General features: G+C 39.2%; 2 protein-coding genes and 1 non-coding gene across 9 annotated transcripts; all 3 read right to left on the reverse strand.

Annotated features, from left to right (window-relative positions):
• Positions 1–494: 494 nt before the first annotated feature.
• Positions 495–68,626, reverse strand: ANKRD12 (ankyrin repeat domain 12). 7 transcript variants are annotated; one of them, XM_089517042.1, is made up of 14 exons: positions 68,371–68,626; positions 42,290–42,382; positions 41,548–41,684; positions 36,100–36,247; positions 28,834–28,902; positions 26,137–26,283; positions 24,204–24,404; positions 21,069–21,211; positions 18,907–19,054; positions 10,256–14,859; positions 8,651–8,749; positions 7,197–7,340; positions 3,684–3,779; positions 495–1,925 (listed from the first exon to the last, which is right to left on the reverse strand). In XM_089517042.1, exons 3-14 carry the CDS (start codon positions 41,632–41,634, stop codon positions 1,740–1,742), a joined length of 6,072 nt encoding a protein of 2,023 aa, XP_089373168.1. In that variant the 5' UTR covers positions 41,635–41,684; positions 42,290–42,382; positions 68,371–68,626; the 3' UTR covers positions 495–1,739. The 7 variants fall into 7 exon arrangements, with proteins under 7 accessions (XP_089373168.1, XP_089373170.1, XP_089373169.1 ...); XM_089517044.1 differs by lacking the exon at positions 68,371–68,626 and adding an exon at positions 67,423–67,442; XM_089517043.1 differs by lacking the exon at positions 68,371–68,626 and adding an exon at positions 51,956–51,974.
• A 9,903-nt stretch (positions 68,627–78,529) lies between these two features.
• NDUFV2 (NADH:ubiquinone oxidoreductase core subunit V2) lies at positions 78,530–92,782 on the reverse strand. Its single transcript, XM_089517049.1, has 8 exons — positions 92,653–92,782; positions 85,922–85,987; positions 83,937–83,999; positions 83,739–83,855; positions 82,913–83,081; positions 80,452–80,561; positions 79,117–79,193; positions 78,530–78,711 (listed from the first exon to the last, which is right to left on the reverse strand). The coding sequence occupies exons 1-8, from the start codon at positions 92,692–92,694 to the stop codon at positions 78,618–78,620; spliced, it is 738 nt and encodes a 245-aa protein (XP_089373175.1). The 5' UTR covers positions 92,695–92,782; the 3' UTR covers positions 78,530–78,617.
• A 7,647-nt stretch (positions 92,783–100,429) lies between these two features.
• LOC149317206 (U6 spliceosomal RNA) lies at positions 100,430–100,532 on the reverse strand. Its single transcript, XR_016280800.1, has one exon. It is a non-coding gene; the product is annotated as a U6 spliceosomal RNA (small nuclear RNA).
• Between the last annotated feature and the right edge of the window lie 16,536 nt (positions 100,533–117,068).

The raw sequence follows: 117,068 nt of genomic DNA on the forward strand, positions 1-117,068 counted from the left end.
TGAGGAAAAATAAAAGGAACATACCAGTAAAAGCTGAAGAAATAAATGTTGGTATTTTAGAGCTAATTTATAAATGGCAAATTACAAACTGACTGGAATCAATAATCCAAGAGTCCTTATCAGTCCGGTGTCTTGCTTGTTTGCTGAGAAAGGCATCCTACACAGTGCAGTCAGTGACTCTGTCATGTGTCTTTCAGGTGGCCTTTCAGTGATATCTTAACTATGTTATCTTTCTTGAAGTCTGGGAGTAGGAGCATGTACGAGTTTTCCGCATTTTATTCCCAAACAGTTGTGTAAAGCAGATTAAGTCTTATCATCCAATCAGCTTCATGTTTGAGAGAGAATTCCAACCCAGGTTCTCCTGAACAAATCTCTTATTTGCAGTCTCTCCCGTTCACATCATATTGCCTGTCATTTTTATGGTACTTCTTGAACATTAATCAGTTATTCACAAACCACTGAAAGATTGGTTAGAATATACAAATACAATCGTATAATGGAACTTTCACATATTTATTTTTGTCAAATTGTATAAAACTTCAAGAATGAAAATTTCACCATCACAAAGATCCAACCATCTGTTAGCATGACCAATAGAATTTATTAAACATTGTATTTACAACTATTCACATATGTTTCAACTGTGAAATATTAAAATAGACAATGTACAATTTAAGAATTTTTACTGAGAGGCATTTGGAAAGAAGGAGAGGGGACAATGAAAGGCTTGTTTTGAGACTACAATGTAAGAGCAAGTTTGTAATCTTTTAAGATTTTAAACAAAATACTCTCAGCATGGTAAGTCAGAGGCATGGCAATACAGCAGTAGAGCAATATACAAATGGCTCTGGAAAGTCAAGGTGCAATCCACAAAGCACTGCTGCAAGATACACAGAAAGGGGCACTCATGCAAATTTCTCTGAATGAATGGATGCTGTACAGAAGCAGTGCTTGGTGGATTGGCACCATATGTTGTGATCATTTAGGTACCACACACTAGGAAAAAACCTGAACTGAGCTAGCATGCAATACTGCTCAGTGCCAAATCTTAGCAGTTATGGTGATGAACAAGCAGCTAAATCAAACACATGCCTTGTAAAAGAAAACTGCCTATACACTACACATAAGAAACAACAACTTTGGTCCAATAAAACATTAGACAAAACAGTTTTACAATTAAAATATCTATTTTATACAGAGTTGAACATTAAATACACTATTTACATTTGCACAATATGTATAAAATAAGTTATTTAAAAAATGAAAACAATATTAACCTCTTTTCCAAAAAGAAAACTGTACAGTTAACCTATAATTATATAAGATGAATAGACTTTCATTCCCCATATTCCATATTCCCACAAGCTTACAATTTCTTCCACATGACTGATGTTGCTTGTGGGAGCTTAAGTTTAATAATTATATAATTAAAGTGAACTTTGAATAACAAGTACTTTTCAGTGGATTTCTTGTAACAGCTGCCAGCGCTGTTAAATCTTCAGCAAAAGATTGTTATACATATATAGATCTGTCAGGAAGATGCTTTGGGGATGCAGAATCTAAAATAAATGCCATTTAGTAATAAATGGTACATACATTTACAATATTAAATAAGATTTTGTGAAGGAATATATGGAACATTGGAAAAGGCAGTATTCCATTTTAGTGCTATATTTTAAACAGTTGTATTTCTGTCCCGCAGCCTTAAGCTGTGATAGACAGCAAAAATTTGCTAGCTGTCATATAGGTGTCAATTCAAAGTCATCATTAACGTCTACAAGAGGAACATAGAATTCCTGAATTTCATAAATGCTGATTGATTTATAAGTTGCAGGATCAAGTTCTTGTAGTTTAAGCTGCCATTCCAGTCTTTGAACGGCGTTTAAAGCTGCTGCTTCATGTTGCTGCCTCATCAAGAGACATGTCTATTTCAAAATAAACAGATGAATATTTGATTATTTACAGTACACTTTAATGTTAACCATACACAATATTCTCTAAAGTAGGCGTAGCCAATTTTATTCTATAGAAGTCAGTCAAACTCATGAGATCTTGACCTTGTGCTCCTCTTATTTTGAGCTATAGGATGCTGAAGAATTTGAATTCATAATGGAAGTATTAGTATAAGTAATGAGTATTAATTTTTGAACTGTAACTGTGTTTTAGCATGCTTGTTTTAAATTCCAAAAGTAATTAAATACATTTTAAAATAAAAGCTGTAATAGGCGAAAGATTTATACGATCTGAAGAGAAACCAGAGTATTTATACAATATATCACAGGCTAATGAACTTTAACATCAGGAGGTTAAATATGTATGAAAGGTTGTTTTCTGCTGTCTGCTCGTTTTTTTTTCTTTCTCTTTTCTCCGTTATATTGGTTTGTTATAGTTTTTTTGGGTGTAGATACATGTTTTTCTTTTTCTTTCTTCTGTCAGTGCTATGTAATGTGATTTTTTGTTTGTTTGTTTTTTATAAAGCAATTTATTAATAAAAAAATAATTAAAAAATAAAAATAAAAGCTGTAATAAATTAATCAGGACATGACCACAAGAATAATTGACTAAGTGGCTTCTTCATCACATATAGGCCTTCTCTCTATTTTATCTTTCACTTCTGAGGACAAGGCAGCGCAAAATGCAGCACATTCAAGAAAAACATAGGGTATTACAATTAAATTAAATTAAAGCTAAAAACACTCATAGAAATCTAAATTCATGCTTTTTAGGTCCAAATAATACTGCAGAAATAATCCAGTTTGAGATTGTTTTAACTGCCCTGGCTTAATGCTAAGGAATTCTGAGAACTGTCGATTTGTGAGACAATTAGCCTTCTCTGTCAGAGACCTTTTTGCCACAATAAACTGCAATTCCCAGGAGTCCCTAGCACCAAACTAGGGCAGTTAAAGCGGTCTCAAGCTGGATGATTTCTGCAGTACGGTTTGGACTTCAGTCATGCTCAAAATGGAGGATATTTTAAAATTCATCCTGCTCAAACATCACACAGCACAGACAGGTTAGCGTATGATTTACAATCAATAAACCGTGACTGTCTGTCTCTCTTCTACATATATAGAAAGTCTGATGTGATCCTTAGGATCCTGGCTTGTCTTTTGAAAACTAAACATCTGCGCAATCATGTTCCACACAAGTGACATATATTGAACTCAATGGGAGTAAGTGTGTGCATTTTTCTCTAGATTGGGCTTTGCTGGAAGTACACAAAGAGCAGCAAGTAAGGATGATTTCCCCATCTTGTACAATACTGAGAGGCAATTCCACAGATAAAACAGGTGCATTATCCCAAACAGTGTTCCGACAATGCACTGGACTAGAAAACTACAGATGCAGAAATTTAATGTTTACACTGGAATTTCAAAAGGGCAAGCAACTTGTGGAATTTAATGCCTTTGACTCAACTGTCACCTAGCAGAAGCCATCTAAGAGAGAGGAAAGCATGGACATTACACACACACACACGCACACACACACAGAGAGAGAGAGAGAGAGAGAGAGAGAGAGAGACAGAGCTTCGGGAGGGAATTTGGCTGAAGGTAGATGAAAATGGTTTTAATAAATACACATGTACTAGCTTACACGTGAATTTGTTATGGCCCAAACAGTGGGATGGAATTTGATAAGAACCAGCTTTTTAGTGAAATTTTTTTTCCCCAGAAGATACATACCTTTAATTTGTCAAATTTATCATCCACATCTTGTAACCATGACATAAATTGCCTTGCATTAAATCGATCTCTAACTGATGTTTTACTGTCATCAGTCTGTAAAGGAAACATATTAGAAATGAAAACAAAAGTTAGTTGTTAGAACATGTGTGTCAAAAAAAAATTGCCTTGCATGGACCTATGTATTTAAAATGTTAGAATGATGAAAAAACACCAATGTGAATCCAAAGGTGCCCTTTTACTACTAGCCTTTTACACAGACAGGGCTTTTTTTTTAACTAGTAGACTGAAAAACTGCACCCCATCAGGAAAAAAAAATCTGTTTTCCTATCTTCTTGCACAACCTCTTTCTTAATATCTTTTTATGGTTCCCTTGGAAACAACTTGAATGCACACAACAACAACAACAACAACAAAAGTTTGTATGCTACAGGCAGCATCTTCTTCGTTATTCTCCATCTCTCTCAAGTTGTAACACAGACCATAATAAAGGCAGTGGCAGTCCACAGAATATGGTTCTGTATATCAGTTGTTTATATATTTAAATTACATTTTTAGTTATTGTAACTAAGAGCCATTGATAGGTTCATTTTCCATGAATCCTTTAAACCAGTGATTCCCAAACTCTGGTCTTCCAGGTATTTTGGACTTCAGCTCCTAGCATCCCAGACTATTGGCCAAGATGTCTTGGTCTTCTAGACGTTGGAGTCCAAAAGACCTGAGTTTGGGAATCCCTGCTTTAAGCTCTTTTTAAAAGCAATTTCTAAGTAGCCATTATTACATCTCATGGAAGTAGCTTCTAAAAAATATATGCACTGTATTAAGAAGTTATTGCCTTTTTCTGCCCTGAATCAAGTGACAACCAATTTCATTGAGGATTCCTGAATTTCCTTTTGTAAGCTGCCTTGGGTCCCACTCCAGGATAAAAGTGGTATATAAATGAAAATAATCTGTTCAATCAGTCAGTCAGTCAGTCAGTCAGTCTCCAAACTATGTTGTTGTTGCTGTGTGCCTTCAAGTCATTTCCGTCTTATGGCAATGCTAAGATGAACCTATCATGGGGTTTTCTTGGCAAGTTCCTTCAGAGGCGGTTTGTCATTGCCATCCTTTGATGCTGAGAGTGTGTGACCCAGAAGGTCACCCAGTGAATTTACATGTCCAAGCCGGGATGCAAACCCTGATCTCCAGAGTCCTCATCCAAGGCTCAAACCACTACACCACACTGGCTCTCCTCCAAATCATACATCATTTATAAAATTTTACCATTTCCCCCTTAGCCATCTTTCTAAATAAGAAAGGTGTTGCACTATTGGAATAATTTCAGCTGCTGTTTTCTGAACCATTCCAAGCTCTCAACTATCCTTTTTGAGATTGGGCAATCATGAAAGAATTAACAAAGTTACACAATGCTGTTATATAAAGGCATTATGCTACAGGCAGTTTTAAGAACAAAAAAAGTCATACTGGGTAAGACCCACGGCCTATCTAGTCTAGCATTCTGTTCACAGCAGACAATGAACCACCAATGGGAACCTGCCATCAAGCACGAGTGCCATTTGCACCCCACTCCTTTATTTTCTACTAATTGATCTATAGAGGTGACCTGGTACAACAAGCCTCTGGTACTGGAGGGAATGTATATGCATTGTGACTAATAGCCATTGCTATCTCCATCCCTTCGGAACTCCTTCCCTAATAATTTCTTCCACAGAATTTCATAGAATCATAGACCACAAGGGCCATCCAGACCAACCCTCTGCCATTTGTCCCAGGGACCTTCTCCTAAGTGGAAATGGAACACACAACATAATTTTCATTGTCCTCTGAAGATGGGATGTGTCTGAAGTTTTTCTCCCATACAAATGTTAAGTCTCTGCAAAGACAGATAGAGTATGCCTTTTGTACATACAGCAGGATTTTGCATATGCTTGCTCAGAATGTGTGCAAAGCCTTAATATCACTCTAAAAGAGGTTAAAAAGCACTCATGAATACTTTTGTGCTGGTTGGGGAATTTGTCAAATGTATTTGGAAGTCCAAATATATAATATCTAATGGATCACACTATCTATGCTGACATTCTCACAGAACTCTGAGGGTGAGCAAGCAAGACATCTCTATATAAAAGCCATGCCAGTTCTTCTGTATTTTAATTCTAACTTATTTAGTTTCTTTGGAGAGACATTAAGCTAACAGGCAAATTTCCAGTACCTCACTTCCTGACAACTATTTAAAATTGGTCCTACTTTGGGCACCTTTTAGTACACTATTTAAAAACCTAATATTAGGGACGGTTGTCAGAAGTTGTCAAAAGAGCCTAACAACAGTGTAATGTTTTAGTTCTAACTGAACCATATGGACCCAGTGACACTGTTGGCAATGAGATATGTGTTTCACTTTATGTCAACATTATTAGTTTGAAAATGTTTTTAAAACCCCAAATAGGGCATGGTTCAGTTCACCACTTTCAAATGAAAGATTCACATAAGCTCTTCTAAGGCCCAAAACACATGGGCCAAATAAAATGGCTTCTGGCTGCTTTGGGGGCATGGTGTTTACATGACCCCCCGCCAAGCAGCTGGAAGCCACACCAGGCCGTGCTCTGATCCCAAGGACTGGATTAAAAGGGGGTAAATTAAAAACGACTCCTGGCTGGCGTGGCTTGGGACCTGCAGCAGTGGCCCACTTTGGGAGCTACCCGTGTGCTTGCCATGGTCCTGGTTGGACTGCGGCCAGAGGCTGCTCTTTATCAGCCGTCTGCTTCACCCCTAAGCCTTCAGATTAAGGCAACTACAACTGAAAGGGTCTGTAACAGAAACAGAAAATCTCCCTGATTCTTCAGCATCTCCAGTCAGCTATCTCCTGTTTTATCCATCTAAGTTATTTGTGCTCTGAAGTGGGAGATGGAAGAAGTACACACAATTTTCTATTTTCTCCCGTTGTGCTATCTATGCCTATCTGTGGATACCAGCTTTACAGAGTTTATTGGAAAACCGTTACACACTGCTGCAGTGATTGTGGCAGATTAACTGTGCCCTTATGGCTTACCTTTTTTTTTGGGGGGGGGGGGGAGAAAGAAAAATGAGAAATTATATTAATAAGAATCACCAGGCCTAACCCCAGAAGAAGATGAAAGGCCTTCCTTCCATTCCAACTGCCACTGCCTTGACCTCAGAGAGAGATAAGAACTGGCAGTATCTGCTGGCCTTGTTCCCCTTCCCCACTGCTGTTCCCTTCTCATTTTGTGTCATGTCTTTTTACAGTGTAAACCTGAGAGCAGGGCACTGTCAATTTAGCAATCTACAGGGTGTTCTAAGAGCCTTTGTGGCTGAAGAGCAGCCTTTGTGGCTGAATGAAAAACATTCTAAATAAATAATAATAATGAAGAAAAAGCACTGTTCTTAATCTAGCAGGTACACTATATTATCACAGTTATAAAATGGGTTAAAAGAGAGGGATTAAAACAGTAGCATAAATTAGTTAACACAAAATCCAAAAAGCACTCTTCTTTTTACCTGAGTGTCCATAGGCACATTATATACTTCAGCATCCAGCAATACTGTACACGCACTGAATGGTAATGTCTGATTTGCTAAAGTCCTTGCAGCTCGGTAGTGGACACGTAAAACTTCTTGCTCATTGGAAACAATAAGCTTTTCCTAATTAAACAAAGAATTCACATGTAGATTTGAAATACATACAATTTAAATATCAAAACAATTTGCTCATCTATCTTCCCATTTCAGACGTAATTTTAGTTACTTTTCTTTGTCACTATAAAGTTGAAATAATGAGAATTCAAACAGAAAGTGTTATGACACTTTACTTTAGAAAATCCTTTAGGAAACTTCTCAGACTTTCTGTCAGGGTGAGGGTCCTGCTATAATTGCTGTGTTTGAATATATGTGTGTGAATGCAAGATGATGGGTTATGATATCCTATTAGTGAATCTGTGTATCAAGCATGACCTGGATTAATGAGAAAGTATGAGTTACCAGTTACTAAGGTGGGATTCCGTAGCTTGGTACAGAGGGAAAATAAGGAGGGGCCAGACCTGGGGAAAATATGTTTTCAATATCTGACAAATGGGACAAAAGCTTTTTAAAGAGGTGAATTGTTTGAACTCCAAGTACAGTTGTGTAACTGGGGAAAATCCCTCAGTCCTGCCAACACGTATGTACTGTGATCTACTCTGCTTGCTGAATAAAGCTTTTCTGAATCTACTGAAGGCTTGTGTTCCTGGAAGAGAAGTTAGCCTGTACATAACACCTTCTTTGTAAGAATGGAGTATTTTCTTTAATGCCTTTTAAAGTAATACATTATCAAATATAGTGAGCCCTTGTTAACTGTTGGGTTTGATTCCAGGACCAAAATACAGAAATGCTCAAGTCCTGTTATATACAATGGTATAGTAAAATGAGTCCCTTATATTAAATGGCAAAATCAAGGTTTGCTGTTTGGATTTTTTTTTGGGGGGGGGCGGTATTTTATAGCTGTGGATGGCTGAATCCATGGAAGCAGAAGCTGTAGTTATAGAACACTGACTGTACTTTAGATATCTCAAAAGTCACTAAAGTTAATATTTTTGATATCTGTTCTAAAAGGCTTATCAGCAACATTCATTAATTTCTACCATGAAAAACTACACAGAGTTTATCTATTTCCTTCTTTGGCTACATATCTGTAGCAGATGACAACTATAGCATTGTGATACAAAATTTTACCAATGAGTTCTTTACAACAACCCATCTTGTCACAAACACCTCAAAGTGAAAAGCTGATGCATTTGATAAACCAGTTTAAAAATCAGGTATGTATTTCATAACAGTTTTTACCTTACTTCTTTCTTCTCTTCCCCGTTCTTTAAAAGTATAAAGCTCTTAAAAATAAAGGCTTATTAATATTCTATTGACTGATAACTGTATAAAAACTAAATAAGTTATTATTCAGGATTTTATGGTAGTCTCACCCTTTCAATACTGTGCTGTAAACGAAGTTTCATCCTTACAACTTCTTGTTGTTTAAAGAGTTCTTTAAGTGGATCAGAAAGTGAAGGAGGTGGTGTGATCTGTGAATGAAACACCATTATGATATAACAATTTTATGTATTAAAATATAAACAAAATCTATTCCAGCAGAGAAGTAACACATAGTGGTTAAAAGCTAAATTCAGACTTTTGTGTTTGTATAGCAACACTACAAATAAACAGTTTCCCTTTGTAGTGTTTGCAACTTTAGAAGTACAGGAGCCTTCAATAGACAGACCTGGTAGCTCTGTGACTCCTTGGCTTAGAGCCTATAGCTTTCAAAGCTCCTTTGTCTGCCACTCCATTTTTTGGCAACCAAGAATTGGCTGGTTGGTTCAAATGAAGATATAAAAATACTGTTTACTGCCTCCCTTCAGCAACTCTCTTTGCTCCAAAGCTTCCTTTTATATTGGGACTTATTCCCATGGAACTTTCCAGTTTTCAGTCTCCCTTGCCTTGCCCACACAGCTCCTTCTGTCTCTAGAGTCTGTACAAGGTTTTTATTACAGCAAACCCAAGCTTTCTCAGAGGACTGCTTTTACATTCCATTTTTCTATTGGTCAGAATGTTCAAGACATCACATTAGCTATGTATATGATAATATAGTTATTTTCCTTTTTTATAATTGTGTAATTTTAGTTTTATTAATCTATTTTCAAATAAAGTCTAATGGCATAGAATCATAGAGTTGGAAGAGATCGCAAGGGCCATCCAGTCCAACCCCCTGCCATGCAGGGAATCTAAATCAAAGCATTCCCGACAGATGGCCATCCAGCCTCTGTTTGAAGACTTCTAAGGAAGGAAACTCCACCACACTCTGAGTTCGCAAAGATTATTGCCAATGGTTCCGATATTTGCCAGTTCTTTTAATACCCTTGGATGTAGTTCATCTGGTCCTGGAGACTTATATTCATTTAGGTTAAACAGGTATTCCTTTACTATCTCTTTACTTATTCTGTGCTTAAATTCCCCTATTCTGTCCTCTGATCCGTTATCCTCAGGTTGAGGACCCTTTGCCTTTTCTGAACAATTCTTATGGTGTGTACAAATTTGTATTTTTTAATGTGAATCAGACTTGTTTTGATTAATAATTTGGGTAATAGTAAGCTATGGTTAATATGAGAGAGAAAGTGTAAGCTTCACCATCATGCTGGATAAGAAAGGGGTGGACTGCATGAGCCCACAGCTCAAATAAGAGCATACCCATAATATTAAAATGTGGTTCAACATTAAATATAATGTTCAAACTACAGCACATAACAACATAATATAATGTGGACCATAATGTTAAATCATGGTATAACATAAGTGAATGCAGACCAAAGTGGTTTGTGTCAAAGAATAAGCACTGTTCTCCAACATTTAGCAGTAGCTGTTCTCATTTTCTTGAGAACTCCCCTTCCAATAAACACTGCTGTACATTCTGTCTGTGCAGACTAGCATGGCAAACATCTGCTTAGTAGTTTAATATTAAATGAACTTAACTTTTTAAATATCACTAAGAGGACATTATTCACTTTTCATAAGTCTACTATTCAGTTACTTACAGTTGGAATGCATATCTTGCTCAGAGGATTGCCATCTAAGAGGTATGATCCATTGAAGGTCACGTATTCATCATAATATTGAGGTGCTTGAGGAATAACGCTACAGAGTAATTTGCGTTTCTCTTCTATTTTCTTCCTTATGTGCAAGTATTCAAAGTATGGATTTGCTCTCTCTGAACTGTATGGCTGAATTTCTTCTAGTTTTAGACCATCAACAATAGCTGCCAGGGACTGATGAGTTTTTTCCTTAGCTTGCATTAAAGACGGATTTACTTGCACAGGCTGAGGAACACGTGACAGTTTTCTTTTACGTGGATGATGTGCCTGGGGATCATCTTCCTCAGTTAGTCTTATCCTTCCTTTTATAGAGGCAGATGATTCAGAATCTCTTTCTGATATCTGGGGACACCCAGCAAGATTCTGCTTAGTCTGGTTAGCAAGCATATTTGCTCTGTTTCTTGTAATTCTTTGAGGAATTTCATACTGTTGTTCTTTATGGTCTTCTATTGCTTCCTCCAACTCTGACTTAATAGTTGGACTGTATTTATGGACTTCATGACCAGATAACTGTGAATGGCTTTCCAAGCAAGATGAAAGGCACTGTTGCAAATTTTCTAATACTGTACTGTTTTCTGTGTTGTCTATGTTGAAAAGCTTTCTGTTATAGTCGACTGCTATACCTTTCAGTGCTCTGGAATTCAGATCCTGTGGTTCTATCTCATTTTTATTACTGGCTATATGGGATGGACAAAGGCAGTCAGAATGGGTTTTTTCACCTTGGATCTGAACATCACTCAATCTGTTATCTAGTTCATCAGTTTGTAGTGTCTTGTAAATCAACTTACTGACTACAGAGGAACTTCCATTAGGGTGTATGCGAGGATCATTTACAGTAAAATCCTTTTCAAAATTTTGTGCAATATCCTTAGTGAAGCTTTCAGGATACACAGTAATAAGCACATCAGCTTTTTTATTGTTTGAGAAGATATTTTTTTCCACCTTCTTTTTACTGTTAGCATCTACATCTAAGATTGAATTGGTAGCTTGAATGGCACTTTGTTGATGCTTGACAAGTAGCACCTCTTGACAAATATCTGGTGAAGATGCATGCTTTGATCCAGACACTGAATCAGGAACAGGATGAATCTGAGTTGGGCAAGAGGACTGCGGAGGCAAAAATGCCAATGACTCCTGAGACATGAAATTTGTTGTGCCTTCAGCCTGATGATGAAAAGATTCACAACTTTTCTGCTCTTTCATGATTTTATTCTCTGAATGATGTGTAGCTGGGACAATTGCGGCATCTTGCTCACAGCCAGCATAACAGGTACACTCACAGTTCAATGAGTTAAACCTATCCAAAGCTATACCCCAAGGTTTACTTGATGGAGTCATATTATTCTGACTACTATGCTCTAAAGGCACAAGATTTTCTCCTGATGGGCTTGACAAATTAGCATTTTTAACAACTAAATCTGCTGTATTAGGTTTGCTACTAATAGGTCTTGTTGGAGATGACGCCGAACCAGAATGCAAACTTGACATAGCATTTTGGGAGTCCTTTTCAAGCAAATTACAGCACTGGAATTCATGTTTAGGAGAATAACTGTGACTCTGAATTGAGAACAAAGCATTGTGATTATTTTCATCTGAAACTCGGGACTGTTTTGCACATTCATAAACAGATGGCATACTGCATCTTCGTACTTCTACAACGGGTCTGCAATCATTTAGAACAAATTTAACATCTTCAACTGATGCTGATCTAACATAAGCTGGTGCAATTCTATTTGAAACAGGAGGCTTACTGCGTTCTGGTAATTCTGATAAACTATCAGTTTCATGATACGCAGGTGACTTGGCATTAGGTAAAAACGGTGAATGTGAAAAAGACATTTGTGAATCAGATCCTTCAAGCATAAAGTCTGAATCATATTCAGTGGTGGGTCCTGGTGGAGTCACTGTAGCATGGCAAGAATCCTCTGAGCTAGCAACTGAAATCATGGAAACTGACCTGGATGTTAGCCCAGTTTTTTCATTTTCTGATCTAGGGGACCTGCTTAAATTATTGTCCAACAGTACTGATGGTTTTCCACCAGCTGGTAAGTTTTTTGTGTCAACAGACTGCGACCTGCTACTTGTAGCATCTTTCAGCAACTTATCCTTCACACAAGTATCTGACAACTCAGAGCTTTTTGAACGAATCAGTTCTTTGCTTTTTGTTTCAGTAAGTGAATGTTTTGTCTTCTCCTTATCTTTTATTTTGTTAAGTTCAGAACAGGATCGATTCTTTAATCGCTCTTTTTCTTTCTGTTTTATTTTTTCTTTATGTTTTTTATGCCACTGTTCAATCTCCAGGTCTTTAAGGCTAAGCATTCTTTCAAAGCTTGTCTGCATCAAATCATCATTTAATAATCTCTTCTCTTTAGGTCGAGTATCTTTAGGTGCTGGTGCTGGTTTAGACTTACACTTTTCCATCTCAAGTTTTAGCTTAAGTACATTATTTTGCTGCATTTTGTCTTTATGTTTATCACGTTCTTTATATCTATCAATATCTTTATCTTTTTTATCCTTCTCTCTACCATCTGGAGTTTTCAGCAATTCATCTTTGGGTTTCTCTTTGAAAGATAATGTTTTTTCAGTATTACATTTCTTCTCTTCCGATACATGCTTTATATTTGCAACTGAGCTGTCTCGTTCTTTGGATCTGTCTTTTTTCTCAGCATCTTTTTCTTTGTTTTTTCCTTTTTCTAGTTTTGAATATTCACTTTCCTTTTCAAAAATCTTGGTTTTCTTTTCACTGCATGACTTCTCTTTGCATTCGGACAGGTGTTTATCATTTTTTTCTTTCTCGTGCTTCTTGTCAAGCTTTTCCTTGATTTTTTCTTTGTCATCAAGCTTTTTAATAGCATTAAAGCTTTTTAACTTGTCATTTTCTTTATGAGATCTTTCAGTCTGAACGTATGACTTTTCTCTTTCTTTTGTCTTTTCAACATTTTCACCCAATTCTGATTTATCTTTTTCTGACTTTTGCTCACATTTAGATTTTTTATCTTTTTCCAAAATTTTTCTTTCTACTTTTTCAGAAGCAGAGTTCCGTTTCTCTAGTTTTTCTCTATGTTCCTTTGCAGTTTTTTCTTGTTTCTCAAAGTCTGTTTCTTTCTCTATTGAAGATATACTTGTTACTATATCCCTAACACCTACACAAAACAGTTCTGTTTCTTTTTCAGTGAATATGCTTTCTTTTTCTTCCTTAATTTCTTTTGATTTTTCCTCCTTGTCATTTTCTTTTTTATTTTTATCCCTCTCCCTCTCCTCTCTGAAAGTTTTCTCTTTTTGAAAATTTTTATCTTTCATATTTTTGTCATCTTTCATCAGAACTTTTTCTAATTTGGATTTCCTTTCTGACATGAGAGATTCATGGTCCAAACTTGACATATCTTCTGCTTCATCACTTTTAAAAAAGTTCTCTTTCCAAAATTCTCTATCAAATTCAACATTCCGTTGGCTCTCCTTGGAATTCTCTCTATGCTTGTGTTTTTCCTTCTCTCCATCCTGCTCTCTTTTGTGCTTATCCTTTTCCCTTTCTTTATGCTTCAGCTTATGCTTTTTAATTGCTTTCCCTTCCTTGTCAACTTTTTTCATCATACATTCAGAGCTTTCAAATGATGGGCTATTATCTTCCTCTTTATGTTTAGGACTGGATTTTTCACCAAATTCTGAAGGAAACTCTTTCTGATGCTTACTTTTGTCTTTATTCTTATAAGTTTTGCCACTGGAGCTTTCTATTACAAACTCAGAATCTGTATTATGGTCGTATCGAACTAAATCAGATTGTGATGTTGCTTCTGATCCACTTGGAGATAAACATGTTTTAACATTTTCTTGTTTAAGAGTTGTTGACTGCTTTTCAATTAATCCACATGGATGCTTGGGGGATCTGCTAGCTGTAATCTGGAGTAAGGGCAAAGAGGAATCCTCTTTGGGACTGAAAGATTTTCGAAAATTCTCTTCTTCTCTACTTTTGTCAAAAGATTCTAATACAGAACAACTCAAGACTGTCCCTCTGGGGTTATCTTTTTCTAGTTTTAACTGCTGGTTTTCTTTATTTTTGCTTTGATTTTTTACTTTTCTTTTAACTTTTCCTTTTTGTTTATAATCATTAAGAACATACTCTTTTTTAATCTTGGTATCAGAACCTGATGTGTCTGTGACAGTACATGAAGGAGAAATTATCTTTTTATCTTGAACAATATCTTCATCTGAACTTTCAGAACTTGAATACAAGACCCTAGAGGGCTTCTGTCTTTTGTTTTTCAAAGATTTCTGAAATGATACTTTTTCCTGTTTAAGAAATATGCTACTCTGTTCTACTTCAGACTCATCTTCTTTTTTCAAATCTTTCCTAGGTATGTGTCTATCATCAATCATTTTCTTGACTTCATCTTCATCATCATCTTTAAATTCATATTCATCTAGAGCAGATGAAAGTGGTGCCTTATTAGGAATGTGCTTCACATCATTAACTAGACATTCTTTTTCTGTCTCAGAATCCATATTTCCATCTATACTGGAGGGATTTACAGATGGTGTTTCTTCAAGATCTGGAATAAGAATTTTAAAAAATTACTGTTTTATTCATTTCATTGCTTTTAATGATAACTGCTGAGATTCTTAAATGTTAATTTGTTGTTGTGTGCCTTCAAGTTGTTTCCGATTTATGGAAACACTAAGGTGAGCCTATCAAAGGATTTTCTTGACAGGATTTATTCAGAGGGGTTTTTCCATCGCATTTCTCTGAAGCTGAGAGAGTGTGAGTTGCCCAAGGTCACCCAGTGCACTTCTATAGCCAAGTGAGAATTCAAACCATGGTCTCCTGGAATCTGGGTCCAACATTCAAACCACTACACCACACTGGTTCACTAGCATGAATGATTGTGGAATAAAAAGTTACATGTAAATAGTTGACCTTGTGGGAAAGCTAGGCATTACTTACTGTTCTCATTATGATTATGACTAAAAATACAATGCACTGCCCACTGCCCAGGAGCTTATCCCAAATCTGTGCTGGTTGTAGAAATTTAGCATTTCTTAATGTGGAATCTGGCATCTGTGATACAGAATTCTGGCTAGCCCCTGGCTGCATCTGCAAAGCAGAAATAACCCAGGCTGACACCCCTTTAACTGCCCTGGATCAATACTATGGAATTCTGGGATTTATAGTTTATTGTGGCACCAGAGCTCTCTGACAGAGAAAGCTAAATGTCTCACAAAACTACAAATCCCAGAATTCCACAGCACTGACTCATGGCACTTAAAGTAATGTCAGCCTGGATTACTTTTGAAGTGTGGATAAAGCCTTGAAGATTACTGATAAAAAAGGCATTAAAAAGTTTGCTGTCACACCCCAACTACATGACAGAGCACAATGTTTACATACCAAGGGTCTCAAAATTTTAAGGCATGGCTAAGAAATACCCTTGCCTGAAATCCTAAAGAGCTCCAGCCATTCACTGTATAATAACAGTGGGTAACGTGTAGCTTGTGGGCTGCATATTCCCTTCAAGCCCATTTTTGTGGCTTCCTGTTGACTAAAGTACTCCTCCACATTTTTATTTTTTAAAAAACACTGACATTGTATTTTGCCACTGAAATTCAGAAGCTATTAAATGGGAACAGAAACTAAAGACAATTAAACTGGAAAAGAAACTAAATGGGATCATTTAGTTACATTTAATTCAATATCAATAGTCAATATCATAATTGACATCATATTGGAGTGAGTTTAAGTTTCTATTTAGTTATATGAAAGAAAGTAATTCTAGATATATTGATACATTTAGTGACTCTATTTGGCAGAGGCAGAAGAGGAAGAAGTTGGACAATTCTGTGTTAGGGATAAGGAAGAAATTGATAACACACCAAAAAAGGACATGTTGATAATCATAGGCAATTGGAATGCAAAAATGAGAAACATAGCAGAACCAAAGATTGTAGGAGATTTTGGCTTAGAATCAATAAATGAAGCAAGAGAACGATTAATTGAATTTTATGAGGTGAATGATTTGTTCACTGCAAACACATTCTTCAGGTGACCAAAGAGGCAACTAAATACATGGATGTCACCCAATGGTCAATACAGAAATCAAATAGGTTACATAATTGGAAGCAGAAGATGGACTAGTCCAGTGATGGCGAACCTATGGCACGTGTGCCAGAGGTGGCACTGAGAGCCTTCTCTGTGGGCACACATGATGTCGCCCTAGCACAGAGTTTGCCAGAGTTTCTTACTAGAAAGCCAGAGGGACGTGGCACTTTGCAATAAATAAGTGGGGTCTGGGTTACAGTTTGGGCACTCGGTCTGTAAAAGGTTCACCATCACTGGACTAGTCCCATTCTCTCTACTAAAACAAGCCTAGGAGCAGATTGTTGCAGACCATAAATTGCTAATATTAAAAATAAGAGTAACGTCAAAGAAGAACACTAAATCAATAATCATGCCAAATGCAACCTGAAAAAACCCCTTGTAGAACTTAAAGATAATGTAAAAATAGATTTGCACTATTAAGCCTAATTATTTGGGAGCCAGAAGAAATCTGGACAGAAGCCAGGGACATTGTCAGGGAGGAATCCAAAATAACATTACGTATCTCCAGCTAAAGAGAATGAAAAGCCTCATTAGATGAAAAATGAAACTCTACAAGCTATTAAGAACAGTCGAGAAGTAAAAGGGGACAGAAACAGGGCTTGAAACCTGAAAGCAACTGTTCAATGACTTGTGAGCAGAGAGAAAGAAAATAATCAATGCAGGGACATAGAAGATAAGAACAAGAGATCTCTTCCATAATATTTGAGAAATCAAAGGGAAATTTAAACCAAGAGTGGGGAATGCTGTATGACTGGAAGGTGAACACAGTACCTGATCAAGAAGAAATAAAATGATAGAAATAACATACTGTAGAAGTATATGAAAGAGATGAAAAAAACGACAGATTGATTCAAGGAAGAATAAGTTGTAGAAGAATCCACAATTTTAGAAAGTGAAGTGGAAACTACACTCAAAGCACTTGGGAGAAATAAATCACTGAACACAAGGCATATTTATAGAGCTGTTTCAAACTACAAAGACAGAATCCACTGAAATTCTAACTACTGTATATACTTGTGTACAAGTCGACCTCGTGTATAAGTCAAAAGAAGGTTTTAGGGTCAAAACCATGGATTTTGATATGACTCGTGGATGTCTAGGGTAAAACAAAGGATTTTAAAGGGGGAAATGCTATTTTCATCCCTCCTTCTCTGGATCTCTCCCAACCACCTGAAACCACCTCTCTGTTGCTGGAGGAGAAAGCTTTAACATCAGATTGGAAAGGGAAAGCAGTGGATTTAACCACAGGCTTTGGTGGGGAGAGAAGCCTTTAACACCAGATTGGAAAGGTACTGGATTTAAACATGGGATTTGGTGGGGAGAGAAGTCTTTAACACTGGATCAGGAAGGGAACCATATCTTTCACACACACACACACACACACACACACACACACACACACCACTCACTCCCTGCTGGCAGCTCTTTCTGAAATCATTGCCAAGGTACAGGAGTTTTGCTTCTTTCAGGATTTTTCTAAGTACTATCATTGTACTGGTCAATATATAAGTTGACCCAGGATTTCAGGGTCAATTTTTGGGCATAAATTTCTCAACTTACAGTCCAGTATATATGGTAACTCCTAAAATGTAATGATATAGCAGTGAATACTAAAGTTAAGATTGTCCATGTCATTGTATTTCCAATTTCTGTGTATGGTTGTGAAAGCTGTATAGTGAAGAAAGCTGCCAGGCATAAAATTAGCTCATCTGAAATGTGATGCTGAAGAAGAATTCTACAGATACCGTGGACTGCTAAAAGACAAATAAATGGATACTAGAGTCAATGGGATATAGTAATTTAGGTATTGGATCAGGACTCTGGAGACCAGGGTTTGATTTCTTCTCTGCCACAGAAACCCACTGGGTGACTGTAGGCAAGTCACATTCTCTCAGCCTCAGAGGAAGGCAATGGCAGACCACTTCTGAACAAACCTTGCAAGAAAAACCAGTGATAGAGCCGCTTTAGGGTCGCCATAAGTCGGAAATGACTTGAAGGAACATAATAACAATAGAGCAAGTCAAGGCTGAATTTGCCCTAGAAGCCAAGATGTCTAAACTGTAGACACGTTATTTGGACATATTAGAAAAGACATGATTCAAAAAGACAATAATGCTTGGTAAGGTTGAAGGCAGTAAGAAAAGAGGAAGACCACGCTCCAGATGGATAGATTCAATTAAGAAAGCCGTGGCCCTAAGTCTGCAATACCTGAGCAGGGCTGTTGATGAGTTGAGGTCTCTCATTCATAGGTTCACCATACGTTGAAGTTGACTTGACAGCAGTTAACAACAACAAGAACAACATTGTTTGTATCCAAATCACATTTTGCTTCCTTTCAATGTGTCTCAGATTATAGTTCATTCACTTTGTAGCATAGACCTCAGTGGAATTCATTGAAAACCTTAACAATCCTTATCTATACTGCCCTGACTTAGATTCTGTGTCCTGGTCCTATAAATTAAGTTTCCAATTATGTAAAATTAATGACACATTATTTACTGACCTGAACAACCATCTTCATCATCCGAAATAGGAACTTCTCTTTTCAGTAAAAGTTCCAGTTCTTCTGTGTCTGCTACATCAACAGGTCTCTCTCCATGTTTATTGGCCTGGAATGGATTTCCACCATGTCGGAGAAGCAGCTTTACAATCTGAAACATTATGTATATAAGTTTGCCAAAATTAAAAGTATATTAAAACAGGTTTCAGGAGATGAACAGATGGACAGTGTACTGGAAATAGGCATTTGTCTTTATTATGTTCTTATTCTGCAAAATACCATATACATTTGGGACCCTATATAAATATTCACACATATTCACAAACACGCCACTGTGATTGTTGCTAAAAAAATAAAACATTAAGCATCAAAAAGAGTGTAAGGTTTCAGTTTATAATTGCTCTCCAAAGCAACCCTAAACTGAAATTCTGTCAGCTGAAGGGATATAATTCCAAGGGTCAGAAGTAAAAAATACACCAACACAAATGGTACACTGACAAAAAATGAGTGTATATGATATATGCTCTATTTTGCCACAAATGGATTGGCTGCTAGGGAATTGTAGAGATCTATTTCCTCCCGTGATCTGGCCACAGCTGCCTCAGAAAGGGATTCTGAGGGGCAGTGGCAGGGTTCTTGGCTCACTCAGGTTTCTTGTATTTTGAGGAGGCTGGTCTGTCAGGAAACAGCAGTGGGATAGATAATACTACTGTGGTATATGAGAAAGTGTATTGGGAGAGAGAAAAAGAAAAATAATGTGGGGAAGATCAGTGAGGCTTGCTGGGATGCTATTGAGCAGGCTGGTTTATCTGAAAGAATAGAAAAGGGATGGTTTAGTCATGTGCCAAGTGAAGTGGTGGGCAAAAGGAGCTGAATGGCTCATGTAGGAGCCAAGCTATTGGTTCACAGTGCTGAATTCAGTTCAGCTGAGAGGGAACTTTTCAACTGTTTCTTGTGTGAGGCTGTACCCTAGCTTTAAATCTAGGATCGTATGCATGTCAACTGTGAGCTCTTCCACCAAGCTAGGTCTACTGCTGCATCCTTGCTATCTATGGCTGGGGGTTTGTGGACAAGTGCCCCACTATAACATGAATTAATGTCATGGGGGTTCTCTCTCTTTTGCCTCTGCTTTTGACCTGGTATGAAAAAAGTCAGTGGAGCTATATTTGTTCCCTTTCTTGAGTTGGGTTTGAACTCCCACCCCCTGATTCAAAACATGTGCTGTGCAGAGCTACCAGCATAAGGTTGTGGCATTCTCCCTATTGCCCATCCTGGAACTTTCTCTTGACTACTTCTTGAAAGTTTTCTCCTCTTCTGGTGGGATCTGATTCCTTGTTTCATTATTTTTATTTACTATCTGTCAGCCTCCTGTCAAATGAATTACATTGATGCCATGTTGTGTATGTTTTTCTTCCATTTCTTGGAATGTTATCTTCTAAAACATCTGTATCCATGAATTCAACAACTAAACGTTGATTTTGCCATTTTATATAAGAGATACCATTTTAATACACCATTGCATATAACGAGACTTGAGCATCCATGGGTTTTGGTCTCCATGGTGTGACTGTGGTGGTCCTGGAGCCAAACCCCAGTGGATAGGGCCCATTGTACTATGAGCAGCATAAGAGAATACAAAACCCTAAATGTACTTGATATGCCAAAGCTATTTCTAGCTGTGCCACTGGGGCTGGAAAACTGCAGTAATGTTCTATTTCTAGGAATGATGGAAGCTTTCATCACTTTTTTGAGCTGTGTTTTCCCTTCCCATCTTGGGCAGTGCACATACAGGAATGGTGGCTATTCCTCTAATATAATGTTACGGTATGACCTCTGTTCCCAGAATTAGTTTGTATAAAGGGTTTCTCTGTTAAAATACGATCATTATACATATACATGGATTATTTATTTATTGCAATAACAATAGCAGTAGCATTTATATTTCTATACCGCTTATCAGTGAAATCAGCATTCTCTAAGCAGTTTACAATCTGTAAGCCAATTGCCCTCATCAAGCTGGGTACTCATTTTACCAACCTACAAAAGGATGGAAGGCTGAGTCAATCTTGGAGTCCTGGGATTGAACTCACAACCTTGTGGCTGCAGTATCGACATTTAACCAGTGTACCACCGGGGCTCCTATTTATTGTGTGAATGGTACATACCTTTCTGTGTCCACTACTTGCAGAATCATGCAGTGGCGTATCATCATCTAATCCTTGTGTATTTACATCTGCCCCTGCTGCTATCAAGACCTTAGCAACATCATAGTAACCAGCATTACATGCTTCATGGAGTGGCGTCCAACCTATCAGAAGAAAAGACAGAATTCATTTTTTTTCTTTCAATATTTTTAGCAGTATCTGGTCAGCATTTAATCAAAAGAATTTAAAACAAAAACCAAGCATTAAAGGCCCTGAAACCTTTACATTTTAAAAAATAAACTAGATTTAATTATAAAGCTTGAAATTTCTGTATATTTCACATATTTATTGTTTTGCAAAGACAAACATACCTTTTTAATTTTAATTGAACAAGAAATTACTTTGTGTGCCTGCGCACAGAGGCTATTCCTATGTATCAGGAATAAAATATAAATAAATAAAACTAAAAGGTGTAGTGTGAATTGGCAAGCCGACATTTTAATTATTGACTAAATGGCTTATACCAGGGCTGGCCCATCCCCACAAGCAGTATAAACAGCCACATGAGATGACATAATTCTAAGGATTATCGACTTAGCAGAAGCATTTCTACAAACATGATGTGTAGTACCAATTCTTCTCTCCCAGCTAAAGTTTGCTGAATCTCCTAAGAAGCCACTTTGGAGGTCTAGAGGGACCCCTTCAGAAAAATGTGTGATGAAGGAGGATGATAATTATTTGTAAGTTACACATAGCACTCCTATCAGGGAAAGGAACCTTTGGACTTCTGAATGGCACTGAACTATCTCACTTCTGCCCACACTGGCTGAGGCTGAAGGGAGGTGGAGTCCAACAACTTCTGAAAGGCCCAGGATCCTTATCACAGTATACACAGGTCTTTTTAAAACAAATAGTCAGTATAAACAACACATCAATTAGCTTATGTCTGAGCATATAAAAGCAATGTGAAACCTTCAGCAGGTATTTATTCTACAGATTGAACAGAAACTGTTATCACGTTATCACCACTCAAGAAGATGTTTATTATAGTGTTCTTCTGACTGGGCTTCTGAATTTTATTAAAAGTACGAATTTAACCAAACAACTTTCTCTACAACTATTGACAATAAAACTGAAGTAGCTCTTAAAAGTACAAACGACAACAAGTCAATCAAGACTGATTCAAGACACAATACTTTACAATAAGAGAATTGAAAGATATAGCTGTGTTAGTCTGTAGAATTGGTATGTACTGAGATCTTGTAGCACCTGTCTACAAAAGCTCATGCTGCCAACTGCTTTCTTTAGTTAGTCTCAAAGGTGCAACCTTCCCTTGATCCCCTGGACAAAATAATTATTGGCCAATAGCTCTTCTTCCCTTTTTGGGTAAGGTGATTGAGAGGGCAGTTGCAAACCTGCTCCAATCAGTCTTGGATGACACCAATTATCTTGATCTATTTCAAACTGGCTTCAGGTTGGGATACGGCGTGGAGACTGCCCTGGTCGCCTTGGTCGATGATCTCCGCCTGTGCATTGACAGGGGAAGTGTGGCCCTGTTGGTGCTCTTGGACATCTCAGCAGCCTTTGATACCATAGACCATGGTATCCTTCTGGAACGCCTGAGAGAGTTGGGAATTGCTGTCTCTGCTTTGCAGTGGCTACATTCCTACCTCTCGGGCAGATTCCAGATGGTGATGCTGGGGGACAGCTGCTCCTCTATGAGAGAGCTGACATCTGGTGTCCCTCAGGGCGCCATTCTGTCCTCCATGCTGTTTAACATTTACATGAAGCTGCTGGGTGAGATCATCCGGAGACATGGGGCGGGGTGTTGTCCGTACGCTGATGACACCCAAATTTATTTCTCTTTGTCTCAGACTGTTTCAGTGACCAAGGAGGGCATCTCCCCCCTGAATGACTGCCTGAAGTCGGTAATGGATTGCATGAGGGAAAATAGACTTAAGCAGAATCCAAATAAAACATAGGTACTCGTGATAGGTAACCCCAATCCGGGTATGGAGATAAGTTCTCCAGTTCTAGATGGGATCACATTTCCCCTGAAAGACTGCGTCCGCAGCTTGGGGGTGCTCCTGGATTCGTCGCTTCAACTGTCTTCTCAGATTGATGCGACAGCCAGGAATGCCTGTTATCGATTTCGGCTGATATGCCAGTTGCACCCCTACCTGGAGCAGCGGGACCTAGAAACCTATACATGCTCTAGTAACCTCTCGTCTTGATTTCTACAATGCACTTTACATGGGGCAACTTTTCTGCCATGTCCGGAAGCTCCAACTGCTACAAAACATGGCAGCATGCCTGGTTGCCGGAAAATCCAAGTTCGACCATATTACACCTATTTTAAAATCACTACATTGGCTGCCTATTAGCTTCCGGGCACAGTACAAGGTGTTGCTTATCACCTATAAAGCCCTACATGGCCTGGGTCCAGTCTACTTGAAGGAACGCCTCCTCCCATACAATCCTTCCCACACACTCCGATCCCTCGGGGAAAACCTCTTACAATCTAGAAAGACCAGACTGGCGGTGACCTCCTGGAGGTCTTTCTCTGCCACCGCTCCAAAAACTTGGAATGACCTGAAAGAAGAGATTCGCCAATTATCCTCATTCAAGGCTTTTAAAAAGGCAACAAAAACCTTTCTTTTCCGGCAGGCCTTCCCCAATTGATAATGCCCAGAACCAATTGAATCCCCCTCCTTTTATTATTTTTCTTATTTGTGGTTTATTTTTTAAATTTTGATGTATTGTTATGTACTTTTTAACCATCTTTTACTGTTTAATTTTATAGTTGGGAGGGAGGGTTGGGCCAGGGTCTTGTGGGGCTTGTTGTTTATATTGTTGTATATTGTATTAACTTTGCTATTACCCGCCTTGATACTCAAAGCGGAAGAGGCGGGATATAAATAAATATTTATTATTATTATAATATTATTATTACAAGATCTCTTTACAGTAAATTCTATTGAAATGTATTGGTGTTGCCAGCATCTATTTAGGATCCAGTTGGGCATTCACAGCATGCTTTAGTTCACATAGCAAGTTAATGTTATATTTGAAGCAGTTTGACACATGATAAAAAAGTCCAATTATTTAACTATAAAACACAATAGTATATAAAAAACCTCTACTTGTCAAACTTACCAGCAAAATCTTTCACATTCACATTTGCTCCTAGACTGATTAACTCTTTAACTTGTTTAATATCACCTCTAATGGCTGCTGTATGTAAGGGAGTTTCTCCTCGTTCATTTCTTTTGTTAACTTTGTCCTTTTGTCTTGAGGAAGAGCTTGGTGTTTTCTTTTGTGTTGGTGCTGTCTGTAAAGGATGGTTTAAATTGGGATCTACAAAATAAATGTGAAAAAAGTAGACGAAAAAATGTGAAAAAAGTAGATCTACAATCAAAATTCCTTAACTAAAGCCATCCTCTACCATCTCGTTTATTTATTTCTATAAACATATATAAATATAAATCCAGTGTAAGTGAGATATTTTTATACATCCTCTCATACTAGGGGAGGGACAGAGAGGTCTAGTATAATAAATTGTAATCAAAGCTGATTCCTAAAATTTCATGTTGCTCTAACAAACAAATAAAAACAAATGAACAAAATGCAGCAAAGACAGAGATGCAAAGCAAACAGAACATATTTGAGCAGTAGTAAATTATGACAGCAGACACCGGAGGGACCAGGATTAGAAAAGAGTGACTACACTCCCTCTATGAATGACTGCTTTTCACTCCATGGGCAACTACAACACTATAATTTAATTATAACTTATATAATTATAAGTTGGTATACCATCGTACTTTTGCAAAACCTTACCAGCACCTGATGCTGGCTGACAATACCTTTCTTACTCCAGTTCCTGAAATATGCATCTCCCACATCTACCCTGTTCAGCTCCATCTTTGTGACACCATTGAACTTGTCTTTCAATAAAATATAATTTTAATACTTCTTAATTTATCTAATTAAACCACCCTGAATCCCATTTTGGGAGAAAGGTGGGATATAAACCCAATAAACAAGTAAGTAATAAAAATTGGTTTTGAAAAATTAGTCTCTCAAGAGTTAACAAGTGTGGAGGAAAGAACAGTAAGCCCTGGGAAGAATATGAGCGGGAGGGAAACAAAGGCTTTACAAGAGCTGGCAGCAGCTAATTCTATCGTTATAAAACAAACAGATAAAAGAGGAGGGGTTGTGATACAAGATTGAACAAAGCTGAAGTTCTTCACCATATTATACACCATGAGATCATACTACTTACAAGATATGTAAAAACTATCCAACTGAACATATTTCTAAAATCATAAAAATTGTGATTGCACAAGAGAAGTCTCTAGGCTATATAACAGATAAAGGAAACTATTTTCTATTAAAAACAAATTCCAGGACATCATTGTTTTATGTTCTTTCTAAGATACCTAAAGGCACCCATGTAGATCTATAGTATCAGAATGTGGCTTAGTTTAAAACCAGTATCACAATTTGTTGATAATATCTGAAACCCTTTATACCCTCTGTTCCATCATATATCAGTGTTTCCACAGATTTCATAAACAAAAAAAAAATACATTTAAAGGTACAAGAAGGGCATATAATAGGTACTATGTGTGTTAAGTAAAAAAGAAAACCCATCTTTTAGGCAAGGTACCTAGATAACATATTTTATATTTGGAGAGGTGATGATGATGATTTCAAATATTTTCATAACAGAATCAGTTCCATCAGTAACAACATACAATTTGAGAATGAACAAAACAAAACAGAGGTTCAATGTTTAGATTTGAAGATTAAGAAAGAAGGAAGTCATCTAATCACCTCGTTATATATTTTAAAAAATCTACAGTAACTATCCTACAGCTATGAGGTGATCATCTCTCATATGGACAATTTTTAAAAATAAAACACAATAGTTCTCATGAAGAAGAATTTAAGGTGGAATCCATGATACTGTCAAAACATCTGAGGGCAAGAGGTTACCCACAACAACTAACGGTTTAAGAAAAACAGTGGCGACACACCAGTCAGAGCTTAGCAACAAAGAGCCCAAATTAATAATTAGTATTACCTGGACTGTTATCTCTAGCAGTCATCTGCATAAGAAGGGCCATCTGTTTGCGCTCTGATAGAGGGTAACCAAAAAGAATACTAACAGGTGCTGCTTTCTTACTTCCAGCTTCTTTTTTCATTTTTTTCTTCTCTGGGACTTCTTTCTCTGGAAATATCCATAGATTTATAAGAACAGCAAAATATTACCAATTGTATATAAAACACTGCTAATAAAACAGATCTACAGCTAGAAGAAACATCATTCAACATTCCTTAAAGTTTTAAATATAGTGTTCTTCGGGCAGAAAAAAAGTACATCAAGTCTTATCTTAAAAATATTTTGCTTACCAAAACAGAATCAGTGTGACATAATGGCAAGAGTACTGACCTCAATTGTGGGCCACTCAGGTTCAAATCCCCGATAAGCAATGAAACACACTGTGTGGCATCAACAAGCAAGCATCTTAGTCTAATCCAGAAACTGGCAGAGGTTATGACTGGTGGATCTACTTTGTTTTTCACTAGAACCAAGAGGTCCACCAGCCACAGGAAAGCACAGAACTCACACATGTGGACAGAATGAAGATTAAAGTACCTCAAAGCCCATGCTTAACTCAAGAATTGTCAGTACCAGAACTTGAGTAGATAAGGAGATCCTGTCACTCAAAAATCTATACCTGCCACCTCTTTTTGATTTCAATAGCTTTATATATTTATTTTTGTTGTTAAACATTGAAAGCTGGAAACCACTGCTAATTTACTGCAATTCACCAGTAGATCCAAACGTAACTTTGAACTCTCCTGGTCTAATCTATTTCAAAGGATTGTTATTACGTTAGGGTGCCACTGTAGAAACACACTAGAAGCATGAATAACATGACCTTTGCATCAGCTTTGAATCACCATTGAATTCCTACAATGTGAGATAGGGTGAGAGATGAGACAAGTGCTGAACTGTTTTCTATGCACCTTTCTTCATGAAATTATTATGGAATCTTAAAGACAAAAACGTATTTCCAAAATTTATGTGGATGTCTACTCAGAAGCAAGTCCTGCTAAATTTAGTGAGATGAAATGACACTGCTGTCTTAAGCTCAAGCCATACTCTTTCTGACCATCTTTCAGTGGGTGGTTTTCAAACTGCTCTTTTGGGAACAGGTGCAGTTGCTGGACAAAAGTGTGATCAGGAGAATTAATGGTGACGGGAAGCTATATTTCCACCAAAGACTGTAAGAGAAAGTGTGGTAAATGTGCCCCTATCAATGGTTCCCTTAGCTTTTTCTTGCATCTCTTTGATTTTCTTACTGCTGCAAAATTGCACAAGTTCTCTTCCATCTGTCTATAGCTTCAGGCCTTGATGGTCACACCATGAAGACTTCTCCCACCCCAAAGTAAAACTGTGTATGTAATTATGCATTTTTACTAAACAGGCAATTATTTTATAAAAACATTATGCTACAATCTTATTAAAAATTACTCTTTGAACAATTAAGTTCAGTAGGTGTTTTTCACATTTCTTACAATCTCATGTTGTCTGGGTTTTCCTATGTATCTCCCTTCAACCTTAATTGAGCAAAATAACTACCATTTTCTCCTGTTCTTTACGTAATTCTTCTTTAACAGGAAGTTATATTGAATATTTAGATGGCACAATTATAAACCTGTATTCTCAAATGTAAAATGTATTAAATTGAAGTCAGCAGAAAGCTGATGTGACAAGCTTTGATTAATTATTGCCCTTCACACACATATTTTTGCAGTTCCAGAAAAAGAAGATGCTCAGGTTTCTTTAGCATGATCTGTTGTTTGCAAGCTATTATCTTCTAAGAAAAAAATATCTTATTTATACATATAACTGCTGTTTTAGATGACTTTTAAATGCTCTGCATAATCCAAACTTGATGATTTAGATCTATTTTCCGACACTTGCTGATCACAGATCTTCCAGTTATAGGGGTTAGGATATGCAAGAGGGGGTCCCCTGCAAGGTGAGAAGGAGCTATGCAAGTTCTGTTCATGGAAAGACTTGCAGGCAGGAAGTCTTATTAGTGGTAGCAAGGGTAAGGCCTTGAAAGAGGGCATTCTGAAAGTGGGGCAGGCCACATTGAAGCCTCTACATTTTGTCATGAGGGGCCCAGACTGCTTCCAGGTTGAAGATGGTTGAGTTGTTCCCTACCCATTACTTCTAACTGGGAAATACAAGAATATGATCTAGCAAACTGAGCCACCACCCCCAACAGGGCAGGCACAAACTAGCAAGATTTGGGATGAAGTGGTAAATTCCCTTCATTCTCTTCTGCAACCCCATTTAGGACTGCTCCATTTGCTATTATGTAGCAAATAGTTAAATGGTATATAAATATAAAGAGTAAATAAACATATTACGCTTAACGTATACTATTTTTCTGTTTCACATTCTAATTACAGTCAGTGTGGAAGCCTTTTTTCCCTCTCTAAAGATATTAGTAGTTACAGCACAGTAACTGTTATCTTCAACCACACATGTGAACAGATGCCACTGGAAGGAACAGATTCTATTCCTGTACAGTTGCACTTTGGGTTCCCCAATGAATGATAATACACATTATGGTTTTATTACTGTGGAAGTTACTTAAAGGCAGTTCACTGATACAGAGAAAGAAACCAACTACTACTTGTTACAGCATGAAAAGAAATAAAATGCAACTATAGTAAGCACACCTGATAATCCATTTACCTGAATGTGTCCTGTAAGTAGATATTAATCTCTCCCCCAAGCTTTCATTTGTATGTCCTGGATCTGAATCTACAGAATAAAGAAGACATGGGAGAAAAGGGATGGAGGAGAGCAAGAGGAAGGAAGTGTGGCATACGAGAAAGAAATACTAACATAGGACTTTCTGGTTATTTTATCACATCTATGTGACAGTTTTAATTGCTTGTAGCAAAATCACAGAATAACAATTCCTAGTCATTAACAAAATAACTGTGATTTCAAGTAAAAATACAGCAGGGGAATTGTGGAAAACACACTTGAAAGTACAACCTCTTTTGCTTAGCTCTCTACCTCTAAATTTCTTTATATGAAAGTATCTTATTTTCACTACATTAATATAACATTAACAGGGGAAGGAGACTGACAAAAAAGAGGAGGTTGTTTCTCAGTAACTCTATGATTCTACCAGGACTTCCAATCTTCTAAACCACAAATGAACACACAACCTTAAAGTTCTAAGTGTACACAGGAATGCACAATTGTATTTACTCATATTTAGCATTACTTTTATAATTGGGCATGAGAGATTATAATTGGGTTGTTCAGATTTTTTTTCTTGTTTCATACATATAGTAAGAAATGCTCACACATGTATGGAATATTATTCCTTTTATGATGCATCATTTTTATTTATAAAAGGAATAATATTCCATACATATGTGAACACTCCTTATGATATGTATGAAGCAAGAAAAAAATCTCATAAGAATTGGACTCCCAATTATTTCAAAACAGAATGCTAGCTTTCAATTTAGATGCATCTCTTATAACCTGTTGATTTAACCTTAATTGCCTTAATAGAAGTACAATACTAATAAAACTCCCATCATTATATAGCCAAAAATCACAAAACAAGTATTAATTATTATTTTTATTTATATATTAAATTTCCATCCAAATATTTTGCATGTATCTGATAAGGTACACATTCAGGTTTCTTTAAGTCTGAATCACACATTACTTTAGATGCACAGTGTATAACCAAGCAATGCTTTCTTATTTAATAAGTATGCAGTGCACCAATCTGAATCAGACCAAACAAGCACAGGTACCTTCCATTCACCCTGGTGTGAGGAATTTTTTTTAAAGCAACAGCTGCAACGCAAAACCTCCACTGAAACCAATGGAGAATTTTAAAAAAGCTCCAGAGCAGCTTTGGGGAGGATACTGTGGGGGAAACCAGCTGTATAGGAAAGGCTCAAACCTCTGTGTGGTGGTCTAGTTCTAGACCAGGGGTAGGCAACCTGCGGCCTGCAGGCCGGATGCGGCCCGGCAAGGCCTTGGGACCGGCCCCAGCCTGGTCCTGCTGCCGATTGCCACCGGGGCCTTTGGAGGGCAATTGTCTATAGAAGCCTCAGAAACATGCATTTATATTAACATTTTTTAAAAAATCAGGAAATTTTTTCACGTGTCCTCCATTTTTTTAAAAAAAGTGTCTTCCATTTGAAAATTTTGTCCTACTTTTGTCCTGGTTTATTTATATATTTAATTTTTTTTTAAAAAAAATATTTAATTATTTTTTTTTGGCTTCGGCCCCCCAGTTGTCTGAGGGACAGCAACCCGGCCCCCGGCTCAAAAAGGTTGCCTACCCCTGTTCTAGACTGAAGTTCCTCCTTAATAAAAATGCTAATATTTAACAAAGCAAGCAGTGTATTCCCTAGGATACTAGTACTGACTCTGGCACACAAAAAAACACTTCTGCCATTCCAATGCAAACACAGAGCGTTTGACAGTTTGCAAACAACTTCAAAACCATAATACTAGGTTTAACAAACAACATATCATGCCAAACTAATTTAATTGCTTCTTTTAGAAACATAAGAGGAAACACATCCAATTCGTTGATATGTGTAGTCTAGGTCACCCACAAAACATTTTATTTTATGTATTGATATCCGAAACTAGTAGCAAAATACATAGTGGGCAGTACCAATATCCTGTGATTCCATTCCAAGAAGAAACTGGCACTGTAATTTACTCTGATATTTTTATTTCAGAGTCAAGTTTGCATAGGAAGCTGGGCTTTGCAATTCCCTTAGTACCAGACTAATTAGTTAGTAACACTAACTGTCCAAATTACTCTGAAAGCAACCTTTGACATATGCTTGACATATTAAAAGTACAGTTTTAAACTTTTTTGTTACAAACTGAGCTACAAGGTGAAAGGGCAAGGGTACCACTTTGCCATTTTATGAAAAGCTGGCAGAAAATAAAAGCAGATGAAGCCACCAACATGAATAAAACAGAGACAATTATTTTGTCTCCTCTAGCTTCTATAGTGTCAAGCAGTCACATTAAAAAAAGCAAAATTCTCATAAAAAGAAGTGAGAAAGCAAATCAAGAACAAGAATTGCAGTGATATAAGATGCACGTAGTCTTACATAAAGGCTTTTCAAAAGAACATATGAAAAGCCAATATATGAATACAGTTTGTATTAAATATTTTATTCTTCATTCTTAATAAGTATATTCTTTAACCCATATTTTCAGATTTTTTCTAGGGGGAAAAAGCTTCAGGGGAAAAAAGAGATCCCCCCACCCCCCGAATTTTCCCACTTTTTTCTGGAGGCTTTAATAGATCTCTACAACCACCACCACCACCATAATTTCTAAAAAACCTTTCTCTTGGGCAGGGCTGGCTCCATTCCTGATCTACTGAAGAAATGGAACCAATGAAACTATTGAAATAACACCTGGGCTGGCAACAGCCAAAGACAGTGGAGAAGAACTTTTGATAAATGTAACCAAAATATGAGCTAGAACAAGGTATTCTGTGGTAAACGTGATGGCAAAGAGGTCATACTTCACTAATGCATTCAGACCGAGTTGTCTGATACACCTACTCCAAGTGGTTAGAAACATATTTTAAAATTCTAGTCTATCTGTGGACCCTGTAGTGCCACTGACAAACTGCTGTGACTTGTCTGCTGTATACTTTGCTAAACAGAGTTACTTTTCCCAATTTAGGGTTCACAGTTTGAAGGTAACATTGAACATACTTTGGGCTCTAGTTTGTGCCACCTCCACTTCCACCTCCACCACTACCACCACCATCAAAATACAGTGGGCCCTCGATATCCATGAGGGATCCATTCCGGACCCACCCCCTCACCGCACGGATGCCAAAATTCGCAGATGCTCAAGTCCCACTGACCTCAATACAGCCACACCACCACTGGAGACAATGGCACTTTCACATCCCAGCCACCTGAAGCCTGCCTTGCCGGTCCCTTCCTTCCTTCTGGAAACCTGCTGGCTCCAGTGATACTCTCTCAGGCTCCCGGACTGTCCTCCCGGAGGAAGACCCCAAAGAGACTGGTGCCCGAGGAAGTGAAGGGAAGGGGTAGAGGAGGAGGAGGAGGAAGCCTCCCTGCCAGCCCATGAAGGAGCCACCGAGTGAGCAATGGGTGCCTCCTTCTTTCCTCCTCAGGACCTCATTCTTCCCTCCACCCAGGAGCGGCTAGGGAAGACAGGGAACTACGCTTCCTGGCATGTCTGGCGCTCTGCAGAACACACAGAACACGCAGCCCAGGAACCCTGGCAGGGAAGAAAGGAAGGAGGGAGCAAAGGAACCAGGTGGGGGTTGGGCAGGCAGTGGAGGAAGGAACTAGCCACCTTTCCAGCCGTACGAGGCCCATGGGGAAGGGCAGGGAAGGGAGCACCTTTCCTTTGTTTTGGTGGAGTGTCCCCTCTTCCCGCCACTTTCTCCTCCCCTCTGGCCATCTCTGCTGCCACCCTCCTTCCTCTGTCTTCCTCTTTTTCACAGCCATTTCCACCTCTGCCTTTTCTTCTTTCTCCTCCCCCCCCCCAATGGGCTTGCTGTCTGCTGATGTTGGAATCTGCAGATGGCAAGTCATGGATATGGAGGGCCTACTGTAACATAGCAAATTACAGCCCAAACTTAGAAAACTAAAAAAGAATGCACTGGAGACAAAAGAACCAGTCAAATATACTTTAAAACAGTATTATAAAATAATATTAATAGTAATAGTAGTAGTAGTAGTAGTAGTAGTAGTAGTAGCAGCAGCAGCAACAACAACTTGCTAAAGTAAAGCCACCTTTACTGTTCATTTAAAACTCTAGCAGCACAAGATCAAATTTCAGGTGTACTTATCATAATACTGCTGCTGACTTTGGCCTGAATTCTATTAGTTTCATCTAGAGTAATGCTGAATCAATGTGATTTACAAAGTGTTGATTCAACAACTGATCTGTGGGGTCTAATTGAGACTAACTAGTAAGATTCAGAAAACAATATGCTATAACTGAAAAGGTCCTCTTCTGAGCCCACAGCCATCATACAATGAATGGTCTGAGGAGCTGAAGAAGGGCTTTAGAGGAAAGAGATAACTTAGGAGGAATCAAATGGCTGGAAGAAATTGTGATGATTTTGTTCCAGGCTGTTTTAATTTTGAAGAATTGGACTGGCATCCTAAATTGATCTTGGAAGCAAACTAGTGGTTTGTGAAGCTGATAAAAGATACGATCCAATCTATAAACTCCAGTCAAAACTCTGGTGGGTCAATTCTGGACCATGGGAATCTTCTGAATTGTCTTCAAAGGCAGCCTCACATAGGGTACATTATGATAAACTTGAGGTGACAAGGTATAAATGAATGAGAAGCCAGACACCACCATCCCTTCTTCCCCAGGAAAGAGCATGGCTGACATACAAGACATTACTTAAAAGCACTTACTGTAGAAGTATTACTGGGCTCAGGAGTACCCAAACAGTGCAAGCCTTCTACTACAGTGGAAACAGATTGCCATCAAAAAGACTTTACAGACCTATTCCTTGGTAATCAGAATTTTGGCCTGCAGCAGATCACAGTTGTCTGAATCAAACTTCACTACCTCTCTCAGCCAATCCAAAATTCCTTCCAGATACCAAAAGGCCTGCCAGAACAAGGGCTTTCATACCAGTCCAGGTGCAAGTAAGACACAGAGCTTATTGGTAATATCCTAGTCCAAATCTCTGATGACTCCTTGCTGAAATATTACGTACATACAGCGCGCCCGCGCCATACACTGGAGCACCATACGTGGCCTTGAGCATACGCGCTCAAGCCACGGGGTGCGCAGGGCGGAAGGGGCGGCACGTCCCATTCAATTGAATGAGCGCGTGCGCCCGTTGCGCCCCACGTGCTCCTGCGCTGCCGTGCACGAGCCCCATTGTTTCCAATGGGGCTCGAGCATAGGCGGAATTTGCCTTACGCGGAGGACGGACTGTATTAAAAAAAAACCTTAGAGACAGGATGGTGCTTTGTATAATAATGACTATGAAGCATTATACCTGTTTCCCTGGAACTTGTTCTAGGCACTAGGATGAACACGAGCAACCTCAAAACAATGGGGCAGTATAGACCACCCCTTTCAGGGCAGTCTGTAGGCACCTGTTTTTGGTCTGCAGCACTGCCGTAGCAACCAAACTGCCCACCAATGCTGCGAACCAAAAAAGGAGCCGTCTAGAACGGCTCTTTTTGGGACATCGTAAGGGCTGCCCTTACAGCATCTCTTCCTCTGCATGATCTGTGGGCGCTGTGAAGCTCACATGTCATGCACACCCCCCCATGTGAGTGGGATGGTGCTGTAATGGTGCCGCCCACACGTAATAGGGCTCATGACCATGGAGTTGGTGTGTGGTCCCGAGTCCTACTATCGCTGCCAGGACGTCGTGTCCTGGCAGTATATACCAGGCCAATAATATCTAATTCCATTCCAGTTAGGTGGCCCACAATGATACTATGCTCTGTAGAACATGGAAGAGGTAACGAACAACAGGTATGCAATCTTTGGATGAGGACTGGAAGCTTATATGAAACTGACCTTGTGTGCTCTTGATATTTGCTGTTCTTGACTACTTAAAAATGTTAGTAAGTTACTGACAACTGGATGGAGAAACAGTGGATACTTCCTTGGTGCCTCTAAGGGATTGTTTGAATCTTTTCTGGAAAAGCTTTCATTTGATCCCAACAACCAGAATACCTGGTGGCCAGTCCCTAGTGTTGTTCTCAGGTGATGGTATTTATAGTGTTGTCTCAGTTCCAAGTCTTTCTGGATGCTAAATGTTTATAAACTTACCAAAGTACTTGCTTTCTGAGCTGGAGTTAAAACCATACTGGTTGTCCTTATAGACACCCTGTCGATGAAGGTGTTTTCAGGAGAGAAAACAAACATGGTAAATACCATGTTACTAATTCTCATGATTCTCTCAGCAGCTTCCACATATAGTACTTCCAGAACATGCTCTAGGCAGTGTTAAATATGCTATGGTGAGGTGATGGAATAATCATACAGATGAATCCTTTGAATGAAATTTCTTAATTGTGAATTATAATCTCACACAAAAGTGATTTGGAAGATCCATACTATTGTGTAGTACCATCTCATGTGAGCAGCTAGTCAGTCAACAAGGGATCAAATGCCTTTCAACAATGTTTTGTAAATATACGGAGGCTGTACTGAGTTCTACATATTTTATTAAGATACTGATCAAAGACACAGCAAAACAAAGTTCATAATAATATTTCAGCCAAAAAATTAGGCCATGAACTTAATAATCAAAGATGGTTCTTTAATAGCTCATGGGCAGGGAGTTGGTCAAAATCTAAAAAGCACTGACTTTTTTAAAAGTTCAGAATAAGTGGCATTGTTATTTGCATGATTTTAGTAGCGCAATGCAAATTCTTTCAGTAGTCAAAGAAATCTCTGAGCACGATTAAATCCCAATGACTACAGGTGAGAGGTTTAAGCTTGTGTGTAAGTTTCGTTTACATCAATGGAATACACAGGTGTTAATGATGTGTGTGAATTGTGCCCTTTGTATTCATATAGTAATTAATTTATGTTAAAATATCTGTCTGTAGTTTTTGCTCATTTGGTTCTCTTTTTCTGATCACAGATCATGTATGGGAATGATTACGAAATTTATTTAAGTGCTTAAATTATAAAAGCAGTGGCAGATGCCTCTACATAGGACACTGTGATCAGGTATTATATAGATTGACCATAAAGTCCATGTGAACCAGGAAGACTAGCTAAGAACTATAAAGCCTGAAATTGTTTAGTAGGTCCCTCACAATGTAAGACAATTTGCTTGCTCTATTTATGACTGATGAATGGCATATAAGCAAGCATTTCACTATTACTTTGCTTTTTTTGTGACAGATCACTATAACAAACTAGTCAAAGGTATGACAGAGAAAAATAAAATAAAAAGGGCTCTACCTGTGTCTGAATTTCGATCTTCATTTCTGGATGGGCTAACATTAAATTGAAGTTTACGTTTCATGGAAGACTTTTCTTTCATCTCCTTTCCCACATCACTCCTATCCACTTTTGCAGTTTTGCTGTAGGAGGCAATCTTGTCCTTGCTCTGATGTAAACAGAAAGTATACTATGTTATAAGTACAATGTTTACGTAAAACTACTAACAGTGATTTTTAAAAATAAAAATAAACATATTCTACAGAAAAACCTCAACTGTCAAATAGCAGAGTTTTTCCTCTAATCTGTTTCTCAGATTACAGTGATTTAGGATTACTAGGTTTTACAAGAGATCCCCTGTAAATATAGAGCACTGTAGTAATAGAATGCTAAAGAAGCTAGCATTCTCTGGTTTTTCCACACTTTAGGAAGAAAATAAAGCAAAGTAATTGACACTGTACAAAACTAACCTAGAGTAAGAGCAGAAATGTTGAAAGCCATAGAAAATCACATTTTTAATGAAAAAAATAAGACTAGGCACAAAAGAAGTCAAGTGCAGTCAGTACATATTTATATATTTTATTGAACTCAGAAGCAAAAATTAGGGGGAAGTAATGAATCAGTTCAAATAAGCATGGAGGTATTCTTCAGTTATACCAATCAGACACTCTAGAAAACTGTTTGCTTCTTTCCTGCCCTACATCTCAGTAGGTATAAAGTTAAAGCTTGCTTCACAATATAAATTACAAATGCACTTTCATGTAAAGACAATACTAGCTTTCTACACACACACACACACACACACACACACACAGAGAGAGAGAGTTAGAAATAAAGAAATACACTAGCTTGTTGGATAACGGTTTAGCTCTCACTCATTTCTCAAACTAGACAACCCACTATTTTAGCCAAGAAAGGGTTAACTGGGCAGATATTCTCAACTTAACCATCTATTTAAGAAATGGCCAAAACACTTCTTCCCATAATTGGTTTTTTCATCTCACTATTCCTATCATGCCCTGACCCTCCTACCCCATTCTACTTTAGTCTAGACTTTGGGAGAAAATGACTTGATAGGCTGGCATGTTATGTGGTGCTTAACCAGCAACATCCCTTCCAGTTTAGCAAGCTCTCTCTTGTTTAGTGTTGCAGGGTGGTTCTCTGGAGTACCTAAGTCCTGCAATTTTTTATAAGACTACTAACTCAGAAAAGGGCATCTGAAACATTATTTAAGAGCATAGAGGATATTGTTGTTTTCCTGGAAGGCTTTTGTACAAATTTCTTGGTAATCTCATATTGCTTCATTTGAAGCACCTGCCAGATGCAGAAGTACTTTGAATGTGACAGCTGTCCACTGAAGTAGTAGAAAGCCATCTTCTTCAAATTTGGGATGCTGGGACATCATGGATAGATGTACATCCAATCGCCAAAACAATTTAGCAGGGAAGGATACAGTGTTCCAAACATCTAAGATGTTTACCAAGTTGAAAATTGTAGAAATAGTATGTAGGGATTACAGCACAGATTAAATGTAATTTGCACTCTGTAAATTTTTTTAAAGCATAGTTTAGCTTATGAAAATCACTGCTATGAAATGAACAGTAGCAAAAGCCGTTAAAATGGTCACATTAAATAAAATAAGCACAGTTCTAAATTTGAACTGCACACACGATTTTAAACACAGAGGTTAAAACAAAACTGATTTTTAAAGTAAAACTGAGTAAGTTGCAACTCTATGAGGTAGTGATAGCAACAGATGTACAGAAAGTTCTACATACCTAGATCACCACAATTCCACTCAACACAGAAAACTAGATCTAAAGTTCACCCTGTTGAATGATGAAGGTCAAATACCTACTGGAACAGACGTATGATTGCCATGAATTCCCGAACTGCTCCCAAAAGAATGGTTCCACTATGTATGTTGAAACCTCTGAGCATATATGAAATACTACTCTAATCATGAATTGAATCCAAACTATTTGAGTCATGAATGGACATGAAAGAGCTTCAGTACCAGGCAGTGGTGTCACTAGGGTTAGTGTCACCCAGTGCAGTAACTCATGGTGTCACCCTCCCATAGAGAATCCTTAGTAAAGTTTTTGTATGAATGTTACTCATAAATTGTAATTGCCATATATCATGGAATGTAATAGTAATAGTTGTGATATAAACAACAACATCAAAGGTATATCTTTAAATTACAATATTATGCACACAGCATAAATATATTTACATGTATATAGTTTCATGTGGTTAAAGTGAAAATTTTATAAGATGTGACGTTTTTAAAGAAAAAAATTAAAATTGAAAATATTGTTAAAATCTGGGGCTTCTGCTTTCTCGTTCTACTGAGCCTCAGACCACTCACACCATCTTTTCAGCATTTTAAAGGGATGCATGCAAGCACAACAGCTTGTTTCTGCTAAAAGGCAGCTGTCTGGGGAGCTGCGATGTCACCTCACCTTAGGGTGTCACCTGGCATGGCCCCTGAACCCCCTAGTGATGCCTCTGATCCTAGGAAAATTGCATCCAACTTGTCACAAACCAATAGGCTCTTTTTTTTACCTTAGATGGAAGAAGTATATACCCACATATATACTGAGTCCAAAATGCTTATTGAATTGAAATTGAAATCATGTACAACAATTGGCAACCCAGCAGCCCCAGACTAGAAGGTTTCAACTAAACAGTAAAAGCCTACCACTAAACTCTGAGGCTGAAAATGAGAGGTTGATAGATGAGAGGTGAACTATCATTCTAGGTAGGCTGAAGGATCAGTCCACCTGTACTTTAACAAGACATGAGTAATGTACAGTGGGCCCAACTGCATCCATGCAGATTTGATTCCAGGGTGCCATGTGAATACAAAACCTCCCGGATGTTCAAGTCCCATATTATTAAACGGATGCTTCAAGGTGTTTGCATTTACATTATCACAATTTAATAACATGGGATGATTGATGCACACTTGGTGGAATTCACAGACCTGGAGGGCCCACAGTATCATATCATGTACACATATACTTCAGTGACAGTTACAACAATGCAGTACAACTACACAAGTGGGACCCACAATACAATGTTGCAGTATTTACGCAACACCTATCTACAGAGTGCACTTGTTCAGCGGTTCAACTACTCTTAGAAAGGATCTGTTTTAAGCTTCACCCAAGGTGGAGGCAAGAAGGGAATAGGGCTTTGTTCTTGAGATTTCCTCCACTGTGTTATGTGGTTCTCATTTGGGGCTGGTCCCACTTTCAAAGATGATCACTTTAGTGGCACAGAAAATTTCTGGAAATAAAAAATATGTTATGGTTCTGACACCATGTTATGGTTCTCTGGGTTCCCCTTCATTCCTGCTGAGCTGGATCGGTCCTATTGAGGACCACAGTGATAAATTATCCTCTCCCCTCCCCAGCAACACAGAAACTTTCCCTTGCCAATTTAGGAAAGAACTAGCCAAGTTAAAGGAGTTAAAGTGAAAAGGAGTAGCAATAGCAGCTGCTGCAACCACCAGATCATCCTCCCTATCCCTTTGTTCTCCTTCCCCTCTTCCCTGCCAGCAGCTGCAGTGCCAGCTTCTCAGTTCTACCAGGATCCTTCAGCACATCCCATATAAAAGAAGGGGTGCTGAGGCTTCTGGCAGTAATAAGAGGAAAGAAGAAAGATTCTGGTAAAACCAGGAGTTTGGCTCTGGGGCTGCTGGCAGGGAAGCAGGGAAGGCCTGTTTAGTCCCCATCTGATACCACATCTTGGAGATGGGTCAGAAGATGACAAAAATCCTATTAGGGCCAAAGGAATTTTACCTATGGGGTTAAAGAACCCTTCTCTATGTTATATTGTTGTGAGAAATGGGAGTCCCTCCATTTATCTGGTGGTTGCAGAGGCTGCAACTGCTACTTCTGTCTATAAATACAGGAGACTGGCACTGGGGGTTTTGGCCAGAGAAGAGGTAGGGTGAGGGAACGGTCAGCCACCAGTGGCTGTGTATTTGGGGAAGAGCATAGATATGCAAGGTTTTTCCAATTTTCGGGGGGGGGGGATCTCCTAACCTCTGTGAAAGTGAAGGGCTGACTGGACTTGTTTTAGTAGTATAACCAGAAAATAGGTTGTTCCAACAATTAATTTTTTAGTGCTGCAGCACCACAACTTTTAGTGAGTTGAGAACAGAATTTTTAAAAACTACAATGCCATAAATCATAACTAGCTATACTATCTGGCAGCGAACTCCACTATGGCAGGACACTTTAATATTTACTCAGACATAAGTCCTGAATAAGATTACCAATAATAGATGTGTATAATATTGCTCTATCAATGCATTTCATCGCTTCCTGTTTTCAGTGCAGATAGCAATTAGTGATGAACAGTGCTTTGGTGAGCCAGTCTGATGAGAGCAGATTAAACTGTCTCTCCACAGAAATCAAGAACTATTTTCTTTGCATTATCTTTTAATCCTATTTCTTTTATATTACAATCATGATGTTTTGCTATGGGGAAAAAATGATTGAGGGAAAACAATCTAACTCCTGCTTAGGTTCCTATTCCTTTTGTAGCTGCCTCACCTTCCTTAATTTGAAGGCTAGCCCTTTGATAAGTCAATGAAAAGCAAAGGACAGCAAGTACAGCTAAAAGCCTTATCACAAGCAGAAATGAAGCCAGAGTGTAGTGGTTTTCTCTAGGCCTTGCTGCAAAAAGTTGTAGTGCTTCAATTCTCTTCCTGCAGGAGAGAGCTATAAAAGCACATCTTCTTTCTAACTGGAAAAATCTGTTTGACAAAAGACACACTTTTACAACTGTCTCCTGAACTGAAGCATGTGGTAAGACACAGAGAAAGCCACTACTCTGTGATAAGGCTCTAAAAAGCAGCTGCAAAGCAGCCTTCTTCAAAATCAACTTGTCAATACTTGTTTACTAAGTTCTAAGTTGACTAACTTCCTTGATACCTTTATCTTTCGATAATATCAAAATATAGTTAAATATAAGTGAAACTGATTACATCTATTAATGCCTATTTTACCAGTTAACATCTCTCATTAAAATCTTATTGAAAGAATGAAGTAAATATCATGTCATGTAATGCAATGAATTTTACTGAAAAGAATACACCATCTACAAAGAATCCATCTAAATTTCAGAAAATACAATTTAATGCAGCTCAAATCTAGTCTTCATCAACATCAAACCCTTTCAAACAGATAATCTGAACAGCTATTAGACATAAAGTGATGAAATGCTGTAAGACGTAGTATTTCCATCAGTTTATAAGGACTCAAAACACTGGACAGAAGCTCATTAGACCAGGAGAATAATTATTTTAGCAAATTCCTCCTACAGTTCTGTTTGGGACCACAATATACTATATTTTCATACACTATATAATCTTTTTTCAGGCAGGCATGTCACATGATTCCATGAATTAGCCTAGCTACACTATAAATATCTTCATCACATTTCTCTTTATACCTTTCTTCCAGTTGGTTTCTCCACCATGGTGCTATCGCTGTCAGAATTTTGAATCTGAACTACTTTTGCTGACCCAAATCTGGGCATTTTATAGTTGTTCACTATCTTTATCTTGCATCAGTGTGCTCATTATGGATCTGCCAAGAAAGAAACAAAAAGAAACAAAAGTAACTATCTGCATACAAGACGTGAACAAACTACATGTCTTAACATAAATACAGTAGAAGGTGATTGTTGAATTTATTTAGATTCATCAGCACCATTAAACTATATCAGATTTTTCACAAATATTTAAAAATTAAAGTGTTTCAGGGTATCGACAAATAAAACTAGAATGCACAGATAATTGTGATACCACAATTCATATTATTAGATAACACCGGGAAGAGAAAAATCCATGGGGAGGGGGAGAATATTTTCATTTAATCAACACAGCAGGGGGGTAAGGAAAAGGGAGAAGAGGAGAGGAGAAAATCTTGTCTTTCTCAGTAGGCCTAAACAAAAACAAACTTTTGAGCCTTGGGTGTTTCCCCTCCTTAACAATCATTGCCATCTTGACCATATTTTGATGTTGCTCAGCCACATATGTCCCATTTTAAATCTGAAATGCTGAAGTTTATCTTATATGTGTCTTCTCAGGAAAAAAAAAAAAAGGCTTCCTGAGTTCAATGGAAGTAACTCCCAGATTAAAGCAAAATACAAGCCTTATCAGTGAGGAAAACAAGAAAAAAATAAACATTACCTAAACTGAAATCACAGTAGTTAGTTCCAGGCTGCCAGCACTATCCAAACGTGACGTGCACTTATTTTTAGCTGTTATGAAATATCCAGAGACCTAAAAAAATAATAATATAAATACTAAGACAAATGAGACAATAAATGTAGTCGGCCCTTCTTATACACAGATTTTTTATACACAGATTCAAGCATCCATGGTTTGAAAATGTTTTTTAAAAAGTATAAATTTCCAATATCAAACCTTGATTTTCCATTTTTTAAGGGACACCATTTTGTTATGTCATTATATTTAATGGGACTTAAGCATCCATGGATTTTGTTATCCATGGGGGATTTTGGAACCAAATTCCAGCGTATAACAAGGGCTTACTGTTATCGTGTTTTTTCTTAGAACAGAAATACAATAGGTGGCTTAAAATACATGTTGAACTGCATAGCAATATTAACATGATGGAATTTTCTTTCCATCCTCACTCCATACCCATTGAAACTGCCTGAAAGCTAGTTCTGAAGGGTTCCACAAGCCACTGGAGAACATGCATTTATAAACTAGCTCTTAATGCGCTAGGCAGAAGTATTGACTATGCACATGAACAAGCCTTATTCCAATATGACAGAACCATTTAATATCCCTGAGGCAATAGGATCATATTAGTATAACATCTTTGTGGTCCCATGTACTCAAAAGACCAAACGAGAAAGCAAATAAGTAAGTAAGTAATACGTTTCGGACCCTCCCGTATAAGGCAAATTCCGCATATGATTGAGCCTCATTGAAAATAATGGGGCTTGTGCACATAGTGCAGTGCGCTACGGATACGTGCATCATTTCCTGTTTGTCACGCAGCTTTCAGCATAATCTGAAAGCTGCATATGGTGTGGGTGCACTGTAGAAAAAAGAGGTGAATAGCAACATTAACAAATTGTCTCATCACATTCTTGGCAGCTTCACCACTGCTCATCTTCAATCACTGACCCCATATTATGCAAGCACAGAAGGCATAAATCAAGCAGGCTGCATGCAGTGACAGAAACCTGTTATTTCCCCTTTCCCAAGGAACACACACAAAGACTGAATAGCATCTTTCCCAGTGTAGAATATCATCATGCTACAAAAAGATGATGGGTGCCACAATGTTCTATTTTATCCCAGTGCAAAGTACATAAAAATCCATTAAAACTATTTTGTAAAAGACTTAAAATATATTTTTGAAAATCAGCTATAGTTAGCATCTTTCAACAAAATAACCTTTTTTAAATTTAATCTAAATATGTTTTGAAACAGACGTTATGATTACTTTATGAAAATCTGGTTATTTCTGTAATGAGAAGACAATATAAACCATCAAACAACATAACAGCTAATTATATTACAAGCTGATAATGTCAAGCCACCACCAGGGGCCATCCACTAACACTGTCTGTCAGGGTGACACCTACTTTTATTCTATGCCTAGGAACAAACTAAGATATTTGCAAATGTCCCAGCCTCACTACTCTAATTATACTTGCTAGAAACCAATTTGTATGAGTAGTAGTATTAAGAAGAATAAATTTACATTTTGATTAAGAAGCCCTTGTTGTTTGAAATAATGAATTTAAATTGTCTTTATCTAAATCAATCTACCATATATACTCGTCTATAAGTTGAAAAATTTATGTCCGAAAATTGATCCCAAAATCCCAGGTTGACTTATTTATGGGTCTGTACAGTAATGCGATAGCAGCTCTTTCAGATTTCCCATGCAGTCAGGAGTGCAGTTTCTTTCTCTCTTGAAACAGTCCTGGGTGACTGATTGCCATTAAACAAACAGTCCCTCTTCCATCCGCACTGCTGCTGAAACCAAGGCTGTAACGCTGAAGCAAAAATACTCAATTAGAGTCCCTGTTGCTGCATGTACACATACATACACTGAAGTTTTACTTGAAGCCTCCAAGTCTTATCCTCGACTTATCCATGGGCCATGGCAAAATCCATTATTTTGGCCTCCAAACCTGCCATCAAGTTATACATGAGGTCAACCTATAGTTTATATACAGTATTCATATCAAATTTTTCATTAATTTGATATGACTTGAAAATAGTATAATATAGATATAAATTTAAAAAAGGAAACATTGATTTGTCATTTTATGTAAGAGGCACCATTTCTAGCCATTGCATTTAATGGGAATTGAGCATCTGCTGATTTTGGTATCCACAAAGAGGGGGGGGGTGTCTTGGAAACAAACCCCAGCAGATACCAAGAGCCCACTGTACTTTCCAATTCTACTATTTCTCTTTCCAACCTTCCTTTGTAGTTGTTTTGATCAGGGACTGCTGTTCTGAGATCTGAGATGGAATGCTTCTTTCTTTCACTTAGTCTCAAACGTGTTATTGGATTGGTCTGCATACAAAAGTGGTATGTGTACATTTTTCAAACTACACTCTTTTTTGCATGTACTTTTCAAATGTCCTAAACATGTTCTACTCTATATTTAGGTTCAGGAAGTACAAATTCATCCTGAAATATAATCTGAACAAATTTCTCACCAATCCTTGCATGTATCAAAAGCAGCTGAGATCTTGCTGCCATCTATAGGAAGGAATGGAGACTGTAAATAACCCCTGTTGCTTACTGTACCAATAACAATACACAAATCTGCCAGAAACACTGAACTTTCTTCCTGTGGCACACTGCCAAGATCAATGTTGCTCTTTGGGTTTAGTGCCCCAATAGTAATTAGGGACAAACAACAACATGGATACTTGGAACATATAACACAGAAACATCATAAATTTTATGTTAAATACATCTGGAGATTTATTGGTACTTTTTATGCAAGTAAAAGTTTCAGCAATTTTAAAGCCATATCTGCCCTGAAAAATGGCAGGGGCACATGGAGCTAGATAAAATAGTTCTGAGAGTTACATTTGTTCATGGTATCATGTGATACCAATCCGTTATCTTTGGTGTAAGTCATCACTGCCATACAAGACTAGTGTGCTTTTGATATTTCTGTGGTGGTGGCATTAGCACAATAAACTAGATGTAAATAAATATGCATGAAAGTGACATTTTGTTATCTTAGGGATGAAAAAGACCGCTCGAAATGGGCTGCTGGACACCACTCCTTTGAACACTGGGTTGGGGCCATGGCAACTGCAAGCCGCGATCCCATACCAGGCTTTTGGCCAGTACAAAAAGAAGCATCAAACTGCTGTTCTTTTTTGAGCTGGCAAAAAGCCAGCTTTTCTGCCACCATGAAGGCTTTGCAACACTCCTGCAGTGTGCCGTTGAATGCTGGAAAGCCACCACCCATGTGGTCAGTGTGACACTGGCTTTGGGGCATCATTGGAGCATGCGGCATCTGAATGCTGCGCTCAGACACTGCCCTAAAGCTGGCTCAAAGAGGCGGTCTGTTTTGCCCACTAGTTGCTCAAACATCTAGTTCTTCCCCTTCATTCTTAAAATGGCTGTTCCAGAATAGATATCATTGACATCTAGTATGCGCCATGATATACTGATACTGGGGAGGAACAGCTTTTTAAAACATTCAGTTTACATTATCTAGAATCCTAGGTTTCTAGATGAGGCCTTGCAACACTACTGATAAACACAGAGCACTCGATGAAATCATTTATATAAAGAAATAGCATATATTTTCTACTAATGATTTCATTTCAACTTTATTTAAAAACTGTTTTTCTATGTAGTTTGATTATTTATCACTTAAATATACCTTTCTGGATGCAATTTTTTAATTAGGCAAAACACTAAGAACAAATAGGCAATTTGTCTAATTAAGACCAAGTGTATCACTTTCTCTGGACTCTTATGAATAATTCTGTGGTCTCCTTAACTTTCAATGTAAAAATACAGTTAGGTCATGTCTGGCATTTAAAAACACCAGGAATACTACACAATGTGAAAAAGCAAGGATAGGAACAAATATTACCTCTAACTTTGCTTCAGAATCACATCGTGAAACAAAGCCAAATCAAAATGCCTGCAGTGATTCCTGCTCTTCATTCTGACATGAAAGATTAAAAATGATGCCGAGTTACCAAGTGGACCTCTTCTAACACCAGTGATGTCAGTGTTAAGATAAATGAGTAGGGAAAGCCATCAATGTTAAGCCCCCTAAATTCACAGCCTTTGAACTGGGAAAGAAAAGGAAAGAGAACCCAGCACTGATTTCACTTGTTAATAATATCTGTTGGCTAACATCTTCCATAAACAAAATAGTACTTTCTTCACTAAAAGAATTCTGTTTGCTTCTATTGTACTCCACATGAATATGTGTAAGTAAAGCAAGTATTATAAAGACACCATACAACTCCAGTGTGTTTACATCCAAAAGAAATTTAATTTAAAAGAGCTCTGCCTTGAGCTTCTTACAGCACAGAAGTAGAATGCAGTCAGGATCTAATGCTAGACTTCTGCTGGCATCACAACAGAATATAGAAGCAAGATGATTCTTTCCCATTGTACTTTTCTGTACCTCTCCAAAATCTCCTCTAAAGATAGTTTTGTGTGGTTTTTTTGGGCTATGTGGCAGCGTTCTGGAAGAATTGATTCCTGACGTTTTGCCTGTATCTGTGGCTGGCATCTTCAGAGGGTGGTGGCATGGAAGTGTGTGGGATATATATACTTGACCCTTGGTTGGGAGGAAGTAATTTATATGTTGATCTGCTTGTTGATCTGTTGTTGAATGGCAAGGCCTCAGGGTGGGAGGAAATGTGTGGTGGATATGTGTCTATTTAACTAGCAATCCTCCCACCCTGAGGCCTTGCCATTCAGCTTTCAAATCTCTTCCAAAGTCTAGGGGTTGCTGAAGAAAAAGTCCTCTGGGTGACAGTTGCCAACCTAGTCCTGACTGACTAGAGCATATGTCCCACAGAGGACTTGAGTGCCCAGGACAAATTATATGGAGGAAGGTGATCCTGCATGTAACCTGGACATAAACCATGCAGAGCTTTAATGGAAATAACCAACACTTTCTACCTTGCCCAGAAACTAACTGTCAGTCAGGAGAATATCGCTGTACTATGATCACTCCTAGATGGACCAGTAACCAATCTAGCTGCCATGATTTGAACTAATTGAAATTTCTGAACTTGGTACAGATGTAGCTCAATGTACAATGCATGCAGAAGTCCAGCCTTTGGGATACCAGCATGTGCACTACCATTTTTAGGTCCTCCAGCTCTAGCAACTCCTGGGCACTGCATTTATCTGAGCTGTCATTTTGAGTGTTGGATCCAGAAGCACTCCCAGGCTGTAAGCACAGTCTTTTCAGGGAGAGTGTAACCCCATTGAAGGCCCATTACCTCCTCCAGGCATTCATTCAGGGGAGACACACTACCCTTAGCTGTAGCTGTTTTTAAAGGCATGGAGAAATATATTTGAGTGTTATCAGAATACTGATAGCATCTCACCCATTGCTTCTGGATGAGCTCTCCCAGCACTTTCATGTAGATATTGAAAAGTACTGGGGATAGAATGGCATCTTGTGAATTGGCATTCATTTCACATGAATGGCATTTGTGGGAAATCAAACAACCAGATCAAATAAACTTTGCATAAAAGAGCCCTGGTGGCACAGTGGTTAAATGCATGTACTCCAGCCACTCACTCACAAACCACAAAGTTGTGAATTCAATCCTAGCAGGGGCAAGGATTGAACCTTGCATCCTTCTGAGGTCGCTAAAATTAGTACCCAGCTTGTTGGGGGCCATTAGCTTACAGCTGTAAACCATTTAGACACTGCTTAGCGCGGTATGAAGTGGTATATAAATGAAGCTGCTATTGCTGCTAAACAAAACCATTTGTAACCTTTCAGAGAGACCAATTGAATTAATCTTCTTAAATGCATCCAGAGTTGTTTGTTACTTTCTTTTACCGTCCTCTATTCTTATCATTTTCATTATTATATCCAGACTTCTTGATCTACAATTTTCAATATGCTTGGAATATCTGGTGAAGCAAGCTTATTCATTTCCCCCTTTTCCCTCCCTTTTGCTGTTCACACATGCCCAGTAAGGAATTCTATGGGCAGCTGCTTACCCTGCCTGCTGTAGACATGGATACAATTGGAAAGGTGAAAGTAGAATCCCATCCTTTCCCAGCTCAAGATTTGCTGGTTGCATTGTTTAGTGCAGACATGCTTCTGCAATCCAACACCAAAAAATATGTCTCTCTAGGCATTTGGAGGTTCTCCAGCATGACTCTATGGTCAACTTATGGCAGAAACGGAGCATTTGCCATGATCCACAGATCTCGCTATCCATGGTAAGTCTGGAAATCAATTCCCTCAGATACAGGGTTTGGACTGTATAAATAAAGTTATTAATCACCACCACCACCACATAAATCACTGCTTTTCATCACCAGTCCCTGTAATGACTTTCACTGTTACATCAATTGTGCTAGTTCTGGTTCATTCCAGAGTTCCATCACACCTCAGGCTGAGTGCCAATGTATCTTATTATCTCTAGAATGCCATACAGAACTCACACTTGTAATCAGGAGATATGGTTCTCAGCCCCCCCCTCCTCCTCATTTAAATTCTGCCTTTCTCTCAATGAGACCCAAGATAGCTAACATCATATTTAACACACTACAGATTAAAACTATGCAAAACCTTCAATAAAAGTATAAATATAAACATTATTTTAAAAAGACAATTAGTTAAAAAGTTAAACAAAAAACTTAAAAGACTTAAAAACAGCACCACATAGCATTAAAGCCTACCCTAGTCTGTTTCTAATAGCCTGATGGCATACAAAATGTTTTAATTTGCTGATGGAAGAAGAAGAAGAATAGGTTCCTTTCCTGTAACTGTGGTTCATCGCATGGTCATCTGTGCCCTCATACAAATGGATTCCTGCACAGAGATCACCTATGAAAATTTATAGTGCTGAGTAGCTTGGTGGGAATATCCCACCTCCATTGCCTACCGCAAATACTCCAGCCCTCCAAGATACCATCTCCCCAGTTTTGAAGTCTGCCGTAAACAGCAGGGATGTCAAAAAGAGGAGTGGTAGGGCGAATTGTGTGAGGGCACAGATGACCACTCTAAGAACCACAGTTACAGGTAAGCAGCATGTTCTTTTTCATCATGGACCCTGTGCCTCACACAAATGGGTTACTGTAAAGCTCACCCAAGGTAGGAGAGTCAGGTGACTGAAGAACAGAAGAAAGGACAGTGCAACCAAAACCAGCATCCACCCTATACCTATAGTCCAAGTGGTAATGTTGAATAAACGTTGAAGGTTGAGACTAAGTAGCAGTTTTACCCAAGTTAGAAAAGGAGATTCTGTGTATAAGAGCTGCTGGAGAGGTAATTGCCCTAATAGAGTACGCCTATAAGCTTGTCAGAATTGGGCATTTTGCCACTTCATAAGCCAAGCAGATAACTTGTACAGTCCATTTGAAGAATCTTTGAGAAGATAAAACTCCGACCTTTCCGGGCACCTCCATGGCAAGAAGAAACATGAAGAAATGAACAAAGAAAAAACTACTCAGCCCGAGAATGATCCGAGGAGACTAGCTGTGTCAGCAGGAGGGAGAAATGGAGATGGTAGCTTGGCGGGTTGGAGCATGTGCAGTGCAGGTGCAGAACCCATTTGTGTGAGGCACAGAGACCACAATGAAGGTGAATGGGGCTATTCTGATCCCCCAGGAAGGGATTTCCAAAGTCTGGGAGCAGTCATTGAGAAGGCTTGTTCCCATCAAATGAACAGAAGGTAGTGGAACACAGAGAAAGATGTCTCCAGAAAACCACAGAGCTCTGAGGGAGTCATAAAAACAGACTCAAGCCATATAGGACTTTATAGGTCATTCCCAGCACTCTGAATTGTGCCCGGAAACAGACAAGCAGCCAGTGAAGCTCTTTGGGCCAACTGAAGTTTCTGAACACTTTTCAAAGGCAGCCCCATAAAGAGTGCATTGCAGCAATCCAAATGAGATGTAACCAAGGCATGTGTTACTGTGGCCAGATCCACCTTATCCAGGAAGAAGCACAATGACACACTAGTTTTAACTATGCAAATGCACTCCTGGCCACCAGTGAGACCAGGACCTCCAGGCATAGAACTGAATCCACAAGTACCAACAAACTGTGAACCAGTGTTTTCAGAGGGAGTGTCACATGCTGAATCCCTATTTCTAAATCTGTCTTTTAACTGACCAGGAACACCAGGAACACCACTGTTTTGTCTGGATTAAACTTCAATTTGTTTGCCCTTGTCCAGTCTATTACAACTGCCAGGCATCTGTGCAGCATAGAAACAGCTTCCTTGGAATTAAATAGAAAGGTCTACTAGAATTGGGTATCATCAGGTAAGACCTGACTGCAAAACTCCAAAAAATCTCTCCCAGTATTTTCATGTGTATGTTAAATAGCATAGGGGACAAAGCAGAATCCTGGGGGACTTCACAGGCCAATGACCAAGAAGTCAAACAGGAATCCTCTAGCAGCACACTCTGAGAGTGCTCCTCTATGAAAGAACAGACCAAAACCACTGAAGAACAGTACCTCCAAGCATCATCCCAGAAGGATACCAAGGTTGATGGTACTGAAAGCCGCTAAGTGGTCCAACAAAACCAAAAGTGACACACTCCCTTGTCCAGTTCCTTGAATAAAACATCCACCAAGGCAACCAAAGTTGTCTTCTTTCCATAACCAGGACTGAAACCAGATAGAAATGTGTCTAGAAAATCTGTTTCAACCAGGAACCCCCTGGATCTGAGAAGCTACCACATGCTCAAGCACCTTCCCAAGAATGGGATGTTGGAAACTGGTCTATAATTAGTGAGTATAGTACGATCCAGGGAAGTTTTTTTTTAAGCAGTCTTACAACACCTTTCTTCAGACATGCTGGGACAGGCCTTGTAGTAAAGAGGCATTAATCGCGCCCCTTACTCATTCAGCCAGCCCCCTTGGCCTGTTGCTCTAGTACACATAGCTGATGCATCTCCAAGGAATTTGTTCACATCCTCAGGCTGCATAAATTCAAAAGTATCCATCCATACTCAACATCCAGGAACCAAGGAATGGATACATCCACCGGATATGTATCAACTCTAGCATCCAAGTCAGAGTGAACCTAAGCAATTTTACATGCAAAGTGGTGGGCAAATTCTTTGCAGCATGTTGTTGAGTGGCAAAAATTCTCCTGTGGGCTAGACTGTAACAGATTCCAGACCATTTTTTCTACCCTTAGTACCCCACTGTAGGCCTTCAGACAGACATTAATATGTTTCCAGTTGTACTCGCTCTGAGCTTTCTTTCAGTATCACTCCAATCTCTATCTCACTCATTTCATTGCTGCCAGCTCCTCAAAAAACCAGGTTGGTTTAGCTCTACTCGAGAAAAAGGAACAGGAGTGATTGTGTCCACCACCCTGGTTATTTTTTTATCCCAGAGACCAGGGTTTCAACAGGCTTGCCTGCCAAAACAGCAGAAAGCTCTCCAGGAGACATTAGAAATCTATCCAGATCCCTGAGCCTCCTAGGGCAGACCTTAATGGATCCTCCAGCCCTACAGAGGTTCTGAGTCCCAACAAGTCTAAAAATGACCAAGAACTGATCTGTCCATGACAATGGAACAGCTCAGTTGTCACTATAATCTCATCCTGTACAGAAAACAAGGTCTAGGTATAACCAGAAGCATGAATGCTAACCTGGGACAAACTCCTGGTTATCATGGTGGACATGAAGTGTTCAGCCACTCCCAACAGTATAACTTCAGCATGGATGTTGAAGGCTCCCAGCATCACAAGCCAGGGGGATTCCAACACTACCCCTGACAGCACCCGGCCTAGCTCAGCAAGGGAGACTGTAGAGCAGCAGGGAGGATGGTACACTAGCAGAATCCCCAATCTGTTCCAGTCATCCACCTATAAATAAAGTAAGAGGAAGTTTCTCAATTATCCCAAAGGAAGACAATTCTTTTTTTTCTCCTTGTAGTTTTGCACTCTATTCTCCCTTCTGTCTCTTGACATCTCTTGCTGTCATGATTCTTTTAAATTGTTACCCTGTTTCAGTTATTTCCTCCCCTTTCCAATTTTTGCAGTTAGAAAAATTAGGACTGTATTGGGCTTCTTGTGTTACCATGGATGTCTAAATTCAGAATACCCATCACCTCATCTAGTACCATAAATTGTTTTTTATGATGCTGTGCACAACACAATTTTGCTATGGCATTGGACCGTGATAGTAAGTAAAATCAGGGCTTTTCTGGCTGTAGAACATGTAAGGGCGACATCCTATCTATTCTGGTGGATTCTGATGACCTGTCCTGACATCTGCAACAATCAACCGCACTCCGTTTCCCCTGCTTTTCAAGAGGTGGGGCATTATGTACAACTATACAAAGTAACATGTGTTGCTGGCTGGATTGTGAGGAATCATTGTTTTGTGGGGAATGGCCTTCTGTCTTCTTGTAGGGGGAAAAGAGTTCAGTATAAAGCCTTTTAGATACACAAGTAGTGACAGTAACTAGGGGCCTTTTATTGGCTTCAACAAGTACAGTAAATATACTTCTGGAATGAGTTATCAGTTTCTTAGTACAGTCTGTACGGGGGTTAGAGACCCAAGACCCCCACGAAAGTGGAAAAAACACAAATGTGTGTGAGAAGGCAGGAGGGACGCTCCTCTTTCCGCATTGCTTTAGCCAGCTGAAGCAAGCCGTCCAAAGAACATGGAAAAGTGGGAGGGACGTGCATGCACATGCCTCTTCCCCTGGTGCTTTGGACAGCTGAAGCAAGCTGGCCAAAGCATGGGGGGAAGGTAGGATGAACATGCACACATCCTTCCCGGCTGCTCCCTCCCTCCCTCCTGGGCTTCCCAACTCAAGGGCACTGTTTCTTTGTTCTATAGCATTGTTTTCCTTTGTTCCATTCTTTACATCCTTTGTTACATGCCCCTATGTTTTACCCTTGACTTCTCCATGGGTCATATAAAAATCCATAATTTTGGCACTAAAACCTGCCCTCGGCTTATACATGAAGTCGAGTATATATGGTATATAAATCCTCTTAGCTCCACATCCATGCCAACATTTTGACTGGAATTTATGATTTTTAAATGTTAATTGATGTGACATCCTGTACCATTTTCCAATCATTTTCATTTGTTCTTCTTTTACATTTGTATTTTTAATTTTAACAATTTCTTGTAGCCAAATTTTAATTTTGTCTGTATCAATAAATCTTTTCCCCAGTTCACTGTCAATCCTGCTATCATTCTAAATTAGATTAACACACTTATCAATTTTCCTTTTTAATCTTTTTCCACTTTTTAATTTTTAATTATTTATTCTAACAATTCATTCTGATCTAAAACATTCAGTTTTATTTCATCTAAAAATGTAATTATCCTTTTTATTTGAATCTCATACTGATTTCTAATTAATATACTTAATTCTTCTTCCTCCATTTGTTCCCCTGTTGAATCATATAAATCTCCAACTATTTTAAATCCCTTCAAATTTTGTTACTCTTATTTAAATATTCTTATTGGTAACTATTTCCAGTTTTTTAAACCCACGTAAGTGATTTCACATGCAAATGTATGTAAATACACATTCAAAAGGCTAGCATTCATCTGATTATTGACTAACATTTTGCAGTACAAAAATAGCCCTTATCTAAATAGCACAGCAATTTATACTTTGATCATTAACATTGGCTATGTTTACAATTAAGTAAAACTAGCAAATTTTTGCTAGAAGTGAACGGCAGACTTTTGTTTATTATTATTATTATTATTAACCTTTATTTATGAAGCACTGTAAATGTACACAGCGCTGTACATGCAGTCTTTTTAGTTAGATGGTTCCCTGCCCTCGGGCTTACAATCTAAAAAGATATGACACAGAAGGAGAAGGGAGTGGTGGAGGGAAAGGGTAAGAGGTCCAGCAGTTCCTCTCTACCTCTGAGGCCTGGACCAAGGCAGATGGACTGGAGGGAGGGCTTTACTTCATAATGGATGGTTAATCATTTTCCAGGGAAAATACATACTCTCAAGTAGGATAATGCATATACAGTACATAGCAATACAGGAAATGGTTTGATAAACAGGCACCAAAAGAACATCAAGTAGTAAGCAACAATTATGCAATGCCTGGGAAGGCTTCTCTGAACAGGATGGTTTTCAACTCCGTTTTGAAGCTGGTTAAAGAAGTGATGGCTCTTGCTTGTGGGGGAAGAAGGTTCCAGGAATGAGGGGCAGCAAGTGAAAAGGGGCGAATCCGGGATGGGACAGAGGAAATCCTGGGCTGAGACAGTAGACCTTGACTACCAGAACAGAGGGCCCTGGTGAGAAGGTGAGGAGAAATAAGGTCTGATAAGTAAGGAGGGGCCAGTCCATGGAGGGCTTTAAACATCAACAGCAGGAGCTTATACTGAATGCGGAAAGGGAGGGGGAGCCAGTGAAGGGATGCCAACACAGGAGAGATGTGGTCAGAGCAGTGGGTGGAAGTGATAATGCGTGCAGCTGAATGCTGGACAGAAATTAAAGGACGGAGGTGAGAAAGAGGAAGCCCAGCCAGGAGGACATTACAGTAATCAAGTCATGAGACCACTAGGGCATGGACCAGGATCTTGGCAGTAGAGGCGGAGAGATCTGGTCGGATTTTGGCAATATTGTACAAAAAGAATCTACAAGCCTTGGCTGTGGTCTGGATCTGAGGGATACACGACAGTGAAGAGTCAAAGATAAAACCAAGACTGTGGGCTTGCTGGACTGGTTGAATAGAAATGTTGTCCACAGAGACAGAAAAGGAGAGTTGAAGGGTGGGCTTAGGAGAAAAGACAAGAAGCTCTGTCTTGGACATGTTGAGCTTCAAACGCCGATAGCGCATCCACTGCGAGACAGCTGTGAGGCAAGACGAAACTTGCTGTTCAAGCCTTGGAGAAAGGTCAGGGGCGGAAAGATACAACTGGGTGTCATCGGTGTACAGATGGTAGGAAAAGCCAAGAGAGCTAATGAGTTTTCCTAAGGACAGTGTGTAGAGAGAAAACAGAAGGGGACCCAGAACAGAGCCCCGGGGAACTCCAACAGATAAGGGAACAGGAGAAGAAGTCTGACCTCCTGCAACTACTGCAAAAGATCTGCCAGACAAGTAAGATCTAAACCAGCCAAGAACACTTCTGGTTTGGCATGGCGTCCGATTAGGTCTCTTCTAGGATAGCTGCTGGAAGGGACCTGCCAGCTGTGGTGTTAGGACTGCATTTTGGAGGCTTCCAAAAGCAGTCAGGAATTCCCCCTGATATTGGGGAATCAGAGGTGCTCTCTGGAGTCCAGTTCCCGACATAAGGATTGAGAAAAAAGAAGATCAAATTTCTCTCCCAGGTATGTCGGAGGGGACCGTGGAGCAATACACAGCCGCAGCGTGTGCCGCCATTACTTGGCTCACAGGACGCATCCAACTATTTTAAAGTGTTTGAAATGGACGGTAATCTTGAAAACCTTTACAGTGGATGCTTTAACCTTTGGCAGTAAACTCTACCAGAGAAAATAAATTAACAATACCTGGATCTTTATTATTTGAGAGGACATTAGAGGAATAATAGGACGGTGAGAGGAGGGGAAGGACTGACATACAGGAGCGATTTATAAGAGGACTTAAAACTATAAATAAGAGGAACCTTTAAAAAGGAAAATTTTTGAGAATGAAATTGGCGAAGCCAGAGTAGAAATAAAATTACATTTTGGACATGATAAATTGGGCTAGAGATGTTGGTCAGCCAATATTTTTAGAGGAGTGGGAAAAAAATTGGAAAAGAAGAATCAAACACACCTTAAGTTATGGAGTAAGAGAACAATATTATAAGATACAATTTAGATGGTATTTGTCACCAGGTATCTAAAATATATAAAAATACTAAAGATACTTGTTGGAACTGTAATAAAAGCTCAGGTACCATGTTTCATATGTGGTGGGGATGTCAGCGGGTTAAGAAATTTTGGAAAAAAATACACAAAGAAATGGAAAGAATGTTAAAGATTACAATGGAGATGGATCCCAAAGTGTTTTTGTTAGGCATGCTGAGTGATGACCTGGAAAAAGAATATGGGAAAGTTATGTTCTATTTGTTAACTGCTGCAAGATCCACAATTGCAAAAAAATGGAAAGGAAATGATGAATTGACGATACAAGAATGGCTTTTGAAATTGTATGAATTCATGGAATTAGATAAGTTGACATGTTTATTAAAAGACAAAAGCTTAGAAAGATATAGAACGGAATGGCAACCAGTTATAAACTATCTGAAAATAGAGAAAGGTGATAATGGAATAATAGCTTTTGATAAATGAAATCTGTATACCAGCCAATTAAAGAAGATTAAGTAAAAATAAAGGGTGGAAAAGAGATACCAGGGAAGATATCATGGTATGAGAACAGAGAAGAAATTTAAAGGAAAAAGGGCCTATATCTTCATGTAGAATTTAGCTAAAGTTAATATAAGGGAAAATTAAACACGAAGGTCATATCTCCCAGGGTGACTGGAGATCAGTAATAATCGCTGTAAAGGAAAGGAAGTTTTTGTTTATTGTGTTTGTTTTTATGTATATGTGACCGATATAAGGTGTAGGTATATGTATATATTTGTTTTATGTTTTATGTGATATAGTTTGTGTATGAGAAATTTTAAATAAATTATTAAACCAGCCGAGAACAGAGTCTGAGAACCCAAGGTCAGAAAGTTTTGTTTGATGCATGGCAAGAATCTAATAAAACTAGAAAAGCAGAGTACCCAATCCCTAAAGCAGCAAATATATATCCCTAAAGCCAGATGCAAGGCCTAGAAACTCTTTGGTACCCATATTTTTGATGGCTGCACAGAGGGTTGCACTGATGAGTGGTAAAAATCTCAATTATAAACACTTGCTAGATTTAGGCTTAACTTATTTCTCTCTCTCTGATTAAAGCTGATCTTGACTTCAATACAGTAGATGACCAAATAGCATACCAATCTGAGTCCGAAATTGATATATTCAGTTCACTTTCCTACAATGTTTTAGTACATATGGTATCCTGATAGGAGTTTGTCAAGATAAGATGATATACTGTATATACTTGACTATAAGTTGACCTCATGTATAAATCGAGGGCAGTTTTTGGAGCCAAAATTATGGATTTTAATATGACCCATGGATAAGTCGAGGGTAAAACTCGGGCATGTAACAAAGGATCAAAAGGATAAAGCAAAGCAAAAATGTACCAAAGAACTTAGAAAATTGTTTGTGTTCACACTAAAGGCTGGATGGATGAGAGTGTAGAGGTGAATCAGTGTACTGAAACACTAGTCTATAGCAATAAATAAAATCTAATGAAACACTAAGAATAACATTAAAATGCTCTGACACCCCCCAACACTAATTGTAATGAAAAACAAAAACCGAATAGGAGAAAACATACGAGAATTACTAGTAACCTTAACAATAGATTTATTAACTTGTTAGTTTTTTTATTCCTCAACAAGTCAATAAATAGTTTTCAATTTTTCAAAAAGTCTTCAATTGGTTTATCTTTTAAAATCCACATTAATTTGGCAATTTGGGCAAACTCCACCATCTTAATAGCCCATTTTTCAATCGTCAGTGGTTCAGACAGTTTCCAAGGTTGGGCAAACGAGGTTTTTGCAGCTGTTACCACATATCCAAATAGTCTATATTTGCAATTCATTTTTTTTGGTCAGTAATGCAAAGCAAAAACATTTATGGTGACATTGCAAAGTCTATCTTTATTTTTTTAACAAACATATACTTCTTAGAACAATAATTTTCTACTTCTTACAAGTCCACGACATATGAAAAAAAGATCCTTATCCTCACAACCATAAAATTGATTCCGAACATTCATAAACATTTTTGGAAAAGTTATTTGGGGTTAAGTACCATCTGTACCTCATTGTACACATATTTTCTTTAAAAGTATTGAAAAAGGTAATTTTTATATCTTTGTTCTACAATTTCCTCCATACATCCATTTGTATATTATTCTCAAAATTTTCGGCCCATTTTATTATGTATTCTTCTACAGATTCATCTTCTGCCTCCAATTTCAAAATTAGAAATGCACGCGCACGCACACGCACACACGATGATCACCATCTTTTCATAATTCTCTCTAACCTTGATTAAATCTTCTTTAAGTTGCAAACAAGCAAACCAGTTAAGATCTATGCCCTCCTTTAAAAGCATCTCTTAATTTAAGGTCAGAATTAACTTGTTCCAAATACAAAACATCATCATGCGATAGCCATTTTTGATGTGTAACTCATTCTTTCCCAAAAAAGGGGGAAATTGTACTTGCAGAAGAGCCTTTATAATACGATGATTATTAAATTTGGCATGTGCCTTGACTTTATCACACTAAAGATAACTGCCACCCAAATCTTAAGAGAGTGACCTTCAATTTTCAGAAGTCTTTTATCTCTAAACAAAATCCATTCTTTCAGCCATACAAAAACAGCAGACCATATAATACAATTTGATACTAGGAAAACCCAGACCATCCCCTTCCTTAAAAACATATGGTGTTTCAACTTTTATTTTGGGATTCTTTGCCTGTTAGGCAAACCTGGAAATAACTTTTTTGCCACAGGACGAAAGTTACTCTGTTTCTTATCATGAAAATAAAATAAGAGGTTTTGGCAAAACATTTGCTTTTATTACTGCAATTCTCCCATAAGAGGTAAATTTAACTTTCTAGATCTTTTAAATTTTCTTTCCAGAATTTTTCTTAATTATTTTGAAATAATTCACTGCTGTGCTTTACAATTATAATTTTTAAATGTATGACCCTCTCTCCCCACTTTAAAATTAGAAAGAGCTATTAATTCATCCTGTTCTTCTAAAGTCATAGTTTTGGCCAACAATTTTGTTTTGTCATGATTCACTTTAAACAGAGAGCATGCCCCAAACACATTTTCCCCATAAAGCCTTCACTGAATTCAATGAATTCTGCATCATTATCACAAGATCATCAACATAAGCTTAGAGCAGTGGTCCCCAAAGTGGGCAGTAGTGCCGCCCCAGGGGCATTAGAAAGCTCCAGGAGGCACTGAAGGGGAAAAGAGCAGCAGGGGACGCTCAGGGGAAAAAAAGGGTGCCAGGGATTTGTGGGGATTAGAATTGCTAGTAGGGTTGCCATTGCTGCTAAAAAAAACCCATGAAAGTCTGGGTCTGAAGTCGTTGAAAAGCAGCATGTCTCGAAGGCAGGAGTGAACCCTCAGGAAAAAGCTCATCCAGATCCCACCCTTGAGGATCTGGGTGGTACTGCACAGGTGTGCCAGACCCAGAGACCAGAGGCGAGAAGGGAAAGGAGGCAAGCAGAGGCTTGGAGCAGCGAAGAGGCTTTCTTGTGTCCTGGTAAATGTATGGCGATGCTGCATGCGTGGTGGAACTTTTTTACTTATTGGGACTGGAGCTGCCTTTCCCTCCAGCTCCCCCCTCCCCCACATAGAAATGTTTGTGTGTGTGTGTTTAAAAGGGGGGAGGACCCTTTCCTAAGGTCCGGAGTACCTCTTTCCTCTTAGTTGCATGCTAATAGGCTGGAGCTCCCCTTTCCTCCATTTCCCTCCCCAATAGAAATGTCTGTGTGTTTTTGAAAAGGGGGTGGCATATGGGCTCTGGAAGACAAACAATTAAGTCCAGGAAATAAAATTTGCAAATAATTACAATAGCAACACAATAAGAAACCTTCTTTCTTTTTTTCTCCTTTGTGAAAATACCTGCCGTCTCCTTTGGCAGATAATATTGAATTTCTCAAGAAGTCTCTGTGTTGCTGCATCTGAAAAAAACCCTTAAATGCTGCTTAAAGCACATCAAATGTAGACCCATTTAAAAAACAAGGACCTCAAAAAGTCTCAGCCAAAATTGTGTTCCCTCTTTTTTAGGATTCCCCTAAAATGTACTATCCTGAAATCTAGAAACCATATCCAGGAGTAGCTGTGTTGGCCAAACTGCAAACAATAACATCCCAAATCCACAAAACAGTGATACCTTTCTCCCTTTTGATTTTTAACTCCTTCGCCCAATGAAGAAGTCAGCTGAGCTCCAAAAGCTTGTTTCATCTATTTTGTGCATTTTGGTTAGCAGATAAAGGTATCATTGTTTTGTGCATGGCAACCCCTGATTGCGTCCATCCCAAAAATGGTTAAAGTGGTGGCATCCCAGGAAAGCAAGCCCATTTGCTAATGATTATCACACACAAGAGCACAATAAGGGGTTAAAGGCACATTACTTAGGGTCAGATTCGAATTTGGCTATCAAATGGGTGAGGACAAACCCCCATTGCTGGAGTTGAAGGCTTTCATGGCCAGTATCCATAGATTTTTGTGGGTTTTTCAGGCTATGTGACTATGTTCTAGAAGAGTTTCTTCCTGACATTTCACCAGCATTTGTGGCTGGCATCTTCAGAGAATGCTTGCCTGGAAAGGAGTGGGGTATATATATTGTGTGACCTGGAAAGGCAGGAGTGATTTGCATGTGTATTGCTCTGTTGCTAATGGCAGGTCTCAGGGTGGGAGGGTCTGCACAAGAGGATTAATGTCTACTTGATTAATGCTCATTGTCTCCTGGAAAACCCCTGAACCTGGGAGATTTCTCATTTTGCATTTGTTGTGTCGTCTTCTTGCTATTTTTCAGGTCTGGTAGCCAAACCTTGTTTACTTTAAGGTTTTCCTATTTCCTGTTGAAATTGTCCAGGTGTTTGTGGATTTCAATGGCTTCCCTGTGCATCTTGACATGGTAGTTGTTGGCATGGTGCAGAATTTCAGTGTTTTCAAACAATATTTTATGCCCAGGATGGTTTGTGGCATGTTCTGGATGGCCCAGTCTGCAGTGCCTCTTGTGTTCCTTGATTCTTGTTTGCATACTGCGTTTGGTGGTCCCTATGTAGACTTGTCCGCAGCTGCATGGTATGCGGTAAACTCCTGCGGCTGTGAGAGGGTCTCTCTGGTCCTTGGCTGAGGGAAGCATTTGCTGGATTTTCTTTGTCGGTTGTAAACCATTTGAAGGTTGTGCTTCCTCACCACTTTGCCTATTCTGTCTCTGACTCCTTTGATGTATGGTAAAAATACCTTTCCTTTGGGTGACTGCTTGTCTTCACTCCTTTGGGTTTTTCTGGGCCTGGCAGCCCTTCTGATGTCTGAGCTGGAGAAACCATTAGCTTGTAGAGCCCGGTCCAGGTGCTTCAGTTCATCTTCCAAGAAGTGGGGTTCACAGATGGTTTTGCCCGGTCTACCAGAGTTTTGACTGTGCTTCTTTTTTGTTCTGGGTGATGGTTGGAGTTCTTGTGCAGGTATCGGTCTGTATGTGTGGGTTTTCTTATTTTTATTTAATTCTATCTTGTATTATTATCTATTGTTTTATATGTATTTTGCAGAATGTACACCATTGGCAGGTTTCATTTTTATCAATTTATTGTTTGTATGTACAGTGCTGTATAAATCTACAGCGCTATATAAATAATAATAATAATAATGTAAAGAACAGTTCTCTCGAGCAGCAGTCTAGAATAATTTAAATGAAATTCAAAACAATTACTTTACCTTTACCATTGCTTTTACATTATCAGTTAACAAGTGTATTCTCATTATTTGATTTAGTTTTTATACTTAAACCTAAAAATAGTTGGGATGCTTCTTTGTTTAGCTTTACATAAGAATACCTTTAATATATTTCAGATTAAAATGTGATTTAAAAATAATTGATTTTTAAAAGTTATTTTAAGATATAAGTTCTACAGTTTGTTCTTTTCTATATTATTACTTGTTCTATTAGGTATATTGTCATTATAAGAATTTATCTTATCTAATAATATTTTTGGCAGCAATATGTCACAATACTACCACATTAGAAAATGTGATACATTTTCACAGCAGATTGTTCATGTAATAAATATGAGAGCTAACATAAGTGTTGTCTCTTTGACTACCAAACAAAGGAAAACATTCAGTGCAAAATTACCTGACTTCTCCAAACTGTTTAATAAACATTCTCAAAATCTTACTATTATAAAATTCTCAACACCTGTCCCATTTGCTACAGCTAATTTTCACCTAGTATTTCTCTCAGTGCATTAGGCTTTGTACTGTATTGTACAGGTATAGATTTATTTATACCTTATTGTTTCCCCAAAAGTGAGGTTACAGACAGCTTACAAAATAAAATTTACAAAGATAAAAACAAAGTCCTATCTCCTCCCAATCATATTGGTTATGACACTCTTCAGAAGGCCAACTCACAAAAAAATACTATAGCACCTTTATAAACTATATTTATTACTACAGTGTGCTTGCCTGCCCCAACTGCAGGCTTGCCATCCATGGATTCGAACATTCGCAAATAGCAAGCCCCACTGACTTCAGTGGTCCCAGCCAAGTGGCTGCAAATATTGCCATTGGGGGTCCCGTGTTTTTTGCCATCCGCATTGGCCCACTGTATTATTCAATGGTGCTTCCAGACATATATCAAAAAATCTTATCAAAATCCATTAATTTTGACCCTAAAACCTCCCCTCAATTTATACAGAATGTTGACTTAGGTATTTCTTTCCCTACTGAAGAGGTTTTTGTAGTAAGATGTAAGATGAAAGAACCAGTAAGAAAACCAGGTTACAAATGGTCTCAGTTCTTACTATTCTTCTAATACTGAGTTTAATCTCTTTCCTTCACCAGGATTCAATATGGTATCTCTGCTGACAGAAATGCTTCTGTTAGCAGAATAAGGAGGGGCTGATTTTCCCTCACAACTGCAGCATATGGTACAGTCCAATACAGAACACTCTGAAACCCTCCAGAACCAGTTTCCAAGCGGTGGGAGGGCTTGCACTATTTATTATATACCCACATTTTAAAAATAGTACTGTCATATACAGTATAACAAACTGGTGTTTCAAGGTTTCTTCACAGTTATCTATATTAACTGGCAATCTTGCATGTCCCAACCTCTCATTTAAAAGTCTACTTCATTTTTCACCTGTAGTGTTGTTGTTGTTATCGTTGTTTAACTCAGGCACACAAAGAGAGATGTGGCCCAAATGCAGTACCTGAACTACAGATTGTTCGCTGAACTATGGATTTTCCACTGTAAAAAGCCACTGAGTTTATGCATTTTCTCTTATTTTGTACAAACTATAGTTTACTGTATCTGTACTAACTAAATTATTGTGTTCAAAGATACAGTTATGCTAGTCTTTATCAGTATGCAAATCTTGTGGCAATTTTGAAACTGAAGAAGTTCATATCATAAGCTTCCAGAGATTCAGTCTGCTTTATCAGAGGCATATAATCAATAAAACAGACTGCAAAACAATTTGACTGTGTGTTATGGAAGCTATAGTCTGCCCAGCTATGGTTTGCCCAACTGAAATCTTGTTACAAACTATGAATTGTTCAAAGCAGGAAGTGAAAGGGGAAAAAATTCAAATATGTGAGAAGAGGAGGAAGAAAAGAAGCCTAGACACTGTGAAGTCGAAGGCTTTCATGGCCATTTTTTGGGGCTAAGTGCCCATGTTCTGGAAGAGTTTATTCCTAACGTTTCGTCAGCATCTTTGGCTGGCATCTTCAAATTCCAGCCATAGATGCTGGCCAGATGTCAGGAATAAACTCTTTCAGAACACTGCCACATAGCCTGAAAAACCCACAAAAAGATAAAACCTAGACATCATTCACAATAACAAATTCATAGTCTGGATAATATCTAGGAAGTAGCCTTTCAGCACAGGTCCACTCAATCATGATAATTATCACAAAGCAGATGAAACATTGAATCTTTGCTCAAATGTGTTTACGAGATGTTATGGTTCAAGTTACTAAATATGATCGCCAGAATCCAAAGCAGATTTTTAAATTCACTGGTATTTATCCAGATTTTAACAGGTACTAAAGTTTCCAAGGTCTGCCTAGAACCATTATGTTCTCACCTACTTTATGCCCTAAAACATCAAGCTTAAGTCACCACACTACCAATGTTTTTTTAAAAAATTTGTCACTAGCACTTTCAATTACACATACTGTATAATGCAACATATTTATGATTAAGAACCAGGACTAAGTTTCTAGGACCTGGGTGGGAGACTGCTAAAGAAACAGTGGCTCAGGTGTACTACAGATTTATATTATTCTAACAATACAGCCATGCAACATGAGCTGGTCTTCTCTGCTGAAATCTGCCAAGGATACCTTGGCAATTATAGTCTCATGTCCTTCTGCCAGTAAAATATTGCCATCCAGTGTGACATGATCTATTATCACAGCTGGCCAGAACTGCCAACAGTTGGGCAGAACTATTAGTACCTAGCACAGTGTGGCCTTGGTAATTACAAGTCAAACATCCTTTACACCCTTAGTCTATGCCCAACTAAGAGGTGGAACAGACCTCTTGCCCCTGAGAAAGCCAGACTGGGGCCACAGCAACTGCACTCCGCAGACCCAACTTGCCTTTTTGCCAGCCCCCCCCAAAAAGGGCAAAGAGTCGCTCCTTTTTGTGCCAGCAAAAAGCCAGCTTTTCCACGCCGGAGTGCCCAAAAGCCAGGTGGCATGAAGCCAGCTTCCAAGCGCCGGGGGGGGGGGGGTTTGCATCGTATGTACACCACGCCCCCAAGCTTGCTAGAAGCTGGCTTTCCGTGCCGGTCTATACCGGCCCTTTGTCCTTCTCAAGAGTGACTTATACTAAGCAGCAAGGTCAATGAAATAAGCAATGTAATGTGAAGAAGCATCTCGGTATGAACATAAACAGTAGCAACCACATAAGGAAGACAAAACACAAAATAAATGATAATGACAATCATAATCCTGAAAATGTTTCCCAAACTCCCAATCCCAGGACAGAAAAGATTGTAAAAGTACTATAGCTAAATTCAGAATAACAACCATTATTCTAAATTTGCATGGCCTGGTTCATAGAATAGTGACCAGAAACTCAATGAAATTATGTCCTTCATATTTGTTTCCTCCTTCAGTTTAGATCCGGAAGTATAATTCAAAGATATAGTCATGTTAGTCTGAAATATCAGTATGCAAAGGGATTTTGTAGTACCTTTGGGACTGTGTGAAAGAGGTTGTAGTATAAGCTTTCATAGTCCACTTCCTCAGATGCATGGTCTCCTTCCTCTCCATGCATGTGAGAAAGCAGATCAAGTCTACAAAAGTTTTAGATCTGGGAGTCTATTTCCTTCAGAGCTATGAGAAATTAGTACAACTAGTGAACTGAAAGGGTAATAAAAAACATCTACAAATATTTTAAGAGCATCAGTGAGTTTTTTATGTCTTTATACTCACAAAACAACTGCTCATTACATTTGGGATCAGGATCCACATGTTGGATAAGCTAGTAAACCAGAGGAGGCTGCTGAGAGGAGCTCACAGGAGACACTGTGTTTCCAGGTTCACTTACATAAGTTCTGTGCATTCTTGTACTAAATTGCTTCTTAACATTGTGAAACATTTATGGCATATAGTGCTTTGTGGCCACCATCACCCAATAATATGTGAGGTACAGTTCTATGAGATCAATTTAATTTCATTACAATGTCAATGGACCTTACTGTGACGGGGATTTGTTTAAGGTCACACATGGGTACAAATCATTCAAATGCCACAGGCTTTCAAAATCCTCTTTTTCATATATAAATATTCTGACTATTTTCAGATAAAGAGTGCGCTCCTCCTATTTCTGACTTTTAAACATGAAGCAGCACAAAATGTCCAAATGAGTAGCCATGTTAAACAAAATTACAAAAACTACAGTGCACTTTACAGATTAACATATCAGTTATGGCATAAACTTTCATGGACTACTGCCGACTTTATATGAGATGTTCCCTGAGTTCACACAATCATAGAGTTGGAAGAGGGCCATCCATTTACCTATATATGCATGTATGTTAATACAGACACACACACAAAGAAAGGGGAGAGAGAGCCTTGAACTGTGAGGCCAGAGAGATACAAAACACCGAAAGTACAGACGGTGACAATGACAGGAACAGTGGCCATCTACTAAATGTGTGTGACAACACAGATATTCTTGCAATGCTGAGCTGATCAACACATGTAGCATGATTTTTTCAAAATGCACTGTATTTGCTTCTATTCAAGCCATACAAGATTGAACTGAAACTTCTGCTTCCAAAGCATGGCTGATATCACACTGGAAGATTATACATGTGCCATCGTTGGGGAGAAGTACCTCACCATATTCAGCATAGAAAAAGCTAATCCCTATATAAAATAAAGGACACACATTTGATATCAGAAATGGATCAATATTCAAAAACAATGAGATCACATTTTAAGGCGCAGGCTGCTGTTGCAGACTTTTAAAAAGAGATTGTGTTAGAAATCTTAATGGTAGTCTCCGTTATCTCCTGTGGCTTTAATAAAGACTTTTTAAAAACACTACATAAGCAGTTCACCATTGCTAAAGGCCTCTGTGTTACAACCCACCAACTGTTCCATTAATGGCTACTGTTACGGTGCTTGTCCTTATACTTTCTTCTGGCTGCATCCACACTGGTGAAATAACCTGGTTTGGCACTGCTTTAACTGCTCTGGCTCAAGACTATGGAATTCTGTGAGTTGTGGGAGAGCTCTGCTCTGGGCCCCCAACAAACTCCAACTCCCAGAATTCCATAGCAAAGAGCCAGACAAAGAGTTAAAGCAGTGCCAAACCGGGTTAATTTCACCAGTGTAGAAGCAGCCCCGGATAAAGTGGTTTACAATTCCTGCAACTCCCGTTCCCAGAAATCCATAGCATGGAGCCATAGCAGGTCAAGTGGGGTCAAACCGGATTAGTGCTGCAATGTGGATGCAACCTTAAATGGAACTTAGGGCTGGTTGAGCGCCGCTTTCTCTTTCATTCCCCAGCAGCCTGTCATTACCAGAGACGTAGGCAAAGGCTCGCGCCCGGGAGGGAGGGCAGGGAAGGCAGGCGGGAGCGCGCGCTCGCACACAAACACAGAGAGAGAGAGAGAGAGAGAGAGAGACCCTGCAAGGAACACAAACCGCCGCCGCCGCCGCCTCTCCCCTTTCAGAAAGGGCTGGCAATGCTGCACAGCAGAGAAGCCCTGCTCTACGGCGTTATTATTACCCACCACCGTTATCCACATACACACACCCGAGAGGAGACCCACCAGGAGGGGGGAGCCGTGGCAGCGGCGGCGGCGGCCATGGCTCCAGCCGCAGCAAGAGCAACAACAGTGGCAGTTCTGGATGACAGCCCTCCTCCTCCTCCTCCTCTTCCTCTGGGCTGTCAGCTCCAGCAGACGAGAGGAGAGCCTCTGGAACTTGGGGGGAGGGAGGCAGGGAGGGAGGGAAGGTGTGTCAGGGAGACCCCGGGAGGGAGGAAAGAAAAGGGGGTTTGGCGCGGGGCTCGAAGGCAAGGGCGGCACTGGGATTGCGGCGCCTCCATTACGGGGAGGGAGGGAGGGAAGGGCAGCGCAAGGGAGGCAGGAAGGAAGGAAGGAAGGAAGGGGGAGTGTTCGCTCTCTCTCTCTCTCTCTCTCCCTCTAAATGCGCGGAGGGACCCAGCCGACCCCCACCGCCCTCCCCAGACAGACCCATATTGGGGGGAGCTTCCCCATGAAGACACACACATATTGGAGAGAGGTTCCCTAGGAAGGCGCACACACGTGTATATATGTGCGTGTGTATGTGTGGTGTATATATATACACACACACTGTATGTGTCTTCATATGGAACCTCCCCAATGTACACAGAGCCACGGCCGCCCCGTCCTCCGCAGCCAGGAGAGGTGGGGAAGGGACGGGAAGGGAAGGCGGGAGCCTGGCCGGAGAGAGGCAGGCACGTCCTCCCTTCCGACTCAAAAGCCGCCCTCCATTTTGAGCAGGACGGAGGGGCACGCGTTTCATGACACGCCTCTCTCTCTCCGCCTTCCCCTTGGGCCACGGCGTCCTCCATGTCGCGGGGCCTCGTCCTCCTTCGGGGGAGGCAGATACTTATGCCTCCTCCGAGACCCTCGCCGCCTTTTCCGCCTCAGCCGTCAAAAAAAGGGGTGTCATCGGCGTAACCGCCCTCCCCTCCCTCCCCGCCGCCGGCCGTGGAGCTTCCCTCCGCTTACCGTCTTCCCAGCGGAAGAAGCAGCAGCAGCAGCAGAAGCGAGGCGGCCCCTGGCGAGCCCCGCTGCCGTCCTTGTGGGGAGAGAAGAGCTTCCCGGGAGTCTGGGCCCCGCTCCGGGGTGGGTTCCCAGGGCACTCCTTCCTCCTCAGCGCTGTCGCTCCCTTGCCTTCCTCGCCTTCCTCCTCCTCCTCCTCTCCGGACCTCAAAAGCCCGTCAGAATGTCGGTTTGCTCACCCAGCGCTCCCATTGGCTGAGGCGCCGATCACGTGACGGCGGAGGGCTCCAGCAGCAACGGGCGCAGGCACGCGCCGCTGTTACTACTGTCGCGAACGTTAAAAGGGCGAGCCAGGAAGAAAGCTGGGGCGCAGCGGGCTTCCGTCATAACTGTCACTGGCGCCACGGCCTCTTCTCAGAATTTCACTGCCTTCCGTAAATAGCGTATACAGCAGCGGAGGCCACAGTGAAGGGAATAATAATAATAAAGGAGGGGGGATAACGGGCCCTGACACGATTGAGAGGGGGAGGAGCCAGCGCGTAACACGCACTGCGCATGCGCAAGCCGCCGCCGCCTCATTCTTCTCTCAAGCGTTCAGGGTGGAACTTTCTAGAAATCGCTGCCACAGCGGTCCGTTCAGGTTGCTTCCCCCCCTCATCGCGAGTAACGGGCTGGATTTAGCCTCCTCGGGTGACTCTTCGTCGTCGTTGTCCCGGAGCCACTCGCGGAGGTTACTCCTCCCTTCCCCAGGGGAAGGGCTTTCCGGCGACGGTGGCGCAGTGAGTTTTTAATAAACAGCCCAGTGCGCATGCGCGGCTTGCCTTGAGGGGGTTCCTCTGTTACATTCTAATCAAAGGGGGAGGGGCTACAGGTCTCTGCCCCGAGGAGCAAACTGCGCATGCGCCTTGGGACTACTGGCGCGAATGAAACAGGGTTCTGTTGCCCCTGCACTGGATCCTCGCTTGGTGGGCGGCAGGAACTGGTTAAGTGTAGCCCCACATAGAATGACTGAAAGAAATTGGCAGCATGAGTTTTCCTAAGCTTCAGCCTCTGGCTCCCACTCCACCAAATGCATCTGAAGAAGTAGGCTGAAGCCTAGGAAAACTCATGCTGCCAATTTCTTTCTTTCAATCAGTCTCAAAGGTGCAACAAGATCTCTCTACATACTAATTAAGTTATTAGTTGGGTTGGAGTTTTCCTAATGAAAAGAGGCATCTTAAATTAACCAAAAATGACTGATCATGGCACTGAGCCATGCTATGAAAGTGGTGTCAGACTGTTATTTCTGCAGTGTGGCAGCAACCCATTATTAGGTGAGGTTGTTAACAATAGCGTGTACATTTCCATACCGCTTTGATCATTACACATATACATGGATTATTTATTTATTGCAATAGCAGTAGCATTTATATTTCTATACCGCTTATCAGTGAGATCAACACTCTCTAAGCGGTTTACAATCTGTGAGCCCATTGCCCCCCAACAAGCCGGGTCCTCATTTTGCCAACCTAAGAAAGGATGCAAGGCTGAGTCGACCTTGGAGTCCTGGGATCGAACTCACAACTTCGTGGCTGCAGAGAGTACTGAATTCACTGGTAAGCGGTATAGAAATATCAATGCTACTGCTATTGCTATTGCAATAAATCCTCTAACTTTCTTCAGTTCTGGCCACATAGCCCCAAAAACCCACAAGAAACTAGTCATGAAGCCATTTCATTTGCCAACCTCAGATAATGGAAGAAAGGAGGAAAGTAAAATTATCGATGGCATTTTTCAGCTTTATTTTGATAAGAACTTCACTGTAGGCATTTACCCCCAATTTAAATGGTAATTTAACAAATGTAATACTTAATTCTCTCCTTAAGAAATATGGCAATAACGGTGAAGTAAGAATGGACTTCAAGAGTATCCTAATAATTATACGTGTAAACTACGACTGGACTTTGTTTCAAGCATTAAATATTACTTCATAGTATTGTAATCCAGATTTACAAAACAGCCATTTGGGGTACTGGGGGACCTTGGGCAAGTCACATGCTCTCAAGGGAAGGCAATGGCCAACCACCTCTGATCAAATCTCCCCAAGAAAACCCCATGATAGAGTCTCGCCGTAGGTCGGAAATGACTTAGAGACACACAACAGCAACAACAACAACAAATGGACTTCAAAGGCTGCTTTGTGCTCTGTTGTCAACTGAACCATGGGTACTGCCATTACCACCCCTTTAGTTAAATTTTAGGGGGAATGAGTGAGACTAAGGCCCCATACAGACAGACCAAAATAAGGCTGCTTCGGGTCACTTTGGAAGTAGCTGTTTAAATGTTGCATGCGTCCTAAGAGTCCAGAAGCTGCACCAAAGCCATGATTCAGTCTTAAGGACACATGCATCATTTAAACAGCTACTTCCAAAGTGACCCGAAGCAGCTTTGACAGTCTGTATGGGGGCCTAAGAGAACAAAAGCTGTTCTCATGCGCAGTACAGCTTTCACAATACTGACTGCTCTGATGCTGGTTCATGGCTTGGCGTACTGAGAAGACAGCATATGAAGAACTAGGGTGTTCATCTTTATCCATGAACTCAAATGTGATCATATGCCTTTCACATATATTTGAGTCTTTTGAAGACATAGCAGTATTTTCAAAGGATGTACTGAATGCTTTACAGTGAATACCAGCCTGCCTTAATGTGTTACAAGCTACATTGTTTTGGTCTAGAAAACTACCATTAGCTCCAGCTAATACCACCAAGTCACCAGGATGTTGGGAGTAAAACATTTGGAGTTGCTTTAACATTCTACAAAAGGCAGAGATGTGGAACACTGGCCATGCAGTTATTGAAATACTAAGTTTCTAGCTTCCTTCAGTATCAACTGTGCTGGTCAAGCTTGATAAGCATTGCATTGGAACATCTGGGAAGATTGTGTACTCGTTATCCCTAATATAGATGATCTACAAGTGAAGCCTGTTAGTTCAGGACTGTACTGTCAGCTGTAATTTTATACCAAGTCTTTCACAGTGTAGTCAAGGGCACTCAAATTACTTTGTAGACCATCAGGATTTACAGTACTAAAAGCAGCTGGACAGTCTTGTAACGCTGACTTGAAGAATCTCCCAAATTCAGGTAAAATCTATGATACAGCTTGCAATACTACATATGCCTTTGCTAACATTCTGCGCAGCAGTTCCCAACCTGTGCTCCATGGAGCCCTTAGGGCTCTGCATGCACTTCCCAGGTGCTCCATGGCCACTCCAGGAAAATGAATTAAATAAAAATTGAACAAAATTAAAGAATAAGAAATAAAAAGTAGAATCAAAATAGGAAAACTAGAAATTGGAAATTTGCCAAGTTGAATTTCATGCCTCCTCTAGCAGTCGATGACACTTGGGCATTCTGCTGCCACTAGGGCAGCGCCATGCCAGGCTGCTGTGCACACTTCCTGGAACTGAATGTCATAGTTATTTCTCAGAACTGCACATTCATCAATTATTTCTTTACAATTTAAACAAGCTGGTAGTTTAAAAAATAATTTGTAATAATATTATAGTTAAGTTTTTTCTTAATATTATAGTTGTTTTAAGTTAATATGTGTAATAATGTTAAATATAAATTATATTTGATAACATTTAATAAATTAAGAGCTCATTGTTAAATGAAAAAGGTCTAATTTTTAAACGAAGAAAGACTCATTTTTAACGAAAAACCCTGTATTTGCCTTATTTTGTATTCTGGTTTATGTTGGTTATTCTCATATTCCTGTCTGATGTTCTTTAAGGCATGGATCACTGGCTTAAAACAGGTACTTTGAACAACAATGATGTTATATTTGAAAAGGAGAACAAACCATCAGCTGACTCCATTACTTCGCCAGATGAACCAACCACAAAAAAAATATGATACTCAAGTAATGTACTCCAGTGTTTCTTTGTCAGAAGATTTTTCTGCAAAAGAAACTATTTCTGAATCAGCTATGCTACTTCAATCATTGCAAAATGCAACAGAAGTGGGGCAGTGGGGGCAAAGACCTGCCAGTAAAAAACAAAAATACAGAGAAAGTTACTTAAATATGGGATTCACAGAAACAAACGATGGCCAGGCTCTCTGTGTGATTTGTGGAAATATGTTGACCAATAGTTCCATGTTTCCTGTTAAACTGCAGCATCATTTAGAGGGAAACAATCCCAAGTTGAAAGATAGAACGTCTAATTTTTTCAAGAGGAAGTACAACAAAATTTTGGCTTCACAGAAAACTATGACAACATTTGCTAAAACCAATAATGAAAAGGTACTGGAAGCTTCCTACATAAAGTTACCATGTAGCTTGAACTGGTTTACTTTACATTCCCTTATAATCTTATCTTCCTCTCCCCTCCCCCCTGGTAACACTACTCCTACTCCTAAACACCATTAACGTACAAGACATAAGGTAGGCCACTTCTATGCCATAGAAATTGATTTTAAAAAAAGGCTCCGTGAATTAAAAATGGTTGGGAACTCCTCTGTAGTAAAGACTAGCAGCTAGAAGCAATGATCTCTTTGGTAAGGATGTTTCTTGATTGGAAATTATCACCAATACTTGTCAGATTTTCCTTATTTATTTTTAAAAATACTGGTAGCAAAGCCATTTCACCAGTTATATCAGTTTGCTTCTGGTTGTGATGGTAGTACTGTATAGATTTATAGGGATCAGGGTGATCCACCAGGTAATGCCACTTGTAACTCTATGTGGAAGATATACTCAAATCTTGCTCCTAGCAGTAGAATTAATGAGTATTATGTGGTAGTAATGAAGAAATAAGTTCCCTTAATTAGTCCTCTGTTCTGCGGAAGGTACTTAAGAGCAACATTTGCCCACCCCATACTTTTAAGGACATTCAACTATAGATTATTAAAGGTGGCTGTTTTGAAATGGTACATTGCATTGTGTATTTGATAATCTTTTAAAATTAAGCTTCTGTAGTAGGCCAACCGTAGCTTAAATACCCTAAAGGCACTAGATCTCATCTGACCTTGAAAGCTTAGATGGGTCTTCTCTGGGTGGGAGACCACTGAGAAGTAAACACACACACACAGAATATGCCAGTTAGAAATTACTTTTTTCTCACCAAAATGTGAATTTATTCCTGCCTTTATTTTTCTTGCTTGCTGAATCTGTCATTTGTTCTAGAAGTCTATACGTACTGCCAGAAGAAGTGTTCAAAATACCAAAAAACCACAAGTGTATAAAGTTAACTGCCAAAAACAAAATCTGTTTTTATATGATGAAAAAGTAGACAAAATTAGAAAAAAAGTTCATCTGACTTTCCTAGTGAGATGGTTTTTATCTTCCACAACAGTAATATCTGGGATAATTGTGAGCCCCAAATTAATAATGCTACACATAATTTTTAGTTATCTCCAAAAAAGTTGGAGCAGCCCTTTGCATTTAAAAAAGGGAAGGTCCTGATGTTTTTAAAATGTAAATCAAAGCCAACATAGACAGTGGTGGAGAATGCTGGAGGGTGGCCAGTGACTTCCGGAAGGCAGCATTCTTCCCACTCCAGCTTTTGAAAGGTAGCCTGATTATTTAATTTGAGAATCTGTGAACTTCATGATATATGAAATTCAGCATTCAGTCTGAACCAGGATGAGTACCATAGATATTTTTTTTAAAAAGCATGTCAGGTATTTATAAATAAATTAATATGTTAGATATTAGAAGAGCCCGCCTTTCATCCTCCATCTTGAGGGAGAGAGAGGCAGGCTAGCTCCAAGAAGCCAAGTCCTCCCTCCAGTCCATCTCCCTTGGTCTAGGCCTTGGAGGTAGAGAAGACTGCTGGCCCTCATCCCCTTCCCCACCACCATTCCCTTCTCCTTTTGTGTTGTGTCTTTTTAGATTGTAAGCCTGAGGGCAGGGAACTGTCTAATTAAAAAGATTGTATGTACAGCGCTATGTAAATTTACAGCACTTTATAAATAAAGGTTAATAATAATAATAATAATAATAATAATAATAATAATAATTTGCATTGTCTGGCCACCAAAAGGTATTTCTTGGCAAACAAATAGGCAGTTTGGTATAATGTTTAAAGAACAGAGTTATGGATAGTGTGGTTCAAATCAGAACTCATCCTGAGACTTGATTGGGTGACCTTGAGATATTCATTCATTCAGCCTAACCTACCGCACAGAATTGTTAATTAGGTAAAATTTGGGAGACCATCTATGCAACTCTGAACTCCTTTGGAGAAAATTCTGGGAAAAGTAACTTAATAAAACATAAATGTCATAGATTTCCCAGGCAATCCACAGATAAAAACAGAATGTTCACTGACAGCTGTCTTGAGAACTAAACTTCCAGGATCAGCATTCTGCAAGTGTTGGCTAACCATGGTTGTAATTTACAAGGGGATGCCGAGAAGTTCCTGGCCTGGCCCACTTCCCAAAATTCGAGTGTAATTTTGTCACTGTCGCTTGAGAGAGTGTTCTTTTGTACTGAAAATAGCCAATCTGCAGAATAATGGCTTTAATTTCTGATCCCCCCTCCCCCCCCACAAAATAATTGATAGACCTATGTTAGTGAAAAGTGTGGAATTTTCAAGTGCTGAACTGTAAGCTGTCATGAAGTTCCTGTTCCTACAGAAGAGAACACCAAAGGAAATCCATGAGTGTATGATGCAAACACTGAGTGACAAGTGCCTGTTGTATTCAACTGTGGAAAAGTGGTGTGCCAACTTTCAGCATGGAGAATATCTGGAATAGCATGTAAGTTTTATGGCTCTACGTCATTCTCTTCTTGGTTTGGTCAAGAATGTTTTAGCACCACGTCATATGGGTCATCATATGGGTCAGTGTGATTGGAAGTTAGAAACCAGTGCATCCTAAAATTCTAAATTTAAGTTTATTCAAGGTGATACTTTGTTATTTTTACTTACAAAGGCAATTGGCAGATGTATTTTTTTATGTACTAGAGATCTGGGTATTACAAGTCTGTACTTTAAATCCTGTAGTTGTTACCATTAACATCAAGTTAGTGACTCTGAGCCACTGCTAAAACGTGATTAAGTACACTTGCTCTAAGGAATATAAACATCTGTCTAACCTCACAAGAGCAGCTTTATAATGCTTTAAAAATAACTTTTTAGAGGATTGTGCAGAAGCAATCATGAAAGATAATCTCCCAAGTTCTGTCTGTAGATTGCAATTCCAAGAGTGCACTATAAATTGAGTAATTTATTACAGTTTTTAAATTTTGTAAATTGAGATATATCTTTAGCAGTGATATGGTTCTTCTGGGGGAAAAGGCCTCTAAATGTTATCTGATTAGGCACAGTGGATTGAAAAATTATATTCAAAATATTCAAATTTTGTGGAGACTATTGCATTGGAATATTTGTAGAACTGTAAAAAGAATAGCATATGCTTTCTTTGTATATAACAAAACATGGCTGTACTTGAAAGAACACTGTTTTTAGGGTCATAGTCCTGAAGAGAGCTATATCTGATATATCAACAATTTAACTTTCATTTGTTGAGGTAGAACTGTGGTACCTTACACTTCACTCACTCTGTGCACTACTTAACTGTCCTATTTCAAGTTGAGAAAAATCTGTATAAGTAGTTCTGTTTCACTAAAGGATGTGGGCACAGGCAACTTATCACATTTTGTCTTTACTACTTGCATTTCTGACTGAGAGACAACAGATGTTGAGAAAAAGAAACAACCTTAGCAGCACATTCATTAGTTTGTTTCTCTAAGCATTCAGATTTGTCAATGCTTGTCTTAAGATAACTAGAACTTCATATAGTATATTTAGCCTGTCTTGCATGATTGACTGCCATACAACAGCACATACACTTATGCATAAACACACACACACACACACACACACAGTGTGGAATACTTTCCACAGAAAAGCAAAGCATCAGAAAATTTTCCACACACACCCCCAAACATGATTAGTAAGTATTACTAGAGAATATTTAAAATAGATTAAAGTTACTGATTTTGGTATTCTTTTTCCACAACCTCATTTATGAGTGGGAGTTTGTGTAAGAAGAGCTAACTACAATGGGCCCTCTGTACTCACGGACTTGCCATCCACGGATACCAGCATCTATGGACGTCAAGCCGGGAGGGGGGGGGAGCAGAGGAGAAAGATGCGGAGAGGGAAGAGGCAGCGGCATGGAGGAAGAGGAGGCGGGAGTGGTGGCAGTGGAGGAAGGAGGGGGCAGCCCACTGCCACCAGCCACAGTGAGAGTGGCAAGGTGGGCTTTGGGTGGTCAGGCAGCAAAGTCCCGTTGTCTCCAATAGTGGCACAGCCTGCGGATACCAAGGGCTGACTATAGTTTTATAATAAGGCTGATTTCTAACAGGACATCAAAAATGTTTTATTTTGAGCCTACATCAAGTGTATAGGTTTATGAATTGCCAGGATATTCCATTATGCTGTCTCTACTCACTGTTGACAGCCTGATGAGTCACTCATAACATTCATATTACTGTTTTGAAGTCAAGTGTGTAATCTTTAGTAAAACATAATTTATGTAAGATTAAAAAATGAAAGAAGATAACATCTACTCTCCATTTCTGATACAGAACCGTCTACACATCCGATTTAGGCCTTATGGTCTCTTCCAACTCCATGATTCTGTAGGCATCTAACTAGTGTATCCCAAGGACAGGGCCTGAAAAGCAGAGCCTCAGCCAATTCACACAATTAAACAAAACAATGGAAAGGAAGGCATCTATTTGCAATGATCAGAAACATTCCTGCACATAAGCAAAATGTTGGTGTTTTATTGCTGGAGCAGTAGTTTTATGTTCCTCCAGTCAGAGTGCTTTATAAGTATTTTCTAGTAAGGTCAGCTACATTAAAACTGGTTAAGTGAAGTTTACTCAACAGATTATGCTGTGTTTGCATTGGTGTCCAGCTAAAGTCTGCAATTTTGGACTAGCAAATATTATGACTGATGGAGCTGTGTAACTCTTCAATAATAGTACTCACATGTAATTAATTACTATTGGGTAAATAACGTGGTGGCTTAGTGATTAAGACACCAATTCTGACAATTGTAAGATCAGAAGGTTGGCAGTTCCAAGGCCTGAGTGCTGCATGATGGGGTGAGCTCCTGTCACTAGTCCCAGTTTTTGCCAATCTAGCAGTTGGAAATCATTCAAATAGGTACCACTTTGGTGTGAAAGTAACAGCATTCGGTGCAGTCGTGCTGGCCACATGGTCACCAGAGTAGTCCTCGGACAATGCTGGCTCTTTGGTTTAGTAATGGAGATGAGCACCACCTCCTACTGTCAGTTACGACTAGATATTCATGTCAAGGGACTACCTTTACCTATCTAAGATAAAATCCAGGATTAATTCTGCACTTCCTCACTAAAACTAATTCAACAGCTATACTAGCATATATTTTGACAACTTCTTTAAACACCATATTTTCCTAACTTTGTGTTGTTGACTCAGAGATAATGTTTCTAACATGTCAGATATTTCATTTTAGTTGACAATTCTACCATGGAAAATGAGGTATTGATCTTCACTTTGATTTGCCAAAACTTTTTCAAGCAATAGGGTGCTAGATAAAGTAGTTCATTTGAAGAACAAATTTGTCTTGCTGAATCTATGCTTCCCTGTTTCATTCCTCTTCTCACTTTATTAACTTTCTGCCTGATTTCTCGTATAGCAATAGCATTTATATACCGCTTCAAACCACCTAAGCAGTCTCTAAGCAGTTTACAACAGTAAACTAATTGCCCCAACAAGCTGAGTACTCATTTTAGCAACCTCAGAAGGATGCAAGCCTGGGTTGAGCTTGAGTCCCTGGCTGGTACTGAACTTGCAAACCTATGGTTTGTGAGTGAGAGGCTGCAGTACAGGCATTTAACCACTGCGCCACTAGGGCTCCTATATACGTGCATGCATGTATGTATGTATGAATAATCTATCTCTGTAGCTGTTTTGTTAACATGCTATTTTTTCCCTTTCTATTTGTATAATTGATGTAAACCTATTTTGAGGTTAGTATGGATGGCAGTGGCTAAATTTGAGAAATAATTACATTTTCTGTTTGTTTAAATAATAAGAAACTTCAATTATAATAAACTTGTTTTAATTTCCAGTGATGTTGCGTCTCATATTTAAGCTGTCAATAACTACCATAAACATTTCAAATTTGTTGAAACAGAAGAATTGTGTTTTAATGTATCCACATTTTAGATTTTATTTTTGAAGATTTTTTTTTTACAATGAGAAAACAGTTCTAAAGGTCTGACCGAACTCCAAAGCCAGGTCCTTTAGGTGGTTCTGTCAGAGACGTAAGCCCGCCAGTTGGCTCACAAGAGAAGCGTCCACTCCTGAAAAGGAAGTGTGCACTGTTAAACATTAGTCAGTACAGCACCACTCATTTTCAAGAACTAATAGAAGTCTAATTCATCTTTGGGCTGAGACTTTTATTAAATCCTCTTTTTAAGTCAGTAAGTAATAAATAAAAATTGAAAATATGAACCTAGCTGCATAAACCTGTAAAGTGAATGCATACTGCTGTCCTATGGATATGGTGTCAAGGACATCAGATTTTGCACTATCAATGGATTAAGAATACTGTATTGACACAAGATGGATATTCCAAATATATTTCCTATATTGAGGGAGATGTACTTGGGACATGCTTTAAGAAGATTCAATAGTACTGGTCTGGTCAGCAACAATATTTCATTCTTACGGTCCCAGAATACTTATTGTATAGGAAAATAAAATACCTTGGTCCAGGTTTTGGAACTTTTCCAGCTTTCAGTTCATCAAGTATTTCTTCAATGTCTTTTGTTGTCAGATCTTCCTGTAAAATGAAATGAGGAAATATTGCATTCTCCATATAAAAACAATCATCTAACAACTTAAAGAAATGTATTATTTGAATATTTCAAGAACAAGGTTGCATGAAAGCTTATGTCATAATGAATGTATTAGCATTTAAAGTGCTACAGAATTCTTGTTTTTGCTACAACAGACCAAATTACAACTATTAAATAAATAATCCTTCCAGTTAATGATAATGTCACTGATGGGATAAAAAATTACCACTTGAAAACAAAATATGATGGGTTGTCTATTGTCCTTGTCTTGCTTATAAATATGAAATGTAAAGCTGAAGATGATTTATGCTTAAATACTAAAGTTAGTCCCAATTACAGGTAAATCAGTAGGATTTATTGAACTGTTGACTGACCAGTCAGCACTTACTTTAATGTGTCTGTATTAGTTGGGATTAGGAATTGAATTTGAACGTAACTATTATATTGGCATCTTGGGAAATACATGTATTATTATAATTAAAAGGATCATCAATTCATAGATTCAATACAAATCATATATAAATATATTCCATTCCCAAGAGTCAGCATGGTATAGTGCTTTGAACATTGGACTATGATTCTGGGGACCAGGGGTCAAATCCTCACTCAGCCATGGAAACTTAGTGGTGATCCTGGGCAAGTCATACTCTCTTAAGCCTCAGGAGGTAAAGGCAAATCCCTTCTGAACAAATCTTGCTGAGTAAACTCCATGGTAAGTCAGAAACAACTTGAAGGCACACAACACTACGCTCCATTCTTGTAATAATTAATTTAAAGCTTATAAAATATTTTGTGTAACAACACAAAATATGAGTAGGTTTTGGCATGAAGTTCCAGTTTCAGTTACAAACTTAAAAGCAGAAAATAGTGGTAAAATACTGACTTTTAAACCACAAGGAAGATAACAATTATTACCTAAATCCCGCAGCCAGTTTAACCCTGCTGGAGCAGCCAGAGGCCACTCCAAGCCACTGGTCTGTTCGACCCCTAAGAATGATTGGTGCACTATTTTCATACAGAGCAAAATGTAGGCCTTATCCAACCCATTTCAGTAATCATTTTAGCTCTTAAGAATACAGTTAGAACAAAGATGGTACATTAAAATTACCACCAAGACCCATGTTAAAGCAGAGACCACACTTAAAGCAGAGACCCCTATTTTTATATCAGCATTTGTCTTTTCAGTCTCTACAGCCTCCAGGAATACATTGCAGATTGATATAAAAGTCAACTTGTACTTACATAGTAGTTATCATTTATTTGTACCATTGGTGCATTTACACAAGCTCCTAAACATTCCACTTCAGTCAGAGTGAAAAGTTTATCAGATGTTGTTTCCCCAACTTTTATACCTAAGCAAAGAGAGATCAGTTTAAATTATAATAAAGCAAAACATAAAGAAACAAAACAGTAGCATTAAAACTGACAACATAATTCTTCATAGTCATTTGTCCTAATTCAGACAATGACAGAAAATATGTGGTAGCCAGTTGTACTCCAACTGAATAGGAAATTGTGTACAGATACAACCTTGGGCAAATCACACACTCAGCCTCAGAAAACCTTGTGAAAGATTTGCCTTGGGGTTGCCATAAGTCAGAAACAACTTGAAGGTGCGCAACAACAATAAATGTACTTCTGCAGCCTGAGCTAGCAGCTGGAATTGCATTCCAGTTCAACAGACTCTAGATGAACAGACCTAGCTACTATAGGAGGCTGAGAAATCTAGCTTTATAATGCACACACTGCTGAATTAAGATCAGAGTAAATTTTAACCTTTTAAAAATCTGTGTAAACATGACAAATATCCGAAGATACTTTTAGAAATGCTATGGAGGGAACCCATTACATTTGCTACTATTTTTAATGAAAGGGATTTAAGAGGGAGCTGTATTGTTTTAATTGTACAATTTTAACTGCTTTTTATTATTATTTTAATTCTATGTTTTAAATTGTTTTCCTATTGCTAAGTTTATATTTTCACTATATTTAATTTGTAAGTATGTAGAGAGGTCTTGTAGCACCTTTAAGACTACTGAAAGAAAGAAGTGGGCAGCATGCTTTCTTTCAGTTAGTCTCAAGGTGCTATAAGATCTCTCTACATACTGATTCTACAGACTAGCACAGCTATATCTTTGAATTTAATTTGTAAGTGATTTTGAGTCCCAGTTTTGGGGAAGATACCAATAAAATTTAATGGAAAGAATATTAGCTGAAATTCATAATTGTTCTGCTATGCATACCAAATGGTATGCTACCATGGTATCATGTGGCCACTGTAATCAGTTTAGCACAGAGGCATACTTTAAGAAGCAAAAAACACTTTCACTTTTATGACTGAAACAACCATGAAGGTACATGTAATGATACAGTATGACATTAAAATATTATTTGCTTTTTAATACTAAACGTCCAACAACAGCCGTTTCATGGAAGGAACCACTATGTTATTTCTTGGAAACCCAAGAATACTGGTTTTATTTTACTAAACAGCTCATTCTACCACAGGTTGTCATTATAAGTATTATTTAATGTAATATTAAGAATTAGAATGTTTACTTTCACATCTCCATTCCATTTTTTTCTTTTGTGCCATGCCTCTTAGAAGTAAGTGGGCTCTCATTAGTCTGTCTGGGAAGCTTGATAGCTAAAGAGTGGAGTACAATCATTTTCATAAGATATATATATATATTGTTACTAATTCTATCACAGGTCTCTTTTGCATGTAAAACAAATCTTCCCAGTCTACATAGGTATAGTTATTTATATACACATACACATGTGCTATCAAACTGATCTATTCTTAATTAAATGTTTTCAAGATCTGTGCAAATTAAGATTAATTTAACATACTTAAAGCAGTGTGTGTAAAAAAATTTCTACATTTCAGTTTGGTTCCAAACTGAGGCTATTTACTAAATTCACATCAGATTGGCTTTTGCCACCAAGGAAGAAAAACATGTAGCTGGAAACAAAAAAGAATGATCTTCGTTTAAACATTTTTTTTAGAAATCAATGAAACGGTACTTTCTGTCAAGGAGAAACCCCATTATAGGGTCACCATAAATCGGAAACGACTCGAAGGCAAACAGCAGCAAAACAATAAATCAAGTCTTATGCTTAAGAAAGGAACAAGTCTCAACATAGTATGTCATTCAAAAGACATCTGTCAATACTATAGTATATTTGCTTCTGTAGACAAGTGTTAAGTTTCTGTACCAAAGATATTGTATATATTGTCCATTTTTAAAATTGCCTGTAACTGGTAGACTATCCCAAATCAATTTGCAATTATTCCTTACTGCAGCATATGAACATAAGCAGCTCTCTGTGGTTTCCTCCCACCATTTCTCTGGACGTGCTTTTGCTCAAGTGACACTCTTTATTGCTTTGAATGTTTTCCATGTGCTTCTGAATTTTCAAGCCACTGGCTTCTGTTTCAAGCCTTCAGCTTCTTCAACTTTTGCAGGTAGTATAACGATCATTCCTCTTGCATCAGAGCACACCGGTCATTGGCAGGCAATGACCATTCTATATCTTTTTGCTCTGTAAAATATTAGGGCATATTAGTCACTGATTGACAGAGACTTCACCACCCTCACAATTTACCTTCCAGTTTACAGTGTAAACTGATTTAAATATGACAAGGCAATACAGTATGATTTTTCTGCACAATACAGGGATAATATGCTTTGCATCGTACCAAGCTTTTTCTGAATGGCTTCTAATATGCTATCTGAGTCTTGCAGCATACAAGGTGTGGTGGTGCAGATTTGAATATGGTATTTTCCAACTGGTTTACGATTATACATTGTATAAAAGGTTGCTACTTCATAAACTCTCATAGGAGGCATCTTTAGAATTTCAGCAACCTAAAACAGTGAGAGAAGACAACTTTATTTTTGGTACAAAAAGCAATTTCAATTATTATTAAGGGATACTTCTCAATATCATTTATAATTTCAGCTACACCATGAATCTTCTTAATCTACAGAATTTTTCACAGAAAGCAAATTAATAGTACCACTCAGAGTCAATAGATACTGCCAAGCAAAAACTGCTAGTTTAATGTAAAATGTTTAGTTACTAGAACTGGTACCATTTAAAAATACTTCTTGTTTCTAAAGTACTCAGTTTAAGATCTGTTATCTGCACACTGAAAATAATTATGACAGAATTCAAAATACACAATCTAAATGTATATTCTTTTTTTGTTTCTGGTTGTAGTGCTGACCACTATTTCCAGGCCTCTATTAGGACATCGTCAAAGGGGAATGTGTATGGCAGGACTGGTCAATGCATTTTTGTTCAGTCTCAAAAGCCTGCTTGGAAGACGTATCATAGAAGATATCATTACTAAAAATAAAAAAGCTCCTTTTTAAAAATCAGTAAGGTTAAAAAAATTCACATTAGAATGGTATTATTTGCATAATAGTGTACCGAATGTAAATTCTACCAAGAAATTGTTATTGGAGGTGTTTTTTAAATAGTTAAAAATTGTGGGAGGAAAGATAAAGATAGCAATGTACCTTATTCATAGCAGATATAGGTAGCCATCCATGCTGTCTTTGGGCTAGATCCAGGACTGGAATAACTGCTGCAGATTTGTGTCCCTCTGGGTAGTTGTTTACTATCGCCTCAATCCTCTATTAAAGAAAATAAATATTACAGCTGCCAAAATTTTCATATTGCTACAAAAATATAGTCTTTTATCCATCATTACATACCTTATAGTTTTCAGGTGTAAAATCAAATGGGGTGCTTGGATTGTTTTCAGGAGTATCCCTGTGCTGTACAAGCAAACAAACAAACATAAATATTTGAAACCTGTACCTAAAATATGTCTATCACCTGGTCAGTTGTGTAGAAAAGGGCAACATCTCATGCAGGTATTAAAAGATCAATTTGAAAAAAAATACTATTCTCAACAATTGTAGGTAGAGACACAATCTCCTATGCATCTGATTAGCCATTTCAAATGTGATTGTTGAAGTGAAATCTTACTGCCTACAGTTTAATCATAGGCTCAACACACATAGTATGTATTTAAAGGACAAATAGCAAATGTTTCCAAATCTGCAGTTACTATATAGGTATAATCCAATTAAATTAGCAGATTGCGACACTTGTATGCTAGGGCTGTAAATGTAAAAATTTAGAGCAGACTGTAACGTTTGTACAAGTGTCTAAAATATACAGAATTTGCACCCAACCAAATATTGTCAGTTGATTGAATATTATTTGCCTATTATTAGATATTCCATGAAATTAAGAATACCACTATGTAGTAGCTTTTTAAAATGTGCTTATGCTGTCACTGATCACAGGAATTGCTTGCTCTAGCTTAGCTACAGTCAGGACAAACCGAGCAATGTTGAAAAGATGTTCCTACTGCAAATCTGTTAACATCAAGCACAGGCTTTCTTGTCAGTGTCTTCACTTCCATACAGCTGGCACTAGATGCAGTTAAGGGTTTCTACAGAATATTGAATCACTTAATCTTGGTATACAACCAGGCTTTTTTTTTTTTACCAGTAGCAGCACTCCTTGATGAGAGTAGGGTAAGCAATTCAAGACACTCTGAAAAGTGTCCCCCTACAGCCCTCAGCACTACTTTCTATACTGTTCCAGAGAGCCCTGCAAACCTTCAGAGCAAATGAAGCACTCCCTCCCACAGTAATAGTAAAAATGTTCTGCCAGATCTCAAGCCTTCTGTGGATACTGGTAACCCTTCTATCAACAGAATGCAGATTCTGGACCCAACACCTATACTGTAATATCTGGGTCAGAATAAGCATGCAAAATATTGCCATACTCAGTGTCAAAAGATCCCAGAATCAATGTAGTTTTAGACACACTGCTGGAATCAGAGTAGATAGTCTAATGGCTTTCCCCCATTTGACATATGCCAGGATCTAAGTAATTATACACCAAATTCTGTGGCATCACCATTGAAACTACAACACTTGATTAGAATGGACAGAGTGGTGCTTCCACATTTACATATTATTGCCACCTTCCATAGATTATCAATTTTCTTTAATTATAATATTTGTTAACAACAAAAGAGAAATATACAACATTATTTTCCTATGTAACGTGAAAGCTAGTTGCTAAAGCGTGTTTGCCATCAACCTTGCCAAACACTACTACGGTACCTATCTGATTAATACCAACTCTTGGATTCCTCAGTGCAATTCTAATCCCAACAAAACAGCAGTTACTGTAGAAGTATTATTCATGGTAATTCTTTTAAATCAAGCCACAGTCATGCATCTGTATCTGACTAACAGATTTGTAACTCTACTGCCACAATTAAATACATCACAATTAAACAAGGGGAAAATCTACAGCATAGCCTTATTTTTGCTTTATAAATTACTATTGCTATGTAAAGGAAAAGCCGGGTATTGGCAGCCAGATCCTGGGAGAGGAAAATTCATACTAGCACCTCTAATATCTGCTCTAGTGCGCTGTCTAGAAAACCCTTCAGAACAGTTTGAAATAGCACAGTTCAGGGGGTAGGGGAGAAAACAGCATCTTGTTCACAGGTACTGTATGGAGAGGGAAATCATCTTTTCCTCAGTCCTCTTAATCTTCTTCCATCAGCATAAGGCTCCTGGCCATTTTATTTGAAACTAAATGGCTTGGGAATACAAGACAGGTTTCAGTTGCATCTGCTTTAGCCATATAAACGAATTACTGTACTTACCACAAACAAAGCTCCTCCACCACTACTGCATGCAGCTGTTGTATGAAGGCAGCGAACCTGTGCCACCTACAAATCACAAAGTAAAACCATTTGTTCTTTCAATTACTGCTAATATGTTGAATGCAACCTTAGTTGTACCTGGAGTAGATCCATTGAGACCTCTTATAAGACACATCTTATTTGTATTAGTTAGAATCCTCACTGCTAGGTTATATGCTTGATCTACAGCACTATTTGGTAGCTTTGTGTGAGTCAGTTTCCCTGTACATTTACTAACAGAATCGCTGATATCCCTAAAAATAACACCAAAAACACATAATAGTAAAAAACAATTGCAAAGAAGCATGCAAAGAAGTCAAGAAAAACTGAATAGCGAAATGAGTACCCATACTTGGACAAGAAGACAATTATATCATGCCCAACACATGGAAAGAAATTTACAAATAGAAATAATGGTCAGTACAGCTATGAGTCAGAAATACAACCCAGTAACAAGACAGAATTTTGAAGCAGAAAAACACCCTTCAGGATCCAGATCAAACTATGGAAAAGAACCTCCAATTCTAATTCCTTTGGAGTACCTATGAACCAACATACATCCCCACCCTCCTGTGTTTATTTGTGAAACAGTATGGAAACATTGTTGGATTAAGATGTGTTTTGATAAGCTATCAAGTTTATTACAGACAAGGACAGACCAGGACATTTTGTAGATAGGCAGGGCAGCAAATGATACCATGGTTGGCCATTCAAAGTCGAGGTCCATACAGTAGTTATGTTATTTTGTCACCTGAGGCAGAAAATTTCACTAGCACCTCCCTGCTTCTTCTCAGTAAAAATAAAATACCTTAAATAACAAATAATTTACTGCCCTTCCAAGGCATTCAAAATTTGATGTATGAGGTGACCACCCCACTGCCTAATAGGACCATCCCTCTGAATGAAGAGAAACAACCCATTCACATTTGAATTCCAAAGAAAAGTAATCACTACACAGCATAATACATCACTGGGCAATTCATTGCATTTCTCTAAATTTGTGTCCTACTCTCAAATCACATGACCCTCCCCAATCCTACTCCCTTCCCCAAACTATGGAACTCAAGTTGGGATGCTGGAGGTAAAAATACCTCAAGACCTATAGCAGTAATCTCTGATGGCTTTAGAAACAATTTAGGCAACCAAATCCATTAATCTCTGCAGAGGTATTAAGACTTGCTGCTCATCACTATACAACTGTATGATCAGAGACAGCAGAATTCTTGTCACTGTGAATTCTAATTCAGAATCATCATGCCTCCATTTATCAGGAAAGACAAAAAACCTCACAAATGTATTTATAGAGTGCTTAATTAAACTATACAATTTGCTACTGTAGGATGTGATTAATATGGTTACTAGTCATAAATTGCTCTGCAGAATGAGAGCTAGTATGCCACTCAATATCAGTTACTAGAGACCAACAATGGGTGAGGGCTTGTTTGCAGTCCCCACAGAGACAACTGCCCCTTAGCAACTTCAAGAAAAAGGGACGCTGAACCAGAAGGGCCACTGGTTTAATCCAGAAGCATTCTTATATTCTTATTATCATTAATAATGCTTTAATTTAAATAGAACACTAGCTTGCATTAAATTGTATTTAGACCATACAGTTTAACTCTTATAATTTAACTCATATAGACATTTAACACTAGAAAAATACTAAGGCTACTTCTGTCATTCATATACAAATTTGTATGCACATGGAATTATTACTGTTCCAGTACAATGATGATGATCTTCAGCATGTTATTCCAGGAAAACAAATAGAAGAAATGAAGCACACACATGCACACAAAAGATGACAGTAAGGCCTGGTGACTTCCTATTAAGTTTCAAACTTATATCCAAGGAACATTTTCATTTCTTCATGAACACTGCTCAAAAACACTTGTTTCAGTTACCTACAATAACTTTTCACACAAAAATAAAAATGCTGTAGAGATACATTCTAAAACAGGGGTAGGCAACCTTTTTGAGCCGGGGGCCGGGTTACTGTCCCTCAGACAACTGGGGGGCCGAAGCCAAAAAATAAATAATTAAATATTTTTTTTAAATAAATAAATAAACCGGGACAAATGTAGGACAAAATTTTCAAATGGAGGACACTTTTATAAAAATGGAGGACACGCTAAAAATTGGCTGCTTTTTTAAAAAATGTTAATATAAATGCATGTTTCTGAGGCTTCTATAGACAATTGCCCCCCTTGCCCGCCGCTTGCCCCCCTTGCCTGCTGCTTGCCCCCCCTTGCCTGCCTCCTTCTGATACGCCAAAGGCCCCACACCCTCACGCGAGAGGCCAAAGGCTCCGGCGGCAATCGGCAGCAGGACTGGGCGGGGGCCGGTCCCAAGGCCTTGCTGGGCCGCATTCGGCCCGCGGGCCGCAGGTTGCCTACCCCTGTTCTAAAATTTCAGGAATCCTTGCAAGTGTCTTGTGTATGGTGGTGCTTATCATTACATGCTTTTTGCTTGAAATCAGGGACTCCCATTTCCATGCAACCATCACGACAGAGAAATCTGCAGAGCTCCCCACTTCTATCTAAAAGATATATTTACTTAAAACCCAGTCACACTAAGTAGATATCACTCTACTTAGTAACACATAACCCAGCTTTCTGGAACCCAGCTGCCTCAGATGATGTTGGAATGCAACTCCCTTACCATTCCCTTGCTCTGCTAATGGGAGCTGTAGTCCAAGAACATATGGAGGGTCACACAACTCTCACTCTTTTTGTAGCTCTTGCCCACGTTGATTTAGAATAAGAATTCCCACTGCCATGCTTTTTATTCGCTTCTTTTTAGTCTAAAACAAGAGGATTTTTGTTAAGAGATGTGTAAAGGTAGACGCAAACAGACTCTGACCTCTCACCCACTAATACAGAGCAGTGGTGTTCATCCAGGTTGTCACCCGGTGCATGGGGGGGGGGCTCTAGGGTGGGGCCAAAAGGCTACGCGTCCTTCCTCACTGCCCAGTGCCATTTTATTCATGAATAAAACAGTGCTAGGGAGGTGGGATGTACTGGACTCTCTTCCTCCTTGCCTGGCACCACTTTACACACAAATAAAACAATGTGCAGCAGGGAGATGGGAGAGCACTCAGCTGGGTGTCACCCCTTCTGGGGTGTCATCCAGTGCAATCCGCATCACTGCAACCCTGCCCCCTCCATGACGCCACTTATGTAGAGTATTTGCAGGTATCAATTCAATATATTTCCCATCCTGAAATATGACCAACAGGGATAAAATGCATTGAAATGCAGAACCATGAAGGTGTGACCATATATTTCCAAAAACAAAACAAAACAGTGGTTCTTCCTCTCCCATGACAGGAAAACCCCACTGTTTCTGAGGCTAAACCTTTTAAAACTTCTGATCTACATAAACAGCTCAGGATGCAGGATTCTTTATGGATAGATAGACTGAACTCTTAGAGGTTTTCCATGTTCATGACTCATTTCATTATCTGAGATGCAAAGGTCAACATTTATAAAAAGGACACGAGTATTTCAAAATGAAAACAAATGATTCCAGGGAATGGGAGAAAATAACATGGCTGTTTTTGAAAATTGCACAGAAACCAATGTTGGGTTTAGATCTCCAAACCCCCTCAAAACCAATCTTATCAAGAAAAGCATTTGATAGGTTTTCCTTAGGGTCACCGTAAATTGGAGGCTTACTTGAAGGCATACAACAGCAACATACTCAGTATAGTATAGCCAAGCAGGCCTTCAAAGTTGAATACCAATATGAAAGCATATGGGCATTGCTATTGTTTTTCCTTTTATGTACTGGCATTAGTGACTGAGATCCGGAATAATTTTTGACCTATTTGCTCAGATCCATAAATAGCTATTGGATCGTGAAGATGGCTTAAGGCAGTTTTTGCTGCCTCTGCTGATTTGTACATAGCTGCCCCTCAGGAGGTATGGCTTTCTCAATTTGGGAGACTAGGAAGATGAGAATGAGGAAATTAGGGCTGCGTTTTCTTTCCCTCCCCTTCTGTCACCTAGTTTACTGACCCTAGCCAGTCAGATAGGGAGCCTTTGACTGTTGCCCATTATCCATTATGGCATAAACTTGGGTAGGTCAAATAACTACAGTGGAGAATGCAGCAGAAATTCTTGCCAAATCAATCTGCTTCCTTCAGGCATCTCTGGTACAGTCCAAACTGCATATAAAGAACATATGAAAAGCCCAGATGGAATCTAGTTGTAAAAGATTGTCTCTCACTGTGCAAAAGCAGAATGTTTACATGGAAAGCATGAAGACAACATCCTGGTGTTCTTTCCCAGCATGCACTGTTCAAAGGGTACACTAGTCTTCACCATCATGGGGGCTCTGTATGGTTATCATGGCCAAGCAGGCAACAGACTCATCTTCTATGAATCCCAATCAGCCTGTTTAAACAACATACAACTGCTGCAGAACTGAATCTGAACCAGGCCTGTCAATTGCACCAACTGAAACACAGTTCTATTCAAAATGCAGCATGGATCTCACAAATGGTAAAGCCTTTGTAATCGGTTTTTCTTACAAAGAATGTATGTGAAAGAACTGGCAGAGAGGGGTCAGGTACCTAATAGTGTTGCTAAAGGGGTGCAGCCCATACTGGGTGAACCCCAGAAGAGAGAGCCCTCTTCCTGCTGCAGGGTGAGGAGGGGCAAGTGCACCCCTCCTTGCTTTGCTGCAGTAGCAGCAGTGTCCTCCTCTGCACCTCTTCCATCCTTGCTGTCCTGCCATTGCTCTACTCCTGAAGAGAATGGCATCGCAGCAGTAGCAGCAGCGAAGGAGAGGACACTGATCTCCCAGCCTTGCTGCTGTGGCACTGCTCTACTCATGAGGACAAGTGCACCATGGCAGCAGTAAAGGAAAGGAATGAGTGTGGCCTTCTCAACCTTGCTGCTTGAAGTGCTGCTCTATTTATTTATTTATGGTATTTATACCCCACCCTTCAGCCCTAAAGGCTATCAGAGTGGGTTACAATTATTATTTTTAATTAGACGGAGAATGGCGCCACCGCAGCAGGAGTGAAGGGGCAAGTGCACCCCTTTAGCCACTGCCCCAAAGCCCCACTGCCCTCCCCCCCAGAAGCCCCCGCCCCTCACCAGGTGAACCAGAGACACCACTGCAGATACCCATCCAGGCTATAAGCCTTCAATACTAGCCATACCACTCATTAAACCAGGGGTTCCAAATCTGGGGTGACCACTGCATCCATGGGGTGTGATAGAGTGTCTTGTATCTCTGAGTGACAAGTCATCACTGGGTTTTTTCCCTACAGAAATTAGAATCTAATTCAGAGTTGCACTTATGCACTGAAAAGCTTATCTTTTTGAAGCATGACCCGAGGAGGGCAACCAAAATGGTGAAGTGTCTGGAAACTATTCTTATGCAGAGAGACTTAGGGAACGGGGTATTTTTAGCTTGGAGAAGAGAAGATGAAGAAGTGATATGATAGCCCTGTTTAAAAATTTGAAGGGATGTCATGATGAGGATGGAGTGAGCTTGTTTTCTGATGCTCCAGAAAAAGGGCCCAGAGCAATGGATGCAAGCTGCAGGAAAAGCGATTCCACCTCAACATTAGGAAGAACTTCCTGACAGTAAGGGCTGTCCGACAGTGGAACAAACTCCCTCGGAGTGCAGTGGAGTCTCCCTCCTTGGAGGTCTTTAAGCAGAGACTGGATGGCCATCTGTCTGGGATGCTTTGATTGTGATTTCCTGCATGGCAGAATGGGGTTGGACTGGATGGCCCTTGAGGTCTCTTCCAACTCTATGATTCTGATGGAGGTGTGGAAAAGAAAGAGGGATATGGGTTGCTGAAACAGATCAGTGGCAGACTGTATGATCTGGGTTGACGAAGAAGCAGGAGCTATGAGAGAACAAATGGGAAAACTACAAATGAAAGTAATGATTTAAATATAGATGTTTATCACACTATACTCTTATAGTGCTACTATTCCACTTTGACTGCTCTAGCTGCCTCCTGTTGCATTCTGGGATTTGTAGTTTTAAGGAGGAGTATTTAGAATTCTCAGGCAGACAGAATTCTAAATACTCCTCCTTAAAACTGCCAATCCCAGAATGCAACAGGAGGCAGCTAGAGCAGTCAAAGTGGAATAGTAGCACTATAAGAGTATAGTGTGATAAACATGGTAGATTCAGCCAAGTGCTTGTTGCTGGCAAAGTACCATTTTAAGCAGTGTTCCCTATGTATAGTGAGCGCCAACAGGGCATTTGAAAAAATACACGTTCATTAGAAAAGGATGGTCGAGTGTACCATAAAATACAATGTATGTGTGGCCTAGTGGTTTGAGCATCGGGCTATGACCCGGGAGAAGAGGGTCGCTATAGTCAGAACCGCCTTGAAGGCGCATCACAACAAAGCAAACATGTAACATAGCTGTAAATAAAACACATGAAATGCATTTATATTCATACAAGTGTTTTCAGCGTTTAGTTTAGTTTTCTGTCTCAATGCTATGGAATTCTGGGAGTTGGAGTTTGTTGGGGGCCCAGAGCGGAGCTAAAGAGCTAAAGCGGTGCCACAAAAGCCATGTTCCCAAGCGCCTCCTCTTCCTCCCCGGCCAGGAAAAGGGTGCCCTCCGTGCCCTTGGCCTCGGCCGCCCTCCAGGAACCCGGACAGGAGCCCTCCCGCTCTCCCCGGACACTGATAGAAAGAGACAGCGCCTTACCGAACGCGCAAAGGCGGCCCGGAAAGGCGCGGAGAGCAACATGGCGGCCTCCAGCCTCCGCCTGACACAGAACCTTCTCCTTCAAAGGAGCAGGAGCTGCCCAGGCCCCCGCGCAGGCGCAGTTGGAGATTCCGCTTCGGGGACGCGCACGCGCGCTCCAGCTGACGTCACGGGCGCGCGCAGCGTCGGTTAATTCTCAGCGACGCTGACCAGCCAGAAGGAAGGAGTTGGTTTTTTTGTCTCTACGGGAAGAAAATCAGTCCAAACTTAACCCCAAAGCGTACCTGTGTTGTTGTTTTCCTTTCTGTCAGGAACACGCTCTCTTGGTTACTTTAAAGGAAATATTGTATATTAAAAAAAAAAAAGTCAACAGTTATATGAAATACAAAAAACCCACAAACATAACATGCATTGAAAGTAAACCGATAGCCCTGGGGGGGTTAATTTTTTATGATGTATTTTTCTAAACTTTTAATTGTTTTAATTGGAGTAATTGTTTCCAAAGTATTTTAGTGTGACACACACACAGGCACATAGAAATACAATAAAACACACACACACACACACACACACACACATATATATATATATATTGTGGGCCACCTTGGGTTCCAATTTGGGAGAAAAGTAGGATAAAAATAAAATAATAATGATAAAATAGGTTAAAATTTTATTAAATAGATACATGAATATAAAAATTATCAATAAAAAAAATAAACCAATAAACAAGGGACTTCCTTTAAAAAAAAGGACTTTCCATACATGTTTATGTTCCTTATTCTAAGTCCTTTTATTCCTATAAGGATGAATGTTTTCAGCCAGTTTTATTTATTTATTTATTTATTTAGGTATTTATACCCCGCCCTTCAGCCCTAATGGCTCTCAGAGCAGCTTACGATTATTATTTTTAATAAGACGGTTCCCTGCCCTCAGGCTTACAATCTAAAAGACACGAAACAAAAGGAGAAGGGAATGGTGGAGGGAAAGGGGATGAGGTCCAGTGGTTCTTCTCTCCCTCTGAGGCCTGGACCAAGGCAGATGGATTGGAGGGAGGGCTCAGCTTCTTAATCTTAATTTAATGGAGACTCCTCCCTCCTTAACTGTCATCTTCTGGCCTGTGAGGGAGAGAATAGGCTGGCCCAGCTCCATCAGGGCTAGCCTGAAGAAAGAGGCTCCTCCCGCCATAACTGTCATCTTCCGGCCTGTGAGGGAGATTTCCAGGCAGGCCCAGCTCCATTGGGGCTAGCCTGAAGATAGAGCACCCTCCCTCCTTAACTGTCATCTTTTGGCTGGTGAGAGAGAGAATAGGCTGGCCCAGCTCCATCAGGGCTAGCCTGAAGAAGAAGAGCCCTCCCTCCGGTCCATCTGCCTTGGTCCAGGCCTCAGAGGGAGAGAAGAATGCTGGACCTCATCCCCTCCCCTCCTCACCATTCCCTTCTCCTTTTGTGTCATGTCTTTTTAGATCAGGGGTAGGCAACCTTTTTGAGCCGGGGGCCAGGTTGCTGTCCCTCAGACAACTGGGGGCCGAAGCCGGGGGTGGAGCTTCCACCCTCCGGGGGCGGAGTCGCATGCCAGGGATGGAGCTTCCAACCCCCAGGGGCAGAGCCACATGCTGGGGGTGGAACTTCCACCCTCTGGGGGTGGAGCCACATGCCAGGGTGGAGCTTCCACCCTCCAGGGGCGGAGCCACATGCCAGGGGTGGAGCTTCCACCCTCTGGGGGCAGAGCCACATACCAGGGGTGGAGCTTCCACCCTCCAGGGGCGGAGCTTCCACCGAAGCATCATCATCACCACTACTATCATTGTTACAGCAGACCTTTCAGCAATAAATGCAACAAAAATACACAGAAATGCACTTTGGAAAGTCACACTCCTCCTCCTCCTCCTCTTTCTCATTGAGAGGGAATTTTGCAGAAAGTACACCAAGGGCAAGTAAATAATAATAATAATAATATTAAAGTTACAGGCATGGACATTGCTAAAATGCAATTCAAAATTAAAGGCAGCAAGCATGCACTGGCTCAACCCAGAAAGCCACAAGTAGTTGGTGTAGCTTCAGCTAACCCCCTCCCCCAATGAACCAACCTCTCTTGCCTTGCTGTGGCTCCCTGGCTCTGCACTCCTTCTGCCTCTCCTCCTTTCCCTGCTCTTAGGGAGGAGGAGGAGGAGGGGGCCGGAGGGCGAGGTGGAGCCTGCTGCAGGCCTGCTGCAGCCCCTGGAGCCCTGTTGGAGTGCTCCAGGGGCTGCACCGGGCCTCCTAGATGGGCGCCGCCATTTTGTTTTTCAAAATGGCAACGAAGTCTCGCGTGACCTTTGCCATCCTGAGGTCACGCGAGACTTCGGCCGCCATTTTGAAAAACAAAATGGCGCCCAGAGCGGCGGAAAAACGGGGCGATCGGCGGCAGGACTGCGCAGGGGCCGGTGGGAAGGCCTCGGCAGGCCGGATCCGGCCCGCGGGCCATAGGTTGCCTACCCCTGTTTTAGATTGTAAGCCTGAGGGCAGGGAACCGTCTATTATCCCCTCTGTTGTAAGCCACCCGGATTTCCAGTGATTGGGCGGCATATAAATAAATCCTATTAATAATAATAATAATAATCTACGCCAGGCCTGATTGAGCTGGGCCTGCATCTCTCCCTCCTTGGCTGGATGGCATCAGATGGACTGAAGGGAGGGTTTTGCTTCTTAGCTCAGGCCAGACCCAATGGAGCTGGGCCTGCATCTCTCCCTCCATGGCCAAATGGCACCAGATGCACTGGAAGGAGGGCTCTTCTTCTTAGAAGGTACTTGGAAGGCAGAGGTCCAAGCAGCAGTAGAATCAGCAGCTTCGTCCTCCCTCTGCCCCAGATAGTCACTGTGGTCCCCTCATTCTCTCTGCTGGGCTGTTTTGCAGCAGAGCCCTGTCAGGTCCTGGTTTTATAGCCCTAGCAGGCAAAGCAGCTGTGAGTGATGGTAAACACAGTGCCTACTAAGTCAGGGTATCAGTCCTGAAGAGAGGAATCCATTTGGAAGGCAGAGGTCCAAATACCAGTAGAACCAGCAGCTTCTCCCCCCCGCCCCCCCCCCCGACTCTGCTCCTCTCTCTGATGGGGTGTTTTACACTCTGCTCTCCCTCCAGAGTCCACAGCAGTGGCAGTTGGAATGGAGGGAGGGTGCCTCACCAGCTGCTGGGACTTTTTAAGTCTTAACAATTATATAAAATACATAAAATCATGAAAGATATACACAGAAAATAACCCAATAAATAACTGATTTCCTTTGAAAAGAAATGGACTTTTCATACATGCCTATTTTCCTTATTCTAACTCGATCCGTATATTCCTATAAAACTGAATGTTTTTAAACCAGTTTTTTAAGTCTCTGAGACTTAAAATTATGGTGAAATACATACAAAAAGTCCTTTTTTTGACCAATAATATTGGGTCATAATATTGATCTAGACAAAAGGGAAAAAGCAAGAATTAAAACAAATAAATTTACTGTTGCTCAAGTCCTAAAAGAAAATTATTTCAAAGTGGTAAACAGATGGTACCTGACTTCTTGCTCACTAAAAAGAATATATAAACAAAACAATGATAAATGCTGGGGATGCCAAAGAGAAAGAGGATCATATGCACACATGTGGTGGAAATGGCCAACTATAGAGAAGTTTTGGACAAAGATCCATTCTGAAATAAGAAAGATGTTAAATATAGAATTTGACATGAACCCAGAACTGTATTTGCTAAATGTAACCTCAACATTAGGTGTGGAAGGAGAAAGAAAATATTGGAGAGCAGGATTGTATTTAATAACAGCAGCTAGAATGTTAGTAGCAAAAAATTGGAAATCCACATGTGTACCATCTATAGAGGATTGGAAATATAAAATATTTGATATGAAAGAACTTGACAGATTAACAGCAATCTTAAATAAAAAAGATATGGATAAATGGGATGAAGAATGGTCAGGAATGACAAACAATCTGCTAAAATCGACAAATGTTTAAAAAAAACCTTTATGAGAAAACCCAGTCAAGATTTTTTTATTTGTAATTAAAAGATAAAATTATACAGTTTCTTGTGGAAAGTTTTCAGGTGTAAGCCTAATATATATCAGGTTTATAGCTTGTTGATATAGGTTGATATATGTTTGTTTATCCTGTTGTAAAAATGTCTTGTTGTAAAAATTTATCTTGTAAAAACGCAAGCTTTGTAAAATAAAGATATATTAATTTTTAAAAATGTCCTTTTTTATCATACATGAAAAACAAACCAATCAGTAATTGATTTCCATTCAATGGAAATGAACATTCCATATATGCTTACTTTCTTTTTTCTAAATAGATCCTTATAGTCCTATATGGAATAATGTTTTAAAGCCAGTTTTTAAAAATCTCAACAATTTTAGAAAACACACAAAATCATTAAAAAATCATACATAAAAAAACAAACTAATAAACATTTGAGTTCCCGTCAAAGAAAATGGGCTTTTTCTAAATGCTTATTTTCATTTTTCTAAATACACTCATAGTCTTATATGGAATAAAGTTTTTAAGCCAGGTTTTTAGTTTCAACGATTATATAAAATACATATAAACATAAAAATATATTGTACATAGAAAACCAACCAATCAACCAATAAATAATTGACTTCCCTTCAAAGAAAATTGACTTTCCATACATGCTCCTGTACCTTTAATTATTGTGTGGAACAAAGAATTTCTGCAGGTGTTGTATGTCATATAACCACTTAACAAGTTGAAACGATCTCTTCTACAAAACAAGTGAATTAAAGGTATAGGAGCTGTTTCCAATATTCACTCTGGCAACTCAAAATCCTGTTGGTGTGCTAGCTCATCATAGCTAAGAAAGTAGCAGGGATAGGAGAAAAAAGCCTGCTAATGAAGGAAAAAGCCATTAGAGAAACAGGTTGCTCAGAGCTGGTGGATTTTGTCTTCCCTTGCCACCACAATAGAGATAGGGAAGGGATCACTCCCCTATCCTTTTCCCGTCCGTGACTGCGATGGCACAAAAGGCTTTCAAATTGTAGCACCAATGATGCCATTAACGCCATTAAAGCAGCATTGGATTGACTTCCATTAATGCAAAATGCCAGCCAATGTTGCTTTAATGACAGGTTAATGGTGGGATAATGACGGGATCTGCATGACTTCATCTGAAAGCCTTTCAGGCAATTGCCATCATTCGCTCTTCCCAGACAGGATAAGTGCAAATCCGGTCTGAAAGTCCTTCCCACGATCGTGTGAGAAGGACAGGAACATGATGGGATGTCTCTCATCTGATAATATCTAGTGTGACCCTGTAAGGGTTCTCTGAGTCCCCCTCAAAGAAGTGGTACCATTTTTGTGCCATATTATTGTGTTCACATGATATCTTAAAACTGCAGACAGGATTTGCTTCTGGTTTTGCCTTTTTCCTCACTAGACTTAATAGGTTGTTGTTGTTGTTGTTGTTGTTGTTGTTAACTGCCCTTGAGTCGATCTTGATTCATGGTGGCCCTGTGAATGAGACATCTCCAAAACCCCTTGTTCTCTACAGCTCTGCTTATGTCCTGCAAGCTCAGGCCTGTGCCCTTCCTGATTGAATCTAACCATCCAGCATGCAGTTTTACTCCCTTTTTCTACTACCTTGCACCTTTCCTAGCATTATTGCCTTTTGTAATGAGTAATGCCTTCTCATAATGTGGCCAAAGTACAACATCCTCAGTTCTAGGGAGAGTGCGGGATTGATCTGTTCTAGGACCCTTTTGTTTGTCTTTTTGGCCATCCACAGTATTCTTACTATTCTTCCTTCAATATCACATCTCAAATTAGTTTATTTTCTTTCTATTGGCTTTCTTCACTGTCCAACTCTCACATCCATGCATTGTGATGGGAAATACAATAGGTGCAAACACTCATTGGCCCATATGTGAAGTAAGAGAACCCACCCAGGTGAGGAATTGAACCAGGGCAACCACAGGTGGTAGTTAGTAGTATGATCACCATAGTGGGATCATCACAGGACCAAGGGCAGACACTTTAGTTGTTGCTGTTGTTTGACAAGATTATCTGCTCTCTAGTTTTCTATCTAATGCCAATCCCATAGGAGGTAAATTGGCAGCATGTTCTACATTTTAACCAACTCAGATTTTAACTGACAAAATACTTTGATACGGTTCTGAATTTAATTTCCCTGACTTCAATCTGACAGGTCTGATGGATGAACTCAATTTAATTCAGATTGCTTCCAATTAAATATATTAAGTACAGGGGAAGGGCCATAAGATTTCTAACCTTTAGTTTCAAGGGCACACACTGAACATCTCTCATGTGTCTTTTTTTCTCTCTCAGCCCTCTTTTAACCCCCTTCTCTTTTTCCTCTTCTTCTTCATTGCATCATTGTATTTGAGAAGCAGCACGGGCTACACACTTGTGCACAACAAAGATAAGCATAACATAAAAGTACAAATAACTTAAAAACAACATAATTAAAATGTTTTAAAACAGAATTAAAAACATGCTAATTAAAAGAGCAATGCCCTTCAACTAAAGCACAACTTAGTTTCTAGTAGTCACTCAAACTTTGCTGGTAAAATGGGAATTTGTCTGGCCTCCTTTGTCCCTTTCTGGGTTGCAGAAGCCATATTGCCAGATTTCTAGTCAGCCCACATTGTTGGATAACAGATAGTTGAAGAAAGCTGATCTGAAGATATAGGAGAAGCAGTTCTTGAATTTACACGGCAGAGGGAGATTATTTTATTTTGAACAAATAGCAGCATTGACAGGGAACCAATTGCACAAAATTTCCTCTAATATTCAGATAGAACATGAAAATACTCCTTACTGCAATCTTTCAAAGTTAGTAAATCTTGTTGGGGCTAACCTCAGTTAAACAGAAAGGCCATTGGACTCCATCATTACAAAGTGCTTCAAAAGATCTCTGAAGCTTTAGGGTTATTAATGCAAATATTCTCTCACGCACAGCTTATGAGAATATACACAGGTCTTTCACTTTTTAAAGAATGTAACTACCAAGATAGGATTTATGTAAATCAATTAAAAAAAAACTCCCCTGAAAGAACATGGTGCCATTATACCATTAGGGTAAGCTGCATTTAATGTGCTAAGCTGTTGCTATTATAAATTCATGCTGGCTAGCAAAATACTTGCCTTATTCTGTTAATTTTGATGCAATCTCATTCCCCAAAACTATTAAATTTTCTCAATTTCCATCTAGTACTAAGGGCCACCTTTTCAAAACAGTTCCAAGAACAGATGTTTCAACACATCAACAATCAAAATCTGAATTACATTCTAGAATCTTGAATGCACCAATAGTCATGCATTGGTAATTATGACATGCTGTTTTTAAATAATTGCCATATAAGTAGCAGGGTTTAACTAGGCTTCTGAGACATATAATTTTTAAACAATATGCAATATAAAGTAACTTCTTATTCCAAAAGCAAATTACAAGGATTAGCAATTGCCATAAATTGAATATTTAAAGATTGGCCGATTACATCCTATCAGATGTATGGGAATAGAGAAATAAATTAATGTATTGCCCAAAATATTGTGATATTGGAGTCTGATAGGCCTTCCTGTGGAGATTATTCCATAGGCACAATCTTGTGGGGAAAGTTTTTCAAATCCCCTGCTCCTTGCCACCACTCTCTGAGCCTCTCCTTGAAGTGGTACTTAAATAAAATCCTCAGATGCTGATCTCAGCATTCAGCATTGGTGCAGTAGCAAATCCTCTTCCAGTAGGCTGTTCTGGTGTGTTGATTTATGCAAAAATATGGACCACTTCACAAATTTGTTTGTCATCCTTGAGCAGGGGCTATGCTAATGTTCTCTGTATCATTCTAATTTTAGTTATATCCAAAAATACGGAATGCTTCATGAATTTTGTGTCGTTTGTGTAAGGATGACTTGCAAATTCATGAAGTGTACCATATTCCAGGTCTCACCTGGAATACTGTGTCCAGTTCTGGGTACCACAATTCAAAAAGGATGCTGAGAAGCTGGAGCGTGTCCAGAGGAGGGCATCCAAACTAGTGAGGGGTCTGGAAACCATGCCTTATGAGGAATGACTTGCAGAGTATGATCAGCCTGGAGAAGAGAAAGTTAAGAGGTGATATGATAGCTTTGTTTAAATATTTGAAGGGATGTCATATTGAGGCTGGAGCAAGCCTGTTTTCTGCTGTTCCAGAGACTTCCCATGGATGCAAACTACAGTAAAAGAGATTCCACCTAAACATTAGGAACAACTTCCTGACAGGAAGAGCTGTTCAAGAGTAGAACACACTCCCTCAGAGTGTGGTGGAGTCTCCTTCTTTTGGAGGTTTTTAAACAGAGGCTTGATGGCCATCTATTAGGGTTGCTTTGATTCTGTCTTCCTCCATGTCAGGGGGCTGGACTGGATGACCCTTGGGATCTCTTCCAACTCTATAATTATATATTTTTGCACATATACCGGTGTGTTTATTTATCAAAATGCCATATTTGGAGTGACAGCACATCAGTTGGTGTATTACAATATTGTGTGATTTGCCCAGTGGGATTCCATGGCCAAGATTTGTTCAAGGAGGTTTGCCATTGCCTTCCTCAGAGTCTGAGAGCATGTGACTTACCCAAGGTCACCCAGTGGGTTTCATGTCTCAGCTGGGAATTGAACCCTGGTCTCCAGAGTCGCAGACCAGCACCCAAACCACTACGTCACACTTTTAAAGTTTGTGGCATGAATATATACTTTTCTTGCTTCATTCAGTACATATTTCTTCAGATGCTGATCAGATGATCTCCACCATATCACCATAAAGCAGACAGATGTGTGAGCCAACACTCCATAATACATGAGACAGAATTACATTGGAGTAAATGAGCCAAGTGTAACCAGAGGGTGTGTCACACAGGCAGTTGGCGCACCTGCAAAAGAAAAATGAAATGAAAAGAAAATTGCCCACTGTTACTAAATTAGATGATCATGTTGACTCATTTTTTATCATTTCTAAATGTCCTAAGCAGAGAATTTCTGTTCATTCTGTGTATATTAAGAAAGGGAATAGCTAAAATAAATTAACCAGAAATATTCTCCAGGCTTTATGTATTGTTAAACACAGTGCTGGGGACAATCTATCCCTCCTAACGTTTTGGATCCAATTTAAAAGCCCCAGCCCACATGGCCAATGAAAAGGAATTATGGAAACTGTAGTCAAAAACATCTGGAGGCTTAAACAGAACATACACTTGTTAGCTTTTGAGGGATTTTTTTCCTATGAAAACTTGGCATAGCAGTGTCCTTTACTGCCACCCTCTGGATATACAGACAAAGCACAACAAATACTTTTCCTTTACAGTCCTATGGATAAAATTAGCACAATTAGCCATAGAAGTTCAGACAGACACATATTGGTATAAATTTGAATCAGCACTGATTTGATTTTTTTATGCACAGCACCTTTAGCGAAATTAATACGCTAAAAACTAGGCTGCCACCACAAAACAGAATGAAAATGCTGTTAATGTAACAGCTGACTGACAAATGATATACCGTAGATCTGAAGGGCAGATTTCTATTTTTTTAAAAATACCAAGCCATGACATGCAAAAGTCCCTCCTGTTTGACCTCCAGGGACCACAAAATGGTCCAAGGGCCACACTTTGCCCTCCCTTAGTCAAGAGACATGGAATATATGGGAGGGAAAGGCAACAAAAAGAAATATTACGCTGTCATGTTATTTTAGGAGATTATCGCATGTGCCTTATCCCATGTCAGGTGGATGCAGCCCGTACGCAGCCTGTATGCAACCTGGGTTTATCCCATGGCTTTTCAAGGATTGGAAAATACCATCCTTTAAAAGCTGTGGGATAAACTTGGGTTGCACACGCATATGCCCAGCCTCAGGAGAATGTGATAAGATCCATTATTGACAGTAAAATGCAAATGTATCCTCTCAGAGAAAAGACAGGATAAGGTGCATGCAATAATCTTCTTAGTGAAGTTCAGCTTTTAACAGGATTCTGTTGTTATTAGGGATGGCCAACTGAGTTGACAATCAGTTGATATTTCTCTTTGTGTTTGTTTTGTTACTCACTTTGTAATTTTAATACAATCTATGTTTGGTGATTCTCTGCAATGACTTTAAATGGTTTTTCATGCAGAAAGCTCTCTTAAATCAATTCAGAGATACATCAAGTTCTTTATCCTCTTTCCAGCAGTGGCCAGAAAAATGCTTCTGGAATCACAGGAGTTTATTGCATTGCCCTTACCCGTCTTTTCCTCCTGGGCTAGGGGCAGGATGAAACTTTAATACGATGATTTTATCGCACACCTCCGTGCCCAGGCAGGAGGCATCCTGTACCCAATCATGGCATCCTGGATGTGATCCAGACTTCTCCCACACCTTGCAAAGAACGGGAAAATCCCATTCTTTCAAAAAGTGCGGGAGACGTCTGGATTGGGTATGGGATGCCATGATCAGGTACGGAATGCCTCCTGCATGGGCATGGAGATGTCCTGGAAAATCCACATATTAAAGTTTTCATCTCACGCCTAGCTTGGGAGGAAAGGATGGGAACGGACAGTATGATAAACTCCATATTTTTCCTTATTTATTTGTTTGTATCAAGAAGAGGAAGCGTCACTATATTCAGAGCCAATTTTCCATCCCCATCATGGCCTGCCCCACCAACAAAAACAAGTAGCCAGAAATCTATGCTATGCTTTTTAAAAGGCTGTTTTTTTAAACTTTTTACTTCTGCCCCAAAACAGTGTTTAAAGGGGTTGTGCACCTTGTTTTAAAGAAGAATTGTAGTTCCAGGAATGCACTTTTGGCTTGTGCCTGTGTGTTGCCCACTCCTGATAGGCTGGGTAACCATTTTGTCCATGAGGGCCACATGGTGCTGGTGGTTTTGCCTAGAACTAGGATGCGGTATGTGGGCAATATACTGTTACCAGATGACCTAACCACAAAGGAGGACAAGGTACCGCAAAATGTAGGACATTTAAGAAAAGTTTAGAACATGACCCCAAAAAAGCTAAAATCCATGCTTCTTAGTGATGCTCAAAATGGAAGACATGTTGAACTTCCTTCTGGACAGAAGGTTGAGATCTTCATGATCTGTAAAGGGAGGGCATCTGGTCATCCTGTTGGGGTAGGTCTAAATTCTTCAATCACAATCTTACATGCAAACCTCACTTTCAGATATCTTAAGCATAGCTCTCACCAAATATGCAGATGGGCGTTTCCCCTCCAATCCCCACTGACACATACTAACAACCCCTCCAGGTTTAAGCCTCCTTTCTTGACATGTTGAGATCCTGTTGGTCTTCTCACCTCTTCAGCTGAATGTTTTTGGGAACAGCTGAGGAATGGGCAGGCTGCACTTACGTGACAGAGCATTTTTTATTTTATAATGTCTCCAAAAGCAGCTTACATATAGATTAGCAACAAAACAAAACAAAAGTCCATGAACTCAGGTTTGCAAACTAAAGGATGCATCAGAAAATGATAAATGGAAGATTTTGTCAGGGTCACATTTGCCAGTTCTGAAAGTAAAAAGGACCAAGCTAAAATGGAAGCAGTACAGGTAAGCCTCATGAAATGGCTAACTCTAAGGCTTTATATGCACTGCAGAGATAATGCAGTTTGACATCACTTTAACTGTCATAGCACAAAACTATGGAGTTCTGGGATTTGTAGTTTGTTGTGAACTCTGACAGAAGGCTAAATACCTCACAAAACTACATATCCCAAGATTCCATAGAATTGAGCCATGGCAATTAAAGCAGTGATAAACTGCATTATTTCTGCAGTGTAAATGCAGACTAAGGCCTGTTACAGACAGCCAAAATAAAGCTGCTTCGAGTCACTTTGGAGGCATGGTATTTCAATGATACATGCGTCCTAAGAGTCCAAAGGCCGCACCAAAGCCACGCTCCAGTCCTAAGGACTGGAGTGCAGCTTTGGTGAAGCTTCCAGACTCTTAGGACTCATGCATCATTGAAATACCATACCATCAAAGTGACTCGAAGCAGCTTTATTTTGGCTGTCTGTAACAGGCCTAAGATAAGGGAGAACAAGCATCTCTCAACAAAGGTAATGGGATATCTTTCTCCTCTTTTCTCCCCTCTGCTGATGACTGTTGATCTGAATCCTGATTAATATAATTTTCACTCCTTATTTCTCAGTCTCTCTTTCTTAGATATTTATATACAATCTCTGGGCAGGGTACAGACAAGGAAGGCATTTTTAAAAATCATGCAATTAAAAAAACACCAATGTAGCTTCACAAAGGACAGAGGCAACTTAGATCTCAAGGGGAGCATCTCTGTCTTGCCTATGGAACTTACATTTTATATCCTATAGCACCCACATGGCCAGAAGAGGGAGGCCTGTCTGCATAAATGTCCTTCCACACCACCTAAACTGAGCACAGCTATATCTTGGCAAAATATCAAGCCTTATGATTAACACTGCCATTTCCCCCTCCTCTATGATTTTTAACACCTTTTCCTGATGAAGAAGCCAGTGGAACATTAAAAGCTTACATCATGTATTTTGTGCATTTTGATTGACCACATAAAGGTATCACTGTTTTGGATGTTATTGCAATTGGTTGTAAAGTTACTTTTAAAATGTGGGACTATAACAACGTGCTTAAGATCACCATAAATGAGTATTAGAAGGATCATGCTACCACTCATTTTTCAGTCATTGGTGACTTCAGTATGCCATGATATTTATTTTTCTCAAAAGTAACTTTTCAAGTTCTACTCCAAATGTACTAAATGTATTCCAAACGTAAAATGCTATTAACTCTCAGCTAGTATGCAGATGATCAGAGCAATTCTGACTGGTAAACTGTACAGCTGGATGTTCCCAGACTCCTCAAGGCTGCCTTATAGGTTATAATTCTTCAATGTGAATCATCCCTTGAGGAAGGATTCATTTGTTTTGTATATATGCAAGCATAGTATGTTTAAAAATTCATCCTTAAATTGTATTCTTTATAATGACATCCAGCCAATATCCTGTATGTCTGAAAATTATAAAACAGCCCATTTAAACTGCAACCATGCAACTAGTTCCCTGAGGACTATAGGCTTCATTGAATTTATCTGGATTTACTTCTGAACAGACACGAAGTGGGACTGTGCTGTGTGGAAATAAAAGTAAAACTAAGGACTGTTTTGCACATTAAGGCTGTAAACCTATGTCTCCTTCTTTGAGAGTGACACCTTCTATGAGATTTACTTCTGAGCAAACATGCAAAAGAACATGCTATAAGGAAAAACATGAATAACATAAGGAAAGATGGATAAGATAAAGAAAATATAACTGTAGAAAAGATGTAGACTTTCCTTACATATTACAGTATAGGTTATGGACATACATCACACACACGCACCTCCTCAAAAGATGAATTGTGGAACCAGTAGGTGGTAGTGTTGTATCCACTTGCTAAATAAACTACACAGAAGCTATAATCTTCTATCAACTCAGCTGGGAATAAGCCATATTTAACTCAGTAGGTCTTACTTCCAAGTAGATGCATATAGGATTGCATCTCCTTTTTGCCATTACCAAACTATGAGAAGTGAGAGTTTTTGAAACATACCAGTAGGTTTCACATTTCTTAGTACAACTACAGCTAATAATATACATGTATATTCAGTGATACAGCACTGTGGATTATGCCCTAAGTTAGCGGATCTGTTGATATATTGGTTTGCTCTAATAAAGTGAATGTATGTTTCTTCGTGTGACTAGTGCAATGTGGTACTTAAATATATATTGCCTTGTCCTTTTGTCCATGGATTTAAGAGCTACACATCTTACTTTGACCTTTTCTTGTAAAAATAAAGTTCATATTAGTAGATCCATGTCAGCTACAGTGCATTCATACTAGCCGCTGAAGTTAATTGTTACTCTTTCAGAGAAGACCACATTTCCCACCTATTATTTCTGGCGTTCTGTTTGTTAGAATTCATCTTCCCAGGTATGGCATGACCTCTGGAAGGTATCTGTTATAGAGCAGTATTTACTCACCTTGATGTTTTGGACTAGAGGTCCTACAGCCTGGAAAACCACTAAACTCATCCCATATTGCTGCTACTGTATTGGCTTCTAATATGATAATGAATAAATAACTTTTAATGGTTTGTCATAGATATTTTAATCCCTACCCATTGCTGGGACTAGTACTTACCTGTGTCTGGAATTTTCTGGTAATCTTTTGGTGAAAGGTTTGGAATTTCGTTACTGACAGTCCTTGATCCATTCATTTTATAGATATTTACCTCTTAGCAAGCAATTAAATGGAAAGAAGCATATCAGCCACTGTGGCTGGTGCCTTTCTTTATCAGCTGTGCAGTAAAACCACTCAGGGTTTTAATCTGAACTGTAGAGAAGCTATCAAACATACAGAACCTATTTTGGAGTTACAGCAACCTTGGATAAATACCTATCAGTGTTACTTTGGGCTCACATTGATCAGCTAAGAGAGCTTTCAGAGGGGTTCCTGGGCAATAATATTGTTCTGCCTACAAAATATTAAGGCAGAGAAGTATTAATCTGTATCAAATCTGTATAAATATTTATTAAAACAATACACCGAAGATGAAATTGTTAAAGAAACCATGGTGAAATGGGCGCAAAATATAGGGTATGCGCTAGAACTAGAGCAGTGGGAAGTAACATGGACTAACAGATTAAAACATACACTGTGCCAAGAAATGAGGGAGAACTACTAGAAGATATTTTAGAGATGGTATATGACACCAGAAAAGATTTGTAAAATATATGGTAACACTGACAATAAATGCTGGAAATGTGCAAAGAAAAAAGGAAGACTATACCATATCTGGTGGATGTGTAAAGAAGCGAAACATTTTTGGATAAAAATACAAAGAACAATTAATAAAATATTACAAATCAAACTAGAACTTAAACTTGAGCTATTTCTGTTAAATAGGACTGAAGAAAATTTAGAGGGGGAAAAACATGGATGTGTGTTGTTTTATATAACATCCACCAGAATGATATATGCCAGATGGTCCCTGCTATAGAAAAATGGCTCTTAAAGCTATATGAGGTATTAGATTTAGATGAGTGCAAACTGCTTTTGGATGTTGAATTCAATTATTTGCAATTTAAGTAAGCTGAGAACAAAAAGGAAAAGTAGGAGAATGAAAGAGAAACTGGGACATTTTATAAAAGCAGCTGGAAATGTGTGATGACAGAGAATTAAATGGGACTATCCCTGCCAGTTCAGGACAGTTGGAGTGTATGGCATACTGATCAGTCTGAACCATATAAACATGAACAAAAGCAGTTATGTCCTTATTGCATAAGAAAAGAGAGCAGAAACGGCATTCTCTGTGGATCTCCACATGCTGTATAGCACTTCCATTCTCCTCCTGAGGGAGACAGTCATAAAGACTGTCTTGTGTCATGCTGGAAAAATCCATTTGACAAAAGGTAAGGTTTTTTGACCATCTCTTTTGGGAAGAGAACAGAAGTGCCATGATGGCATATGGAGAGGCACAGAGAAAGCTGCTAATGTTCAGCTCCATTTCTGCTTTCTTCCCTCATGCAATAAGGCTTCATGTCTCAGTTTCACTCCTCATTGTACTGCAACTAAAGAAACCTTTCCAAGCAAAGCTCGGTTGTTTTCATGTTCTAGAAACATTCTACTTCTTTTCTTAATAGTAATCATGCTGTTGTTTTTTCTACAACTGGGAGTTTTTACTGCAGTGGAGCTTCAAAGACAAGGTATCCAAATCTCGTTGCTATGGCAGCATTAAAAATCTATATAGTCAAAATCCACAAAAAAAAAGGAATATATGTACTCTTCATTTGTACCTTCCTGTCATGAAATAACAGCTATTTGTCTAAGCTAATATGTGACTTAGGAATGCCTTCCAAGAATATCAGTAAACATTTAAAAAACAGACACAGCTTCAAAAGGTTAGTTTGATGAAAAATGTGATTCATGACATGAACAAACTGATCTTAATCTTCAAGATGTCCTGAACAGGACTGGGTTTACTCTGCGGGTGTACATTCAGAGATGTCTGTGCTCAGCAGTACATCAAACCCAGCAATTAATCCTTAATTGCTACTGATAAAAGAAGTAATAAAGGGCATTGAATAGACCTTGATCGCCAGTTACTGTGCAGTTTTATGGGAATGCAGAAAATAATGGCCTGGTCAGAAAGAGAGTGAGGGCACCAGATTGTTTTGATTCCATTGTTTTTCATCAATAGTTTTTGGAAAGAGGTGTTGGGGTGACATCAGGTTGGTGTTCCACCTTATGAACATTTGTCCCATGGAGTGCCACAAATTTCAGTTGTCCCAATGCTTTTGAATATTTACCATAAAACCATAACATTTAACATAAAACCACTGGGGGAAATTGTTCAGAAACAAAACTAGTGGAAACCTTGAAATGATATTGTAGTTGGTGGACCGCTTGTTGAATTAAAGTCCTAAAATATCCGTAGAACATGTAACTTTATAGACAGCCTTTTCCAATACACTAAAATAATCTGAGTAGCTTGTACTAGTTGAGGGACTCGGAGAACAGTAGTTGAAAAAGTAACTTTTCCAATTTATGCCCAAGCCTCACTATTATTGCTTATATGCATTTCTAATATTGGCATGCACGCTGTAGAATGACTCCAGCCCTGCATGCCAGATAAATGTTCCCTTCTGCTTCTTTCAGGTTCCCTGGTCATCCATGAAACTCACTGGGTGACTTTGGGCAACTCACATGCTCTCCACTTTGGGGAAGGCAATGACAAGCCTCCTCTGAACAAATCTTGCCAAGAAAACCTCATGACCATAAGTCAGAAGCAACCTCAAGACACACAACAACAACAATGGGGATCTTAATGCAAGGTCTAGGTTTTGAGCTTGTTACCAAGAAGAGATTTTTTATATAGGTATACCTCACCTCCAGTGCATATGTACTGTTCTGTATATTTGATTTTGTCTTCAGTCTGTTAAATTGCACAGCAGAAAACACTGAACACGTGTGGTATCCTCAGTTAACCATGTAGATGTGTTCTTCCCGTATGCTCCTTCTTTAACAGAAACTTTGGTACCAGAGGCAGAAATAACATGGAAAGAATAGGAATGTGTTACTGCACCACAAAAACTGAAGAGCTGTTCAACCTGTTTCAGCAGCTGTTTTGTCCAAAACCAACAATATAGATACTTGTGAAAGGTTGGGTAAGCCTTGCCTAAGTAAACAAAAACATTCTGAACAGTCTAAAGACCATTTTAAAGCTTCTTCCAAAATATATCCAGAAATGATTTATTTTTTCATTTCACCAGTGTCCCATTTCCATATGATTTCCTCTATATTTGTTTGTTTCTAACCTTGGGTGTAAGTTGTGAGGCTGACTTATCTGCTCTCTCCTTTTCTTTCCATTTTGTTGTTCACAAATGCTCAGCAAGGAAATCTGGAGGCATCTGCTGTTTACCTTGACTGTTGCCTCTGGATCCCACCACTTGACACCAATTATGTCATGACCACTGGGTTACACAGGATTCTTCTCTTGTCTTAACCTAAATAGTTTGAGGCTTCTCTTCCCTTAGAATTCCCTCTCTAAGCTTTGGTCTCTACTATTAAGTGTTTTAATATTCTTGGTAACGTGTTTTGATGTCTTATATAAATCATTTCAGGCCACTCTTTTGTGAACAAGAAGAAAATAACTTTTATTTACATGCAGAACTTATGATAGAATCTTTTTATGTAATTAGTTTGCAAGGGTTGTTCTTACAATATTATATATATATATATATATATATATATATATATATATATTTTACTGCAGTTGTTACAAATTGTCTTTGTTCAAATTTCTTTACTGACTTGTTCCCCACCTGAAGCTGTGTTTTAATTCTCTAAACACCGGCTTCAATAAACTAGCTCATTACTTCACAAATAACATAACATACTCCTCTAATATCACTAGACTTCCTTTGTCCCTTTCTAATTTTTTTTTCTCTTACATAGGAGTCTAAATCCTATTAAGGCTAAACTCTTATCTCTCACTGCATCTTTGGCAGATAATGGAGATTATTGCATGGACTTTTATCCCATCATTTTCCTGTAGGAATAAACTCACGTTTAACTTTAAAGATGGGTCACACTCTTTTTAATGGAAATATGAAAAAAATTAATCAGTGGTTGTTTTTTTAAATCTGTGTTAGGATCTATCCTTCACACAAGATAAGGACAGGAAAAATCTCTTGGCTTAATAATCAGTGCCTTTGAGGAAAATTTTGTTCCCATTTAAAACCTATTCCTTAATGGGGAGAACTGCATATGTGGAATTGGAGTCAGATTTTTAATTATTTATCTGTTGCTGTTTGTATGATGCTAGAAACCTTTCAACATCAAGTTACGCAATCCTTTGAAATCTTATCAGAGAATGGTGCTGCTTAAATGTTCTGTGGCAGCTGCTAGGGTGAACATTAGCAAAGAGCCAATGACTCAAAAAAGGTTTTAAATACTGATAATTCTCCTTCATGGAAGGATTATTTTCTAAAGAAACATGAATAAAAAGTGTAGTATAACTGGCAGGCTGCTGCTTACTTGGGCTTCAGCAACACTCTGGCAAAGATATATTATACATGTGTGCCAGCCTGCGTGTCTCTCTATGTATATGTATTTGTGTGTGTTACATGGAATTTGTAGCTAAGCTTGAACTCTGTCTGGGAAAGGTGGCTGTGAAAGGACAGGTAAGAGTTAACCTGACTTCCTGAAAACACTTATTTAGTGAAAACATGGAAAGATAAAGGAATATCACTCCAATTAGGTTACCCTCACATTGACAAGGTTTTTCTCCCAAGGGTGTGATTAGCTTATTGGCTATGATTACATAAATCCAGGCAAGAAGCCATGTTCCCTCATTTCACATTGATGTATTTGGCAACAGTTCCCTACTGAGAAGGAAAGGGCCATAATACTATTGAAACACAGCATTATTACAGTATGCCTATCACTGTGGAAATCTCTCATTGGGAAAGGTGACACAGGAAGAGAAATAGACCACACTATCCCTACCATTTTAAATGTATATCTCCTGTGAAAAACAAACACACTTATCAGACTAGTTAGTTGTTTCAGGTTGTCTTGTTTAAAATGCTTCACATGCACTGCTTCAATTGAATTCCTTAAACCACAATACCACATTATAGCACAGCATCATTATGGTCTTAATCACTGGCCAGATTTTTCGTAGCCCAGACTTCGTAATGTGAGAGGTGACGCAGGAACAGAAATAAACTACACCATCCCCTGCCATGTTTTTATCTTTCTCCCATGAAAAACAAAAAATGCTTATCGTGCTAGTCAGTTGTTTAAAGTTGTTCCATTTAAAAACCCTTCCACTTCATTTGTATTGTTTAAGCCATAATAATGCTATTATGGCATGATGTCATAGCACTATTCTACCATTTCCTTTAAAAAAAAAACTAAAAATATTTTAAAAAAGTAACTCTGTGGTGGTAACAGTGTGGTGTGTGGTGCCACAGGAAAGCAGTGGAGAAATCTATGGAAAAGACTATGAACTAAAGGCATCTGAATAGGTCAGGATCAATTGCAAATCATTTCTTGTTGATGTTGTTAACTGCCTTTGAGTTGATCCTGACTCATGGCGACCCTGTGCATGAGACATCCCCAAGACTCCCTCTTTTCCACTGCTCTGCTTAGATCCTGTAAATTTATACCTGTGATATAGAGTCCATCCATCTAGCATGTGGACTTCCTTTCTTTCTACAACCTTCCATCTTTCCTAGCATTATTGTCTTTTCCAGTGAGTCATTCTTTCTCATGATGTGACCAAAGTATGACAGCCTCAACTTTATCATCTTGATTTCCAGGGAGATTTCAGGCTTCATTTGTTCTAGGACCCATTTGTTTGTTTCTTGGGAAGCCTTGTCCTCCCTGCTCAAATACAGGCAGTATGAGGTTTCCGTGCTGTGGATTTATTTGGGAATCCTCAAGGGAGGAACAACCAGGCCACACCCACAATGAAATGGAATGAAATATCCACTCTCACTGGATACTGAATCATATTGGGAATGGGGAGTGGGGGCATCATTAACGGTTTATTTTCAGCATGAAAAAAATTACATTCCATATTACTATACAGCTGAATAGCACCTGACTTGATCAGTCACTACCAGCTTAGATTCCATGAGTACATGTGTGAAGTTGGAATTTTGCCCTAATATGTATCAGTTTGCTTCTACTGAATTTTATTTGCTATTTTCCCCTATGCTTCCAGTTTGGAAACATCCTTTTGGAGTTCTTCACAATCCATTTTTATTCTCACTACTCTAAATAATTTAATGCAAATGTTTCAACAAATTTCACTGTTCAGCACAAACTCCGAATGCTTATGAGCATGTAAAAAAGCACTGGTTCCAAAAGATATATACCTCACTTAACAAAGTAGATGCATTCCTGAGCATTACTTCTTTAGCACAAAATTTGGTACTCAAGAGAAAAATAAAATGAAAAGAATAGAGGGAGGATCCTATACCAGGAAGAAGCTCTACATGTTTCAGTAAACTTTTTATTCAAAACGAACAATATGCACATTCTAAATGAAACAATCATGTCAGGTTAGCCTTGAATAATTACTAAAAGGTGCAAGGTTGAAATAGATGTAAGGCTTCACTAACAGTGATAATTACCTACACAAATTTTGATTGCAATCGCAGTGTGTCCAAGAACAGAGAGAGGACTCAATTGCTCCTGTGGCAAGCGGGGATGGCAAGCGGTAGAGGTGCTAGTCAAGCAAACAGAGTTTCTGCCTGCTACTGGACTAAGCTGGGGACTTGCTGAAATCCACCCAATATTTATACCAAAAATATCCCTTGGGGGCAGATTCCAAGAGGCTGAAAAGTCCAAATGGTTTTGGAGTCCTTTGAAATGTCTTTGAAATACTTTGAAAATGGGTTTGGAGTCACTTTTCCAAGGTGTGAATGGACTGTGATAGACGCACATTTCCGAGGCAGAGAGGATTAACATGCAAGATTGCCAGTGCTTTTTATCTTATCTCTGCAACCCATTGTTCTGTAGTCTTGGGTCTCCTCACCTCCTCCAGAATATCTGGAATCAATCAATCAACTGGGGGCCCCATGCAACTCCTGCTTTGCCAGCCTCCATGCAGGAGCTATTCTCTGATGATGGCGTCCACATTCAGGGTTTTAGAAGGCTCACCCAGCCTATGCTTTATTAAGTTTCTGATATCAAAAGAGGAGGGGTGATTAGAGGCACAACCCATCTGCTCTGAAAGTATTTGAAGAAAGAATATACTTGAATTATGATTAGTAGTGTACAGAAATGTGCCTAGCCAACATCCTGTCTAAGAAAGATGTGTATTAATTTTTCTCTCACAGGGTTCTGTCCTGGGCCTAGTACTATTCAACATCTTTATCAATGGCCCAGTCCAGATGGGCCAAAAAGGACGCTATCGTCACGTGCGAGGGGTGCCTCAGGCGGGGCTTCTAGATGGCCCTCACCTCTTGCACGTGACGAGGGCATCAAAATGGCAATGCCCATCTGTACAGACGGGCGCCGCCATTATGATGTGCTGGATGCATAGCCATTGGCGCACTGTGACGTCGTAATGGCGTCGCAAGAAGAACCTGCTTTTCACAGGTTCTTTTTGGTCCACAGGGAAGCCCCGCGGACCAAAACTAGGCGCCGGGAGACCATCCTTCTTGGACGGTATGCCCCACATCAATGACTTGGATGACCGAATTGGGGGCATACTTATCAAATTTGCAGATAACACCAAACTAGTAGGAGTAGCTAATACCCTAGAGGACGGGATCAAAATTCAAAATGACCTCAATAGACTGGAAAGCTGGGCCAAAACTAACAAAATGAAATTCAATACAGAGAAATGTAAGGTACTGCATTTAGGGCAGAAAAATGAAATGCAAAGATATAGGATGGGGGGACACCTGGCTGAATGAAACTATGTGTGAAAGGGATCTAGGCGTCCAAGTAGACCACAAGCTGAACATGAGTTAACAGTGTGATGTGACAGCTAAAAAGGCCACTGTGATTTTAGGTTGCATCAATAAAAGTATAGTGTCTAGATCAAGGGAAGTACTAGTGCCACTCTATTCTGCTTTGGTCAGGCCCCACCTGGAATACTGTTTCCAGTTCTGGGCACCACAATTCAAAAAGGATGTTGAGAAACTGGAGTGTGTCCAAAGGAGAACGACTAAAATGGTGAAGGGTCTGGAAGACATGCCCTATGAGGAACGATTTAGGGAGCTGGGGATGTTCAGCCTGGAGAAGAGAAGGTTAAGAGGTGATATGATAGCTCTGTTTAAATATTTGAAGGGATGTCATACTGAGGAGGGAGCAAGCCTGTTTTCTGCTGCTCCAGAGACTAGGAGCTGGAGCAATGGATGCAAGCTACAAGAAAAGAGATTCCACTTCAACATTAGGAGGAACTTCCTGACAGTAAGGGCTGTCCGACAGTGGAACACACTTCCTCGGAGTGTAATGGAGTCTCCCTCCTTGGAGGTCTTCAAACAGAGTCTGGATGGCCATCTGTCGGAGATGCTTTGATTGAGATTTTCTGCATGGCAGGGGGTTGGACTGGATGGCCCTTGCGGTCTCTTCCAATTCTATGATTCTATGATTCTTTCTGTTCATAATCTGATGTTCATAAAGATGTACCAAGTACCAAATAGTCCTGTTGGTGCCCCCAGACCTTTCAGTTAATAAGTATACTTGACAGTTTCTAGCTGAATCAAACTCCTTCCAAAGTGCTCCAAAACAATGTCAAGAGTGTGAGCAGATGTGTTTAGGATTCAGCTAGTACAGATCAAGTTTAGATAGCATGGAGCAAGCAAGAATTATTCACAGGGAACATAATCAGCAACATCAGAGAGGCACTGCATTATCCCTCCCACGCCAGGAATGTCAGGGCCTACTTGAGATTATGAAGAGACAGAGATATGAATAGCTGCAGCTGGCTCTCCCTATCAATGGATTCTGCATCTCCAGGCTGTACCAGCCACAGTTTGAAATATATATATTTTTAAAAAATCAAGAAGCACACCTTGATTTTGCCGTTTTATATAAGTGACACCATTCTACTTTGTTGATGCTGTTAAATGTCTCTGAGTCATCCTTGACTCATGGATGAGACATCTCCAAGACCCCCTTTCATCCATTGGTTTTCTCAGGTTCTGCAAGCTTCATCCTATGCCCTCCCTAATTGAGTCTAATCATCTGACATGCAGTCTTCCTATCTTTCTACTACCCTCTGCCTTTCCTAGCATTATTGTCTTTTTCTAATGAGTTTTGCTTTCTCATGATGTGGCCAAAGTATGATAGCTTCAGTTTGATCATCTTGGCTTCTTGGAAGGTTTCAGGCTTGATCTGTTCAAGGACCCATTTGTTTGTCTTTTTGCATGTACAGGGTATCCTAAGCACTCTTCTCCAGCACCACATCTCAAATGAGTTTATTCTTATCAGCTTTCTTCACTATCCAACTCTCACATCTATACATGGTGATGAGGAATACAATGGCTTGGAGGATTCAAACTTTAGTGCTCAGTTTTATGTCTTTAGAATATTGTCTAATTCTTTCATAGCTGCTCTTATCAATCATTGTCTTATTATTTCTTTACTGCAGTCTCCATTCAATGTTTGAGCCAGGGTATGGGAATCACCCTTTCCTATACACTGTTTGGCTAGGTACATGAAGGGCCTGAGACAAGTCACCCATGCTGAGCGGGGGGGGGGGGGGGGGGAATAGTGCCTACACCACAATCACAGCCTGCAAAAAACTACAAGGTAAGTTTGAGGGGGCCTTCCACAGAGCTCTGCCAATCTACACTTTAAAAATCACTACAAACCAGATTTTTAAAATGGCAACATAGAATCAGTTGGAATTATTTGTAAATTATATTATATGGAGAGTCCATAAAGATAATGAAGAAAAAAAAATTAATTCCTGAAAAAAGAGCTAGGGTGGGGAAAAAAACTTTACCATGTCTCAGAAGAGACAGAAGCCAAATCTTTAAATTCAGAATTTTAGATGTTATGCAGTGATCTTGAGTCTAAGTATTTTCCTTGCTTTTTGCTATACTCGTTAGTGTTTTATCTTTGTCTTTGAACCGAGACTGTGATTTTACAGCTACCAATAAAAGTCTCCGTCTTAAAAACTTGGGTAATTAGATTTTAGATATTTTTAAATGAGGCAATATCTCTCAAGAAATCAAATTAATTGTTGAAAGTGAGAGTCATATTTTGAATATATAGTGGAAGACTCTTGAATTCTAAATGATGTACATCATTTCTAAATCTCCACAAAGAGCTTAATACATGTTATGAGAGGACAAAATGATTTTATTACAATTTTATTACAATTA

This window comes from Sceloporus occidentalis, unplaced genomic scaffold (assembly GCF_023333645.1).
Source record: "Sceloporus occidentalis isolate IW3139 unplaced genomic scaffold, rSceOcc1.0.p SCAF_3, whole genome shotgun sequence".
NCBI classification, from domain to species: Eukaryota; Metazoa; Chordata; class Lepidosauria; order Squamata; family Phrynosomatidae; genus Sceloporus; species Sceloporus occidentalis.

Coding starts and splice junctions, on each gene's coding strand:
- ANKRD12 (XM_089517042.1), bottom strand. CDS start 41,634: ATGCCCAGATTTGGGTCAGCAAAAGTAGTTCAGATTCAAAATTCTGAC. Junction 24,405..26,136: donor TGCTAGAGATAACAGTCCAG/GTAATACTAATT, acceptor TTTATTTTGTAG/ATCCCAATTTAAACCATCCT. Junction 19,055..21,068: donor CAAGTAGTGGACACAGAAAG/GTATGTACCATT, acceptor ATAATGTTTCAG/ATTGTAAAGCTGCTTCTCCG.
- NDUFV2 (XM_089517049.1), bottom strand. CDS start 92,694: ATGTTGCTCTCCGCGCCTTTCCGGGCCGCCTTTGCGCGTTCG. Junction 85,988..92,652: donor GGGCCGCCTTTGCGCGTTCG/GTAAGGCGCTGT, acceptor TGTGATTTGTAG/GTGGCACAGGTTCGCTGCCT. Junction 80,562..82,912: donor AGCCATTCAGAAAAAGCTTG/GTACGATGCAAA, acceptor CTCTTTGCTTAG/GTATAAAAGTTGGGGAAACA.